Source organism: Dipodomys spectabilis, unplaced genomic scaffold, assembly GCF_019054845.1.
Source record: "Dipodomys spectabilis isolate Male_0828 unplaced genomic scaffold, ASM1905484v1 ptg000098l, whole genome shotgun sequence".
NCBI classification, from domain to species: domain Eukaryota; kingdom Metazoa; phylum Chordata; class Mammalia; order Rodentia; family Heteromyidae; genus Dipodomys; species Dipodomys spectabilis.
In genome coordinates, this window is record NW_024870775.1 from 8,136,228 (window position 1) to 8,277,985 (window position 141,758).

General features: G+C 48.9%; 3 protein-coding genes and 1 non-coding gene across 8 annotated transcripts; 1 reads left to right on the forward strand and 3 right to left on the reverse strand.

Moving 5' to 3' along the window:
• Window positions 1-7,233: 7,233 nt before the first annotated feature.
• Window positions 7,234-31,396, forward strand: Tecpr1 (tectonin beta-propeller repeat containing 1). 4 transcript variants are annotated; one of them, XM_042687001.1, is made up of 25 exons: window positions 7,234-7,312; window positions 12,715-12,949; window positions 14,246-14,428; window positions 14,658-14,780; window positions 15,371-15,496; window positions 16,640-16,814; window positions 16,896-16,996; window positions 18,126-18,227; window positions 19,006-19,151; window positions 19,647-20,146; window positions 20,508-20,653; window positions 20,776-20,931; window positions 21,539-21,688; window positions 21,772-21,929; window positions 22,987-23,114; window positions 23,946-24,048; window positions 25,945-26,041; window positions 26,159-26,238; window positions 26,919-26,975; window positions 27,379-27,559; window positions 28,200-28,335; window positions 29,069-29,161; window positions 29,904-30,010; window positions 30,093-30,212; window positions 30,302-31,396. In XM_042687001.1, exons 2-25 carry the CDS (start codon window positions 12,725-12,727, stop codon window positions 30,395-30,397), a joined length of 3,489 nt encoding a protein of 1,162 aa, XP_042542935.1. In that variant the 5' UTR covers window positions 7,234-7,312; window positions 12,715-12,724; the 3' UTR covers window positions 30,398-31,396. The 4 variants fall into 4 exon arrangements, with proteins under 4 accessions (XP_042542935.1, XP_042542937.1, XP_042542936.1 ...); XM_042687003.1 differs by having other exon boundaries at window positions 28,200-28,244; window positions 29,119-29,161; XM_042687002.1 differs by having other exon boundaries at window positions 14,246-14,311.
• A 1,556-nt stretch (window positions 31,397-32,952) lies between these two features.
• Window positions 32,953-35,271, reverse strand: Bhlha15 (basic helix-loop-helix family member a15). Its single transcript, XM_042687005.1, has 2 exons — window positions 35,205-35,271; window positions 32,953-34,603 (listed from the first exon to the last, which is right to left on the reverse strand). The coding sequence occupies exon 2, from the start codon at window positions 34,566-34,568 to the stop codon at window positions 34,020-34,022; it is 549 nt and encodes a 182-aa protein (XP_042542939.1). The 5' UTR covers window positions 34,569-34,603; window positions 35,205-35,271; the 3' UTR covers window positions 32,953-34,019.
• Window positions 35,272-36,783: 1,512 nt separating this feature from the next.
• Lmtk2 (lemur tyrosine kinase 2) lies at window positions 36,784-119,047 on the reverse strand. Of its 2 annotated transcripts, XR_006148473.1 has the most exons (15): window positions 118,646-119,047; window positions 90,413-90,537; window positions 84,763-84,907; window positions 81,045-81,118; window positions 76,443-76,561; window positions 72,809-72,896; window positions 61,440-61,573; window positions 52,079-52,163; window positions 49,945-50,066; window positions 48,200-48,349; window positions 43,718-46,661; window positions 41,121-41,253; window positions 40,743-40,985; window positions 39,339-39,653; window positions 38,514-38,525 (listed from the first exon to the last, which is right to left on the reverse strand). XR_006148473.1 is itself a non-coding variant. In XM_042687000.1 (14 exons), exons 1-14 carry the CDS (start codon window positions 118,734-118,736, stop codon window positions 39,625-39,627), a joined length of 4,482 nt encoding a protein of 1,493 aa, XP_042542934.1. In that variant the 5' UTR covers window positions 118,737-119,047; the 3' UTR covers window positions 36,784-39,624. The 2 variants fall into 2 exon arrangements, 1 of the variants encoding a protein (XP_042542934.1); XM_042687000.1 differs by having other exon boundaries at window positions 36,784-39,653.
• Window positions 63,618-63,745, reverse strand: LOC122113919. Its single transcript, XR_006148483.1, has one exon. It is a non-coding gene; the product is annotated as a small nucleolar RNA SNORA42/SNORA80 family (small nucleolar RNA).
• Window positions 119,048-141,758: the final 22,711 nt, after the last annotated feature.

The window sequence follows — 141,758 nt, forward strand, 5'->3', positions numbered from 1 at the left end:
TGTGGTAGATGGCTGGCATTCAAAGAGGGGTAGAGAACTATATTTGGGACATTGTGGAAATTCTCACAGGCTGGCTGGGTGACAGGGCCCCAGGGCCTGCATGCCCAGGCTGGCTGGGTGCGGCAGAGACCAGGTGGTGCTTCACCACCTGGGTTCAGGTGGCTTGGCCTGCAACAGCAGCAGCTTAGAGATGAAAAATCACCACCAGAGGTGATAAAGGTCGACAAACTAAAATGTGTGTTTCCGGGCGCCAGTGGCTCACGCCTGTAATCCTAGCTACTCAGGAGGCTGAGATCTGAGGATCTCGGTTCAAAGCCAGCCTGGGCAGGAAAGTCCCTGAGACTCTTATCTCCAATAAAGCACTATAAAGCAGGAAGTGGCGCTGTGGCTCAAGTGGTAGAGCGCTCTGAGCTGAAGAGCTGAGGGATAGCGCCCAAGCCCTGAGTTCAAGCCCCACGACCAACAAATAAATAAAAATAAAATGTGTGTGTGTGTGTGTGTGTGTGTGTGTGTGTGCATGAGCATGCGTGTGCCAGTCCTGAGGCTTGAACTCAGGACCTGGTCACTGTCCCTAGGCTTTATTTGCTCAAGGCTAGCTCTACTACTTAAGCCATAGCTCTACTTCCAGCTTTTGTTGTTGTTGTTGAGTAGTGTATTAGAGTTGAGTCTTATGACTTTCCTACCCTGGCTGGCTTTGAACCATGATTCTCAAATCTGAGCCTCCTGAGTAGCTAGGATTATAGGCTTGAGCCACTGGCACCCAGCTCTGTTGTATTGTGAGACAGTCTCACGATGTAGCCCAAGCTGGCCCAGATTTTCCCTAGAGCTGGGATCATAGGAATGAACCATACTCCCGGCTGTAACTTGGTTTTGAACACACTGATCGGACCGTGACTTAGAAGCTCCTCAAACTGCCAGCTCTTAGCAGTCTTAAGGATGAAACACTCTGAGGGCCATGGGTTCTGGGGACTTCAGTGGAGGGTATGTGTGCAAGTTTGATTTGCTTCCTGGAGGGTGGCTTATAGTAAGCCAATTATCCTGGGCTTTTCTCTTTCTGCCTCTGACCCTTGTACTTTACTGGGACCTTAGCAGTTTACCCTACTTAACCCTTAATTGACTACCTTTCTGCCCCCCAACTTCAAGTCCCACAAGTCAGGCTGGGTGCTGGTGGCTCACACCTGTAATCCTAGCTACTCAGGAGGCTGAGATCTGAGGATCATGGCTCAAAGACAACCCCAGGGCAGGAAAGTCTATGAGGTTCTTATCTCCAATTAACCACCAGCAAACCAGAAATGGTGCTATAGCTTAAAGTGGTAGAGAACTAGCTTTGAGTAAAGGAGCTCAGGAACAGTGCCCAGGCCCTGAGTTCAAGCCCCATGATTGACAAAAAAAATCCTACACGTCACCTGTGGCCTTGCCTGCCCTCCCCTTCCTTCCTCCTCCACTGCACCTTTTGACATGTCCACACATGCAGACAAAGCACCTCCGCCAGACTCCTCCCTCCTCTTTCCCTCTTCATTGTTCCAGTTTCACACATGTACATAAAATGTTCATCCTTCATTTTATTTTTTATTCCTGGCCAGCACCAAGGCTTGAACTCAGGGCTTACTTGGTTTGCTCATTCCCAGCTGGTGCTCTATACCAGAGCCACACCTCCAGTTCAGCATTTCACTGGCTAATTGGAGATGGAGTCTCACGGATTTTTCTGCCCAGGCTGGCTTCAAATTATGGTCTCAGCCTCCAGAGTTAACCGAGAGGTGGGAACCACCAGAGCCTGGCTTGGCCTAGAGCTTATTAGTATTTCTTTATTTAGCATTAATTAGTTATACTATGGGGTTGGACTTTGAAATCTCCACAGATGCACACTATGTACCTCCAATCTGACCCATCCCTTCCTGGTCTGGAGCTTTTGATCTTCTAGCCTCAGCCTCAGCTAGGATTACAAGAGTGTGCTACTACACCCCATGTCACTTTCCTACAGCCAGTTGTGGTGAGCTTTGCTCAGGAGTGTGTGTGTGTGTGGGGGGGGAAACGGGACCTCATAGCTGCATTCTCATGTTATTCATTAGCAGGCTATAAAAGAAAGCACTGGGCACAGTGACAGCCACCCAAGGAGCAGGGCACTCTTGGTCCAAGTGGGGAGAAAGTGAAGAGGAAGCCGAGGCTGGGCTGGCCAGGAGCCACCTGGGAGGAGTGGGCTGGCGGCCAGACTTGTGATTCACTGGTTTTATCAGGAAAGAAGGACAGCAAGCAAATCCAGGCGAAGATACGGCCTGTGAGCCACTCCCGATGACACATTTGCTCCCAACAAGTAACTTTCGGCAGAGAAAGAAACATTCTCACAAAAGACAGGCCTTGGGAGATGGGCTTAGGGCTGAGCTAACCAGGCCCCGCTAGCTAGCAGGTGGAGTCGTCCACACCGCCTGCTGTGCGGCCAGAGGAGAAAGGCCACTAAAAGGATCAGAAGCAGGCCAAGGTAGCCATACACTGCTGGGGGAAGGCAGGGGTGAAGGGGGCACATGTGGACTGGCCAGGTTTGCCCATCTCCACCCTCTTTGCTGAGACTATCAGCCTGGAGGGGGCGGCGGCATTCATTCCTTTAATATAAACCTAGCATGCCTTAGGCAATCATTAAACCCTGGAAAGTCCATTCTTAGTTAAAATGTCCCTCAAAGATCTCACAGGGTGCTCGGGGAGACAGACTGGAAAGCCAACGATTATAAAATGATGTGTGATGGATTATGGTGGACAATGTACTACACAGGAGGGCATCAAAACAAGCCTGCCTGGGCATGGTGGTGCATGTCTGTAATCCCAGGCCTCAAAAGGAAGAGGCCAGAGGATCATGAGTTTCAGGGCAGCTTGGCCTATAGAGCGAGACATGGTCTCAAACGATAAACAAACAAAACCAGACCTATACTCCCTTGAGATCCATCAGGGCTTGAGTCTTCAAGGCTGGATGAGCAGTCAGGGAAGAAGAAAGGCAGGGGACATTTGGGACAGTGGGGGCTGCATGTGGGAAGCAGTTCTGACAGAAAGGTACGGAGCCAGTCATAGTGACTTCCGCCAAGGCTGGAGCCCAGAGGCTCATGGGAGCTGGCAGAATGAGGAGACTGAGGAAGGATGGTGGAGGCGGAAGGTAGTCAGCCCACCTTCCCCTCAACCCAGTCACCCTTCCCTGCTCTCCACATCATTGTCCATCATCCAGAAAATAGCCTCTGTCAGTCCTGCAGATGTGTGTAGGGGGGTAAGGGGGGGATCCAGGGTAGTGTCTCAAGTTTTTCTGAAAGTTTTGCTAAGCAGTGAGGGACCCCTAACTCTCTCTTTTCCCCCCGCTTCCAGTCCTGGGACTTGAACTCAGGGCCTGGGCACTGTCCCTGAGCTTCCTTTGCTCAAGGCTAGCACTCTACCACTTGAGCCACAGTGCCACTTCTTGCTTTTTCTGTTTATGTGGGGCTGAGGAATCGAACCCAGGGCTTCATGCATGTTAGGCAAGCACTCTACCACTAAGCCACATTCTCAGCCCCCCTCTGCCCTCCCAATCTTTAATACAAGTAACAAGCTAGCTGCCACATCCTCTTCCCTCCCAGCCCCCCTCAGAGGCAAGTGATGACCCATTTTACAGAGAAGGGCAGAGGCTCAGCGTCTGAGTTGTTCATACTGGAAGTAATAGGGCTGGGATTTGAACCCAGTGTCTGGCCTGGGAAAGAAGGCAAGGTGGGGCTGGAGAAATGAAGGAGGTAAAAATAATACAGTAGAAACTGGATGAGGATTATACCTGTAGGAAGGGCAGGAAAGCATAGGGGGGTGAGGGAGCGAGTCCCCCAAACTCTGCTGTAGCAAACTGGAACCTTGCTGCTGGATTCTGTCACAGCACATGTACACTTCAATGGGCACTGGAGAGCGCCTACTCTGTACTTTTCTTTGAGTCAGGCTTTGGTGGCTCACACCTGTAATCCTAGTTACTCAGAAGCTGAGATTTGAGGGGTGTGCTTCAATGTCAGCCCAAGCAGGGAAGTCCATAACACCCTTATTGCCATTTAAAACACCAAAAAGCCAGAAGTGGAACTGTTGCTCAAGTGGCAGAGTTCTAGCCTTGAGTGAAAAACCCAGTGAACAGCACCCAGGCTAAGTATGGACACATACCTATACCCCCATGCCACTCCATACCACATATATCTTTTTTGGGGAGGACTGGGGTTTGAACTCAGGGCCTTGTGCTTCTTGGCTCTGCTTGATCAGCAGGTGCTCTACCACTTGAGCATGCCTTCATGAAGCCTGGCTTTTGCTGTTTTTTCTTTTTTTTTGGTCCGGTCGTGGGGCCTGAATTCTGGGCCTGGGCGCTGTCCCTCAGCTCTTCAGCTCAAGGCTAGCACTCTACCACTTGAGCCACAGTGCCACTTCCGGCTTTTTTCTTTTTGCTTATGTGGTGCTGAGGAATCGAACCCATGGCTTCAGGCATGCAAGGCAAGCGCTCTACCACTGAGCTACCTTCCCAGCCCCGCTTTTGCTGTTTTTTGCAAGTCCTGGGGCTTGAACTCCTGGCCTGGGCACTATTCCTAAGCTTCTTTTGCTCAAGGTTAGTACTGTGCCACTTAAGCTGGAGCACCATTTGTGGCTTGTTCTGTTTATATGGTGCTGAGGAATTGAACCTAGGGTTTCATGCATGCTAGACAAGCACTCTATCACTAAGCCACATTCCCAGTCCTGGTTATTTTGTTAATGAGATCTTCCAAACTTTTCTGCCCAGGATGGCCTTGAGCCTCAATCCTCCAGATCTCAGCCTTTTGAATAGCTATGCCCTGGCTTTATTTTATTTATTTGGTAGGGTTTGAACCCAGGACCTTGCATATGTTAAATAAGTGCTCTATAATTTAGCTACACTCCCAACCTCAGAACTCACCATTCTCTTGCTTTTGCCTCCTGAGTGCTGAGGTTATAAGCATGTTCCACCACACACACCTCAATGCTGGAAATTGAGGCTAAAGAAAAGAAATTGCTAAAAGTCTCTCAAACGGCAGAATCCAGGTCTCTCTGATGCTAGACTAAGGTTTCTTTTTTTTTTTTTTGGGGGGGGGTCCGGTCGTGGGGCCTGAACTCTGGGCCTGGGCACTGTCTCTCAGCTCTTCAGCTCAAGGCTAGCGCTCTACCACTTGAGCCACAGCACCACTTCCTGCTTTTTTCTTTTTGCTTATGTGGTGCTGAGGAATCGAACCCAGGGCCTCAGGCATGCAAGGCAAGCACTCTACCACTGAGCCACCTTCCCAGCCCCCGGACTAAGGTTTCTTAAATAGCCACTTCTCCTCTTGCTGATTAAAGTATCCCCACTTCCCAGGGCCGGTGGGACTTGAACCCACGATCAGCAAAAGGAGCCACCAACACTCAATCAATCAAGCTAGGGATCTATATTAGCTGTGATGACTGCCCTTCACTATACCTGGATAGTGAAGAACAGCAATAAAATCAAAAAGCTCTGGGTATTTAAAGGCAAGATCCATGCAGGAAGGGAGGCCACTCGCAGGGAGCCAGTAGTAGTTTCACGATTGGCAAAGAAGCAAGTTACAGAAGCAGAGCTAGCAGTTAGTGATTATAAAATGGCAATTATAATTTCAGTAATTCCAACCATAAGGCAATCAGTCACAAGGCAAAGTCCTTATCCCAAATCTTTCCATCAAAGAAGCAAGTTAGTGAAATAGCAATTACAGTCTCAATAAGGAAAGCGATAAATCCTCGAAGCAAAAACCAAATTCCAAATTTCTTACTTATCACACTCCAAAGTCAAACCACTTTCCAGGTTTTCTGGCTCTGAGTTTCACTGTTATTTACCAAATTCCAGTAACCTAGTGTTTAACTCACAATTTTTGTTTTTGGTTTTGGTTTTTTTTTTTGCCAGTCATGGTGCCTGAACTCTGGGCCTGGGCACTGTCCCTCAGCTCTTCATAGCGCTCTACCACTTGAGCCACAGTACCACTCCAACTTTTTCTGCTTGTGTGGTACTGAGGAATCGAACCCAGGGCCTCATGCATGCAAGGCAAGCACTCTACCACTGAACCAACTTCCCAGCCCCCCTGGCCCTACTCTTAATAATCAATAATTTTGTTGTTTCTAATTTCACATTTTATTTTCGTTTGTCCGGGATCATCACAGTGATAATACCCTCATCTCTGGGAATCACCATTCTTGCCTCTCTGAACCCTCCTGCTTTCCATTATCTCCAGGCAAATGCAATTCCCCAGGTATATGAAACCACTGGTGGTTAGCAGGGTGACGGCTTTACCTTCCACTGGACATAGCCTGTGTGTGCCTTCCCAGCCAGGACATCAGGGGAAGGTCCACCTGCATCCTCAAGACCTGGCAAGAACTTCCAAGAATGATTGTGCAAGAGCCTGGGATCCTAGCTAGGGCAGAGGCCTCAGGCAGGAGGAGCAAGATCAGAGGCCAGCCCTGTCCAAAAGGCAAGAGAACCGACCTGAAAAATAAAAAGGGCTGGAGGCTTGTCTCACGTGGTGGGGGTAGTTCAGGTAATGGGCGTGACTGGAGTGGTAGGTGTGGCTCGGGTGGTGGGGCGTGGCTGGAATGGCAGGAGGCGTGGCTCAAGAGGTGGAACACCTGCCTAGCAAGCCAAAGGTCCTGAGTTCAAACCCCAGTATCGCCAGAACGAATAGGACACGCAGTGAGAGCCAAGCCAGGCACCCAGGGAGCTCTTCCGCATTATCTCTATTAGATGACGCCGGGTTGTCACTTGGCAACACAAAGTTGAGCAATAGGTGACCTGTGATTGACACGTCGCCCCAGAATTACAAAGTCACGTGTATGGTGACCTGTGATTGACACCTCGCCGCTCCAGTTATAAAGTGCTTCCAGGACCACAAAGCCTTAGGTCTGCGTATTCAAGGGTTTCTTTTTACCTCAGTGAAACCGAGCGGGGCACGTGTGCGTGCCGCCCCTCGCTCTGCTCGTTGGGGGCCTCGCTCCCACGCCCTCCCGGCCGGCCCCTCTCCTCGTCTGCGGCCACCGCATCCTCACCGTGCCGGCTCCCGCGGTCGGAGCCCTCAGGAAGCGCGCGCCACCCCAGTCTCCCGGCCCTGGAACGACCCCGGAAGTGGGCGAGCAGACGACCCCCCAGGGAAGGCGGCGCGTCGTAGCCAATCGCGCGCGCCCATGTCCGTGATGTCATGGAGGCACTGGCCAATGAGCGTGGGTCTGAGGGCCACTTCCGGCAGGCCCCCTAGTTTACCGCCGCGCCAAGGGCCGGCCGCCAGCCCCCCGCGGGAGTTCGGCTGCGACCCCGAGTCGCCGGGCGCCGGCCCCGGTGAGTGCTGGGTGGCGGCCCCTTGCCGCGGGGACGGACCGCGCGCGCGCGAGCCCTCCGGGGAGGTGAGGGTGGCGGTGCCCTACAGTCCTGCGTCCTCTCCCGGTTGCGACACTGGAGGGATGGAGGGAAGGACCGGACCCGGGCCGAGCCCTGCACACCTTGGGGCGGGGACGGGGGTCTGTTTCATCCCAGCTCCGAACACACACGTGACAGACAGCTCCGGCTGGGGGGGGGGGGGTCCATCCTCTGGACTGGGGTGACGGCTGGAGCTGGGGGGCGGGTGCAAATCCTTCCTCCTGGAAGGAGGATTTGACCCCCCCTCACCCCCCCCCCCAGGCCTGGGATTAACCAAGGCAGATGGCCGGGGCCCTGCACCCTGACACAGACCGCCCTTGGCGGTGCAGGGGGGCCCACCTGCAGGGTGCAGAGGCCGGGATGAGAGCCAGGCCCAGAACACCTCCTTCCCGGGTAGGGCTGGGCAGACCCTGTTTATTTTGGGGGGAGGAATGGAGGTGCCGTGGATGTCTTAGGTGTGTTCACAATGGCGTGCTTGCTTCCTTGTGCCATGTCACATCTACTCCACTGCCCTGGGGGCACATTTTGGTCTCTGAAGGAAGGAATCAGTGGATAAACTGATCCAAAAAAGCAGATGGTTTTGGGGGTGGCAAGTGGCTTTTTTTTTTTTAAGAGGAATGATGGAAAATTCAAGGCCATTTTGTTTTGTAAACGTTCGCAGTGAAAATAGAGGTTGCTTCTGAAGATTTCCCTTAGATCTTTCACTTTTACAAAACAAAGAAATCTCAGGGTTCCTGGAGTCATGAGAGACTTTGCAAGAGTCCTGTGACCCAGAACAGGTTGTGTGGTGAGGACACAGCCAGGAAGTGGTGTATGACCAGTTGGGGGGCGCATCCTGGCCCAGAAAGAAAAGGAGGTATAACTGGCCAAGGATATTCACCCCATGTCACCTTTAACTGGAAAAGAGTTTATAAACACGCTCCCCCACCCCATCCTCTGCCACAGAGTATTCTTCCATTAACTGCCCAGAGGGTCAATTATATCAGGAAGGAAATGACTGCTTAGTCATTTAGCTAAAGAAAAGCGTTTCAAATACAAGTAGCATCTCTGTTCTTGAAGCTCAATCTGCAGACTGAACCTGACCTTCATACATTGAATTATTAGCTATTAGGTGGGCTTTTTACCCTTTTCTTTTTTTGTCATATGAGGCTGGACTCAAGTGCACAGTACTTCTTCCTCATCCTCCTGCGTGCTGGAATTACAGATGTGTGTCACTATGCCCAGCAAATGGTATTACATTGCTGTGTGTGTGTGTGTGTGTGTGTGTGTGTGTGTGTGTGTGTGTGTGTGTGGTGGTGTGTTGCTGGGGATGAAAACAGCCTGGTGCATGCTAGGCAAGTGCTCTCTACTTGTCTACATCCCTCATCATGTGAGTTACCTTTAAAGACTAATTTGTATTCCTCAAATCAATAACAACATCATAGAATCTGGGTACTGGTGGCTCACACCTGTAAACCTAGCTAGTCAGGAGGCTGAGATTTGAGGATCAACACTAGTCCAGGCAGGCAAGGCTGTGAAACTCTTAGCTCTACTTAACTACCAAAAAGTGTAAATAAAGAGGAGCAGGGAATGTGGCTTAGAGGTAGAGTGCTTGTCTAGCAAGCATGAAGTCCTGGGTTCGACTCCTCAGTACCACATAAACAGAAAAAGCTGGAAGTAGTGCTGTGGCTCAAGTGGTAGAGTACTAGCCTTGAGCAAAAGAAGCTTAGGGACAGAGCCCAGACCCTGAGTTCAAGCCCCAGGTCTGGCAAAAATTAAATATTAAATTAAAAAAATATTTATAAAGAAGCCAGAAGTGGAGCTGTGCCTTAAGTGATAGAGTGCTGGTTTTAAACAAAGAACTAGAGGATAGCTCCCAGGCCCTGAGTTGAAGCCCCAGTACTGGCACACACACATACACACCCTGAGTTGAAGCCCCAGTACTGGCACACACACACACACACACGCACGCACGCACGCACGCACACACATCAGAGTCTACCCATTTTGCCAAATTGGAAGAATTAGTTCATGAACATCCACAAACCCTCCATTTGTTAATTATACCTGCACTTTGGTTCACCTGTCACCTATCTGTCCATCAAGGCCACCTTGCTTTTTAATTAATTTTTTACTTGAATTTGTGGGCAGGATTTTAGCACCTCAGGGTATCAGAAGATGCTGGAGGTAGGTGGAGATTGTCCTCATTAAGTGTTAACTTGAATCTTTATTGTATTCACTGAGAAGATGAAGAGACCTAAACCTCAGGCTGGCCAGGAAGACACTTGATTTCTTTAAAAGATGGGAAGCTGGACTCCTTAGTTGGAGCTCCTTGGAAAGCTAAGAGTGGGAAGACTATGCTTTGAGGCCAGTCCAGGCTGGCTGAAAAGTTAGTGAAACCCCATCACAACTAATAGCTGGCTGTGGTGGCACATGTCTGTCATCCCAGCATTGGTGAGAAGTGTAAATAGGAGGATTGCGATCCAAGCCTACCCAGGGCAAAAAGGGGGACCCGGTTTAAAAATAACCAGGGGGAAAAAAATAAAGAGGGCTGGAGGCATGGCTCAGCAATACAGCACTTGACTACTAAGCTTGAGACCTGGAGATCAAACCTCAGTGCGAGAGAGAGGGGGGGGTGAGGAGGAGAGGTAGAAGAGGGTAGAAGAGGGGACTCTTGTGCGGGGACATTAGAACATGTTGCGTTCTCACACACTGCACACCTTGAGGGCTCAGACACTCGTGTTCTGGCCAGCTCTGGGCAGTCAATCACTGTAAAGGATCCAAAGGGACCCTGAAGCCTGGCTAGGGGTGCGGGGTGGGTGGAAGAGGGGCGGCGTGTATTGGCAGCGGGGGCAGGGTGTGGGCACTGTGATCCTGACCTAGGCCCCTGCGCACAGATAGTTTTCAAATGACTCAGGAAGGCTCCTGACCCAATTCTGCTGTATGTCTGGTGGGCATGGGTTCAGGAACGTTTTTGGGGGGTCAGTGGTTATATGGAGGCGCCTCCACCCCCAGACCTGCCCTGTAGTCAGCCTCCATCCTGGCATCTTGCTGTACTTCCTGTGGTGGGTGTCTTAGTTTCTCAGAACTTGGCTCTGTCCCAGCTCCTGCCTTTCTGTTCCCTGTCCTTGTCACTTCCTTTATGACCTGCGTCCAGCTCCACTTAGCACATTTTGGTCATGGAGCTTGAACCCAGGGCCTGCATGCTGTCCCTGAGCTCTTTTGCTCAACACTAGCACACTACCACTTGAAGCCACAGCGTCACTTCCAGTTTTCTGGGGGTTAATTGGAGATAAGAGCCTCACTGATTTTCCTGCCTGGACTGGCTTTGAACCTTAATCCTCAGATCTCAGCCTTTTGAGTAGCTAAGATGACAGGCATGAACCACAGGCACCAAGCTTGTTGTTTTTGCTTTTTTGTGCTAGCACTGGGTCTTGAACTCAGAGCCAGGGCACTCTCCTTTAGCTTTTTTGCTCCAAGCTGAAAACTCTACCATTTTAGGCACACCTCCACTTCTGGCTTTGTGGTGGTTCACTGGAGATCAGAGATTGATGAACTTTCAACTCTCAACCCTCAGATCTCAGCCTCCTGAGTAGCTAGCTGGGATTCCAGGCGTGAGGCACTGGCAGCTGGCTTCCACTCATTTTGTTCCTGCAGAGCCTGTTTTACATGCTGCAGATGGGCATATTTGTAGACCAGCTACATCTCTAACCACCACTGTACTTCCTGTGCCTTCTGGAGCAGCCCATCCATCTGGGAAGCTGCAGGAACAGCAGCTTGGCCCAGCCTCCAGGCCCCCCGAACAACCTGGGTTCCCAGGAACTATCCCAACAGACTGCCCTCTGACCTTGCTTCTCTCCTGTCCCGAGGGTGGTGTTTTCTTTTTCTGATAGTACTAAGTTTGAACTGAAGGTCTTGCTACATTGGCACTCTATCTTAACTGAGATCCCAGGGTGTACCACTGTGTCTGGCTTATTGGTGGAGATGTGATCTTCTAATTGTTTTCCTCTGGCCTGGCCTTAAGCTTCAATCTTCCCACTCTCTCTCTACCTCCTAAGTAACTGGGATTACAGGCTTAAGCCACTATGCCCGGCCTTCCACGGGCAGTGTTTTCTAGGATTGAGAGCTACCTTGTCAGATCAGTCTGTTCCTTGTGACTCCCTGCTGTGCCCATTCGTCCCTGTGGGCTTGGTATCCTAGGTATGGCATGGTGGGAAGCATGCTTCCTCCACAAGTCACAATTTCAGGGGTTACCCTAGGGAATCGCAGCCATGGCGATCCCCAGATGGGGAGGACTGGCCCGTGGTACAGCTTGGAGACTCTGCAGAACACAAAGAAAGAAACAGAAGAGATAAAGGAAGGGCGAGGGGAGTGAGGAAAGGAAGCTGGAATCACTCAGGGAGAGCAGGCAGGGGACCTTTGCGCCCCTCAGTCCCTGTGGTCCCCTGGGGCTCAGCTGGGATGCCAGGTACACCAGGGACCCCTTTGTCAAGCCCAGGAGAGTGACAGAGACCAACCAGCCTGGCAGAGAGGTAAAGAAGCCAGGCACTGGTGGCTCAAAGGGCAGGAAAGTCAGTGAGACTCTCATCTCCAATAAACCACCAGAAAACCAGAAGTGGTGCTGTGCTCAAAGTAGTAGAGCACTAGCCTTGAGCAAAAGAGTTCCCAGGCCCTGAGTTCAAGCCCCACGAGTGCCAAAAGAGAGGGGGGAAGAGGGAGAGGGAGAAAGAGAGAGGGAGGGCGAGAAAGAAAAGAAAGGAGAGGCAAAGGAAGAAGTTTCCGAATGTCAGAAACAGGCATGGCTTCTGCTCTTTTTTTTTTTTTTTGTCGGTCGTGGGGCTTGAACTCTGGGCCTGGGCGCTGTCCCTCAGCTCTTCAGCTCAAGGCGAGCGCTCTACCACTTGAGCTACAGCGCCACTTCTGGTTTTCTGGTGGTTTATTGGAGATAGGAGTCTCACGGTCTCTCCTGCCCGGGCTGGCTTTGAACCGCGATCCTCAGATCTCAGCCTCCTGAGTAGCTAGGATTACAGGCGTGAGCCACCAGCGCCCGGCTGGCTTCTGCTCTTTGGTGTGACCATTTGCTCCTCTCCCTGACCTCATCCGGCCCTCCATGAGACACATCTCCATGGAAAATTCCCCTGTGACCCTGACGTCCCCATGCTGGGAGGCAGTACTTTGATATTTTTGTTTTTGTTATTGTCGTTTTTGAGACTGAGGCTCACTCTGGAGCCCAAGCCTCCAACTTGTGATCCTTCCGCCTTGGCACCCCCCACCCAAGCACCGGCATAGCAGGCATGCGCCACCATACTCGGCTGACACTCTCCTTCCCGTGTGTTTCCCTCCAGTGCTGCCACCATGCCCGCCTCAGTGCTATGGGCAGTGGACCTCTTTGGGAGGGTGTACACACTGTCCACGGCCGGCCAGTACTGGGAACTGTGCCGGGACTCCCAGCTGGAATTCAAGAGGGTCAGCGCGGCCACACAGTTCTGCTGGGGCATCGCCTGTGACAACCAGGTCTACCTGTATGTGTGCGCCAGCGATGTCCCCATCCGCCGCCGAGAGGAGGCCTACGAGAACCAGGTACTTAGCGTTCCGCTCCCTTCCAGGCAGGCCTCCCTGCCTCCTTCCCTGCATTCACACCACCTTGCTCATGCTCGAGATCCATGGGACAGAGCATCTGGGTCTTTTTTTTTTTTTTTTTTGGTCGGTCGTGGGGCTTGAACTCTGGGCTTGGGCACTGTCCCTGCATTCTTCAGCTCATGGAAAGCGCTCTACCCCTTGAGCCACAGCACCAATTCGTTTTCTAGTGGTTTATTGGAGATAGAAGTCTCACGGACTTTCCTGCCTGGGCTGACTTTGAACCACGATCCTCAGATCTCAGCCTCCTGAGTAGTTAGGATTACAGGCGTGAGCCACTGGCGCCCAGCTAGCATCTGGGTCTTTGCAGCCCTGGCTGGGTCATTGGCTGGGTTCTGATGGGGGTGTGCTCTGGTAGATTTCGGGAGCCCAGGGGACCATGTCCTCCTCTGCCTGTCATGCTGGGACCATGGGTGGGTGCTCTACTCGTTAGGGCCATGCTGATGCACTGGGTCTTTTTCCCCCCTTTTATTGCCAGTACTGGGATTTGAACTTAGGTCCTTGCACTTCCTAGGCAATCGCTATCCATGGAACCCAAGATCTTTTCCACTCTATTGTTTTTCAGATAGAGTCCTCTCCCTTTTGCCTAAGATGAACCTTGGGCTGAGATTCTCTTATCTCTGTCTTCTGAGTGGCTCAGATCATAAGAATCAATCAGCCAGGCACTGGTAGCTCACATCTGTAATCCTAGCTACTAAGGAGTCTGAGATCTGAGGATCACCATTCAAAGCCAGCCCAGACAGGAAAGTCCATGAGACTCTTACCTCCAATTAACCACCCAAAATCTGGAAGTGGCACTAGTGGTAGAGTGCTCACCTTGAGCTGAAGAGCTGAGGGACAGCACCCAGGCCCAGAATTCAAGCCCCATGACCGACAAAAAGAAAAGAAAAAAAAGACTGAATTACCATGCCCAGTTTGTAGGTTGAGATAGAGCATCCCTTCCCCCACCCCCACCCCCGCACCCCCAGGCTGGCTTCAAACTATAATTCTTGTTCCTCTTATCTCCCAAGTAGCTGAGATTACAAGCCTGAGCCACCATGCTCAGCCTGATGCTCTAAGCTCTTCCTGAAGTGTCATGGATGTCCTTGATCCCTGAATGCCAGATAGGCTTGCTGTTCCTCTGCTACCCTAGAGCTAGGCGAGAGGGGCCTGCTGGCCTCAGAGAGAGAGACCCTGTCCACCTGGGTCTCCTCCCAGCATGCCGGGGGCCTGAGACTTTCTCTGTGTCCCTGGCCTCAGCGCTGGAACCCCATGGGTGGCTTCTGCGACAAACTCCTGCCAAGTGACCGCTGGCCATGGAGCGACGTGAGTGGGCTCCAGCACCGGCCGCTGGACGGGGTGGCGCTGCTGTCACCCCACTGGGAGTGGGAGTCAGACTGGTACGTGGATGAGAATTTTGGAGGGGAGCCCACCGAGAAAGGGGTAGGTGAACTTGGTGTCCACTGCGACTGTGGTGGGGGGCGGGGGGGGCCATGGCGCCCAGCTGTCCCCAGTTCCCGCAGTGGCTGACCTCTGCTTGCTGGGAGAGGGCTGTGTGTGGCATGCGTGTGATGAGGCCCCCCCCCCCCGACCCTGCTCCCTCCCCTCTGCCTGTCACCCATCCCTCCCACTTGCCCACCCCCAGCCTCACCCAGCCCGCTTGGTCTTGCAGGGCTGGACATACGCCATGGACTTCCCTGCCACCTACACAAGAGACAAGAAGTGGAACTCGTGCGTGCGGAGGCGGAAGTGGATCCGGTACCGGAGATACAAATCCCGCGATATGTGGGCCAAGGTCCTTGCACGGAGCAGGGCACAGGGGTCAGGGCAGGGTGGACAGGGACAGAAGGGCACAAGGAGCCTCATCCCTGTGTGCACCGGGCACCATACCCTCCCCTGACGACCCCAGGGCATTGTGTGTCCCTCCACCTTGGCCGCTGACCACACACAGGGCCAGGTGGACAGTGGTCCAGGCTAGCTCAGAGCTTGACCTGCCCTAGGCCAGGCTCTCCTACGAGCCTCCAGTGCTGTTTCCATGGCGTCAGGATTGGAGGTCTGGGCCGGGTCCTGTGATCTTCAGAGACCACAGCCTTCAGCCCAGACTGAGAGTCCGGGTGTGGCCCTCAGTGGGAGCTGAGCATTGGGGAACCATAGAGGCCACTTGGGCCAATAGCCCAGGCATGGCTGCTGACAGACAGGCCAGACAGGACCCCACGGCCCTGGCCTGCTGCCTCCGTGACATCAGGCGCCTGGGGGCTGAGCTGAGGATAAAAGGTTCTGGAAGGCTGGAGAGTAGGCGGGCAGGGATGGGGAAGGAGGGCTTGCAGGGTGGGCACCCCGGCTCACCAGGTCATGACAGCCACTACTTCTCACCGTTTCCTCCAGATTCCCTCGAAGGATGACCCTGAGGCACTGCCTGACCCCTTCAATGACCTCTCCGTGGGGGGCTGGGAGATCACGGAGGAGCCCGTGGGCCGCCTGTCTGTGTGGGCTGTGTCTCTGCAGGGAAAGGTAAGGCCATGCTAGCCCTGGGCCCCGGGGCCCTGGGGTCCCTAGAGCTGGCTGAAGGTTACTAAGCTCCCACAATTCCCCTCTGTGAGCCTCACTTCCCGGAAGACTGCCACTGTCTCATGTCTCTTCCTAGCCCATCTGGGGCATAGGTTCTAACACTGCTGTGTCCTTGGACAGATCCTGGGCTCTTCCAGCTCTCTGGGGGTCCCTGTCGTTGTTTATGAGTGGGTGGGCTAGCGGGGGAGGGGGGCAGGTGGATGTGTGAGGAAAGTTAATGAACTAAGGAAAGGACTAAATCCACTCCAATGGAGCAGCCACACGATGGGCCGGGCACAGGGGCTCCGATCGATAGCTTGGCATGGTTAGCCAGTAACATCACGCACTGACCATGAGGCTCTACTGGCTTTGGGATGGCTGAAGGATGGAGAGGAGGGGTCTGGCAGGGTGGGAGCTGCGGCTTGGGAAAGAGATGCCCATCTAAAAAGAGGGGACCACAGAGGAGCCAGCGCCTGCCTACCAGAAGACTCAATACTAAGGGAGGTGTGTGTGTGTGTGTGTGTGTGTGTGTGTGTTGTTCCTGAGCTTTTGTGCTCAAGGCTGGTACCTTACACTCACTTGAACCACAACTCCACTTCTGCCTTTGGTGGTTCATTGGTGATTAAGAGTCTCATGGACTTTCCTACCCAAGCTAGCTTTGAACCATGATCCCTCCGATCTCAGCCTCCTGAGTAGGCAGGATTACAGATGTGAGCCACCAGCACCCTGCAGGAGTTAACTCATCTTAAATAGTCAGGTTAAGGACTAAAGAAGTGGCGGTGGCATATGTGGGGACCTTGAACACCACAGGTGTCCTGAGAGCTCCAGGCCACTAGGGGGAGTGGAGCACCGGAGGCTGCGTGGAAGGCAGTCCCCGCAAGCAGCCGTGCAGAATGGGTCTCTCCCCTTGGACCACCAAAATCCAAGCCTTGCATATTGCATGAGGATGGGAGGGGAGGTCACTGGCTCTGCCACTGAGGGAAAATTGGAGGAGGCAGCTATACGGTCAGGGTGCACATGTGTGTGCTGCTGGGACCCCAACTTGTGGCCCATAAGGGGCCAGGTGGGCTGACGCAGTGGCGCCTGCCCCCTTTTTTGCCTCCCCAGGTGTGGTACAGAGAGGATGTCAGTCACCCGAACCCCGAAGGCTCCTCGTGGTCCCTGGTTGACACCCCCGGGGAGGTGGTGCAGATCAGCTGTGGACCCCACGACCTCTTGTGGGCCACACTCTGGGAGGGGCAGGCCCTGGTGCGGGAAGGAATCAACAGGAACAACCCCAGAGGTGCGTAGCCCTGTGCTGCGGGGGCGGAGGGGGGGTCCTCCAGCATTTTGGTCATCTGGGGTTGCTTTTCTTGGGGGGTAGGAAGTTCCTGGACCATCGTGGAACCTCCAGGATCTGAAAACGGGATCATGCACATCTCTGTGGGCGTCAGCGTGGTCTGGGCCGTCACCAAGGACCGGAAAGTAAGATGGAGGACTGAGGACCACCGGGGTCCCACGTCACTAGGGATCTCTCTGCTTGAAAAGGTCCCCTAAGCCCATTAGAATAAATGTGACATCACTGGGCACTGGTGGCTCTCACCTGTCATCCTAACTACTCAGGAGGCTGAGATCTGAGGACTGCGATTCAAAGCCAGCCTGGGCTTTCAATGCCAATGAACTACCCAAAAAGCCAGAAGTGGAGCTCAAGTGGTAGAGGGCTAGCTTTGAGTACAAAAGCTCAGGGACAGAGCCAGTGCCCAGTTCAAGCCCCAGGACTGGCACAAAAAAGGGAGGGGGGCTAGGAAGGTGGCTCAGTGGTAGAGCACTTGCTTGTCTTGCATGCATGAGGCCCTGGGTTCGATTCCTCAGCATTACATAAGCAGAAAAGCCCAGAAGTGGCACTGTGGCTCAAAGTGGTAGAGTGCTGGCCTTGAGCTGAAGAGCTCAGGGACAGCATCGAGGTCCAGAGTTCAGGCCTCACAACTGATAAAAAAAAAAAAAAAAGAAAAATCTAAGCTGGGAACCAGTGGCTCACGCCTGTAATCCTAGCTACTCAGGAGGCTGAGATCTGAGGATTGCAGTTCAAAGCCAACCTGGGTAGGAAAGTCCATGAGACTCTTAATCACCAATGAACCACCAAAGGCAGAAGTGGAGTAGAGTGCTCGCCTTGAGCTGAAGAGCTGAGGAACTGCCCAGGCCCAGAGTTCAAGCCCCATGACTGGCAAAAATAAAAAAAAAAATTGAAAAAGAGGCTGGGGGCATGTCTTAAGTGGTAGAGTGCCTGATAAGCCAAGGGCTCTGAATTCAAACTCCAGTATTGCCAAAAAACAGAACAAAATCCTAAATATTCTCAGCAAGGCTATCCTCTTAAACAGAGGAAATATTGAACCAAAGCTCAACATATTCATTCATTCTTGCCGAGTCCTTTCACCTCAGTTACCAGGCATGGTGGCTCACACCTGTAATACCAGCACTTAGAAAACAGAGGCAGGAGAATCATGAGTTTAAGTCCATTGTGGGCTCCATAGTGAGATCCTGTCAATAACAGCAACAACAACAAATAAGGGTCTCTACGACCCTCCAGAGAGGCGTTTATTTCCGACTTTTCCAGGTCTGGTTTCGCAGAGGAGTCAACTCGCATAACCCCTGTGGCACCAGCTGGATCGAGATGGTGGGAGAAATGACGATGGTGAATGTGGGGCTGAATGACCAGGTATGCCTGGGGGTTCCCACGCGCCCCATGCAGCGCCCCTTGTCCCTTGTCACTGCCCAGCCTTCGCAGGCACCCAGGGTCCTTGCCATTTGTCCTAGGGCCATGCCCCTCAGGGCTAATGGGGACACGGCAGGGCCACTCCCCTAAGCTTGACTCTGGCCACAGCCTCTCCTGCGCATTTTCCATGTGGGTTTGACAGTGTGGCCTTCTCATGGGTAATGAGCCTGTAAAGTCAAAGGAGCCAGGTACCCATGGCTCATGCCTGTAATCCCAGCTACTCAAGACACTAAGATCTGAGGATCTGGATTCAAAGCCAGCCTGGGGCAGGAGAGTTTGTGAGACTATCTCCAATGAACCAGCAAAAAGCCAGAAGTGGAGCTATGGCTCAAGTGGTAGAGCTCCAACCTTGAGCAGAAAAGCTCAGGAACAGCATCCAGGTCCTGAGTTCAAGCCCCAGATTGCAGCAAAAAAAAACAATAACCTTCATGGAGCAGCCCTGGAACTCAGTTTCCCACCAGAATCCACAGGGAAGAGAAACACACAAGTAGACTTGCATCTCAACGTGCTCCAGGAGCCCCAGGCTCCCTAATTTGGAGAGCCAGGATCTGGACCCTTCTGGGCTTGCAGGGAGCAGCCCCCATTCCTGCAGGGAGACCCACAGGGGACTTGCTGCACAGCAACACTCACGGGCATACACCCCCCCACGTCACACCCACAGGCCCTCCTGTTCCCCTAGAAAGGGCTAAGAGCCTCAGGCCGGCGCCTCTGTTCCATCCAGGTATGGGGTATCGGCTGTGAAGACCGCACTGTGTACTTCCGGCAGGGCGTTACCCCCAGCGAGCTCAGTGGGAAGACATGGAAAGCCATCGTCTCGGGCCGTGAGAGTGACCGCTCACACTCAGGCAGCTCATCCAGCCTCCTTAGGTGACCCAGGGACCTCAGGGCATAGAAGAGGGGGCGGGGCAGGCCCCAGGGCCGCAGTGATGAATGTACAGCGTCATGTGCTAAACACGTGGCGTGTGTTTTCAAATGCTCGTACCCATCACCCCAGCTCCTCAGGCATCTTAGATGTGGAGCATCACCCTTCAGAGACAGCCCGGGTAGGAAAGTCTGTGAGATTCCCATCTTCAAAATAATCAGTCAAATGCTCAACTGGAGGCCTGGCTCAAATGGTACAGCGCCAGAGGAAAAACAAATGAGTCAACTTGGTGTCATGTATATTTTACCCCAATTAAACGAAAAAAATAGCCAACAACTCAAGTCCAGATCTCCACTCACTGCCCTATAGCTCTGATTGGCCAGGGCCCAGCCTGTGCCCCCCGGGCCCACAGGTGTCCCTGTGTGAGGAGGAGAGGTGAGGAGTCACCCTTGCAATGTACATCCCCAAGAGAAACGACACCTGCGCTGTTCTGTCCGCAGCGCCGGCTGCTTCTTTGGGGACGAGGTGAGGGGCAGCAGCGAGTCAGCCCCAAGTGACAATGACACCTCGGAAGTGGAGAGACGGGATCCCAAGCAGCTGCTCCCTGAAGAGTCTCTGGACGGTTCCAGCAACCCAAGGGGAAGCTCAGCCTCGGACACTGGCCCTGGCAGGACCCCCGGGTGTGCCGGGGAGCACTCCGGTCCCACAGAGGACAGAGGGGACCCTGCTGCAGCCTTGGGTCCCCGTGAACACCCAGGCCCAGCCTCCCCGCCTGCCCAGTTGCCCTGGACCAGTATTGACCTGAAGGAGCCCAAGAAGGCAGCCGGCCACGAGGCTGCCAGCTGTCCCGAGGCTGCGGGGCTCAGCTCCCAGGGGCTCTGCCCGCTGGGCACGGAGGAGCCCTACGGGGCTGATGACCACCCACTGTGGGCCTGGGTGTCCGGAGGCAGCTGCGCCGTGGACACGGGCTCCACACTCAAGTGGTTCACGGTCCAGTCAGGTAAGGGGGCCTGGGCAGCAAGGCTAGTGTCCCAATGGGAGCCCCTGGAGGATGTGGGAGGCCACTAGGCACCCCAATAGGAGCCCCTGGGGGTGGAGAGGTCCCAGGCCTTCAGGTAGGGGCACAGTCAACAGTCCTAAGCAGGCCCTGGGCCCCGCTGGGATAGTTGCTGCATGGTGTCCCCTCCCTTGTCCCCCAGTGGAGGAGGGTGGGGGAGACCAGGGAGGGAGGGAGGGCTCAAAGGCCTTTGTGCAATGATGGGAACCTTCTAGCAAGAAAAGGCAGGAGGAAAGCCAGCCCTAGGTTCTCCGGCCAGCTGTGGGCAGGATGGCGCCTAGCCCTGAGGCCTAGCCTCCCGCAGGCCTATCCCCTTCGGCGCAGACGCTGTCCCTGTCCATCACACCTGCGCAGACAGCGGCCTGGAGGAAGCAGATCTTCCAGCAGCTCACGGAGAGGACGCGACGGGAGCTGGAGAACTTCCGGCACTATGAGCAGGCCGTGGAACAGGTGCGCACGGCCCCACATGGCACGAGGCAGGGGTGGAGGGGGTCTGGGGATGGGTGCACCCGGGACCTGGGACTGTGTCCCGCATGGGATGCCAGCCCCACTGCCCGATGCCTGTGCCGCAGTCAGTGTGGGTGAAGACGGGCGCGCTGCAGTGGTGGTGTGACTGGAAACCCCACAAGTGGGTGGACGTCCGCGTGGCCCTGGAGCAGTTCACAGGCCACGATGGGGCCCGGGACAGCATCCTGTTCATCTACTACATGCTACACGAGGAGAAGAAGGTACCAGCAGCTGCGTGGCCACCAGGGGCAGTGTCTGCAGAGGACACAGGGCCAGGGGCACCAAGGGTGGGGATGGCGTGCCCTTTTGCCTCCAAGGGCCACCCAGAGCTACTTGTAGGCCCTGGCTTTTCATTGTTTTCTGTGCCAGTGTTGGCCTTGAACTTCAGGCTCTCTGACTCACCTTTAGCCTTTTAAGAATTTTTATCTTGAGACAAGGTCTCACTATGAACCCAGGCTGGCGTGGAACTCAACCATCCTCCCACCTCAGCCTCTTGAGTAGCTAGGATTACAGGCATGCGCCACCATTTCCAGCTCCCTAACCTTTTGGCCTGTGCTGGCCACAAACCATCATCCAAAGTCATTTCCCTGCTCCTCAGCGGACGTGTGGCTCCGGGAGGTGAAGTGGCTTACCGCTTAGCGTGTGCCAGGCAGTCAGTGCCAAAAATCTTGAAGATGTCACCAAGGTGCACCAAAGTGCAACTTTGGTACTGGCACCTGCTTGGCCCTTGGGGGCCCAAGGCTGAGCTCTAAAATGAAGGGAGTCTCGCGCTGTGGCTGTCTTGTCCAGGGTGACCACCTGGACATGGAGTACCCCATCTCCCCACAGTACCTCCACGTGTTCCTCAATGAGGTCACAGCACTGGTCCCCGTCCTCAATGAGGCCAAGCACTCCTTCACCCTGTACACCCCGGAGAGGACCCGGCAGCGGTGGCCCGTGCGCCTGGCTGCGGCCACTGAGCAGGACATGAATGACTGGGTGAGTGAGCAGCGCCCAGGGCAGGGGATGAGGGGCAACCAGGTCTTGGCCTGGCCAGTAGTAACCATCCCTTTCCATGCCAGCTCGCCCTGCTCAGCCTGTCCTGCAGTGAGAGCCGGAGAGTGCACGGCCGTCTGTCCCCACAGGCCATCTGGTCCATCACTTGCAAAGGGGACATCTTTGTGAGCGAGCCCAGTCCTGATCTGGAGGCCCAAGAGCACCCACTGCCCTGTGACCAAATGTGCGTGGTTATGCCCTGGGGCTGGCACATGCCTTCTCCCCCTCCACCCCCCCCCCCCCCCAGCGCCCAGAGCACCAGGCTCCAGGAGAAGGGGCCCTGTAGGGGTGGACACAGGCTGCTTCTCTCTGACCATCTGCTGCCCCAGCCCCTGGCTCCATGTTTCCAGATCTCTTCAAGGCCAGCCACAGGGAGGGGTGGGGTCAGAGAAGCCATGTCCCTCCCCATAGCCCCTGTCCCCGACTGGGGTGCCTGAGGCAGAGAGAAGAGCGCAAGGCAAGGTTTCAGGGTAGTTAAGGGATGGGCAGTCCTTGGTAGAGGCTATGTCTAGCCTGAAACCATGGGAGGGAGGGAGGGGCCACTGCAAGCAGATCCCCAGGGAGGAGAGAATGGACGGGGACCCAGCCCCTGACCAGGAAACCAACCACAGCCCAGTGCACTCTGCGCCCCCTGGTGGCAGAAACGGGCATGGCCTGGTGGACATTGTCAGCCCGCAGCCGCTGGTGACGCTGTTGCTCAGGCAGAGGGTTGGGTGACACATCCCTGCTCTCTGCCATGTGCCACCCCACTCCCCCATGGGAGGGGCTGCGTGGAGCACATGGTTGACCTCCACCCTATGGTTGGAGGCTGGCTCTCAAGCACCCCCTGCCCAGGGTGGAGCTGCGGTGGGCAAGTAGGTGCTCAGTTTGCTGGGTTTGGTAGCATGCCTTGTGTCCATGAGACCACACACAGGAGATGTATGTGTATGCTGGTCTTGGGGCTTGAACTCAGGGCCTGGGCACTGTCTCTGAGTTTTTTTTGCTCAAGTTTGCTGCTCTACCACTTGAGCCACAGCTCTTCTTCCAGCTTTTTGGTGGCTCATTGGAAATAAGAATTTCATAGACTTTCCTGCCCAGGCTGGCTTTGAACTGAGATCCTCAGATCTCAGCCTCGTGAGTAGCTAAGATGACAGGCGTGAGCCGCTGGCATCTGGTGAAGGAGACTGTGGGGACGTTAGCAATTTGGACTGAGATGTCTTTCTTGCTTCCTTCTGTGTCCCTCGCTTCCTCTTCCCCCCCAGGTTCTGGCGGCAAGTGGGAGGCCATCTGCGCGTAGTGGAGGCCAGCAGCCACGGCGTGGTATGGGGTATCGGCTACGATCACACGGCCTGGGTGTACACAGGCGGCTACGGTGGCGGCTGCTTCCAAGGTGTGGGCACCTGAGCACCACAGTTGGCACGGCCAGCTTCCTTCCTTCCCTCCTCTAATCCCCAGCTGGCTTCCCTGCCCACCACTGGGCCACTGCCCCACGACTGGCACTTGCTGTGCAGCTGGCTGGTGGGTGACCTTTACTCTACCAGCCTCCACAGCAGAAAAAGTTCCAAGACCAACCCAGGAGCCAGCAAGCCGGCAGAGCCCAGGGCTCCGAAGGTTCTAGAAAGCCAGCTGCCAGGCCTCCAGAGGGTGCAGCCCCTCATTCATAGATGAAGCCTCAAGGCGCCTTGGGATAGCCCTATTCCCTCATTCCTCTCTCATTTGTGGGTTGCTTTCTGGAGGGCAGGTGCCTGCCCACCCCCCCCCCCCCAAGTTCTGGGAGGCAGAGGGGGATGAGGAGAGGTAGACTTAACTCAGCAACTCTAGAGGTACCCCTGCTGGGCCCGTTTCCTGACAATTAGCTTAACTGACTGCTTAAGAGATGGTTTGAAGCCAACCTGGTCAAAAGTTAGCCCAACCCTACCTCACCAACAAGTTTGTTGTGGTGGTGCATGCCTTTAATCCCCGCTGCTCAGGTGGAGGTAGGATGATCTAGGCCCAAGGCTGACTTGCACAAAAGCAGGAAACTCTGAAAAATGAAAATGAAAGCAGACGGGCTGGGTTAGAGCCCTGGCCTAGCAAGGACTAGATTTGGAGTCCATCTCAGCAGCCTGGGCTGCAGGCCTGCCTCTGTCTATACTGTGTGGGCCTAGGTGTTGCAGAGGGAATGCAGAGTTCCAGACAGAGCCAGCCAGGGCTCCATCCTGGCAGCTTCCTCTCCCCACAGGCCTGGCCAGCAGCAGCAGCAACATCTACACGCAGTCCGACGTGAAGAGCGTGTGCATCTATGAGAACCAGCGCTGGAACCCCGTCACCGGCTACACCAGCAGGTTAGGGCGTCACCCGGCCCAGGCCACCACCGCCACCATGCTAAAAAGTGGACAGTGACATCCAGCAGCTGGCGTCAGAGCCAGTGTGGAGCACTGGATCTCAGTGCTTATGGAGGGTTCTGTGCCCCCACTCTCTTTGACAGTGCTGGGATTTGAACTCAGGGCCTCTTTCTTGCTAAGAAGGCACTCTACAACTTGCGCCAGTCCTCCAGCCTGGAAGCGTTTACACTTGAGTTTAAAAATTCATTAGAGCCAGGCACCAGTGGCTCACGCCTGTAATCCTAGCTACTCAAGAGCCTGAGAGCTGAGGATCACAGTTCAAAGCCAGCCTGGGCAGGAAAAGCCATGAAATTCTTATCTCCAATAAACCACCAGAAAACCGGAAGTGGCGCTGTGGCTCAAGTGGTAGAGCACTAGATTGAGCTAAAGAGCTGAGGGACAGCGCCCAGGCCCAGAGTTCAGGCCCCATGACCAATCAAAAAAAAGAAAAAAAAATTTGCCGGGCACCGGTGGCTCACGCCTGTAACCCTAGCTACTTAGGAGGCTGAGATCTGAGGATCACAGTTCAAAGCCAGCCCAGGCAGAAAAGTCTGTAAGACCCTTATCTCCAATAAACCACCTGAAAAACCGAAAGTGGCACTGTGTGGCTCAAGTAGTAGAGTACTCGCCTTGAGCTGAAGAGCTGAGGGACAGCGCCCAGGCCCAGAGTTCAAGCCCCACGACCAGGAAAAAAGAAACAAACACCAAAAAACAACTTTGCCAAGTCCAGCCCATATCTTCTTCCTCCTCCTCACCCACACCAGATCCCGATTTCTAATACAATGTTGGTGTTACTTGGATTACGGGGGCGGGGGTGGGGGGGGAGGGGGAGGGGGAGGGAGGAGGCACGTAGTGGTATATGGGTGGGTGCTAGTCTGTGGCTGACTTGTTTCTTTTCTTTTTTCCTGGTGGGCCCCATGCACACTAGGTAACCCTGTGGGGACTTCAGCTGTCCAAAGAGATGTGGTCCAATTGGGACTTGAAGGAATTTTTATCTCTATATAAAATTAGAGACAGAAATCCCCCTGAGAAGCCAGGTGCCCGTGGCTCACACCTGTAATCCTAGCTGTTCAGGAGGCTGAGATATGAGGATCATGGTTCAAAGCCAGCCCAGGCAGGAAAGTCTGTGAGACTCTTATCTCCAATAAGCCACTAGAAAACCAGAAATGGTAGCTCAAGCAATAGAGCACTCGCCTTGAGCTGAAGAGCTCAGGGATAGTGCCCAAGCCCAGAGTTCAAGCCCCATGATTGGCAGAAGAAGAAAAAATACTCTTGAGAAGCTTCTCTTTTTTGGGGGGGGGGGGAGGGGGGTTATAGGGCTTGAGCTCAGGGCCTGGGCATTGTCCCTGAGCTCTTTTTGCTCATGGTAAACATTCTACCACTTTGAGTCACAGTGCCACTTCCAGTTTCTGGTGGTTTATTGGAGAGTAATGTCTCACAGACTTTCCTGTAAGGACAGCCTTTGAACCACAATCTTCAGATCTCAGCCTCCTGAGTAGCTATGATTTCAGGCGTGAGCCACCAGCACCCAGCCCTCCTGAGAAACATTTTTTTTGGGGGGGGGGGGCCATCCTGGGACAGTGCCACTTGTGGCCTTTTCTGAGTAGTTTATTGGAGATCAGTATCTCAGGGGCTTTTCTGCCTGGGCTGTTTTTCCAACTGCGATCCTCAGAGCTTAGCCTCCTGAGTATCTAGGATTACATACACGAGCCACCAGTGGCTGGCTTTCTTTTTCTTTTCCTTTGGCCAGTGTTGGGACTTGAACTCAGGGCCTTGAGCTTGCTCAGCCCTGCTGAGATGGGGTGCAAGCCTGCTCCCCAGGGTTGGTAGCATCCCACAGCTGTCATCCCACCACAGGGGTCTGCCCACCGACCGGCCCATGTGGAGCGATGCCTCGGGGCTTCAGGAGTGCACAAAGGCCGGCACGAAGCCCCCATCCCTGCAGTGGACCTGGGTGAGCCTGCTACCCCACCTGGGCGGAAGGGGGGGGTCCTGCCCACCTCCCCTCCTCATGTTGCTGGCTGGACTGTGGGTTTCGGGAGGGAGTCCTGGTCTCATTGCTCCCCCATAGGTCTCTGACTGGTTTGTGGACTTCAGCACCCCGGGTGGCACTGATCAGGAAGGATGGCAGTATGCCAGTGACTTTCCCGCGTAAGTGTCCCCTCCTAGGAGCTCAGGGCCCAGGCCTATGTGACACACAGGAGGTATCAGGGCCCTGGTCATCTTTGGAGGACCTGGGGGTTTAGGCCAGGCCTTGAGTGACAGGTGGTGAGGACAGGAGGATGTGGGGTGGGGGGGGGGGGGGAGGCAGGTGCCATTTTGGGAGGCTTGGGGAGGCCTGGCCTGGGGCGGGCTGTGTGGCCCCTTACAGGAGTCACGGCCACTTGGAAGATTAACCAGAAAAGCCTGAGCCAGGCCCCAAGTGGGTGCCTCGGGGTGACGCCCACAAGGAGGAGGGGCAGCCACCGATGCTGGGCTTTTTGAGGTCGCCTTCAGGCTGCAACCAGGCCTCTGCCTCCCCTTCCAGCCCTCAGCGGGGCTCATGGCTCTTGTTCCCCAGAAGAGCCCTGTGGGGGGCCTGGAAAGGGGAGGGCGCGGAGCCCCCCACCCCCCAGCTCACCCTGCCTGGTCCCAGGAGCGCCAAGCTGCAGGCCTGGCAGCCACCCTGGAGGGACATCCACGTCCTGGGCCACCATAGCTGCTCCTCTGACCCCGGGCCCCACCCCACAGCTCTGCCCGGTCCCAGCTGGGAAAAGAATGGGTGCAGTGTCCATCGCTTTCCAGAAACTTCCACGAAGTGGTCTTGATTTCGCCACCTCTTCCTCTTGCAGCTCGTACCACGGCTACAAAACCATGAAGGACTTTGTCAGGAGAAGGTGTTGGGCCAGGTGAGGGGCCCAAGGGTGGCAGTTGGGGGGGTCAGGCCATGGCATCCCCTGGCTGTCAGGAAGCCCCTCCCCCCGGGGGGTGGGGAGGGGCCTGGGGCCTGCAAGCTAGCCTCTGACCTTAGTCCCCAGGAAGGAAGGCAGGGAGGGGAGGAAAGCCGAGTCAAGGTAAATGTCAGCCCAGGAAATGCCCGCGGGCTCTGGTGCTCTGGTTTCTGCAGTTTGTTCTCTAGAACAAATAAAAACTGTCCCTGGCAGGTTCTGGGCAGGTAGGAGGAGGTCCGGCTGGCCTGGGGGAGGGACCTCATTGTCCCCCCTCCCTCCCTGGGTGCCTGGCAGCACTGGCTCCTGGGGCTGGCGGTCACACTTGGGTTCTGAGCCTTTTGTTGTCTTTTTCCCTGCACAGAAAATGCAAACTGGTGACCAGCGGGCCCTGGCTGGAGGTGGCCCCCATCGCGCTCGGAGACGTGTCCATCATCCCAGCATGCCCTGAGACGGAGGGGCAGGGACACAGCATTGCCCTGTGGGCTGTCAGTGACAAAGGCGACGTGCTGTGTCGCCTGGGTGTGTCTGAGCTCAATCCTGCGGTGAGCGTTGCTCGCCGCTCGCCACTTCTGCCCTGAAGCCTGGCCACGCTCAGCTGTCCCCAAGGCCTGCTTGGGTCCCTGAGGATGCAGGCACCCCATGTGGCCTAAAGGGATCACTGGGTCCCGCAGGGTGGCTGGCATTGGGAATGAGGTTAGCACTGCTGCTGCCCTTTCTTTTTGTCGGTCATGGGTCTTGAACTCAGGGCCTGGGCGCTGTCCCTAAGCTCTTTTGCTCAAGGCTAGCACTCTACCACTGGAGCCACAGAACCACTTCTGGTTTTCTGGTGGTTCATTGGAGATAAGAGTCTCGTGGACTTTCCTGCCTGAGCTGGTTTTGAACTGAGATCCTCAGATCTCAGCCTCCTGGGTAGCTGGGATTACAGGCGTGAGCCCCCAGCGCTGGGCTCAAGCTACCCTTTCTTGGGAATTGGGGCGGCATGGTGCCCTTGGTGAGGTGCACATGGTTACTTTCCCAGGGGTTCAGCCATGGGCGGGGATCAGACCACACTCAGGGCTGAGTCAGGCCAGGCCTGGTCTACATGATCCAGGGCCGCCCCCTGGCATCTTGTACCTCAGTGTCACCCCCCAGCCTTGTGCTGTGACAGGGTTCAGCAGCCCCCCCCCGTCCCCCCATCTCCAGGGCTCCTCCTGGCTGCACGTGGGCACCGACCAGCCCTTCGCCTCTGTATCCATTGGAGCCTGCTACCAAGTGTGGGCTGTGGCCAGGGATGGCTCTGCCTTCTACCGTGGCTCCGTGTCCCCCTCCCAGCCGGCTGGTGAGTGCTGCCCCCAAATCCACAAGGCCTCCAGGCTGTGAGAGGTCGTCTGGAGGGATGTGTCTGGGAAGCCAGTGGGCAGCTCCCCTAGCAGGCCACTTCCTGTCACTGAGCCTCACTGGGATGTTCCCGTCAGGCCCTGTGCTGGCTTGTTTTTTTTTTAGGGTATTTAGACTAGGTTCCTGGCCGCCCCTCAATGAGTATGTGGGTAGCTGGTGCCCCCCATAACAGTGGGTTTAAAGGCTAACCATCAAGGCCAGCCCTCCACTGTACACTGGGCCCACTGCACCTGTCAGAACCCACCACAGTCCCCAGAGGTGGTGGTGAGGCTGTGTGTGAGAGAATGTTGGGGCTCGCATTGGCTGTGTGTGTGTGTGTGTGTGTGTGTGTGTGTGTGTGTGTGCCGGTCCTTGGACTTGAACTCAGGGCCTGGGTGCTGTCTCTTAGAATTGTCACTCAGGGCTAGCACTCAACCACCCAAGCCACTTCTGGATTTTATTGGAGATGGAGATGAGTCTCATGGACTTTCCTGCCTGGGCTGGCCTTGAACCATGATCCTCAAATCTCAGCCTCCTGAGTAGCTGGGATGACAGGCATGAGTCACCAGTGCCTGGTGACTCAGAGTGCCTGGTGGCTTTTTGTGGCCCCCGGTCACATGCCTACATGGCCACAGTGAGCATTGGCGCAGGCCCCCGCGGTCCCGCAGCCTCCTTAGCCGGCTGTCCTGTCACAGGTGACTGCTGGTACCACATCCCATCCCCTCCCAAGCAGAGGCTGATGCAGGTGTCCGTCGGCCACACATCTGTGTATGCCCTGGATGAGAACGGCAAGTCATGTCCACTGCTGCATAGTGGGGCTCCCTGGACACCCCAGCGTGATGGCCAGCAGGCCACACAGAGGCTGGGGTGGGGGTGGGGGGTCTAACCTCCCTGCTGGGCCTCTATCGAATGACTCCTGCACTGGCCTAGGCCAAGATGGAGTGGGAAATTCCCAACCTCCTCCAGTGACCCAGGGTGGGGGACCCAGCCCTGTCTGTGCCCAGGGGACAGGTTCTTGTCCCACCTGTCAACTGAGCACACAGCATCAATGCGGGGGGTGACGTATCTTGGCAAGGCCTGCACAGGGAGCATCTTCTAGAAGATTCCATGCAGGTGTGAAATGCAGGACCCTGGGCAGCACAGAGCTACGTAGCCTCAGGGCTCTGGTCCCTTGCCATGGGGCACAGATAAGGAGAAGGGTAGGAAAGACAGGAGTGGAGCTTGAAGTTGGAGTGTTTCTTCCAGATCCGGCTCTCTTGGTATTTGGTTAAAGCATTCTTTGTCCTCAGTTTCCACCCACGTGGAGGAGGGCGCGGCGGGCCAGCCCCGTGTCCCACAATGGCACGGTTATGAAGCTCAAGAGAAGCCCAGCCTGGAGAGGCGCAGGGTTGGCTGCGGCCCAGGCTCTCCAAGTGGGGGCAGCGAGAGCCCAGGGATGTGGGGGCCAGAGGGGGTGCTGCATTGAACTCTCAGCTTCCCAGACGCCACCCCATGCCAGGGTGGTCCTTGACTGCCCTGTATCTCTTGTAGGAAACCTGTGGTTCCGTGGGGGGATCACGCCCAGCTACCCGCAGGGCTCCAGCTGGGAACACGTATCCAACAACGTGCGCCGCGTGTCCGTGGGGCCCCTGGACCAGGTGGGGCGCCGGGGGATGCTGGTACTTGCGGGGGGGGCCGTGGGCACTCCTCCCGGGGGGCTCCAGCTGGCCTGTGTTCTAGGTCTGGGTCATCGCTAACAAAGTCCAGGGGAGCCACGGACTGAGCCGGGGGACGGTGTGCCGTCGCACAGGGGTGCAGCCCCACGAGCCCAAAGGGCAGGGCTGGGACTATGGTATCGGGGTGAGTGGCCATGGGAGGGCAGGGCGGAGGGGGCTGGGAGGAGCCCCGCGTAGGTCCCTGGGCCGCTGGTGACCGGGCTTTCCCTTCAGGGAGGATGGAGTCACATCTCCGTTCGGGCCAACACCACCAGGGCCTCCCGCAGCTGTTCCCGGGAGCACGAGGCCCAGGGCCCCGTCCGGTGCTGAGGCTCCAGCGGGGCCTGGAGGCCAGGATGACAGTGGGTTTCGGAGCACGGCCTGTGGCAGGGAGCACCAGGCCCACTCCAGGAGTAGGCCTGACCATGGCCACCGCAGGGGCGCTGGCCGGTCGGAAGCTGGTGGGCGCCTTCACATGCCCCCCCCCCCCATCGATGGCAGATGCTGTGGCTGGAGGCATGGGGGAGATGGTCACTAACGGGGTACCTCACTCCCAGCCTCTGCCACTGTCCCCTCTTCTCTGCCTTTCCCACACCAGGCCTAGAACCTGGAAACCAGAGCCCCTAAGGAAATTGCACCTGAGCCTGTGGCTGTGAATCTATGGAGCGGTCTTGTGTGGCAGGGTGGCCAAGTGGCCTTTGTGGGATCCAGTGGTGTCTTTGGGGGGGGCCCTGCAGTCAGCTGAGTGAGGAGCAGATTTGTGCCTGCTGGGCAGGGAGTGCACAGAGACCCAAGCTGCCCAGAACCCCTGTGTGGAGCACAGGGTACCCCTCCCCTTTCCCGGCCAGACAGGAACAAGCCTAAGCTAGTGGCCCATCGCTCCCGTGGCTTCTGTGCTGGGGGGGGGGGTGCAGTCTTAGGTTTATTTCCTGCATGTGGGTGTTGCCCAGGAAGGAGCCAGAGCTGTACCCCAGAATGAGCAGACTCGTCCCCCTCTGGCTCTTGGGGGGGCTGGTCCCTAGGAAGCGAGGCCAAGGCTCCTCAGGCCCCTCCCTGAGGCATTGGTGTTTCTGGAGGTGGCACAGGTGTGCGTGAGCGCAGGGGCCCTGTGGGCGGCCCCGTGTGTTCACCCACGAGCTGTAGCAGCTGGCTCCCCAGCTGGCAGAGCCTTCAGCATGGCGCCCTGGGGCTCCCCAACCTCTCTCGGGGGGGGAGGGGTGTATGAGTCTCCTTGCACTGCACAGTGCCAGCTGTTGACTTTCTCAGCGTCACTGAGCTGTCTCCACTCCAAGGATGCTTTATGAATAAAAGTTCACCAGTGGCATTGGCCAGGGAGTCTTTATTGATCCAGTTCCTGCGGCAAAGGAACAGTTGTTCTAAAATCGTGCATTTTCCTTTTAGGACACAGCATCAATCTCATTAGAACTTTGAAGGTTCCATGGGGGGGGGTGGGGGTGGGGAGAGGCAAGCCAGGTATTGGTGGCTCCACCTGTAATCCTAGCTACTCAGGAGGCTGAGATCTGAGGATCGTGGTTCAAAGCCAGCCCAGGCAGGAAAGTCCATGAGACTCTTTTCTCCATTAAATCACCAGAAAACTGGAAATGAAGCTGTGGCTCAAAGTGGTAGAGCACTCGCCTTGAGCAAAAGAACTCAGGGACAGTGCCCAGGCCCTGAGTTCAAGTCCCATGACCGATATGTGCCGCGTCCTGCGCCCCCCCCCCCCCAAAAAAAGAGGCAAATTTGGGTCATTTAAGAAAGTCATCACACTGATAATGGGGGAGGGGGAATTTCTCAGAAGGCCAAGTTCTGGTTTGCTGGAATTGGGGAGTTGGCCCTCAAGGACTGTGGTGGACCCATGGCCAGAGGGTGACCCAGACCTTACCAGTGGGCAGCTCCACGGGACTCAAGAAAACTCAGCCCCTCAGCCCTACAGGATTCCTGTAGGATAGGAGTCCAGGACAGGGATGAAAGGGACTCAGCCACCCTGGCCAGTCACAGGCCTGTCCTCAAGTCCCTGGAATAGGGGCCTCTGAGGGTCCTTCATGATGGGCCACAGGGCATGCAGATCCCCATCGGCCACAGGAGGAGGACTGGACCCTCCTCTTGGTGCCTAAGAGCGCAAGGGCCAGCTGGGGCCACAAGACAGGGCAAGAGACCCTGAGCAGTCCTGGATTATGGCCAGCTGTTGGGCAATGTGGGACCCCTCCACTCATCCCTCCCTGTCCCCAGTGCTTCTGGGCTCAGGATGCCACCACGTTCCACAAGTTTAGGGTCAGACAGCTTGGAACAACTGCTAGATTGGCGGCTCCCTGATTTTCCACCTGAGCTCTGGTTGTCCTGAGCTCAGTCTTGGCTCCATACTGGCCACCACGGTGAGGCCCCCACCTGAGCCATGACAAAGGACACTTGCAGAACTGGGACAGACCAGGTCTCTGGGACTGGCAAGAAGGACATACAAGCCCCATTAAGAAAGAGAGACTAAAGCCAAGCACAGTGCCTCATGCTTGTAATCCCAGCTATGTGTGAGCGAGGTGTAGGTATGAGTATCGCAGTATTAAACCAGCTCTGGGCAGAGAACACAAAATGCTTTTAGAAAAAGTAAAGCAAAAGAAAAGGGCTGGAGATGTGGTTCGAATGGTCGAGCAACTGTCTAGCAAGCGTGAGCCCTGAGTTCAAAACCTAGTACCCCTGAAAACCAGGGAAAAAAATGGGGGATCATTGGGCTGAGGCCTGCTTTCTAGATAACCAAGGTAGCCAAGGCCTGCCCTGCAGGCTGCCACCTGCCACTCTGCTAGCTAGCTGTGACCTCCCCTCCCCCAGCCTGCAGCTGCCTTCAGTGGCTAGTGCCATGCCTCCTCCAGACTTAGGGAAGGTAAAGCTGCAAATTGGGGGCTGGAGAGGAGAACTCTGCACTGGCAACTATTTTCCTGGCTTAGCTAGGCCCTCACCCCAAACACCTCAGGAAGGGACCGGCCCCTGGGAACTCTGGGACAGCTCCAGGCAGAACAACAGGCGCAGGGAGATGGCAGCAAGCATTGACAGCAAAGTGGCTGAGTCCAGCAGAACCAGTGGGACGGGAAGGACCCGCCAGGAGGAAGCTGGGGCCAAGGCGGTGGGGGCCTGCCAAGCCCCTGGCTCCCTGGCATTTTGGAGCAGCACCAGGTGGGGGAGTTCAGTTCCTGCCAATCCCAGGTTCCACCTGCCAGGAAGTGCCGAAGGCCTCCAACTCAAACAGGGCCAAGAACAGTCCCATCAGACCGCCCTGTGCCAAGGCTCCTCACGTCTGAGCCTCGCCAGGGTGGGAGCCTGTGCCAGGCCAGGGACAAATCCAACCCTCTTCTTGCATGGGGAAATGTCTCCCCAGGGACACTTCACTTTGTTTCCAGTCCCATCTCCAGGGTGCTCCTATGCCAGGGCATGCAGGCCCTCTGTGGCCAGGTACACTGCCAACCTTCTCTAACACACCCACTGTGTGTGTGGGGGGGTGCCTGGCCACCCCCAGATATCTTTTGGAAAGAACCTCAGGTTATCTAATTGGGGTTAGCTTTGCCCTGCTCACTTCAAGCCTCAGTTTACCCCAGATGTGAAATCTGATCCCAGGGCTATGATGCGGGCCTCACCACAACAGGAAATTCACAAATAATCTTCCCTTCGGGTGTCCCATTGTCAGCCCAAGTGGAGAGAATTTAGTTAGGCAGGCGAGGGTCTCTCCCACCTGTCCAGGCTTCATGCAGTGACAACAGGGCCTGGTATTTGCTCCAGAGTTGAGTTCAGGGCCTTGAGCTGCCTTCACCAGATTCCTGGCCTGGCCCCTGGGTGGCCAGGAGAAGGTCTTCCAGGCTGAGTGGTCAGGGTAAATGGCACTCCCGGGGCTACAGCCTGGAGAAGTAGGGGGCGAGGGCTGGGGTGGACAGGGCAAGCCACCCCTGCCACCCTCCCACGGGGCCTGGCGCTAACTGCCCTCTCTGAAGCTGTGGATCTGCGTGGAGTATCGCTGCAGATGGCCCTGCGGCTGTGCCTCAGTGTCTCCGAGCGCGCCCCCAGTGGCCTGCTGATAGTGTTGGTAAAGTTTCGGGCCGGATGCCGGGTCAGGCAGGCAGCCGCTAGACATGGTGAGGATGGTGGCGGTCAGCGATTTGATATAGTTCTTGGCCAGTGTGAGCGTCTCGATCTTGGAGAGCTTCTTGTCAGCCCGCACGTGCGGGATGACCTCACGCAGGGCCTGGAAGGCATTGTTGAGCTTGTGCATCCTCTGGCGCTCCCGCTCATTGCTCTCCAGCCGCCGCTGGATGCTGTTGTCACGCCGGCCACCCGGTCCTTGTCGCCGCCGCCCTGCCACCTCAGCCCGTGCCCCTGCTGCCTTGGCCGCCCTGTTCCTCAGACCCTTGGTCAGCTCTGGCCCTGAGCCTGCCTGAGACCTCTCAGGAGTCCTCTCTTCAGGAGTGGCCTCTGTGTCCTGCAGCGGTGCCCGGCGCCGCGGGGGCCGGTTCTTGGTCTTCATGGTTCTGCAATGGTTGTCCCAAGAGGTGAGTGGCCCTTAGAAACAAGGCCAGAACACAAGTCACTCTGTGGTCAGCCGGTAGGGACAGTGACAGTACAGTGGCTGTCCCACTGGTGGCCTGGAGGATGTAGTGGGCTCAGTGGCCCCTGAGAGTACATTGCTTGGTCCTTGGTGGCCCCAGTTGATTTAGGAATGCCTCACACCTGCTTGATCTCACAGGACCCCCCCCCCCCTTTGCTCCCCAGCTCTCTCTCTCTGGGGAGGGGGAGCCTCACACTGACTGACCCCTTGTTCCCAGGTCCTCCACTGCCTTTGACATTTTACTTGGTTTGACTATCCAGTGTTGGATCCCAACCAACCCTGTGCATCTGCCCCCAGCACATGGGGTGGCACACTCCCTGCCCAGCCCAGCTGGATGCCACACAAGGGGACAGGACTGAGACCTGAGCCTCTGAGCAGCTGTCGACCCGGCCACAGCCCCCAGTCCCACCACGTGGAGGGCCCCTGCCTGCAGGGAGTGGGGGGCGCTCCCTGTGGCCACCACCTGGGTTTGCCCCAGTCCCCACCCAGCCCTGCCTCTGGTCCCCTCCCTGCGGCCCCTCTTGAGCCCCCCTCCCTCCCTCAGCCCCTGGTTACCTGGGGATCCGCGGCTGCACGCGCAGAGCCTGCCCACGGGGGACAAGGACACGTCGCTTTAGCCACCCGGGGCGGGACCGCTGACGTATGTAAATAAGGCCGTGGGCGGGGCCTGGGCGGGTCTGCACCTGCGGCGGGTGGGAGGCCCCGCCCCCTTCCTCCCCGACCCGTCAGCTGTAGCCAGACTGGCTCAGAGCCCTGGGCGGCCAGAGGCCTCTCTGGGGACCCCTGGGGACTGATGGGGGGGGATCCCCAGAACCCCACCTGGCCTTGTGGTTAGCCACACCGTGAGTCATCTTAAATGCACTGTGGCCACAACTCCTGGATAGCAACCAAGGGCCCAGACTCCTCCTGCCTGTCAATGCTCCCCCATGATTTTTCCTGCAGACCCCTCTGCTCCTAAAAAAAAGGGCCCAGGACCAGGGCTGCCCAGGAGGGGCTGGGCCCGGTGATCTCTGCGTCTCGTGAGGGAGACAACTCAAGCTTAAAACAAGCTCTGGCTCAGTGGTAGAGTGCTTACCTTGCATGCATGCATGAGGCCCTCGGTTCAATTCTTCAGCACCATATAAGCAGAAAAAGCTGGAAGTGGTGCTGTGGCTGAAATGGTAGCGTGGAGAAGAGCTGCGGGGCAGACAGTGCCCAGGCCCAGAGTTCAAGCCCCACAACTGACAAAAAAACCAAGACAAAAACAAAACAAAAACCCAGCTCTGTCACCTCCCTGCTGCACTGGATCTGCTTGTTTCTCCACTTTAAAGGTGATTAAGGGACTGAGCTTGGTGTCTCCTGCCTGTAATCCCTGCCCCTCAGGTGGTGATCAGGAAGGCCAGGACTTGAGGCTATCCAGAGCAAAAAGTTGTCAATACTCTGCCCCCTCCCTTCTTAATGAACAAGCTGGCTATCATAGTGCACCCTTGTGGTCCCAGCTATGATTGGATGTAGATGGGACCCAGGTCCAAGGGAAAATAACTGGAGACCCTAACTGAAAAATAAGGAAAGCAGAAGGGAGTGGGAGGTTTGGATCAAGGGACTTGCTTGTCTGGCAAGTCCAAGGCCTTGAGTTCAAAAATCCAGTACTGCAGTGGAGGGGGGAAGGCTTGTCTTGGAACCAAGAGTATCAGGGTGAGCTCTCCCATGGCCGGCCTGGTTATGGGTCGTGCCGCCACATCTTTGGTGCCTGGACACTGGCTGACAGTCACCCGTGATCTGGGTGTTAGGAGCCAGCCCTGTGGGCTGTGGTTGGGGCAGGAAGCTGTCACTTCCTTCTTGGCCATTTGCACTTCAGCAAGGGACCAGGAAAGCAAGCAGGAGCCTCAGGTACTCCCATTCCTCATGGAACAGCTGTCTGTGACTGGAGCCACCTCTTGGCTTGGGGCTTCTTGAGGCTGGGGCTCGCAAGGGGCCCAGGATTAAAAACAGCCATGCGCAAAGGCTCACTTCCCATCACACACATCCCAGCAGCCCTGGGCTGCAGGTTCCAGGATTCTACAAAGGTTTACCTTTTTTTCCTCAGGCCTGTGGGAGATTGAGAAATGCTCCCTTCCTCCCCGACAAGGGGAAAAATGTGGAATGCAATACAGCAACCGTTTATAAATATATAACTATATTTATTTTGAATATTAAATAGTTTTTTTTAAATTACAAGCAATTTATTGAATCACACTATGTATCAATATACAGTAAAAATCTTACAATTTAAAAATGTACACAATTGAAACTCAAGGTTATATTGCTGTGAACCTCTTCTGGCTGTGTGAGGTGCCAGCTGGTGGGGACAAGTGTCCCCACAGGTCACCACCCCAGTCCCACTGCCCACAGCTTCACAGCACGTGTTCTGTCCCCCCCCCCCCCGCCCCGACGCACCCACATGTGTACACTAGCCAGCACCAAGCCCACTGCTGCTCAGGAATATGGTTTTGAGACGTAAGTCTGAGGGAAGGTGTGTGCACACGGCTTTCTTACTTGAATGCTGGCTGTTTCTCTGCAGTGTGACACCTGCTTGGCATCTCCACGCTCAGGGGACAGGCTGAGTGGAGGAAAGGGAGCTGTGGCCCCGCTTCCGCCTGGCCCTCTGGACAGAGACATGCAGTAGGTCATTAATTCTACAAACACCCTATGGGAAATAGGAAGGAGGTGTGAAAGGTGTCTGGGGTACCAATACATGGAAAGGCTTTCCTTAAATCCATCTCTGAAGGAAGTTGGGTCTGTACACTTAAAAACAGAATGGGTGCTGGGGCGGCAAGGTGGGGGGGAGAGAAGGGGCTAGAATCACTAAAAAAAAAACCCAAAAAACAGAAACAATAGAATGGGGTACTCTGTTTTCAATTCAGCTTGGTTCATCTTTCATCTTGAAAGGTAAATGGCTCCTGGCCTAGACATGGGGTCTGAGTCCCAGAAGGACCGGAAGCCCCTACCCCTCCTGGCTCCTGATGGGGTCAGTGGACACAGCACAAAAATCAGCACTGATCTAGGAACAAAATCAAAAGTTACTTGGAGTAGAGAATTCAAAATGCACAAACTCCAGCTGCTGTCTGCTGTGGGCTACCAAAAGGAGCCAGGAAATCAGTGAAGCAGGGATTAGAAACCTCTTCCCGCATTATCCACAGATCTCACTGGCATGCTGCACCACACAGCTTACTGAGAATGGATGTGTGCAGATCCACTACTGGTAACCAACTCACTTACTGGTCAAAGCAACAGAACCCATGCTGACATTTCAAAACAGAGACTGAACTTTAAATCTGTTCAAATTTCTCAGTATTGCTTGCAATTTCAACAGAAGCCGCTGCCTCGGGGGTGATAGCACTGGAAAGCCCCCTTCCACGCAACGGCACACGAGCTCGCCCGACAGCTATAAAATGCTTTTATTTTGGCAATCGTGTGAGTGATAAGCATTAAATAAAAATGGGAATTATGTGGTTAAAACTGCCTTAACATTGTGAAAATTGCAGTCCTGTAGTATCTGTGAATGCATCCTGGACTGCTTGTATAAACGATAGAGCCTGTAAGTTCATCCATCCGAATCTTTAAACCCATCATCTGAAAACATCTCTCATCTCTCTCGATGATGACTGGCAGAGGTAAAGATTCAAAAAAAAGTCAGGAAATCTGCAGCCAGAAACGGAGAGAGATGACAGTTTTGGCAACATCGCCTCCAAACGCCATTTCCAGCAGAGCTCTCACAAGGCCCTGTGGGCCTGGCCCAAGACCCTATCCCCATTCTCAATCTCCTTGCTCTGCAAGGTTATTGCTTAGTATAAAAGAAACCCGTAGAGCAAAACAACTGGTAACAAGGGTCATGTAAGCTCCCTCCACGGCCCACACCTGCACAGAGACTGGGTTTCTCCCAGGGACAGCACACACGTTGAGGGCCTCATGTCACCCAGGGTCCTGCTGGAGTCTGGAAAGCGCTCAGCACTGGAGATTATTTTGGGTGAAGGGCTCATGTGAGGGGACCCACCCAGTGGGCACAGGGCAGCAACTCTGCATCAGCCTCCAGAGACCTTACACCGGAGCTGAATGCAAGGTCAGCCCTGTGAGGGATGCCCTGTCCAGCTAAGGACAGGTGAAGAGCTCTGGAGCCATGCAGTCCCCTTCACAGTGAGGGGCCTGGGTGGACAGCCAGGTCCTCACCCCTCTTCCCACTGCAAGTGCTTCCGAGGGGGCATCCAGCTCTGAATCTGAAGAGCTCCAGTCCAGGTGCCCGAAATGGTGGTGTCTTCAGGGGGCTGCGTAGGGCAGAGGGGAGACCCAGGGGCCATGCTGGCTGCCCTGCCTCCACACCTGGGGTCCAGGCCAGCAGAGTTCCAGGTATGCCTGCTGCTGCTTTTCACCAGGAGGGCTTGAAACCCGGCCGGGGCAGAAACGGCTTTAGAGAGGGGAAGGGCGCTGGAGTCAATCAACAAAACAGCAGAATTTGGGGATTCATCAAAAATATTTCCTATAAGGACATCAAATGCTAGCATCCAGAGTGAATCCCCCCTCAGTACCGTATGTCCACTTTCGACGGCTCTGAAGACAGCGGGCATTCAGGACTCGGGAGCTTTACAATGCCATGCAGAGCAAAAGTCTGAGCAGGGATGGGCCAGTGGCGTCCTGGCAGAAGGCCCAGGGTCCGCACAGCACGCATGCGTACACGACCCTCTATACAGCAAGTAGTGACATCCTTAGACACAATAAATATGGCTCACTCGTCACCATCCTGGGCCTCAATGTGCCACCCACATCCAGGCAGAGTGTCACACGGGTGGGACGCAGGGCCCCCGCCCAAGGGCAGGGTGGAAGGAAGGAGGGGGCACGGCAGGAGGTACTAGCCCCCTTGCATCTCCCAAGTCCTCCTTGCTGGCCGCTCCGTGGCAGCCCACGTCAAGTGGATGTCGTGGCGCTGGCTGACATGCAGGAGTCCACTGGTACCCACAGCCACCTAGTCCTTTTCTCCATCTTCGCTGCTTCCTGTTTGGGGAGAGGACAAGGGGCAAGGGGTAGCTTTAGATTCTGAGTGAGCAGAGCTGAGGCCAGCAGGTGCCTGGCTGCCCGGCCCTGTACTTCAGCTATGCGGCTCTCCTGGGCTCCAGGGCCAGGCTCAGGGCAGAGGCAGAGCGGACCCACCTGCACACCTGCCTGCCCATGGCCAGGCCAGCACTATCTCATCGGCACAAGTGAAGCCATACAAAAACAAATAAGAGCTCTTTCTATTCCGTATTTATTGTTTGATCTGCAAACTTCAAATAAAAGACTGTTCCCATTAAGTTATCTTCAATCCAGGTATGGGGAAAGGGTCCAGCTGTGCAGCCCTGCACCTCACATGCGCCTGCTTACGGCTCACACTAGCCTGCTATCTCAGGGACCAGGAGTTAATGGCAAAGTCAACACCGCCAGGGAAGAGCTGGTGAGCACCAGGGCACATGTCCAAGCCCTCGGCTCAAGTATTCAAGGAGCATGCACCTCTGAAGGACTTCTCTGGGGAAAAGTGAGACTGGGGTGCGGGGCTCTAAAAAAAGGGAACAGAAGAAATCAAGGTGGATAAGAGTACCCCCAGGGAACTAGTGGAGCTCCGGAGCTGGGCTGATAGGGAGGCGGTTGTGATGGGCCCTCCTGCAGCTGGAAAAGTGGGGATGGGGCCCAAGTACTGTCAAGATGGAATGGTTTCTTTTGGTTGTTTTTGTTTTGTGCTGATATTGGGCTTGAACTCAGGGCAAGGATGCTGTCCTTGAGCTCTTCTGCTCAAGGTTAGCACTCTACCACTTGAGCTACAGCTCTACTTGCAGCTTTTTGGTGATTCCTTGGAGGTAAGAGTCTCACAGACTTTCCTGCCCCGGCTGGCTTTGAACCATGATCCTCAGATCTCAGCCTCCTGAGTAGCTGGGATTACAGGTGGGAGACACAAGTGCCTGGCTGCTAAGATGGAGTTTTATAAACTCCCTTTATAATCTACTCAGCACTGACCAGGCATCCTTTAGACGGCCAGGCAGTTGAGACCAGGTCTTCGAGTCTCCCCCTCCTTGCAGCTTAGGCCTCCCACCCCATGTCGGTGCCCCCTACCTCCTTGCTCCATATCCGAGTCGGTGAGGTGCGTAAGTGAGAAGCTGGCGATGTTGGCAGGGGAGATGGAGAACCTGGAGCAGGGTGACACGTGTGGCCAGCTCTGCTCGGTGCTGCGGGTGGGCGGTGGTGGGGAAAAGTACTTGGAGGGTTGCAGGGTGGGCTTGGAGCTCAGGAGGTTGCTGGTTGTCTTGGACAGGAAAGGATCTGGGGAGAAGTCATCATCCCATTCAAAGCCACCACCTGCCAACAACAGGACATCCCTATTACACTTCAAGCTAACGGAGGTGGTCACACGCAGGGAGCACCATGATCTGGAAATGCTCATACCGCCCCAGCCCTACCTCCCATTTCCTCTATACCAGCCAAGCAAGCTACCTTCTTCGTCGGTGGAGCTTTCAGAGTTCATGCACCTGCTCAGGTAGGGTAAGCCCGAGGTGGGGGCTGGGCTGCTGGGCCCAGGGCTGGGAGCTTCCCCTCCACACTGCCCCAGCTCTTTGGTTGGGGTCTCCTAGAAAGCCAAACAGAAATCCCTGTCAGCCTGTTCCTGTCACCACTGCTGACACACCAAGCCTGCCAGGTGCCTAGGACTGACTGACTGTAAACTGAATTTTTTTAAGAAGAAAAGAAATTAAGAGCCATATTTATACTCATGCTCTGCCCACGAGATTCTTATCTCCAATTAACCACCAAAAAGCGGGGAGTGGAGTTGTGGCTCAAGTGGCAGAGCACTAGCCTTGAGCAAAAAAAAAAAAGCACAAGGAACAACACTCAGGCCCTGAATTCAAGCCCTGGGACTGGCACCAAAAAAAAAAAAAGAAAGAAAAAAAGAAACTAGACAATAATCTGAGGTGAATAAAAATAAAATCATACAACAACATTTGTAGGATACAGCTATAGTATTACACAGAGGCAAATTTCTAGCACTAAAAGCTAATACCAGAAAAGGGGAAAGGTCTTAAATTTAAAGCATTTAGGTTATGAATCTAGATAAAAGAAAAATGCAAATCCCCAAACCTCTCGACAAAACAAAAAATGATTCTTTAGAAAGATCAAGGAATCAATCCAATCTCCTCCAGAAATTGCTCTCAGCAGGAAAGCAGGCTCCCTGGGGAGGAGCAGACGGCCTGCCGGCCCCTCTCTCCTTTCTCAACACACAACCTCGGGTTCAAATGTGGTCTGAAATATTTTAGGAACATCAGAATAAAAGTGACAGAAGGAGCACCAGGGCATTAAGTACTGCTGTGCTCTCCAAGGAGGAGGAGGTGGAAAAGCTTCAGAGGTCTCATCTGTGGCCCAGCTAAGAGGACTTGCTCTGAGAATCAAGTAAGAAGAGAGGGAGGGCTGATGGAATGTGGCTTGGTGGTCTAGTATGTATGAAGCCCTGGGTTCGATTCCTCATACATATACAGAAAAGGCTGGAAGTGGCACTGTGGCTCAAGTGGTAGAGTGCTAGCCTTGAGCAAAAGAAGCTCAGGGACAGTGCCCAGGCCATGAGTTCAAGCTCTAGGACTGGCCAATCAATCAATCAATCAATCAATAAATGGAGGCAAAGCAATGTGAAGGGGGCATTCTCCTGGGATAGTTCCCATCCCAGGAATTCAGCTGATTCAAGAAGCAAATTCAGAGCCTGGCATGTTATTTTCCACCTGTAATCCCAGTGCTTGGAAGGTGGAGGCAGCAGGACTTCAAGGCCAGTCTGGGCAAGATAAAGAGACCTTGCCTCAAAAAAAAAATCAAAGGCTGGGGCTGGGAAGGTGGCTCAGTGGTAGAGTGCTTGCCTTGCACGCATAAGGCCCTGGATTCGATTCCTCAGCACCGCATAAGCAGAAAAACCCAGAAGTGGCACTCTGGATCAAGTGGTAGAGCCCTAGCCTTGATCTGAACAGCTGAGGGGCAGCACCCAGGCCCAGAGGTCAGGCCCCATGACTGGCAATCAATCAATCAGTCATCAAAGCCTGGCTCTGATGATTCACATATAATACTAGCTATTCAGAAGGACTGAGGTGTAAGATCAGCCCACACAAAAAATTAGCAAGACCCTATCTAGAATCAATAGTCTGGTATGGTGGTATGCCTCAGTAATCTCAGCTACTCAGGAGACCATATGTAGGAGGACCTTGGTCTAAGGTTGGCCTCAAGAAAAGAATGTAAGCTTCTATCTGAAAAATAGCTGAAGAGCAAAAAAAAAAAGAGCAGAGTGTGAACATGGCTCAAGTGGTAAAGCATCTGGACAGCAAGCACAAAGCCAAGTCAAACTCAAGTATCACCATACAACAAAACCCTACGTGAGCTGGGATTTAACTCAATGCTGGGTTCAATTCCCATCAGTGGAAAACAAAATACAGTAAAAAATTTTTGAAAAAAAGAATGCTCTACTTATGAGCTGTTCCGTTTTCCAAGGTGCCCAAGTCTGTACCCACAGAGTAGTGGCCCACTAAGACCCTGCTCCACAGTCGGGGGAAGGCCTCGGGGTGGGGGGTAGAGGACCACTGACTTCCTTGCCCTGTGTACAGTACAGCCTCTGGGCTGCTGCTGGCTGGCCTGTCTTCAGAGCTTGATTTCATGCCAGTTCTAGGCCTGCACACAACTGCTAGGCATTACTGCCCACAATGAGACTCCAGAGTTGTAGTAACTCATTTCAGTAGGATAGTTAGGGGACCCAGCGAGAGTAGCCGGACTCCTTCCCTACACTGAACACCAGTTCCCTACATTTCTGTCTGTTCTTGGAACTGTAGCCAACTCCAAATTACTTGGAGTAAACACAACCTGCTACCTTGAAATGACAACTAAAATATCAGACCACAGGTTCAAAACATGGCTCGTGTGGTATGCTCTTGAGTTCAAAACCCAGGACTGCCAAAAACAACAACACCCAGATCAAAACAAAATGAGACCATGCTCCTCTTTGTGCCCTGCTCTTGAACTCCACTACATACACGGAGATACATATGTCCTCTAGAGCTAACAGATACCTGGTCAAATAGGTAGACAGTGACATCATCAAAAAATGTCACCGCCTTCTTTTCCTTCTTGCAGCTGCTGCTGTCACTGCCTCCACTGCCACCGCCACCAGGCAGCCCCCCGCCCTCTGCTGCAGAGGGCTTCAGCAAACTGCGCAGGTGCCGGCCATCCTCGCTGTTGCTGATGATTACAGGCACTGGATGCTCAACATCATCTTCTGACTCAGAGCTCAGGCTGTGCAGGTTGAAGGCCCGCAGGTCATCGTCTGAATCCTCGCTGTTCTCATCTTCCTCATCTGCATCTATCCCATCCTCAGAGAGGTCGAGCATCCCGGACACCCCAAGTTTGCCCAGGTATTTGCCTTCAATATCTGGCTCCTTGAGCTTGGGGCCCTCAGTGTGGCCGGGCAAGGCCCTTTCCAGTGCAGCATTTGCACTGGCAAAGGCGAGGAGCTCATTGGTATTGGTGCCTGTGGAGGCAAGGGTACAGGGGCGCTCTTCCAGTGTCTCCAGGTCATCACCACTGCTTAGCTCCCCAGTCCACAGCCCTGAGGGGCTGCCGCCCTCATCCTCCGAGGTCTGAGTCTGCCTGGAAACCTCAGCTGGCGCCGGCTCCACCACTTCCTCTGACTCCAGGTGACTGGTGGGTTGCAGAGTGGGGGGCCACCTTTGATTGGGTGGGCTTTTCTGTGGCTCCCCAGAGCTGTCATTAGCCCTGGGGCCATTCTCTGGGGAGGCTGGCTTGGGTAGGGCCTGGCCCTCTGCCAAGGTGGAGGCTGAGGTTCCAGGGACCTCCTCAGATTTTTTATCTGGCTCCGAGTCGTTATCTGAGAAGTAGGCAGAGTCTCGATAGGAACTCTGGGCGCCAGAGGCAAAGGTCTGTGAGGTGTCTTCCGCACTCTGGGGGCCATCACCCGCATCTGAGATGACGATCACTGGGTTGGGAGGAAAACTGCCAGCACCACTCAGACCACCATCACCAGCGGCAGCTGAGGCAGACTCAGAGGGACCCTCGGGGACAGGGTGCAGGGTCCACTCGGGGGACTCCAGGTTCTCTGTTTCATAGCCGCTATCAGCTGGCTTATCAGGGGGCGGGTGTTTCTGGGGTGTGTGGGAGCCTAGTGATTCCAGTAAGGCTTCATGGACATCCACGGAGTCTAAGGAGTCTGGGGTCTCCACTGGCTGCTCGGAAGCTGGGAGGGGGACGGACAAGCTGTCTTCCAAGAGGCTGTCCTGGCTGGTGGAGTCAGAGGAAGCAGAAGCCAAGCCCATGTCTTTTGTGGCATCTTTATAACTGAGCTGATTCAAAGTCTTAATGGCTTCTGTGTTTTTCTCCAGCATGTGGGCACTGTGACTGTCTTCCGGCAGTGGCTGATGTTCCGAGTCCGGTATCAACTCTGGAAGACAGTTCCCTGTATTCCCCTGAATCTCAGTGATGTCACCCATGGAAGTGGGGTCCATTTTGGTTGGTCTCAAGGCCTCTTGGCTTTGGCAAGTAGAGTGTGGGGGGGTGTGGTCCCCGCAGTGGGATTTGGCATTGGGAGAGGGGATCTCCACTGGGGTAGTCCCCAAGTCCTCACAGAGGCAATCCTCGGGGGCGCTGACATCACAACATGCTGTTTTAGTTGTTCCAAGCCTTGGAAGTGAATCTGGGGGGCCACCGGGAGGGGTTCCTTCCGTGGTGAGGGAGGTGAGAGGTGCCCGCACTTCCGGGGAAGATGGCACTGAGGGACTCCATGTGCTATCTGAGACCCCGGCTGCAGTGTCACCCTTGGTGCTTCTGTGTTCCCGTGGCACTGGCAAGCTGGGCGTACTGGCAGCAGAGCCACGCTCCACACTGGGGGAGTCTGCACTGATGAACCCTGCATTCCTGAGCTCTGTCTGGAGATCATCCCCTTTTGCCTCGCTATGCCATGTGTCTCTCAGTAAGTGTCTCTCCTGAAGAAACAGGAAGTTCTCTGAGAGCTCATCAACATTCAGTGGGTCAAAGTGGTCTTGGTGCAGAACACCTTCTGATGAGCAGAGAGGCTCCTGGTCGAACAGCTTTGGGGGCCTATCCTTGTTGGGGTGGCAAGTGTCCTTGGGGTCATGCCAGTGGGAACCCAGGGGGGCCGGCCTCACATTGGCCTGCACTCCGTCCAGGTCCATAAGGTCAAAGAGCTTTTGGTGACTGGGCACGCGCTGGGCAGCGCTGACTTCACTGAAGAGACTGTTGAGGGGACTCTCGGGGGCGCTGGGGGCAGGCGGGCCCTCGGCGAGGCCCAGGTCTTTGGGGTCGGCGCTGTTCTGGAAGAAGTCCTCATCAGTACTAGACTCCTCAAACTCAACGCTCTTGAGGGCCTTAAACTGGGGCACTTCGGCACCCAGCCGTTCTGGGTTATCCATTTCTGTTGTTAGCAGAGCAGGTGGATAATCGAGCTCCAGGTTGCTACCACTTTTCTCTTCGAGTTGGATGTAATAGTCACTTCCCACAGAAAGATTGTGGGCATCAAACACGGGCACCACCCCAGGGGCCCGGAGCGGAACCTCCTGGCCGCTGCCATCTTGCTTTCCTGGCCCAGGATCTGAGAGTGAACTCTCAAACACATCAACTGGAAAGAACATGCTGGAGTAGGACAAGGTTTCATCTGTGTGGCCCCGGCCATGCTCATCAAAATGGTCATGCTTGGCGGCCTCCCAGACATACTCAAAGCTCAGCCCCTGGCTCGTTTCTGTCACCGTGAGGACCTCCTCCATCTCCCGACCCAGCCGGTCCTGGGCGAAGGGGTCAAGGATGGGAAAGGCAGCATTACTGGACGTGCTGCTGGTGTTGGGCTTGAGGGCAGCCCACTGCTGCTCGAAGTCCACCTCGGGGCCCCGCTGGCTCTGAAGCCGCAGGCATGTGAGCAGCCTGTGCACGTGCTCCACCGCCGGCCTCTTGTCTGGGGACAGCCAGCAGAGCTGTAACACCTCATACCTGCACGGCGCAGAAAGAGAGAATGCATTAAGCAGTCACAAACTCCTGAAAATAAGAAAGACTTCAACGTCAACACCTCCCAACCCCTGTAAAAGTCTCTACACCATCATTACAGCTAGCCATCCATATTAAGGCACTCGTTCAGTTACTTTTTTTTTGTTTTTTTGTGATTCTGGGGATGGAAGCCAGGGCCTTGTACATGCTGGGTGCTCTTCAGAGCCACACCTGAGTTTTCCCCACAATCTTGAATTACTCACTCTATTTGGTGGCAATTCAGAGGCCAAGGTTACTGCAACTAAGCTCTACTGTAGCTCAGGGTTTCCTAGGACCATGAATGGTGTTGAGGTAGATAGGTCATCAGAAACTAACTCTGGGAAAGGCTGGCTGACCACAGTCAACATTAGTGTATTTGTGTGTGTGTGTGTGTGAGCCACTTTTGAGGCTTGAACTCAGGGCCTAGGCGCTGTCCCTGAGCTTCTTCACTGAAGGTAGGGCCACAGCTCTACTTCTGGCTTTTTGGTGGTTAACTGGAGATAAGCTGGGCACCAGTGGCTCATGCCTATAATCCTACTTAGGAGGCTGAGATCTGAGGATCATGGTTCAAAACTAGGCCTGGGCAGGAAAATCTGTGAGACTCTTAATCTCTAATTAACCACCAGAAAACCAGAAGTGGAGCTGTGAGTCAAAGTGGTAAAATACTAGCCTTGACCAGAAGAGCTCAGGGACAGTGCACAGGCCCCGAGTTCAAGCCCCTTCCTCCCCACCCCCCTACACACATACACAGAGTTATCCATATTTTCCTACCTGGGCTGGCTTCAAATTGCAATTCTCAGATCTCAGCCTGCTGAGTCCTTAGGATTGGGGTGGGTCACTTGCACCCAGCAACATCTAAACTTTTGTTATAAGCATTTTCAAAGATAGTACTAAAGGGGCTGGGAATGTGGCTTAGTGGTAGAGTGTTTGCCTAGCATGCATGAAGCCCTGGGTTCAATTCCTCAGTACCACATAAACAGAAAAAGCCAAAAGTGGTGCTGTGGTTCAAGTGGTAGAGTGCTAGCCTTGAGCAAAAGAAGCTTAGAACAGTGCCCAGGTCCTGAGTTCAAGCCCCAGGACTGGAAAAAAAAAAAGATAGCACTAAAATTTAACAAGATATTATTTCTAAGGTTAGTCTTGAATAATGGACAAATGATTTTTTTTTGGTCGGTCGTGGGACTTGAACTTTGGGCTTGGGCGCTGTTCCTGCGCTTTTCAGCTCAAGGCGAGTGCTTTACCACTTGAGCCACAGTGCCACTTCCAGTTTTCTAGTGGTTTATTGGAGATAAGAATCTCATGAACTTTCCTGCCCGGGCTGGCTTTGAACTGCGATCCTCAGATCTCAGCCTCCTGAGTGGCTAGGATTACAAGTGTGAGCTACTGGTGCCTGGCTTAAAGGATTGTTTTCCATAATTTCATCATTTCAAATAGGGACTTCTTAAGAACTGACACCCCCTGGGAACGTGATTCCTTTGCTGAAGAGGACAGAATGTGAAGCCACGAACCATTGATCAGAAAATGGCTGTTCCAGCTGGGGCTTCGGGAGTTTTGTCTCCCTCTCTCTAATGACTTGGTTGAGAACGTCCAGGTCAGACAAATTTGTGTAGGGCTGGGAAGCATTGTCAAAGAGCTCCCAAAGTGTCACACCCAGTGACCTGCGGGAAACAGAACACAGCATAACACCTTCAGTTTGGTAACATGCTAACACAGTTCTCAAATCAGCATTCAACATTGGAGGAGCAAAAGCAGAGGCATTGCCATAAAAATCAGAATGCAAGCCTGGAGGTGAAGGCTCTCTGAGTTCAAAATCCAGTATCAATTTGTTATATGACAACTCTATGAGTCTAGCATGATTATAGGGATGAGGTAAAATGTATGGAGACAATAGAAATACTCTGGAATCAGAGGAAAACCCATACACAACATCTATAAACACCAGAAAGTATCTTAGAGAAACCTTCATATGAGCAAAAATTCTGAAGTTCCCCGTTAGAGCCATGCGTTTCCTGTCTACATCTCCTATTCCTCAGCAATGGGGGGCTTCGAAGCTGTCCAGTGCCAGAAGGGGCCTTGGGTTTTTGTGACTGTGGTGGGATACTCCCCCTCTGAGCCTGTGAGGCCTGCTTTCATGCTCGGTCCTGTCTCCATGAGAATGGCCTCAGGCGCACAGGTCCAATGGAGCTCCTTTCTTTCTTGTCTTTAGTCTTTTGCATTGCCTTCTATGCTTGTCTTCCAGAAACAGCTACTATCTATTGCACAGCCTGCTGTGAGCAAAAAAGCCGAGCAAGAACAAGAGGCCCTGAGTTCAAGCACTAGAACTGGAACTACCTACCTATCCGGTCGTGGGGCCTGAACTCTGGGCCTGGGCGCTGACCTTCAGCTCTTCAGCTCAAGGCTAACGCTCTACCACTTGAACCAAAGCGTCATTTGTGGCTTTTTTTTTTCTCCCGCTTATGTGGTACTGAGTAATTGAACCCAGGGCCTCATGCATGCAAGGCAAGCACCTACCAGTGAGCCACTTTCCCAGCCCCAAGCACCTGACTTTTATCTGCTTTCTCCAGGGGAATATGTAAAAGATGCTAGAAAACCTAGATGACTTCTGGGATAAAAGTAAAAGCTTTTTCCCAACAATAACATAACTTTGGCAGATGTAGTTAAACATAACTGAAGTACAGTAAATTCCTTATACTACTCAGGAAAGATGGTTAAGAAATTAGTTAACATTAGATTAATTGAAGGACATGAAAGATATAATTTCTAGGTTAACCAAAAAAAGCATCTTCCCAACAAGAGGGGAAAAGTTTTTAGAAAACCAACCCAAAAAAGGTAAAAGAAAGGGAAAACAGAAAAAACAGAAAAGCATCATTAAAAAAATGCAGCTATCAGTTAAGAAAACTGTGATTAAAATTATGGAGTCAAAGATAAAGGCACACCTCTTTAGCATCCATTAAAATGATCGCATATAAACCACAGCATTATATAACAGCCCAAACCTTTTCTGGTTCTCTCATCACCTCTATGTTTGCTTAGTGAGCATCTATTCCACACCAGGCCCCAGGCAGGCACAGAATGCACCAGACCTGGCTCTGCATTTAGGGAGAAAGGTGGGGAAGTGAAGGACATGAGCACACTTGTGTAATAGCTCTGCTGTCCCAGAAGTGTCTCACTCATGGGCACCCTTTGTTTCCTACTTCTTGCAGTCACTCTCCTGCTCAAAGATAAGGCAGCCCTGGCTACCAACAATACATACCAGATATTACTGTACTTAGTCTGATCCGCAGTGAGCAGTCTGTCTTGGAAGCTAGTTACTAATTCTGGAGCAGTCCATCGAAGAGGGACAATTTTTTTATCATCCGTCTCAATGTAATCCTCCTGTGTGGTTGGAAAGCACTGAGTTTTCATGGAATTATACTAGTGGTGAGCATAATACAATTCCAAGACATTCAGAAAACACGTACCTGGCCACAATATCAATCAGAACAAAGTGGGAATCTTTGGGAAGGGGAGCATGAGGTGTGGCTTGGCAGCCACGTGGGCTTTGCGAGATGGGTGCTGAGTCCCAGAGTGAATGCTTTCCCTTCCTGGGTAAGGACTAAGCACACTGCCCTTTCAGCACTGACCAGGGGCTGTGCTGGCTAAAGCATAGGCTTAGAGCTCACGCCCTGGGTCATGGGTCCTCACTCCACCATTCACCAGTGATGCAAGGCTGGGCTAGCTGAAGACCCAGGACCTTGTCTTTACCTACCTACATGGGATGGGGGTAAGGGCTGATGCTGGCTCCAGCTCAGTGTCAATATGCTCCCTCACAGTGCTTGCTGCACAGGAAGCAACAAAACACTGGCAGCAATGGCAAATAACCCACTTACAGTTACACAACATGCCTTGAAAACATCCAACTGGGCTGAAGGAACACAGATGATCAGTTGACCTGCTTTCTTTTTTGTGTGTGTGCACGCACATATGCAAGTGCACCAGTACTGGGGCTTGAACTTAGAGCTCGGACACATTGTTCCTGACCATTTTTGCTCAAGGCTAGCACTCACTCTGCCACTTGAGTCACAGTTCCACGTCTGCCTTTTTGGTGGAGAGAAGTGGGAATCTTTGGGAAGGGTTCCCACTAATTGGAGAGAAGAGTCTCATGGACTTTCCTGTCTGGGTTACTTTGAACCCTGATCCTCAGCCTTCTGAGTGGCTGGGATTATAGGCATGAGTTACTAGCACCTGACTTTTTCTTTCTTTCTTTTTTTTTGGGGGGGGAGGGGTGTCCGGTCGTGGGGCCTGAACTCTGGGCCTGGGCGCTGACCTTCAGCTCTTCAGCTCAAGGCTAACGCTCTACCACTTGAGCCACAGCGTCACTTGTGGCTTTTTTTTTCTCCCGCTTATGTGGTACTGAGGAATCGAACCCAGGGCCTCATACATGCAAGGCAAGCGCCTACCAGTGAGCCACTTTCCCAGCCCCAAGCACCTGACTTTTATCTGCTTTCTCCAGGGGAATATGTAAAAGATGCTAGAAAACCTAGATTTTAAGTATACTGACTGAGCTTAAATTTTTACTGCAATGTAGTAGATAACTGTTTATATGACATATATTTTATTATTCAGATAATAATTGTTAGAGCTCCTGTGTTCATTCTAGATTTTATTTACTTATTTGTTATTTGCGTTGTTCTTAGGGCCTGAAACAAGGTCTTGACGCTATCCCTGAGCTCCTTTGCTCAAGGCTAGTGCTCTACCACATTGAGCCACAATGCCACTTCCAGTCTTCTGGTAGTTAACTGGAGGTAAAAGTCTCACAGCCTTTCCTTTCCTGGGCTGGCTTTTAACTGTGATCTTCAGATCTTAGCCTCCTTAGTAGCTAGAATTACAGGCGTGAACCACTGGTGCCTGGCTCATTCTAAAATATATTATGTGCCATCAATACCAAGTACAATTTTTTTTTGGGGGGGTCTGGTTGTGGGGCCTGAACTCTGGGCCTGGGCGCTGTCCCTCAACTCTTCAGCTCAAGGCTAGTGCTCTACCATTTGAGCCACAGCGCCACTTCCGGCTTTTTTCTTTTTTCCTATGTGGTGCTGAGGAACGGAACCCAGGGCCTCAGGCATGCAAGGCAAGCGCTCTACCACTGAGCCACCTTCCCAGCCCCAAGTACAATTTTTATAGACAAAGAAACTGGAAAACTGTCACAGAAGGTGGTACACCAGCACTGACCCAGACAAACCATGCACAGCACCATGAAGGTGACTGGAACAGACTCTGCTCCTAGGAGCAGGATCTCCATATCCAAGGCTTTCACCCTTTCTTCCAAAAATGGAGTGACATTTCTGAGATGCAACTTCACAACTGAAACTAAAATGGATCGGGGAGACAGCATTTAACCCGTGGCTTACCTTGTACCTGCTGAATCCTATTCCATAATCCCCTACTTTCACGTTTAAGTCGGAGGTCAGAAAACAATTCCGCAGGGCTAAGTCACTGCAAAGATAAAGGACAAGGTGACCACAGGAATGAGGATCTAGAACTGGCACAAGGCAGGCCTAGCCACAGACAGAGACTTCTCCTAGGAATCACAATCTGTGACTAACAATGTGTAAAATTCCCTGTCATAGAAAGGGAGTTACTACTCTATTCCCAACTACTTCACAGAGATGACTGAGCACTGAACACCCAGTGAACAAACTGACTGCCAGGCTAACTACACCAACCACCCCTGCACCACATTCTGCTCTACAAAATTAAGATATAGGGACTGAGGCCTAGTGTTTCAATGATCAAGAAAACATTCTAAAGCAGTTACATTGTTTGAATTTTTTTTTTTTTTTACAAGTAAGTTAACAGACTATTCGTTGTACATAAAGGTTAAGGAAGTTTTTTTGTTTTTGTTTTGGCAATCGTGGGGCCCATACTCTGGGCCTGGATGCTATCCCTCAGTTCTTCAGCTCAAGGCTAGAGCTCAACCACTTGAGCCAGAGCGCCACTTCCTGGTTTTTCTGCTTATGTGGTGCTGAGGAATGGAACTCAGGGCCTCATGCATGCAAGGCAAGCGCTCTACCACTGAGCCATCTTCCCAGTCCCCAACCTGTATTTTTGAGTGGTGATTTTCAGGACACCATCCCAAAGCTTTTAGTCCTGTGGCAGTGTCTGGGGAGGAATTTGGGACACACTTGGACATTATCATTACCACTATGGAATCTTCCAGTCTTAAGAAGAAAATGGGCTGGGACAATAGCTCAGTAGCACACAGAATACTTTCCTGGCATTTGAGGGCCCTAGGTTTGACCCTCCAGTACCACAAAGAAAATTAAAAAAATAGGAAAATGGGGAATAAGTACCTACTTTTTGGAATTAAGGAAAGGGCAGGGAATGGAAGGGGAGAAGAGAGGGAAGGAAGGAAGGAAGGAGGAAGGAGGGAGGAAGGGAAGGAGATAGGGAGGGAGGGAAACACACCAGTGGGCAGAAAAAACACAGAAGTCAGGTTTCTTGTCCACAGGACTGAGTGTAGCCACGTAGCTTTCACCAAAAGGTGTGGTCCTTATGGTGCACACATACAGATCTGACCTAATAGTTCCAACATCTCCCTTTTGAGACCAAGATTAAAGGCTGGATGCCCTCATCCCAGTGTGTCCCCTTCAGAGCTCAGAGCCATTTACTTTTTTTGTGCTAATTCTGGGGGTTGAAGTCAGGGCCTGGGCTCGGTCCCTGAGCTTTACTGCTCAAGGTTAGCACTCTACCACTTGAGCCACAGCTCCATTTCCACCTTTTTTGATAGTTTACCGAAGATAAGAATCTCATAGACTTTCCTGCCCCAAGCTGGCAGGAAAGTTCCTCGGATCTCAGCATCCTGAATAGCTAGGATTACAGGCATAAGCCACTGGCACCAGGCCCATTTACTTTTTATTTTTCCAGTAGTACTGAGATTCGTTTTACTACTTGAACTACACACATTCAGCCATTTAGGTGGTCCTCTTCTGTCCTCTCTTATGAAAGTTCAGGCTATGTGTCAAGACAGGGTGGTGTGAAGATGTGAGGGCTGAATGGAAGATGAGCAATGTATGCCCAGAGGCCTTTGGTTATCATGCTAGCTGATGCAGAATCTTGGCAAGAAGAAGTGCTTCTCTATTCTTAAAACTCAGAAGAGGAACAAGTGTCCTGGTGGAAAGAGATGCTTGCCAACTGCTCCCCACCTCTACCCAGCACTTCATGCCCCTCTCGGGGTGGGAACAGCACCAGATGTCAGGAGGTGGGGAAGCTGGTGCCTGCCACACCACCACAGAGTTGAGCTACACTGGGCGAATCATGGGCATGTGGAGTCTAAGTTTCTTCACCAAATGACAGGGATGCACAGAAACAAAGATTGTAAAAATAAAAATGCAGTGTGTTGGACATGTTCAAAGTGTTACACGGATTCAAGGCACAGACATAATTGGCTGACATAATTGGGTAACACTATTTTCTGCAGTCAGAATCATGTGCCACTGCACAGGTGAGTCCATGTCAAGGCTGCCCTGGGCAAAAATACAAACACAGCCAGCACATTTGCCTCTGGTTGAAAAGCAGCTCTAGGGACAAGGCTGCCCGAGCTCCCACCTGCAGAGCTCTGGGAAGGTGCTGGCTGGTCAGTGGCAGCATTTGTGTGGGTTCCGGGACACAGGCCACAGGCCACAGGAGGCAGCAGAGCACTGGCTTACCCAGGCAAACCCAACCTGGAGCTCCCCACCCCCCCCTCCCCGGTCCCTCTCTGGAGGGATTCTGCAAATGGCTCTAGGTACCTGGCCAGTTCAAATAACCACACCTCTGTTAAGAGGAAGCCAATGGCCCAGCAGGGAAGATCTTTTCTAAGAAGGGTCTCCATTCCTTAGAAGACACACACACCAAGAGTTGGGCGTGGAGGCCACACAGGCCACACTGAGAGGGACATGCTGTGCCCCCACCCCTGCCTATGGCAGTGGCAGGCTAACTCAGGGCTCTGTGCAGCCTCTGTGAACATCCCACATGCAGGACCCAGAGGTCCAGGAAGACTGTGCCCAGACCATTCTGGTGGGGTACAAGCAGGCTTCCCAAGTCTTACTGGGCAGTCCTTACCAGCTGAGTAAACCTCTTGTTTACCTAGTGCACAGGGTACATATCAGGTACTGGCGAGGCTGTGGATACTCAGAATTCTTCCACTGTGAAATTCTGACTAGACCCTGAGGAAAGTGCCTCTGGCTGGAGTGGGCTGGCTGCTGCTGGCTGGGATTTGAAAGTGGTGACAAAATAAGACAAAGCGTCCTGTGCGGGTTTTCCTCTGGGCTGGGTGGATGAGAGTTGGGTGCCCAGGTTAGCTTGTGCCCTGGCTTTGGCTTACACATGCAAAACTGGACGGAGGGGCTGGGAAGGTGGCTCAGTGGTAGAGCACTTGCCTTGCATGCCTGAGGCCCTGGGTTCGATTCCTCAGCACCACATAAGCAGGAAAAGCTAGAAGTGGGGCTGAGGCTCAAGTGGTAGAGTGCAAGCCTTGAGCTGAAGAGCTGAGGGACAGCGCCCAGGCCCAGAGTTCAGGCCCCACGACTGGACCCAAAAAAAAAAACCAAAACTGGACGGTATACATGGAGAACACTGTTTTCAGGAGCAGACAACAACCCATCTGAGGCTCTGATGTTCTTACCCTGCTGGGCCAGCCAGAAAGCTGCTTAGGTGTTATCTATACGAAGGGCAACGTGAGTCCCACGTGTTTCAGGACAAGATGGCCCACTCCTCAGTGTGGGTCACTGGTGGCTGGGCACGTGACAACATCACTGACAGGATGTCACTCTTGGCAGAACTGGGGTTTCTGGGCCAAGCACCTCAGGCTCCTCCAAGACTACACCATAACCAGACTGGCTTGCAAGGTGAGCTACGCAGCAGCCCTGTCTAGCAATCTGAAGCTTCCCCTTGCGAACATTCCAGGTATAGATGTTTTGAAGCTATTCCAGTTCCCCCATCAACATTCTTACTTTTGTCCTGTTTGCCATTCCTTCAAATAATACTGAATAGTTTTGTTGGGTTTTTGTCTGTTTTGTTTCAGACAAGGGTCTGCAGTCTGAGGCCCAGGCTGGCTTCAAACACTTGTGATTCTTTTGCCTTAGGCTCCTGAGCCTCAGGATTATAGGTGTAAAATGCCATACCTGGCTTAAGCCCCACTTGAACTAGTTCCTTTCACCAAAGGCCTTTCCTCATTTCTACATGAGATATATCACAAGAGGAGAACACCTGATCTGGACATCAACTAATTATGTTCCATGCAGGGAACAGAAAAACTCCATCCACAGCCATCACTTAGGTATCCCTCTTTGGTTGTCAGTATTGCCCTTTTCTTTCCTAAACACTGGAAACTCTACCATGAAAGTGACTATGCACAGGAACATAAAATGCACTGGCATGCCCCATGCATAGGCATGCAGTTCCAGCTACCTTGCCCATTAGCAAGATCTCAAGGCCTTATCTCACGTGTTTCTACAGTCTAGCTTCCAGACATCTTCTTTCTTGTCTTCTGTGTACCTGTCTTATCACTGGGCCCACTGTACCTCCTTCCTAATGTTCCCTCCCTTTCCTTCCCTCTCCCCTCCAACATCCTATGCATCCTTCTCTGGCAATTTCCAAACTGCCTCCTTCCAGAAGTATGTAGTTTATGTTAGATTCTTCAAGGATCATTGCAACACCACCTCCTTCCCCCCCCCCCCCCCCCCCCCCCCGAGCTGAGGACCGAACTCAGAGCCTTGCACTTGCCAGGCAGGCATTCTTCCACTAAGCTAAACCCCCAGCCCCGCCACCTCCTTCTTCACAAGTCCTGCCTGGAGCTTCCAGACCAAAGTAGCTTCAGCCCTACACACATGCACATGCCATTTGTGCCTGGGCCAAACTATTCATTCTTTCAGTTACTGGCTGAGACAAACTACTCCCCATTCTAAGCCTCAGTGTAGTGCTCTGTTAAGGTTAGAGACCACACTGGCCTCCTGGCTCGCAGGCTGTCCCAATCTGCACAATCAACAAAGCATTCACAGAATGTTCTACGGGTGCTGGGAACACCTAGATCATCCTGCCAAAGGAGAAGACGTGTTAACTCTCCTGTTGGGGATCTAGCCCAGGAACAGCTGACTTTAAATACACATACAACCTCATCTCTCCTCTTATCTGTCACAGATCTCTATAGACTGTTCCATGAATACTCACTGAAATGATGAATTTAGTGTCTTCAATTTAACAACAAATCTAATCCACAAAAAGCCAAGAAAATTTAGAACTCCAAGGAGGATGAGGTCCAGCCTCATGATCAGCATTGCCATGGCTCCTTCCCCTCCCTGCCCTGAAATCATTGAGTCTGTGAGGGAGGAGACTAAGAGCTCAGGGGCTTGACAGGCTCCACCTTCATCCGGGGAATCAGCTTTAGTCAGCCTTCCCGCTAGGGAAGACCAGAGCGTAGGCTAGGCTGCTACTCTCTTGTTCACCACAACCAAGTGTTGTGGGCTTCCCTACCTTGGACCCAGGCCTGGTGGAGGAAAGTCTGTTCCTATCATCAACATGAAGATCTAGTTTCTTTCTCATTTAATACCAGTATTCGCCAAGCATTATCTTTGGCTTTGATTTAGTTGAATTAATTAAAGCAGAGTCATGCACACAGTTTTGGCCCTTAAAAAGACAACATTGAGTATGGCGCTGGTAGAACCCACCTGTAATCCTAGCTACTTAGGAAGCTGAGATCTAGGATCATGGTTCAAAGCCAGCCAGGGAAGCAAAGTCTGTGGAGACTCTATTTTATTTTATTTTAGTCGGTGATGGGCTTGAACTGAGGACCTAGGCACTATCCAAGTTCTTTTGCTTAAGCGTAGCACTCTTCCACGTTGATCCACAGTGCCACTTCTGGTTTTCTACTGGTAAACTGGAGTTAAGAGTATAACAAACTTTCCTGCCCAGGTGGACATTGAAACCTGATCCTCAGATCTCAGCCTCTTGATTAGCTAGGATTACAGACATGAGCCACCAGCACCTGGCCCTGTGAGACTTTTATCTCCAACTAACCACCCAAAAACGCCAGAGTGGAGCTCTGGCTCAAGTGGTAGAATACTAAAACTATCAAGAACAGCGCCCCAGCCCTGAGTTTAAAAAAAAAAACAAAAAACAACTCAAGCCCAGTGTGGTGATACACATCTGTAATCCCAGATTTCAGGCAGCTGAAGCAGGAATATCATTGAGTATGAGACCAACTTGGGTTACTTCCTGGGTTGGAGTCTCAAAACACCAAAGCAGAAACCAGACACTGGTGGCTCACACCTGTGGTCCATGCTACTCAGGAGGCTGAAAGCTAAGGATTGGGTTCAAAGCCAGCTCAGGCAGGAAAAGTCCATGAAACTCTTATCTCTGATTAACGACCACAAAAGCCAGAAGTAGATCTGTGGCTCAAGTGGTAGAGTGCTAGCTTTGAGCAAAAAGCTGAGGGATGGCACCCAAGCTCTGAGTTCAAGCTCCAGTACTAGCACAAAACAACAGCAACAACAACAAAAAACCCCAAAGCAGAAGAATAAACTAAAGATTGGACACACAACTGGGTGCCAGTGGCTCACACCTGTATCCTAGCTTCTCAGGAGGCTGAGATCTGAGGATTGCGGTTCAAAGCCAGCCCAGGCAGGAATGTCCGTGAGACTCTTATCTCCAATAAACCACTCAGAAAGCCAGAAATGGCACAGTGGCTCAACTGGTAGAGCACTAGCCTTGAGCTGAAGAGTGCAGGACAGTGCCCAGGCCCAGAGTTCAGGCCCCATGACCAAAACAAAACAAAATAAAAAAATATTGGACACACAAGCTAAAGAAACTTAGTATCTGAAGCCCCCAGCCAGGGGTACAACTCTGGCTTGTTAGTAACACCATTTCCAAGGTAATGTACATGCCACCGACCTTAGGACTAACTCATCACTCCTCTACACTACCTGACCATACCCAAAGGTTAGTGACTTCACTGTTCTCCAAACCTTAAAACCAGGCATTCCTGAGCACATCAGGCTCCTGGGCACATCACTGCCCAGCAGGCTCCCTGTGCCATCACCCCATATGTCCGGGCTTAGCTGTGGAAATCTCTAGGCCACCTGTGGTAATGTGGCAGTAATGGAGGCTTGCTGTGTAGCTGGCCTTCACAAATGTTGTGTAAGCCATCTCAGAATGCAGCCTGCCTGTGACCCAGAGATAAGCTCTTTTTTGGGGGGGGAGGGGAGAGGGGCATTCCTGGGGCTTGAACTCAGAGTCTGGGCTCTGTCTCTGAGCCTCTCTTTGCTCAAGGCTAGCAGTCTACCACTTGAGCCACAGAGCCACTTCTATAAGGCTCTTTTTAAACATTCTATGAAAACAAACTTTAACTGGGGCGGTTTCCAGGGTGGCAACAACTTGAGGCTGGACAGGTGGGCTGTGCTATTTCATCCAAGGCAGGAAGTCCCACTTTGAGCCAACTTAAAGAGGTGCCATATGGAGGCGACCCACATAAGAACTGAAAATGTTGCCCACATGGCTACTTTTGAAAATGAAATCAAACAGCTGTTGCTAGTTGCCAGGAGTTTCTTTACTTTGGGCTTTTATATTTGAATATAATCTAGTCCATGTGATTTAGTTTATTATCTCTGTTTTAAAGTCTACAAGACTCTAAATTAGGTAAAACTTTAACCTAAGGCAACTCATGGGAAAGTACTATTTATTTACTGTGATGTCTTGGCCAAACTTAAAATGTAGTAATGTGAAGGCAGTGCACTGGGCTCTGCACACATCTGACTGACCTGGCTAACTTCTGTTCCTGTCTCCCATGCAACACACCCTGAGCCTTCTCCACATTTCAAAGTCCCTAAAACCAATAGTAGGCAATAATCATTTGTATCTAATAAAAGACGACAGTACAAACATGTTAGATGCCCATGTTATATTTTTAAAAACTCAAAGATTAAGATATAGAACATCTCCATTATAAGATGAGTAGATCTTTAGATTGTGAAGTTTTGTGCAGAGGATTTTGCCTTGTCTTAAGAAATCCATAACTGGGGGTTGGGAAGGTGGCTCAGTGGTAGAGCGCTTGCCTTGCATGCCTGAGGCCCTGGGTTCGATTCCTCAGCTACCACATAAGCAAAAAGAAAAAAGCTGGAAGTGGCGCTGTGGCTTAGGTGGTAGAGTGCTAGCCTTGAGCTGAAGAGCTGAGGGACAGCGACCAGGCCCGAGTTCTGGCCCACCTACTGGACCCCCCCCCCAAAAAAAAAAAAAAGAAATTCATAACGGGCTGGGAAGGTGGCTCAGCGGTAGAGTGCTTGCCTTGCATGCATGAGGCCCTGGGTTCGATTCCCCAGCACCACATAAGCAAAAAGAAAAAAACCGGAAGTGGCGCTGTGGCTCAAGTGGTAGAGCACTAGCCTTGAGCTGAAGAGCTGAGGGACAGCGCCCAGGCCCAGAGTTCAGGCCCCACAACAGGACCAAAAAAAAAAAAAAGAAATCCATAACTGCTCAAGCCTGTAATCCTAGCTACTCAGGAGGCTGAGATCTGAGGATCATGGCAGGAAAGTCTGTGAGGCTTTTATCTCTGATTAACCACCAAAAAGCCTGAACTTCTATACACAAACCCATGACCTAGACTTTAAAACAATGCTTCACTTGCTGTTCTAAGCCAAGCCTGATATGGATGTGTATGCCAAGGCTAATGTCCTCCCTCTCTTCTGTCTGAAGTAACGCTGGTTCTCTGATAGGAGTCCATGCCTGTTACACCAACCCCCCCAGAGGTTTGTATTCCTTTCTGTTCTCAGACATGGTCCATACTCCTGCCTCTGCCTTCTGAGTGCTTCATGATGTGTTTCCATCATAAAAATGGAGATAGACTATAAATGTATTTGAGATCTGCTTTGTGAACATACTGTACTTCACATACACCTCCTCAAGTCAAGGCACAGGTCTTCCTTTTCAGGTTTTTACATTGTTACATAACTTACTAAAAGTCAACTGAAGTGATGATGCTTGTTTTCCCCAGAGATGCAAGAAAAAAAATTTTACACCTATCTTAAAACATAAGAGCTCAAAGCCTAGTAATGACTGGTAGAAATCTCCTTTCCCTGCATAGAACAACCCATCATCTGAGATAGGACTCAAAGGTGCTGGGTGTTTTAACTGTGAAAACTGCCATCATCACTGTAAAGCATGCAGGCTGGCCCTGAGGAGTTCCACAGTTGTGGCTCGTGCAGGTTCCCTGAGGCGCTCACCTCCCATCCCTGGTCATCTCCACGGGCACTCAACCTCCCTGCCTCCCTCAGATCCTTCCTATCCATGACCCTCTATCTCTGAGAAGGCACCTGAAGTCAAGCGCCTTCTGCTGGTCAGAAACCAATGCCATGACCTTGTAGGAAAAGATGCTGGTGGCCTACAGTCCCCCTCTTCTCTCAAGGGTGCACACTGGGACACACTATGAGCCTGGGCATTTAAGACTAAGGCTGACACAAAAGGATACACAAGTGACATGTCAGAGAGACTAGGAGAGTTGGCTCCCTACTCTGAGACATGTACACCTCTTACATACTTTAAAATTTTAGAAACATTTTCCAGACCTTAGACTATGTTGTGATATTTTGTATTGCTTTAAATTGAGCCCAACAAGGCCCTTGCTACTTGCTTAGGTGAACACCTTCTGCTGCAAATGGTCCTTGGTGTCCCTTCCCAAACTGCCCAGCCTCTTTGGGTCCCCATCATGACACGTGATGCACACTCATGTTCAGCCAGACCCACCTGTGCAGGAAGTGCAGCTTATGCATGGCAGCCAGCCCTGCGGTGATCTCACACGCCATCCTCTGCAGCAGCATAGTCTGCGAGTCGCCACGCATGTGCTCATGCTCATTGCGCAGGTAAGCCTTCAGATCACCCTGCAAAGACCAGTCCACATAAGTGCCAGCCATGTGCAAGCAAACCCACTGGCAGACAGGGGCCTTAGTTGGCACAAACTTAAACACTAAAATGACTCCAGAAACTACATAGGCTGGCACTCAGTAAACAATCTCTGGGTTGGGGATAAAGCTCAGTGGAAGAGTACTTGCCTAGCACATACCAGCCCCTGGGTCGATGCAAGCACCACAAAAAAATAAAACAAATAAAAATTTCAGATGGAGCAAGTCTTCACATTAGGAAAAGTAATAATACGCCTTTTAAAAATTCATTTATCTGTCTTTGGGAGGGTAAGGGTAGGCACAGCAATGGAGGAACCAAGTGTGAACAAATGCAGCAGTGGTATGCACCAGATACTACGTGGAAAATGAACCACATATCTTGTGGGTAGGGACTGCAGGGAAAAACTAGGAGAGCAAAGGATGGGAGTAACGCTATCCCCAAAGAAATGTATTCATTACCTGACTTATAAAACTGTAACTCCTCTGTATATTACCTTTTTTTTGGCAAGTTGTGGGGCTTGAACTCTGGGCCTGGGCACTGTCCCTGAGCTCTTCAACTCAAGGCAAGCACTCTACCACTTGAGCCACAATGCCACTTCCATGTACATTACTTTTATCTAAACAATAAAAAAACTAAAGTAATAACAATCCAGTATTTCAAGGCATACATTAAAGATGTGTATCAGTGGCTCACACCTATAATCTTAGCTACTCAGAAAACTGAGATCTGAGGATTGTGGTTCAAAGCCAACCTGGGCAGGAAAGTCTGTGATACTCTTATTTTCAATTAACCACTGAAAAGCCAGAAGTGGAGCTGTGGCTCAAGTGCAGAGCACCAACTTTGAGTGAAAAAGCTCAGGGACAGCACTCAGACTCTGAGTTCAAACCCCAGTATTTACATTCACACAGACATACGGACACACAGACAGACAGACACAGACAGACAAAGACAGACACAGACACACAGAGCATACATTATGATGTTTTAGGGCCATTCTAAACAAGATCATGTAAAGTAAACCAGTAAAGAAAATATAAGTCGGGGGCTAGTGGCTCACGCCTGTAATCCTAGCTATTCAGGAGGCTGAGATCTGAGGACCTCGGTTCAAAGCCAGCCCAGGCAAGAAAGTCCATGAGATTCTTATCTTCAATTAACCACTAGAAGACTGGAAGTGGAGCTGTGGCTCAAGTGGTAGAGTGCTTGCCTTGAGCTGAAGAGCTGAGGGTCAGCACCCAGGCCCAGAGATCAATCCCCCTGACGAAAGAAAGCAAGAAAGCAAGCGAGAGAGGGGGGAGGAGGAAGGAAGGAAGGAAGGAAGGAAGGAAGGAAGGAAGGAAGGAAGGAAGGAAGGAAGGGAGGGAGGGAGGGAGGGAGGGAGGGAGGGAGGGAGGGAGGAAAGAAGGAGGGAGGGAAGGAGGGAGGGAGGGAGGGAGGAAAGAAGGAGGGAGGGAAGGAAGGAAGGAAGGATCTTACAATAGCAGAGAATTAAACTAAATGCAGAACAGAAGTCTCAAAACCCCCAAGAGACATGTGGCCAGCCAGTTTCATCACACATGCCAGTGGCCATGACATTGCATGGAAGAGCAGCAGAGAGTGAAGGAAGAAAGAATGAAGAGGAAGGAAGCTCCTCAAGGCTGGTAAGCTCAGGTAAATCTGAACTTTTTTACCCAGGGCCTATGAGCCCAGAGACCACTGTGAGAAAGAGGGCAGCCAGAGCTGCTCAGGTGGGACCAGATCTGCCCTGGTGACCTGTATCACCTGTCTGGAGGAGTACACTTTTGAGGAAATAATACTGTTCATATTCTCTTTCTGACATGAGTAAGTGCTGGCTAATGTGACTTTATTCCATATGAAAGCCTTTACTGATCAGGTAATGAAATGTAGAAAACAAAGCAATACCCTTGCTTTTTCTTTCAATTTGAATTGAGGAAAGACTCAGAGGATGGATGTTTTCCTTGACCAAAACTCAAGGGCATGTTGGTTTTTTTGTTGTTGTTGTTTTGTTTTGTTGTTTTTTTTGTTTCTTCTGTATCCCCTTCAGTGCCAATAGTCCATAGGGAGAGGCCAGGCAATGGTTCGGGGCCACAGTTTGCTTTGGCATGACACTGAGAAGCCCAGGGGGATGGGCCTGCCATAAATCCAACCTACACATTCAAAGGCACATTTCTTATGACTGACCAGAGAGCGCTGACCAGTGGACTCCTCCCAGGCTGGAACTTTAACCACACGCCCACACTTAATACGGAGTGCATTGTAACAGCACTTCCAGCCCCATGCTAGGGGTTGGTGCGTGTCTGCCCTGGCCTCCGGTTCAGTCACCTGTGCACTTGCTGTGCCAATAACACTCTGGCTTCTTGTTCTGCCACCATCACCCCCTGAGAAGCTCTCATCATGTTCAGGGCTCTCTGGGTCTGCAGAGGAGCAGTGCTCTTCTTCAGCAACACCCAGTACCACCCAGCCCCCAGCTCACAGCTCTAGTTCCCTTGGGTTCCTTTGCAAGCATCTCATTGTCTCATTTCACCATCAGGGAGAAAGGAGACACATTGGTACCTCTTCCCCCACTTTATTTTTTTTATTTTTTGGGTCCAGTCGTGGGGCCTGAACTCTGGGCCTGGGCGCTGTCCCTCAGCTCTTCAGCTCAAGGCTAGCACTCTACCACTTGAGCCACAGCGCCACTTCCGGCTTTTTTCTTTTTGCTTATGTGGTGCTGAGGAATCGAACCTAGGGCCTCAGGTATGCAAGGCAAGCGCTCTACCCCTGAGCCACCTTCCCAGCCTCCCCCCCTTTCCCCACTTTAAAAAATAAACACCCTTCAAATAGACTAGGCTTCAATCAGCTGTGGGAGTTCTGGGATAATTAAGTTAACCCAGATGAATTCAAAGTACTTCAGATCTGCAGGTGAATGGGCTTTCATGAAGTAGCCCACACAGAAACCAAACCCAAGGACAGCATCGGTGTACTGCCATTACAGATGATGGGGACACTGAATTCTTTCAGCTGGCTATGCTTCAGCAACTCACCTACAGAAACAATTATTCTCTCCTGTGTGACACTGTGGTGATGCTGTAATGGATCTGGCCAATGATTAAACCCAACAGCTCCCACCCTACTGCTCTACCGCCACAGGGTGACCTGTTCCTGCCAGAGCTCTGAGTGGGTGATCTGCGAGACTATAGAAGGTGGGGTCCAATCGGGTCCAATCACTGCCCTCTTGGGTGGTACTTGTGCTGGGTGGGTGGTACCCCAGTATAGGACTATGTTCTAGACAGTTCCTCAAAGTGCTTAAGCACCACATTTTATTATTATTATTTTGGTCAGTTGTGGGGCTTTAACCCTGGGCCTGGGCATTACCCCTGAGCTCTTCAGCTCAAGGCAAGCACTCTACCACTTGAGCAACAGCACCACTTCCAATTATTCTGGTGGTTAATTGGATATAAGAGTCTCATGGACTTTCCTGTCTGGGCTGGCTTTGAAACGTGATCCTCAGATCTCAGCCTCCTGAGTAGCTAGGATTACAGGTATAAGCCACTAGCACCCGACCAGGTACTACATTTTAAAAGAAAATCTTTAATTTTTTTTTCTGGTCCTGGGGCTTGAACTCTGGGCCTGGATGCTGTCCCTGAACTTTTGCTCAAGGCTAGTGCTCTACCACTTGAGCAACAGCACCAATTTCAGCTTTTTTTAAAAGTAGTTTATTGGAGATAAGAGTCTCACAGTTTCCTTCCCAGGCTGGCTTCAAACTGTGATCCTCAGATCTCAGCCTCCTGAGTAGCTAGGATTACAGGTGACACCACTGGCACCTGCCAAGAAAACCTTTAATTACAGTAAAAATCTTTGTAGTAACAAGTACTAAATACTGATTTGCTCTCTCTAGTCAGACACTGGATTAGTTCTGTTAACAGTGCTTAGGGAGTACACACAGATTAAATCTGGCAATGTTTTCTGAATTTGAATAGTTTACTTCATCCAAGTTTATAAAATTTCTCAGCAACTTCTCCAGCACCCCAAGGAACATTCCCTTCTGCAACACTAGATGGCAGCACAGGTCTCCAGAAGAAGCCCTGACCCAGTAGCAGGGCACAAGGTTTCCCCCAAGTGACTTCATTCCAACATAGACTGGGCTTCATCTAGAGTTGTTTTTTTTTTTTTTTTGGGGGGGGGGGGAGGGGGAGGGGGGCGAAGGGTCGCTCATGGGGCTTGAACTCTGAGTCTAAGCACTGTCCCTCAGCTCTTCAGCTCAAGGCTAGCACTCTACCACTCAAGCCACAGGGCCACATCTGGCTTTTTCTATTTATATGGTGCTGAGGAATGAAACCCAGGGCTTCATGCACGTGAGGCAAGCACTCTACCACTGAGCCACCTTCCCAGCCCCCTATAGTGTTCTTGCAGGACACTGAGTGTAAGGAGCTCAACTGAATCTGAAGTAAAACACAACAACAAAATACCTTTGTAACTCAAAGACTACTGCACCACTCCCAATTCCTGCCTAGGTTCAGCCACCCTCTGCCCTCTACTCCAATACATCATCTTCTCCCAGCTCATTCACTCTTTTTTTTTTTTTTTGCCAGTCCTGGGCACTGTCCTTGATCTTTTGCTCAAGACTAGCACTCTATCACTTGAGCTACAGTGCCACTTCTGGCTTTTTCTATTTATGTAGTACTAAGGAATGAACCCAGGACTTCATGCATGCTAGGCAAGCACTGTACCACTAAGCCACATCCCTAGGCCACTGTTGTGGCCTCCCAAAACTCAGTCTCCTTGAGTCCACCATCCCTCTCCATTACAATGCTTAAACAATCTTCCAAGCAACTATGGCACAATCTAAACGTGTCTTCTGGCTCTACCAGATCCCTTCGTGCTGGCCTACCACTTTTTTCTTCACTTCCTGGACAGAATGCTCAAAAGCCTGGTCTCTTCTGCTGGCTCCATCTCTTGCCCTCTCTACTTTCAAGAGTCTCCATATATACCTCAACCCACTACTACAATTCACACTGCTCTGCTAACTGAAGCACAACCAAAGTTCTAGGGCCTCCCAGAGCCAGCTTTAGAATAGGATCCTCCTATCATCACCTCCTGTGTAGCTGGGATTACAGGTGAGTACCACGCCCAGCTCCTTCCTTTTTCTAACACAAACTTCTCCTAGCTTCGAGGGCCCAGTCACCTGTGTTTCCTGCAGCTCACTGCCCCTTTGTTTAGTGCCCTTTGCTGGCTTTGCCCCATGGCTTTCTGAGGGCTGAGAGGCAGTTTAAACCTAATATGAAGAGTATAAAACCCAGTCTGCTGCACTTCAGTAAATGCCATCCCCAACTTCCAGCCTAACAGGCCACACATGTCCCTGGAGCTCCTCTGCAGACCCTTCTCCAACCTAGAAGGCCACTGTGATCCTGCAGTCTGAGGTGCATCCACTTGCAGGTGCTCTGTGACAAGCCCTAGGGGTCTCCTGCTGCTTCCTGAGCCCAGCAGTGGTTTAACATGAATCAAGTCATTGCTTCCTACCATTTTGTCATTAATCTGTCACTGCCACTAGACAGGCTGGACAAGCTGGGGCTCTGGCCTGTTCCTCACAACAGTGCTAGACACACAGCTCATTCAATGAACACCTACTTGCTGGATAAAAGTCCCAAATTAAAGCAGGGTCACCCACTCTCCCAAAGTGGTGTCAACCCAACATTTCAATTAACAGCTATTAATAATAATGCGCTTCGAAGTAGATCTGTAATTTCAAATTTTTATTGGGCTTTAAATCTGTTTTATTGCTAGGTTTTATTAAACCTAGCCAAACCCAGCTCCCGTGGGAAAGTACTTAGGCTGTTTAAGCAGTATAATCTCACTGGGGTTATTGGGCAGTTTTGGCTCTGCAGGACAAAGGCTGCAACTTAACCTCAGGTAGAGGGGTCTGGATCACTGGGGACCTCGCTCATGGCACTGTTGCCAGTTTTCAGAAGGCAAGCCTGCAGGGAACTGTGACAGACCAGCACTTTCCGCACCAACAACCCAGCTAGATATGGGTTTTGAATCTTCTAGCAGTAATACCCACTCATAAAGAAGTGGATCCTGCAGGGCACCAATGGCACACGCCTATAATTCTAGCAACTCAAGAGGCTGAGATCTGAGGATTGAGATTCAAAGCCAGCCCAGGCAGAAAAGTCCATGAGACTCTTATCTCCAATTAATCACAGAAAAACCTGGAAGTGGAGCTATGGCTCAAGTGGTAGTACACTAGCTTTGAGTAGAAGGAGCTCAGTGACAGTGCTCCGGTCCAGTGCTCAAACCCCAGGACCAGAAAAAAAAAGAAAAGAAGTGGATCCTTACTAGCATGCTTTATTAGACTCACTATATCTAAAATAATATCAATTCAGGCTGGGAAGGTGGCTCAGTGGTAGAGCGCTTGCCTTGCATGCATGAGGCCCTGGGTTCGGTTCCCCAGCCCACATAAGCAAAAAGAAGAAAAAGCTGGAAATGGCGCTGTGGCTCAAGTGGTAGAGCGCTAGCCTTGAGCTGAAGAGCTGAGGGACAGCGCCCAGGCCCAGAGTTCAGGCCCCACGACCGGACTCCCCCCCCCAAAAAAATAAAATAAAATAACATCTATTCAACAGTAATCCACATTAACAGATTTTAGAGGCCTTTTACTTTTCTGTTGGTGCTAAGTGCACCAGTGTAGCCTCTCTCAGTTCCTAGTGCCCACCACCCGCTTGCTCTCTGGGCAAAGGGCAGCTCCCACGAAGCCTCTGCCACAGTTGGCAGTGAGGGGCTGGCACTGCAGTACAGGAAGGGAAACATGGGGTGGCACAAGAAGCAAATATTAGGGCGGAGAGGACAGCACTAGAGCAGGCAGGAAGTAATGGCCACAGCAGTCAGGGTCACCTGTTGCGGAGCCAATGCCATGCTGTTCCAGGCAGCAGCCAGGAGTGGGAGGGACATGGCCCCTGTTAGGCAGCAGGACGCCACCACCATACGCTGGGACCATGCCCTCCCTGCCCAATCACCCTGCACCCCAAGCCTGACAATGCTGCTGTTGTCTCTCAGCATACATATCCCCCTGACCTTGGCCCCCTCATACCTGGGACTCCATGTACTGCTTTTCTATGTGACCTCCTTAGGTCAGGGACGTGTCGTTCTCTGTAAGCCTGGCACCTAGTGTCCTTGGTCGTGCAATTATAAACGAGATATCCACTAATTGGGCATTTCTGTGCAAAAGGGCAATTCTAAGAAACACCAACCACTGGGTGTAACACGGAATCCAGCCACTAGTTAAAAGACCCACTATGGGAGCAGTAATTCCATGCCCTCAAGCAAGCCATGGAGCAAAAAGTGGGCCCGAGCTGGACTCTCAGCCTTCTTCTCTTCTGGACACCCAGCACATGCCTGAAAAAAGCAAGAAGGAACAAAGGTCCAATGCCCGGCTGGAGTTGGCACCCAGTACTCGCCTTGCCTCTTGTCTGTGCAGGCTGCAGCTGAGTTTCCATCCAGGACAAGGAGCAGACGGGGCACCTAGACTCTGCCCAGCCAGGTCACTTGCTCTTCCTAAGACTGGGGAAGTGAATTTCTGAGCAAGGGACAGCACCTTGCATCCCAAGCAGGCTTTGCCCTCTCTCACCTCGCCACTGCTGATGCTTCCAGAAATCCAGACCCAGAAGCAGAATGCAGTAAAAGGAACTGATGCACTAGCCAAGAAGATATCCTGCAGAAACACTGCCACCTTGGAGCCCAGCCATGCAATCCATGGCACTGGCCAGCAGGAAGTTCCTCTCTTCTCTCTGGGGTTTGCGCTTGAAGCCTCATGCTTGCTAGGCACATGAGCCATGATTCTTTTTCTTTTTTCCTTTTTTTTTTTTTTTTTTTTTTGGGGGGGGGGGGTCTGGTCATGGGGCCTGAACTCTGGGCCTGGGTGCCGTCCCTCAGCTCTTCAGCTCAAGGCTAGCGCTCTACCACTTGAGCTACAGTGCCACTTCTGGCTTTTTTTCTTTTTGCTTATGTGGTGCTGAGGAATCGAACCCAGGGCCTCATGCATGCAAGGCAAGCGTTCTACCACTGAGCCACCTTCTCAGCCGAGCCATGGATTCTTAAGCCATGCCTCTACCCCTTTCTGTTTATTATTTTTAGGATAAGACCCTATGTTTTTGTCCAGGCTAACCTAGACCTTGATCCTATATATACTTCCTACATCTGAAATGACAGGTGTGCACTACCCTGCTATTGGTTGAGATAGGATCTCAGAAGTTTCTGCTCAGGCTGGTTGTGAACCACAATCCTCTCAATCTTGACTCCTAAGTAGCTGGGATTAGATGTAAGCCACCATACCTGGCTCTACTCTTCACCTCAGCTTGAATCCTGATTCCTAGTGAACTGTCTCCCTGCCTTCTACCAACACGAGCAGGTGCTGCTGCACCTCCAATATGGCTCATTGTTTCTTCCACCCTTTCCCACCTGCAGAAAGTATGTCCTCTTGCTCTCCAAGACACAGAGCACACTTGGTTGTAGGCCAAGGTGCTGAAGAGAAAAGCAGCAGCTCCCTCTGAAGCTGAGCAGTCAGACTCGCAGCAGCACTGTGACTTGCTACTTCAACGTTCACTTAGTAGTTCTCATGTTTACAAAGGGAAGGTTTCTATGTGGGGCTTGCAGGGGTGGAGGAAGCACGGTGAAGGCAGCAGGCTGACACGGGCTGTGAGGGCAGGGCTGGGGGCCTTATCACCTTGGAATTTCCTGAGTGCCATGCCAGCTCTTGTGTGCTCAGTACATTTTTGCTGAATGAGATCCTGAACCAAGACTCCCTGCCTTGACACTGGTGAGAGTACCCTGCAGCAGCTGTGCAGCAAGCTACATGCAACACTCTCTCTACACCCTCTAACTCAACCCTGCCATAATCTTCGCCACCACCAGCTCCAAACTCACTCAAACCTCCAAAACCTCCAAGCTTTCCAAAACCAGGCCAGCAAGTCTACTTCCTATGTTACCTAAGCGTAAACTATTCTCTTCCTTTGTCCTTGCAGATGTTATCACTGGGCAGAATTGCAGGGCAGTGACGCCCGAGAAGGCCAAGGTTCACCCAGGTGCTTATGACCCAAGAAAACACAGAAAGCCAGGTCTTTGTAGCTGCAGCAGCTTACGATCAGGTTGGTATGAGTGCCTTCTCCGTCCCTTGGCCTGGGCTAGAGGGCAGTTTCTGCCTTGGATTACATTCCCCTTCTCAGGCCAGCTTGTTTCTGGGAAGACTCTGGTCGTACAGGTGGGTCATACAGGTCGTACAGGGCTCCGTGCCCTGAGCATACCTGTGCCACTGGTATAGGTGGGTGGCCGTTAGCTTCCTAAGGCTGAAACCCCCTAACCACTCTGGCATATTGTGTCTGCCCAAACTTAGGCTGTACCTTGAGCCTAGCCCTCAATGCTGAAGACTGTTTCTGCCCCTTGAGGCTGTCTGGAGCCCAATTGCTGAAGACTGTTTCTGCCCCTTGAGGCTGTCTGGAGCCCAGTGAAATGAACATGAGGCTGTCCATGGTGACTACCAGGCAAGTTGGAAGGACCTCAGGGTGTAACAGCTTTGACTCTGGCATGAAACTGGCTGTGCTAAGCACTGACAGAATTCCAAAGGGCAGACCAGCCTTTTCTCCTCCATCCTGGCCACTACCCTTTACTTTGTCTTTGGATCTGCCAGCTCAAGGTAACTCACATAAACAGAATTAGACAGTATCTGTCCTCCTGTGACAGGCTGGCTTCAATCTACATGATGTATGAAAGCTTCCACCAAGCTGCAGCTGCCAAACTCTCAGGAGGTTCTGCTCACACGTACAAACCCTAAGCTTTCTTTCCATTAGGGCGCATGCTATATCCTGTTTGCCCATCCATAGGGAACAGCTGGGTAGTGTGCACGTACTGGCCACCATGAACACAGGGGTGCAAGAATCTAATGATGGCCTGCTCTCCCTTCTTTGGGAACAGCTCCACAAGTGAACTGCTTAATCATATAACAATTCTATTTTGCTTTTTTGAGGAATGATGATTGTTTTAAAAATGTTACTATTGAGGGGAAAATTGGGAGAGAGGAAAGGGGTGACACTGTCCAAAAAGAAATGTGCTCTTTACCTGACTTAGGAAACTATAATATCTCTGTATATCACCTTAATAATAACAATTTTAAAAATTTATCAAAAAAGAAAAAAAATGTTACTATTGACCACTGTCTCCACTGGTCGGTACACTGAAGTTAGAAGTAGCTATAGGGTCAGGCACTGGTGTTTCATACCTGTAATTCTAGCTATTCAGGAGGCTGAGATTTGAATCATCGTTCACAGCCAGTCATCCCCATACTGCCAAAGGAAGCTGGGGTGGGCGTGGGTGAGGGGGCAGGAATGAGAGCTGATGCTCAGACTTTTGGAGCAAACAGCTCCCAGAAAAACTTAAGAGGAGCCACAGAAAGTACATTTCCACATTGCTTAATTCTGGGAGTTGGTTCATATAATCTTCCCCCACCACAAAGTTTGCAAGTCCATCACATATAAGTTTGAAGACTTACTCTAAGTACCTGGATATTATGTAAATTTAAATCCAAGGTCTAAAAGTGTTGAAGGGAAATTTTGTTTTTGTTTTGTCGGTTGTGAAGCCTGAACTCTGGGCCTGGGCGTTGTCCCACGGCTCTTCAGCTCAAGGCTAGCGCTCTATCACTTAGGCCACAGTGCCACTGTCAGCTTTTTCTGCTTATGTGGTGCTGAGGAATCAAACGCTGGGCCGCATGCATGCAAGGCAAACACTCTACCACTGAGCCACCTTCCCAGCCCTGGAGGTTTTTTTGTTTGTTTGTTTGTTTTGTTTTGGTTATTTGGTTGTGGGGCTTGAACTCTTGGCAAGGTGCTGTCCCTGAGCTCTTCAGCTCCAGGGGAGTGCTCTACCACTTGAGCTACAGAGTCATTTCTGTTTTTCTGGTGGTTAACCGGAGATAAGAGGCTATGGACTTTCCTGCCAGGGCGGGCTTTGAACTGCGATCCTCAGATCTCAGCCTCTTAAGTAAAAGCCCATCAGTATTAAATGTGGAAATATACAGGACAATGAATCACCACAGAGTTGTCAGCTAATACAATTACCAAAGGGGCTGTGTAAACACAAAGCTCTTTAGATGAAGGTCCACCAGCAAGCAGTCCAAAATACACCAGCTCTATCTATCCAAAACACCTGAACCGAAACCTTAAGGGCTTCTAGTTGAGTGCCTACTAAAATCTTACCAGGTCGCAGAATTCAAACACCAGAAGATAGGGGATTGCTTCTACACATTGTCCAGCACACTGAAGAACATTTGGATGCTGAAGAATACTAGCAAAAAGAGAAATTACAGCAATGTTCATCAAGAAGCACACTATGAAAATTGTTCAAATAATAATTCAAATTTTAGCATTTGCAATGATTTAAATATAGCACGATAGATGAGTGAACTGACTCATTCCTAGCTACTTAAGAGGCAGAGATTAGGAGGATTGAGGTTTAAGACCAACCTGGGCAAAAAGTTCATAAGCATGTCATCCCAGATACAGTAAGAAGCATAAATAGGTCCAGACGAGCCCCAGCAAAAAGCCAAGACCTTATCTCAAAAATAATTAGAGCCCAAATGGCTGGAGGCATGGCTCAAGTGGCTGAGTGACTGCCTAGCAAGCATGAAGCCCTGAAGCTCCTGTGTATCCACCCAACCCCCTCTAATTATACTTAACAGATAAAAGACTTAGCTATGATTAAATAATCCAAAGGCATTTTAGCTGAGTATTTTCACAAGTTCTACCAAAAAAAGTTTCATAAAAATGTAAGAATCTTTAAATTTAAGTTTAATAGTATTTTGAGGCAGCATTTAAAAGAAGAGAGCTGGGCACCAGTGGCTCACACCTGTAATCCTAGCTACTAAGGAGGCTGAGATATGAGAATCATGGTTCAAAGCAAGCCTAGGCAGGAAAGTCCGTGAGACTCTTATCTTCAATAAACCACCAAGTGTCACTGTTGCTCAAGTGGTAGAGCACTAGCCTTGAGCTGAAGAGCTGAGGGACAGTGCCCAGGCCCAGAGTTCAAGACTCATGACCAACAATAAATAAATAAATAAATGAGGAGAGGCAGGACTGGGAATGTGGCTTAGTGGTGGAGTGCTTGCCTCTAGCATGCATGAAGCCATAGGTTCGATTCCTCAGTAACATAAACAGAAAAAGCCAGAAGTGACGCTGTGGCTCAAGTGGTAGAATGTTAGCCTTGAACAAAAGCAGCTCAGGGACAGTGACCAGGCCCAATGTTAGCCTTGAACAAAAGCAGCTCAGGGACAGTGACCAGGCCCTGAGTTCAACCCCAGGACTGGCAAAAAAAAAAAAAAAGAAAAGAGAAATTTATAAGACAAACACACAAATCAAGTAAGTGTATCAATCTAGATAGTATAAATAACTCAGTTTCTCAAAATTGTTTCAGTTACTGTAGTTCTTCAGTTTTGTAATAACTATTTTTTCCCTTTCTTTTGTTAAAAAAATAATTTGCACATTGTCTTTACACTGAGAACATGCTAACCTTCCCTGTATTATTCTGATTTTTAGCATAAACACTACCACACCAAGGTTTAAAATTATACTTCGATTTTTATATGAAATGAAGCAGCCTGTCAATCATAGACAAATCTCCCAATTAATGAATATGGTCATGAACATGGTATAGCTCTCCACTTACTAAGATCTTTGATTTTCTTCAGCAGCTTTTTGTAGTTTTCAGCATCCATGTCCTGGACATGTACCTAAATGTTTATTTTTTTCACTGTTGAGCAAGTATAAATTTTATTGTTTTCAATTTGGGTTTATGCATACTCATTGTTAATTTACAGGATTAATAGTAATTTAAAAAATTATGGTCGGAAGTGGCGCTGTAGTTCAAGCGGTAGAGCGCTTGCCTTGAGCTGAAGAGTACAAGGACAGCGCCCAAGCCCAGAGTTCAAGCCCCACGACCGACAAAAAAAAAAAATTATGGTGCTTGGGGTTGAATCCAGGACTTCATGTATGTACGCTAGGCAAGCACCTGACCACAGAACTATACTCCCAACTCAAACTGACTTGTATGTTCATCTTGTACCTTGCAACCTTGCTAAACTCACTTGTTTCTTCTATGAGACTTTTTGTTGATTCTTTAGGACTTTCTGCATAAAACTTCATGTATTGTAAAGGATACTTTTCTCCCTTTCTGATCTGCATGCCTTCATTTTCTCCCCAGCATCCAAGTTCTGTCATGGGCACTGAGGTAAAAGGCACCAGTGAGGGTGCTTATCATGTTTCTGTAGGACTTCCTCAGCAAGTTGGAGTTGTATTTTTTGTTCTGTTGTTAGTGCTCTCAGATTTCTTCCTACATCATTTCTTTTGCATTGAGAAAATTTGTCCTTCTTTTCCTTCATCTCCCCCCCCCCCCCCCCCCCTCCACCCTCTCTCCTTGCTCTCTTTGTGAGACGCATAGCCCAGTATGGCTATGTTTCCCAGTGCTGGGATTACAGGAGTTTGTCATCAAAGCTGGTTCAGGAGTATCTAAACTGGCTGGTAATATACTTTCTTAGCTTTCTTTTGTCTGAGCCACCAGTGCCCGGCTCTGAGGGTTATTTTTTTCTGAATATATAATTTTACAGTTTTTTGGGGGCACTGGTGGCTCATGCCTATAATCCTAGCTAGTCAGGAGGCTGAGATCTGAGGATGGTAGTTCAAAGCCAGCCAGGGCAGAAAAGTCCCCAATTATCTCCAATTAACCACTTAAAAACTGGAAGTAGTACTTTGGCTCAAAGTGGCAAAGCACTAGCCTTGAGCCAAATAGCTCAGGGACAACACTCAGGACCCAAGTTTGAGCCCCACAACCAGATTTTTAACAGTTTTTATTATTTGAAAACTGTTGCTCCATTTCCTCCTGCCCCCAAGGTTTCCCATAAGGAATCTACCAGTACTTGGAGCTGTTTTTACCTGTAGGGAAGGTGGCCTTCCTCTTTTTGCTTTCAAAAGTTTTTGTTTTGTCTTCAGTTTATAAAGTTTGGGTCCTATTGGGACTTGCTCAATTTTATGAACAAAATTTTTGTTTTCAGCCCTCATTTCTTTGAAATCTGTATCTCCTTTCATTCTGGCCTGTTTATGACAAGTGAGCTACTTCCCAATGTCCCTCTGGCTTATCGTACTTTTCTTTCTGAAGTCTACTTTCTTCCTGTTGTTTTCTTTTTTTTGGGAGGGGGGGGGGTCCGGTTGTGGGGCCTGAACTCTGGGCCTGGGCACTGTCCCTCAGCTCTTCAGCTCAAGGCTAGCGCTCTACCATTTGAGCCACAGCACCACTTCCGGCTTTTTTCTTTTTGTTTATGTGGTGCTGAGGAATCGAACCCAGGGCCTCAGGCATGCAAGGCAAGCACTCTACCACTGAGTAATCTTCCCAGCCCCTTCCTGTTGTTTTCAACTTCACCAATTTTTCTGCCTCTAAATTCTGGCCCACTGAATTTTTACTTTCAGTTATTGATTTCCAGCTCTGAAATGTCCAAATATGTCTTCTCTGTATCCTGCTTGGCTCTGTGAGACTTCACATTTTCCTGCCATTTCCAGTGTGCAGTGCATGCTGGGAGGGATTTGTGATGGCTGCTGAAACTCTTGCCCGGGAATTCTCACTCCACTCATCTCAGTGCTGCTGTCTGCTATCTTTTCAAGTCAGGTCACCCAGATCTCAGAATGAGAAATGATTTTCAACTGAAATGTGGCATTCGGGGTCTGGTAAGACTCTGGATTTCATTTAGTCATGGATAATACAGGCAGAAATCACTGAGTAGTTTTAAATACTTGATTTTCAAAAGACCACAGGGTATTTGTAGAACATACAAAAAGGCTTACTTACTAGTAAGGTTCTCCATTTTTCAAGAAAGTATCTTGTTCCTTTGGGCTTGCACTGGCCTTCAACTCCTTCACGATGACTCTTGCTACACTGGTACCAGTGTAAACCTCTCCGAGAAGGACCTAGAAACAGAGCATGGCTTTTTATCAACATGGTGAGGAAACAGAACACAGGAAAACAAGTGAAGCAACAAGATGGCCTTTTGTTCCTTTATACACTAACTCACAGAACGCTTAGAAACCTCCAGTCTGCCAAGTGCTGGTGGCTCACACCTATAAATCCTAGCTACTCAGGGGGCTGAGATCTGAGGATCGCAGTTCAAAGCCAGTCCAGGCTGGAAGGTTCATAAGACTCTTATCTCCAATTAACCATCAGAAAACCAGAAGTGGTACTGTGGCTCAAGTTGTAGAGCACTCGCCTTGAGCTGAAAAGCTCAGGGATAGTGTCCAAACACCACACATACACGCACGCACGCACGCAGAAACCTACAGTGGGCAGCTTTACATGCTTGTAAATCCCAGCATTCAGGACTTGGAGACAGAATTGAAAATTCCAGACCAGCCTGGACTGTACAGCCTGGGAAGCAGAAAGAGGATATGGAAGGAACACAGGAAGGAAGGTGGGGAAGGGGAGATTCAAATACTTTTCAATGAAAGAGCCATTTTAAACTGTTAGCTAGATATTTACAACATTCATACATTTTAAAGTACTCTATCTTTTCTATTGTAAGATTAATTGCAATCTCATAGAAAAAAACCATGACACTACAGAAAAGCAATTTAGTAAGTTCAACTGGAAGGTAACTCAAAATGATTGTCAGTGCGTTAGCTAAGTTGTTCATCTGTGGCATGCCTGAGAAAAGAAGCTGACTAATTATCAAGGGAAACAAAAACAATGTTTCAACAGTATCAGGTTTGTAATTTCTACCAAAGCTTGAGTCAAAAACACAGGAAAAACATGCATTGAAATGAAAAGGATACCAGATGACAGTGAGCTCTGTCATTTAACTAGGGTTTTACTTCAATAAGAGAATGATCAACTTCCTTCTGGAATACTTTAGCATTCATAGAAAAGTAGTTCCATTTCAATGCTCCAGAACTCAGTGTGTATCAGGCATGTAAGGACAGAAAGCTGAAGGGAAATCCTGATAACTAAGGAAGTCATGTTCAGTGTTGCAATTAACCAGCATGACAACAAAACCTAAGATGTCAACTTCCAAAGTAAGGAGGACTAAAAGAGGGTGGTCCACCTGGACCTCCTGCCTCCATCTCCACCATCAGTATGGTTGGTGCTGGACACCTGTAAGGACCATTCACATCATATCTTGACCTCTCAAGTAGTTTTGGCTGTTGTCTGACCAACTTTCCTGCAGCCTCAGCAATCACTTTGACGGGTGTGGATGAGCTAATCATTTCCTTCCACTCCAAGCCCCAAGTCTTGCTTCCCCTCTAGCACTACGCAGAGTCCATCTTCATCCACCTCAATGAAGACTCTACTAGACTCCATCTGCCTTCCAAAGCCATTACTGGTACCCCTTTCCCACTGGGCTTCCTTACTCCTGGCCCTCACAGTCCTGGTCTGTCCTCTGCCCTATTACCTAAGCCAAACCCTAGGGCCAGCCAACGACACACCAGGAGGAGGAAGACCATTTGTCACAGTGACTGCTCTCAGCCCTCCAACTCCCTAGCTGATCCACCTTCCTGGGCACTTTCAGGCTTTCTCCTGTTTAAACTTTCAATAGATCTTTCCACTGCTTCTGTCAAGGGAGGAGCTGGTCTCCTGTCCACTGAGAGCACCAGGCAGGACTTCCTCATTTACCACACCCACAGCAATGTGCCTGTGCTCAAGCACATGCATACATGCACGCAAACACACATATACCTGCCTCTGCCCAGCTTCTGCCCGTTTCTCGAGAGACCACCTCTGTGCCACAAAGATTCAGCTCTTTCAAGGCCCTTCTCTCCTCTACCCCATCTAAGCCTGTCCTCCATACCAACAGGAAACTGCTTCTCACCCTGCAGCAAGGGGCATACCCAAAGGCTCTCCTGAACTACCCTCTGGATACCCCAACATAGCTACTACTTCAATCCTCTGCTCCTTTTGCAGATGAAACTGAGAGGTGTCTAGAGGCAATGCCTCTTCTCAAACCCATTCCTGCGCACTGCTGCCCCAGACACCTCCCCTCCAGGACAACAAGGAACTCATACTGCTGATGCCTAGTTCTCCCACTCCTCCATCCTCCTCTCTGTAAGCCAGCACTGTTTAAACTGATCCTCTTGTAGTCTTTCTCCACCGGTTCCCGCCTCACAGTTAACCTCAGTCTCCCCTGCTCCCCTAGTGGTGCCAGCCTTCAGCAGCAGAGCCACAGGCACCTTCCACCAATTTTCTTTTATTTGTATGTTTTATTTTTGTCGGTTGTGGGGCTTGAACTCAGGGCCTGAGTGCTGTCCCTGAGTTATTTTGCTCAAAGCTACTGCTCTACCACTTTGAGCCATGGTGCCACTTCTGGTTTTTGAGTGGTTAACTAGAGATAAGACTCACAGGAACCCTTCCTCCCCGGCTGGCTTCAAACTGCAATTCCCAGATCTCAGACTCCTGAGTAGCTACAATCCTAGGTGTGAGCCACGGGTGTCCAGCTTTGCCTCTCTCTTCTTTATTATGAAATTCCTCACAATTTCCCCTACATGTACTGCTTGCTTGCTTTCTCTTTCAGTTATTGCCTGTCTTGGGGCTTAAACTTGGGGCCCAAGCACTGACCCTGAACTTCTTTTGCTCAAAGCTAGCATGTTGCCATTTGAGCCACAGCACCATGTCTGGCCTTTACTGTTTGTGTGGTTTTGAGGAATCGAATCCAAGGCTTCATGCAAACTAGGCAAGCACTCTACCACTAAGCCACAATCCAGCCCCACTTACTGCTTTAACGCATCTACACATACTAGCTTCTCCCAGGTTCCCATGTGCACCCTGGAACCTACCTGTTGACTCTGGCTTTGCATTTCTAGCCTCCTGGCTGATCCTACCATATAGACATGCAGCAGTCACCTTATTCTCACTTAGCCCAGGAATTCCAGCCTGTCTCTTGCGTCTTCTTCCATTCTTCCAGTTAGCCCCAAAACAGGCACACTGGCTGCCCCTTTCCCCTAGATTCCACATCTGTTCCCAATCTGATTCATACCTTCCCCTCCTGCCCTCCTTCCCTCTCTCCTAGCAACCTCACCACCTCCCGTTCTACACTTCAGCATCCAGCCTGTCTGGCTCTCCACAGCTCAGGCACTGGCACTCCGGGTAAACAGGTGATGTCACCCATCTCTCAGCCACCACAGCCACCACAGACTGTATATGCACCCAACATCAGTACCTACAGTTCTAAAGTGGTTGAGGCACTAAAAGGAGTAAGAACAGGGAGAAAACAGAGAACAAGAAAATAACAGAACTTCAGGACAAAAGGCTTTTTTTTTTTTTTAAAGATTTCTAGCCCACTTCTCTTCCTTCTGTCCTCAGAAGTTAAGTTTCTGAAGTGTGGTGTGTGGTGTGCTTGTATGGAATCTTAGCTACTGGAAAGTCTTGAGAAAGGAAGATTGCAGTTCAAGGCCAGCCCACTCAGAAAAGTTCAAGAAACTCCTTTCTCACTTATAGCTGGGCATAGTGGTACATGCCTATCATCCCAAACTACATGGGAGACTGAAATCAGGGATGCCAGGCCTAACTGGGCAGAAAAACCTGTGAGACTGCATCTCCATTAAAGGGACTCTGAATGTGGTGGCACATGGTGATTCCAGCAGATTAGGAATCAGGTGCGTGTCAGGTGGGAAGTGAAACACTATCTTAAAAGTAACCAGTGCCAAGAACCAGTGGCTCATACCTGTAATCTTACTCAGGAGGCTGAGATCTGAGGATTGCTATTCAAAGACAGCCCAGGCAGAAAAGTGTGTGAGACTCTTATCTCCAATGAATCAGAAAAAAGCTGGAGGTGATACTGTAGTTCAAGCTACCCTTGAGCAAAAGAGCTTAGGGACAGCACCCAGATCCAGAGTTCAAGGCCAGGACCAGCCAAAAAACAAAAACAAAACCAACACAGTGAAAAACAGGGCTGGAGGCATGGCTCAACAGTACCTTGCCAGACAAGCAAGCACAAGACACTGAATTCGAACTCCAAGTACTACCAAACCAAAATAAGGCAAAAAAAAGGCTCTGAGTTGAGTGACAGAACAGTTGGCTAACCATGTATTAGGCCCGAGTTCAACCCCCAATGCTGAGGAGGGAAATCAAATATTTTTGCTCAGATGTGAATACTGATGTCCCCTCAAAACACTGTTGACATCACCAGACATCAAATCAGCCAAGTGTACCTTCATCTTGGATGTCTCAGGCTCTAGAACTGTAGTTTCACAGGCTACTCAGTTCATGGTATTTCCTACAGTAGCGTGAAGGGACCAAGACATCTTTGTGAAGTGGTGATGCTCACAGTCCTGCACAGTGGCAATGTAGTGTGGAACAAAACTTATTACCGTGTGTAGAAAAGATGAACTGTCACGTGACATGGTCTCCCTTAAAGTTCTGAGCTATACAATCATAAGGAAAAAATTGAAGTGAAGAACTTTTTACCTTTCCAAACCAGCCACTTCCAATTTCCTGAATGTAATTTAGGCTGTGGCGGGCAACTTGTGACTTTAAACCTTCTGTAAAAAAAAAAAGAAAAAAAGAAAAAAAAGAGAAATAATTAATAAGGATAAGGCTTAACTAAAATAAAATAAAACAAGTACTAAATATATAGTCTCTGAATTACAAATGCTGAAATTAATGCTGTTTTAGCTAAAGGCAGAAACAAACACATGAAGCACTCTCTAGAATGAATAATAGTAGTAATAATAACAATGGCTGAATAGTCCCAAGCTTGTTTTTTCTGGTCTAGTAGTTCTTGTATGAGGATCCCAGCAAGTGGACCTATACAGATACAATGACAGTTCCAGATGAAGAGTGAGGAAAAAAATAGATGAACATTCAATGGCTAAGCCAGGTGATGGTGGCTCATGCCTGTAATCCTAGCTACTCAGGAGGCTGAGACCTGAGAAGCTTGGCTTCAAGCCAGCCCAGGGAAGAAGGTCCATAAGACTTTTATCTTCAATTAAATAGCAAAAGCCAGAAGTGGAGCTGTGGCTCAAGTGATAGAGCACCAGCCTTGAATAAAAAAGCTAAGAGACAGTGCCCAGGCCCTAAGTACCAGCATGGGGGGGAGGCGCAGGGGGGAGAATGACATTTGGTTAGAAAAAGGCCCAGCTCTACTACTAGAATTACATATCCAAATTGATCAGTAAACTCCAAGCAACGTTAAACTCACAGAGATCCTCAAAGATACATTATAACCAAACACACACAACCAGAGAATCTTGTCAGTAGGTAGACAGAAGTGACACATCATGAACATGGGATCCTAAATAAGACTACTCCTCAGAGATCGTGGAGGCAGAAGGCAATAGACACACAGAATAAGGTGCCAAAGAGAAGGTCTGTGGGCTAAGAATTGTGCATCTGGCAAAACCATCCTTTAAAAATGAAGGAGAAGCTGAATACCTACCAGTGGCTCATGCCTGTAACTATAGCTACTCATGAGGTGGTAAGTTACAACATAGTTGTTTTTAATGCCATCTAAGCTCTATCAGTCTAAACGTCACTGTTGCAAACGTAGGATGGCACTTGCGATCTTTACCTTAGGCACTAAGAAAACATCTAAAACTGAGAAGGAGTCAAAATGGCACAGAAAGCCAGGTACCAGTGGCTCATGCCTAAATCCTAACTACTCAGGAGGCTGAGATATGAGAATCCTGGTTCAAAGCCAGCCAGGGCAGGAAAGTCCATGAGAATTATATCTCCAATAAACCACCAGAAAACCAGAAGTGGCACTGTGGCTCAAGTGATAAAGTGCTAGCTCTGAGCAAGAAAGAGAGTTGAAGAGCTGAGGGACAACGCCCAGGCCCAGAGTTCAAGCCCCACGACCACCACCACCAACAACAAAAAGGCATACAAATGGTAATACTAGTTCCTGTAACATTTCAGGGGTCTATTCTGCAGAAAGCAGAAAGCTACTCCTAAAACTCACACAGATTGCAAGGGATCCCAGATAACCAAAGGAATCAAACAAACAAACAAAAACCAAGATGGGAGGACTTACCCTACTCTACTTCAAAACTTACTTTCAAAACTAAAGCTACAGTAGCCAAAAACACTGAGATTCTGGCATGAGGACAGGCAGCCATATTGATCAGTGGAGAGTCCTTCAAAAATAAATACAAATAAGCTGGATGCGGTGGCTCACGCCTGTAATCCTAGCGACTCAGGAGGCTGAGAGCTGAGGATCAGGTTTCAAAGCCAGCCCGGGCAGGAAAGTCCATGAGACTCTTATTTCCAATAAACCACCAGAAAACCGGAAGTGGCACTATGGCTCAAGCGGTAGAGCCCTTGCCTTGAACTGAAGAGCTGAGGGATATAGCGCCCAATCCGAGTTCAAGCCCCATGACCAACAAAATAAATAAATAACTAAATAAAAACATGGTCAAATGATTTTCAAAAAAAAGAAAAAAGGATAAAAAGCTGGGTGCCAGTGGTTCACACCTGTAACACAAGAGGCTGAGATCTGAAGATTGCAGTTCAAAGCCCATCTGGAAAACAAAGTCCATGAGACTCTTATCTCTTACTAGAGATAAAAAAGCCAGATGTAGAAGCCGTGGCTCAAGTGGTAAAGTGCTAGGTCTGAGCAAAAAGGAACCCAGCAACAGCATCCAGGCCCAGAGTTCAAACCAAGGCAAAAACAAAACAAAACAAAAAAAAAGGTCAAGCTGGCCACCAGTGGCTCACGCCTACAATCTTAGCTATTTGCAAGATAGAGATCAGGAAGATCAAAGTTTGAAGCCAGCCAGGACAAAAAGTTCATGGGAACCCTATCCCACCAATCAATAAGTTAGGTGCAATGCACACACTATTATTCCAGCTACATATGAGATTGAGATCAGGAGAATTGTGGTTCCAGGCTGGCCTAAGCAAAAAAAGTTCACAAAACCTCAACTCAACAGAAAATAATGGGCATGGTGGCACGTTTGTCATCCAAACTACATGGGAAGCATGAATAGGATTGTACTCCCAGCTAGCCAGATAAAAAGTGAGGCCATATTTTAAAAAATTATGAAAGCCAAAAGGGCTAGAGAAGTGACTCAAACAGGAGAGTACTTGCCTAGCAATTACAAAGCTCTAAGTTCAAGTTCCAGCACCTCCATGCCTCCGCTATCCTCACAGAAAGAGTGCCAAGCAAAACCAGTGGAAGGAAGACCAGTGTCTTCAAACACTGCTTTGGGGTACTAAAAACCCATCTGTAAAAGAATTAAGTTAAGTCCTTACCTAAGTCCTTACCCTTTACCATATAAAAAAATTTACTCAAAACGGATCAAAGAATAAAATTTAAGCTAAATCTATGAAACTCTTGACCTTGGATTTGCAACAGCAAAAAGTATAAACAACCAAAGGTAGGGAGGGGGGATAAACTGACCTGCATTAGAAGTATACTATTAAGTTTCTGCAAAGAGAGCCTGCCTAGCAAGCACAAGGCCCTGAGTTCAAACCCCAGTACCACTAAGTAAATACATAAATACAATGGTACTGGGACAAAGGATAGACTGACGAAAACAACAGACAGCTGAAAACACACACACACACACACACACACACACACACACACACACACACACACACACACACACACAAACAGAAATGAAGAAATGAGTAAGGAAGGTCAAACAATTGATATCATACTCAAAAAACTCAACATAGGGTATGGACTAATATTACAACAAAAGCATGAATAACTAAAACAACAGGGAAACATAGGGCCAGGAGAGAAGCTCAATGTATGCCTACATACACAAGGCACTTGGCTCAAACACCACTTTCACCAAAAAAAACCCACCCAGAAAAGCAGAAAACGCAACTCAATTTTTAAAACAGACTATTCAATTTTGACATCTTAAGACTGCTAAGAGCTAGGCATGGGTGTCACACAACTGTAACATTTGTCAGCAACAGAGGAAGAAAGATCTTGAGTTCAAGGCCAGCCTCAAAAAAAAAAAAAAAAGGAAAAAAAAAAAAGACTGTTACATTGGCTACATTAAAATCGGAAACTCTTGTTCACCAGAAATTTCTTTCTTGTGACTGTTATGTTTTAATTTACCATTCTGATTTCCTTTCCTGTGTGTATCTTTTTTAAGTGGTCATGTTCTGGTTTCCTTCCAGTACTGCCAAAAATAAAAACAACAACAATGCAGGACGACACTCTTACCCACAGAAGGCTGGAACTGTGATGGGGCAGGGAGGGAAATTGTTGGTACTGACAAAGTGAAGACCTCGGCAGGTGACTGCACAGAGGGCGTGTCTTCTGCTGGTGGTGTAAAATCGATCTCATCATCAAAATTATCTTCAAATTCCTAAAATCAAAGGTAGCAAGTATTAAAAATCAGTTACCAACATTTAAGATGCAATATTTACTCATCAGAAACAGGTTGATAGTAATACACACACCAAATTCACCTTTATTTCAAGTAAAAATCATATGCAGTTGTGCTAATTCTAAAGATCTGAATAAGTAAGATTTGACAATAAATTACACAATACTTTATGTAACTTTTAGAACTGATGGCTTGAAATGAAAAAAATAATCAAGGAATTGAACATGGAAATGTTCTTCCAGGTGTAAAAGGCTACCTTTATACTGTTTGAGTATAATTAAGTTTAAAAATTACTTTCACAAAGCCAGGTGCTGGTGGCTCATGCCTGTAATCCTAGCTACTCAGGAAGCTGAGATCTGAGGACCGCAGTTCAAAGCCGGCCCAAGCAAGAAAGTCCATGATACTCTTATCTCCAATTAACTACAGAAACTGGAAGTGGCACTGTGGCTCAAGTGGTAGAGCGCTAGCCTTGAGCTGAAGAGCTGAGGAACAGCACCCAGGGACAGAGTTCAAGACCCAAAACTGACCCCCCCCCCAAAAAAAAATTACTTTCACAAACCTCTGCATATTAGATCAAGAAAGACAAAATAATTTTATTTTTAAATGAAGTTCTAATTGCAAAGTGTCTTCCTATTAATAAAGACAGTTAAACTCAGAAAAGATTCCTTTCCTTTCCCTCCCTCCCTTTTAAGATACTGGAGTTTGAACTCAAGGTCTTGTGCTTACAAGGCTGGTGCTCTACCACTTGACTATATCTCTAGTCCTTGGTGTGTGTGTGTTTACAAGGCTGGTGGCTCTACCACCTGACTATATCTCTAGTCCGTGTGTGTGTGTGTGTGTGTGTGTGTGTGTGTGTGTGTGTGTGTGTGTGTGTGTGTGTGTGTGTGTGTGTGTGTGTGTGTGTGTGTTTACAAGGTTGGTGCTCTACCACCTGTCTAGTCCTTGGGGTCTGTGTGTGTGTGTGTGTGTGTGTGTGTGTGCGCTTTACCACCTGACTATATCTCTAGTCCTTGGGGGGGGGGGGGGGGGGGGAGTGTGTATCCTGGAGCTTGAACTCAGGCTCTTGCGTACTCTCCCTGAGCTGCTTTTGCTCAAGGCTGACGCATTAGCGCTTGAGCCACAGTGTCACTTCCGACTTTTTCTGAGTAGTTTGTTGGAGATAAGAGTCTCATGGCCTTCCCTGTCTGGGCTGGCTTTGAACTGTGCTCCTCAGATCTCAGCCTCCTGAGTGGCTAGGATTGCAGGTATGAGTCACCAGAGCCTGCTTCAAAAGCTATTTTTAAATGAGTCCTATTTCTGTGTAAAGAGTAACAATGGAAAAACTATTAAGTAGGGCAGAAAATCATCAAGAACTGAACCACAGAGGTCAGTATAAGCTGTGAGGCATACCAAGAAGTGTAATTAGCATACAAGAACGCTTACTTTTGACGGATAAGTTTAAAACTGAAGATGTGCCAATGAGGCTGTGGGAATCTTTTAAATGACTGTTGTTGGGAAGAGAGCTCCCCAACCCTTCCTATCCTTTTTCCTGTAACCCTGTGTCACATAGACACAGAATATGATCAAGTCGTTACTTCATTCAGATAGTTACAAGTACCTATCCAGAGCTGAGAACTGATCAATGCACAGTATCTGATGCTTTGACAACATCCTTCCTTTCCTCCAGCTTTCCTAGCACCCTCCCTCAGTCCCCACCCCGTACAGGAAGAACTACAAGTTATACCAGCAGATTTCTCTGACCATGTTGTTTTTACATGCATGTGAGAAGACATGCATCTGTCACGTGTGCTCGTGAATGTACTGGAGGACATTATTGCCATTTGCATGGGTAATTAAGAAAAAGAAGTATGGTAACTCCCATCTGGGATGTGACTTCTGGACAGAAGAAATTGTTCAATTTTCCTTTCAGGTATTCCTAAAGGCTCTCTGGTTCAAAGAATTATGTCCAAGCTGGGTGCCAGTGGCTGACACCTGTAATCCTAGCTACTTGGGAAACTAAAAACTGAAGGATCTTGGTTCAAGATCAGCCCTGGCAGGAGCATTTGAGAGACCCCTTTTAACCAATAGGTGGCTGGGGGTGGGGGGAGCGAGGCACATGGCTGTCATCCCAATCTAGGTGGGAGGCTTAGACTGGGAGGATGGTGGCTCCAGGCCAGATGGGGCAGAAAAGTCCCTGAGACTCCATCTCAACAGAAAGAGGCTATGTGTGGTAGCATGGCGTACCAGTAGCTGCAGATGCTTCCAGAGATGCTAAGGCATCTAATCTCATCTGTTATTTCTTATATGCCATCACAGAGAACATAGTAACAATGAGCTGACGAGGCTCAACTAGGCTGTTCAGTGTCACTATCATACAAGAGGCCACTGAGATGCCTAGACAGGCATGGCTGGAGTTTCCTGGTCTAAGCTGCTCTGAGGCCACACTCAGCTGCACAACTGCAGAGCTCTAAGTCTGCGGTAGAGTCGTAGGTGCCAGGGCAAGGAGAAGGTTCTACCCTGGGGCCCTGCGTAGCTGGTATGGGTGGGCAGGACAACATGCCCTCCTGGCCTGGAAACTTTGTCACAATCAACTCCCTTACTCAACACCAACATTCAAACAAATGACAACAATCTAAGGCAGTCTGAGGTGTCATGAAACAGGAGAGGAGGCCAGCTTCCCTATCAACACAGACCAAATGGCCAGATTTCCATGCAATCTCTTGGGCAACATGGAGCACCAGGGCACAGATTCCCTACCCACACCTGTGCCCCTGGTATGCTGGTCACCAAATTCTCGCAGAAGTATCCATAGCAATGTCACTGCACAGAGGTCCACAGGGATGGGGCTGCCTCCCTCTGGTGCCCACAATGATCTGGACTGGCTTTTCCTGAAGCCCACCCTGTTCCCACCTTCTGTGTCTGTGTCTCAGAGAAGTGCACACCTCCCTGAGCTGCCATCACCCTCCAGGTGAATAATGCTCACAATACTGGCAGAAGCTCTAGAAATCAGGTCTATCAACCTGGTTAAAAGAAAGTCTTTGGCCGGGCGCCAGTGGCTCACGCCTGTAATCCTAGCTACTCAGGAGGCTGGTATCTGAGGATCATGGTTCAAAGTCAGCCGGGCAAGGAAAGTCCATGAGACTCTTATCTCCAATAAAACCACTAGAAAACCGGAAGTAGCACTGTGGCTCAAGCAGTAGAGCGCTTGCCTTGAGCTGAAGAGCTGAGGGATAGTGCCCAAGCCTAGAGTTCAAGCCCCACAACCGACCAAAAAAAAAAAAAAAAAAGAAGAAGGTCTTTGGTCAGGCATGGTGACTCATACCTATAATCTAGCTAATCAGAAGGTAGAGACTGAAGGATCACGGTCTGATACTAGCTTGAGTTAAAACAAAAACAAAAACAGTCCAAAAGATTCCGTCTTGACCAATAGCTAGGTACAGGGGCAGGGACTGGTTATTTCAGCAATGTGGGAAGCACAAATGGGAGGATTATGGTCTAGGACATAAAGTAAGACCCTATCTTGAAAATAACCAACACCAAAGGGGCTGGCAGATTGACTCAGTGTTAAGAGCATCTGCCTAAGCTGGGTGATGATGGTTCCTGCCTGTAATTCTAGCTACTCAGGAGGCTGAGATCGGTAGGTTGGGGGTTTGAAGCCAATCCAGCCAGTAAAGTCCATGAGATTCTTATCTCCAGTTAACTACCAGACAACCAGGAAGTTGTGCTGTGGCTTAAAGTGGTAGAACACGGGGCTGGGAAGGTGGCTCAGTGGTAGAGCGCTTGCCTTGCATGCATGAGGCCGTGGGTTCGATTCCTCAGCACCACATAAGCAAAAAGAAAAAAGCCGGAAGTGGTGCTGTGGCTCAAGTGGTAGAGTACTAGCCTTGAGCTGAAGGGCTGAGGGACAGCGCCCAGGCCCAGAGTTCAGGCCCCACGACCGGACCCTCCCCCCCCCCCCCGAAAAAAAAAAGTGGTAGAACACTTGCCTTGACCAACAAGAAAAGCACAAGGACAGTGCACAACCCTGAATTCAAGCCCTTAGGACCAGCACATGTGTGTGCGCGCGCGCACAGACACACAGATACACAGACACACACACACGTTTTTGCCTGGCAAGTGTGAGGCCAAGTTTAAACCCCAGTGCCATCAAATAAAAAACCAAAAGCAGTCAGGGGCTCACATCTGTTGTCCTAGCTATTCAAGAGGCTGAGATGAGACAAACTAGAGAGACTCTTCAGTAAAAAGCTTGAAGTGGAGGTGTGGCTTAAGTGGCAGAATATCAGCTTTATTTGAAAAAGCTAGTAGGAAAGAGCTAAAGGCCTTGAGTCTGAACTCCAGTTCTGGCACATGCACACACATGCACACGCATATGTGTACACATACACGCATAAAACAAGCAAGAGAAGTAAGTACTGGCGATTGTTCTGACAGGAAAACTTTCTAAGGGGAACCAACTGCCCTCAGGTACAGCCAATGGGATCCTCATTAAAGACCAGTTTTTCTACATGCACACACTCCTTCCTCCTCACATCCCACGTACTCCCTTTTTAACCAGTGTTTGCAGTGTGCTAACACATGCAGGCACACAGCAAGCTCCAGTGCAGAAGCTCGCAGCTGCCTTGCCAGGACCCCAGCATGCTGCCACAGTGCCTCATCTCTCTTCTCCCTTCCTGAGGATGGGTTCTACTCCTGGCAGCACTCTTCTCCCTCTAAGGACTCAAGGTTTTGAAGTGAACTTGAGGTTCTCACTCTTCTTCATGTAAAAAACACAGGGCATCCCTTTGCCTCAGTAAGCTAACAGTCTTAAATTCATTAGCCTATAGGTTAAAAAGGGGGGGAGGGGGGGGGGGAGAAACACCAGGCCAGGGATGTGGCTTAGTGGTAGTGTACTTGCCTAGCAGGCACAAAGCCCTGGGTTCGATTCCTCAGTACCACATAAACAGAAAAAGCCAGAAGTGGTGATATGGCTCAAGTGGTAGAGTGCTAGCCTTGTGTGAAAGAAGCTCAGGGACAGTGCCCAGGCCCTGAGTTCAAGCCCCAGGACCAGCAAAAAAACAAAACAGCACCTTGCTCTTAGTGGCCCTAAAGCAAGTAAACACTCACCATGCTCTATTCCTCCCTCACTTAGGAAAATCTTAAGACTGGCAGGCACAGGTAAGTGCCTACATTGAAAGAGCTCTCAGGCAGGGCCAGCCAAGTACAGCCAGTAGGCCAAATCCAAACAGCCCATTTTGTAAATCAAGCCTCACTGGGCACAAGGCCATGCATGGCCATTTGTCGTGTTATCACTGGTGGAGGTCTACAGTGACAAGAGTGGAGGGCTGAGGAAGCTGTGACACAAACTGCACAACCAGGACATTTAGTACTAATAGGCAGAAAACATGTTGTACCTGGTCCACAGAACAACCTGCCAGTCCTTCCCTCCTCCTAGCACATGGGATATGCAGTCATTCTACTGACACACATCACAAGATGACTGTCAATGTTTCTGCCCTTTGGGCTCACCTTAAAATCGATCTCGGGGTCCTTGCAGCAGGAAATGCAGGTTGCAATCAACACTATTAGGATCACGAAGCTGCACACAGACAGGATGACCAATGATGAGGGCACTTCCGCAGCAGGTGCCTCCCCTGCAGAGAAAGAGTATCACAAAATGTCAGTGCAGAATCAGCTTTAATGACTGAGCCACTAGAATTTCTCCACATCATTGGGACTAGGGGTAAATAAAATAATGCTTAACTACTCTACTTTTGTGTGTGGTAGAGGAGGAAAGCCCAGGGCTTGAACTCAGGGCCTAGGTGCTGTCCCTGAGCTTTTATGCTCAAGACTAGTATTTTATCACTTGAACTACAGCTCCACTTCCACTTCTACTTTTTTTTTTTGTCGGTCATCGGCCTGAACTCTGGGCCTGGGCGCTGTCCCTCAGCTCTCCAAGGCCTAGTGCTCAACCACTTGAGCCACAGCGCCACTTCCGGCTTTTTCTGCTTATGTGGTGCTGAGGAATTGAACCCAGGGCCTCATGCATGCAAGGCAAGCACTCTACCGCTGAGTCACCTTACCAGCGCCTCTACTACTACTACTACTACTACTACTACTACTTCTTCTTCTTCTTCTTTTTCTTGCCACCCCTCCCCCACCTTCTTCATTTTTTTTTTTTGCTGGTCTTGGAGCTTGACCTTGGGGTCTGGGCACTGTCCCTGAGCTTCTTTTGCTCAAAGGCTAGCACTCTACACTTGAGCCTCAGCTCTACTTCTGGTGTTTTCTGAGTAGTTTGTTGGCCTTTCCAATAGCCATATCTTAGCCTCTTGAGTACCTAGGATTATAGGTGTGAACTACCAGCACCTGGCACCTATTTTTTTTCCTTAATCTTCTGGAACTGCCAGATCACTTGACTTTTCTGTGGTTAACTGGAAATAAGGGTCTCACAGAGACTTTCCTGCCCTTGCTGGCTTTGATCTACATTCCTCAGTTCTTAGCCTCCTGAGTAGCTTGGATTACAGGTATGAGTCACCAGCACTGGGCTTCATTTTTGTTTTGAAGCAATCTTAGATTTAAGAGAAGTACAGTAAAATGTCCTGACATTCCCTTCACCCAGCTTCCATTAATGTCCACAGTTTACATCTGCATGGCATATTTCTCAAAACAAGGACAGTAACATGGGCACAGTCCTGGGGTTCTGACTGTGTACAGATTTCCCTTTTCTCCAAAGATGTCCTTCCCCATTTCCAGGGTTCAATCCAGACCTTAACACTCACACGCCCTCCAGTCTCCGGTTACCCAGCCTTTTGTTTCCTAACCAAATTTAGCCTTTCTGAAGAACATTGTACAGCTTTTGTCTGGTGCACCTCAATCTGGGTGGCAGTTTGTTTTCTCCAACTTACAGTGAGATTACAACATATCTGGGAGAACCTAGAACCACACAGAGGCCTACCCTACATCATGTGAAAGGCAAGGGAACTTTGACTACAGGATGCATATGATGGCAGTTTTGCCACCATAAAGTCCCTATTGAGGTTCTCTTCACAGACTGTGCTATGAGAAGATCAATCCTAGGCCCTGCCATGCAAAGGGAAGTATGAGGAACCTCCTGGCAGAGTGCTGCTGAAGAGCTTATAGACCTATGTCCAAAACACCACCAGAATGAACTTGATACTCGGAGGCTGGGGAAATACTTGGAGATCTATGCAGATATCCTGCTTCTCCTTAAGGTTCACTGTTTTGTTTTGTCCTTTTGTGCCAGTACTAGGGCTTGAATTCAGGATCTTGAACTGGCACCCAGCACACCTTATTGCTTAGTAAGAATTTAATTCTCTAGAAGACATCATTCCACTAGGGTAATTCTGATCCTGTTCTTTGTTAGGGTAGACTACTAAGTCCCCACTGCTGGAGTTTTACTAAGAAATGTTTCCAGCAGGGTTCTAGTGGCTCATGCCTGTAATCCTAGCTACTCAGGAGACTGAGATCTGAGGATCAGGATTCGAAGCCAGCCCAGGCAGGAAAGTCTATGAGATGCGTATCTCCTATCTCTAATAATTAATCACCAAAAGAATGAAAGTGGAGCTGTGGCTCAAGTAGTGGAATACAAAAAGCTCAGGGAGAGTGTCCAGGCTCAGAGTTCAAGCTCTAGGACCAGCACATACATAACATACACAAAATAAATGAACATGTCCTAAAAAATGTAATCCACAGGCAGCTAAATGGTGGACTGCATAGAAAGTGACAGGCTAATAATGACATGCCACTTTTCTAAAGTGAAGCTATGCAAATGGATATAGTGAGTCACAGAAGCCTACAGTGTGCAAACAGGTCCTAAGCTCTTTTCACAGACCTAAAGTTTATTGGTGAAAGCAAGGCTAGCAGCTAACTGCTTCAGCACAGGGCTTATCCAAGGATGGCTAAAGAGATCTGCAAGTTCTACATCAACATGTCTAGGACAGGGGATCCCACATTTATTGTGGTCTTCTCTAAAGCAATCAGGAGAAAAATCAATAAAAAGCAAGAATTTCCTAAGCAGACACACTTGCACACATGGTAAACATCATGGGAGCCCAATTTTTATGAATGAGGACACAGAGATGCCTTCCTCTCTTCCTCCAGGGGGTTGGCAGTGCCTTCCCAGTGGTATTGATCTTTAATAACTCTGCCTCACTCCTCAGGCTCACATGAGATTAAACACGACTCCTGGGGATTACACAGCGCTTTTACATCCTCCACACTGTACTTTAAGATCTATCCATCCATCACTTTTATTTATTTAAGACAGAGCCTTATTTTCTAAGCCAAATAAGGATCTTCTGCCTCAGCCTTCCCAAGTGCTGGGTTTACAGGTGTGCACTACCATGCCCAGTTTCTCCACTTTATTTTAACATCTTTTGTTTTTTCTTGTGTTTGTTCTTTTTTTTGGCCGGTCGGGGGGCTTGAACTCTGGGCTTAGGTGCTGTACCTGTGCTCTTCAGCTCAAGGCGAGTGCTCTACTGCTTCAGCCACAGCACCACTTCCTTTTTTAACATCTTTTAATTTCACATTTATCACATCTGAATCCAAATGGTTTGCCAGAAAGCATTTCTTTTTGAAATAATACAAAAGTGAGAACCTAACTTAAAATCAACAGCAGCTAAAATGACAGAATACAATATTATTTTATTTGACTGTCCCAACCCCTGTAGTAACTGAACCAGCTCCACACTGCTGAAAGTGAGCTTGGAGAGCATGTACACGTGCCTACCCCTCCCTTGACATGATGCTTCTGCCTCCATGTGATTAAATTAACTTTGCACACTAACAAACATGCTATACTTTGAACCCAAGGCTAATAATTATGGAAGTTTGGGCTTCTGGGGCCCTTCTCCAAACTGATATTAATTTTTCAACTTTTTTTTATTGTGAAAATACTGTACAGAGGGGTTACAATTACATGAGCAAGGTAATGAGTACATTTCTTTCTTTCTTTTTTTTTTTTTGGTAGGTTGTGGGGCTTGAGCTCTGGGCCTGGGTGCTGTCCTTCAGCTCTTTACCTCAAAGCTAGCGTTCTACCACTTGAGCCACAGCACCACTTCCAGTTTTCTGGTGGTTTATTGGAGATAAGAGTTTCACAGACTTTCCTGCCCAGGCTGGCTTTGAACTTTAATCCTCAGATCTCAGCCTCCTAAGTAGCTAGGATTACAGGCATGAGCCACCGGTACCAGGCGAATTAGTACATTTCTTTTGTTTGGGGTTTTTTTTTTAAACTGTATATATATATATATATATATATATATATATATTTTTTTTTTTTTTTTTTTTTTGTCTTTTCTTTTTTGGTACTGGGATCGAACCCAGGAGGTTGCACTTGCTAGGTAAGCACTTTGCCACTGAGCTACATCCCAGCCCAGGAGTACATTTCTTATCAAGCATTGTTGCCTCCTCCTTTGTTTCCCCTTCCCATCTCCTCTCCACCTAACTCCCCCCTCCCCCGACACCTTTTTCCGCCTTTTTTTTTTTTTTGTCAGTCATGGGGCTTGAACTCTGGGCCTGGGCGCTGTCCCTCAGCTCTTCAGCTCAAGGCCAGCGCTCTACCACTTGAGCTACAGCGCCACTTCCGGTTTTCTGGTGGTTTATTGGAGATAGGAGTCTCACCATCTCTCTTGCCCGGACTGGCTTTGAACCGAGATCCTCAGATCTCAGCCTCTTGAGTAGCTAGGATTACAGGCGTGAGCCACCAGCGCCCGGCTCCTCCTTTTTTTTTTTTTTTTTTTTACTCTTTTTCGCCCTTTTTTACTCTTTTTCTTTCAAATTGGATTAAGTCTGCCAGGAGGTCAGCTCAAGAACCAATTCATCAAGTTGTCTACTACAAGTGATTAGATAGGCATGGAAAAGCATACCCAGGCTAAAACTATTAACTTCTGCCACACTCTGTCTCCCTCCCTCCCTCCCATATTTCCTGACTAGGACTCTGTGGGAGGCAGAGGGGAGAGGGCACCCAGGCTTCTCTCCTCCTACAGCTTTCTTCAATGCAACCTCAAGGCTCAACAACCAGGTGAGCAAGACTCAGAAAACACCACAGGAGGCTGGGTGTGGTGGATCAAGCCCAGGAGTGCCAACTCCTTGGGAGGCAGACTTTAGATCTTGTTTGAGGTCAGCCAAAAAGATAAATAACAACAACAACAAAAAAATCAGAAGACTCCACCTCACCCAATGGCTGGGCTTGGAGAGGTGTACCTATCACCAGAGCACAAACAGGACAACTAGCATACACCAGCCTGGGCATCAAGGGAATGGTAAAAAAACTGAAATCAGTGAGATGTCTAATAGCTGATGAGTGATAAGGAAAATATAATATGTATATATCACACAATAGAATATTAATCATTTAAAAATGCTATGTTATATGTAGGAAAATAATGGAACTGGAGACCATTATGTTGACCATTATGTTGTGCCAGTTAAGTCAAGCTCAAAGAGTCCAATATTGTAGAGCACTGGTAATACTAACTCCTCAGGTAGCTGTGGTCTGAGGATGTGATTGGGCAGGGAAGTCTATGAGACTTATTTCCAATTAACCACCAAAAAAAGCCAGAACTGCAGTTGTGGTTCAAATGGTAGAGCAAAAGAGCTCTGGGACAGTGTCAGGGACAGGCCCTAGTACAGGTTCTGAGTTCAAGCCCCAGGACCAGTACACACACATACAAAAAAGCCAAATACTGATTTGTGGAGTACAGACTAAAATGATGGTGATAATGGTAATGGAAATGGAACAGGAAGGGTACTGTCTAAGGGGGATCAATGGTACAGAGGACATCAAGGGGTGAAGATCAAAGGTTGTTACATATGTATGTATGTATATACATTTGTTCCAAGAACACTGTGTACATGTATGGAATCTCACAAGGAAACCTCCTTGTTTTACAACTGTATGATAATTAAAGAAATAAAGGGAGGATGGCTCAGCCTGGTGGTAGAGTACCTGCCTAACAAGTACGAGGCCCCAAGTTCAAGCTCCAAGACCACCAATAGAGAAAAAATGCTTGAGCAGGGCAGCCTCAAATACATGATGGTAATAATGGAAATGGAATAGTCATATTTTTATTCATAAAATCAAAACTATTTATTATTCTGAAAGTCCAAAGCATGTGCTTTAAATCACACCAGTAAAGGAAAACGTCTGTGAAACAAGGAAGTGAAACTAGAAGCAGGAAAGTAAGGTTGGTTTATACAAACCACAGAGGAAGTAAATCCTAGAAGCAAAGAACCACAACTAAAATCCCCAGGCTCACATGGTCAAACTAGAAACCAAACTGTGGAAAGTAGTTGGTGGCCATCGCTAAGGCATGAGGAAGACAGAGGGAGTTCCCTCAGCATTATTCCTATCTAGAGCACCCAGGAATGCACACGCCAAATCAGTGACCCACTCCAGAAAACAGTGACAGATGTGTCACCATATATTCAGACAGCAATCCTGACAGCATACGGAGGGGGAGGATAATTAGAGGTTTAGGGTACACAGTACGCTTCCCCAAGACACTGTTTAAAAACACCTGACATCTCCACAGTACATTCCACGAGTTTTCAAAGCATTTTAATAGCTATCCAGCACTTGACTTAATAAGCAGAAAACCTGAGAAAGTCTACGAGGTCGGTAGGTACCTATTACCTGCTTCAGAGATAGGTAATTTGGGGAAGGCAGCTTCCCAGTAATGACTCATGGTAGGTCAGCACTACCTACTAATCCAGCCATTATAAATTGAACCCAATTATCTGATCGTGAAGCCAAGAACCTCAAATGGGACCTCAACACCCACCAATTAAATGACTTGCCTGAGTCCATTTGGGGTGAAATATAAACTTTCATAAATGGTCCCCAGAGAGAAAGAAATGACGATGGTACAGATACATCCAGACTCAACATGGTGCTACACTCCACTTCCCCTGTCCCTTTGCTTTCTAGCTAAATTACTTCCATAAAGAGAAAACCCTCCTATTTACTATTTGGTTAAACCAGCAGCTCCAGCACCAAGGGAAAGCAGGGTACATACTGAATCTCTCCTTTGCCAGCTGTTCCAAAAATGGAGCTGGCTCATGGCTCTCCATCAGTCACAGTTAATTAGCAGTTCGTTATTTTATGAACTGATAGGCTGAAGTACCTACCATGTTTCCATTCAGCCTGATAATTCATGCTGCTCACCTCTGCAGAGGTCTACCCCTGAGCCCTTTTCCAGGCTCCTAGCACACATAAGCTGTGTCATTTCCTTCCTCACCTTTTAGATTTTTTGATTTCAGATGATTTCCCCCACAAAGCCTTGGTTCTTTCAGTGACTTGCTGATTTCAAGATCCAAGCTTTAGGCAACAGAGCTACACAACTACTTTAGAAACCAACCAAACACTGCTCTCTGTACAGTGGTATCAGTGTGGGTAGTGTGTAAGTCTGTTTCCCATTCCTACAGCAAAATATCTGAGGCTGGATAATTTATAAGAAAAAATATACATATAAAGAAAATACCAACAGAGTATTATTTTAAGATGTGAAATTGGTCAGTAAAACACTGTATGTCACTGATGGAAAACCTATCACCTATGAACTAGTACTGCTCCACTCCCCATACCAGTGCACTGGAAACAGCACAGAGGAACACGTTAATCATCACTACAGGGGTGTAGCTGGAAAGCACAGGCTGACAAGATCCTTGGGGAGAAAAACACTAATGGATGTTAAGGATAGACCTGCCAACAAACATGCTATGTGAATGTTATGTGATTCATGGCTCAAAACTAAGAATTGTGGTATCTGAGGCAGTACAAAGTCTAACTGAATAGCTGATCACATCCACTTCTCAGGAATGGTAGCATAATGCGCTTACGTTTTCAAGCTTACTTCTTATCTTTCAGTGGTAGTGACTAAAACTCACTTCAGAATAGCAGAGGCAGCAGGAATGGGTTGGAGGCAGAGATCAGGTAAGGTGAAAGATGTATGGAAATTGACTCTATATGTGTTGAATATGTCTAGTTTTGTATATGTGTTTAAATAAGTATTTTTCATCCATTAAATAAGTATAAGTGGAAAAAAGGTCAAATATAACAACTTAAGAATCTATGTTTTTACTGGCTCTTGATACTCCAAGTCAGCAGTAGGGGCAGCAAGGAAGTATTGGCCTGGGCTGATTGAACAGGGACAGGGTTCAGTGCCATACTGAAGGTCACAGCCCAAGTACAAGGTGTGAGCAAGACTGGTTCCTAATTACTCAGCAGGCTGAGGTCTGAGGATTGCAGTTTGAAGCCAGCCTGGGTAAGAAAGTCTGTGAGACTCTTATCTCCAATTAACCACTACAAAGCCAGAAGTGAAACTGTGGCTCAAGTGGTAGAGCATTAACCATGAAGGAAAAAGTACAGGTACAATGACCAGGTCCTAAGTTCAAGTCTTAGTACTGGAATGCATGTCTTGAATCCTAGGGCTTTGTTACCTCTGCAGCCTGGACCTTCCTCTAAGAGCTAGACAGACCACTACCAGTTCTTCTTCCACATCAAACTGGCATTCTGCCCCAGGAGGAAACTACCACTGACACCACCACCCAGGCACCTCACAGTGCTTTAACCTTCCCACTATGGAGAGCAATCCTGAAGTCTTACTTCAGAGCCCTTGACTTTTAGACCCCCCTCGCCCAGTTACCTGCAGCTCCCTACCCCCTCCAGAATTGCTCACTCAGTATTTTAAATACCTATGTCTTTCCCACTAATTAAATGGGATCAGGGACCAGGCTTCCAAGATCACCACTGCCTCCCCAGAGCCTAGGCCAGGGCAAAAGAGTGAGAGAGAAGACAGTAAGGTGAGCAAAAAAGAGGCCAACCCCTAACTAACCCACTGGTTAGTTAGTCAGGGTCAAACAGATAGTATGCTACAAGCTGTATGTTCTCCTTCAATAATTTCACACTCTTATTTGTGAGAATTTTCCATTGACATGAGCTGTATTCAGGTGCTCATTGCTTATTCTCCAGGTCCCCTAGAGTCCCACAAGCATTATTCACCTATTTTGCAACTTCTGCTTAGCACTTGTTTTTTTTGCCCCTAGGGTACTGGGTATTTACACACACACATATCACCTTCTCCAAAACGGCACCTTACCACTGAGCCTGTGCTGCTTAAAAGACACTGCTTAGACATGGTCTCCCTGATATGTGGATGCTAAAGCCAAAATGCCAGGAGATATGACTTGAGAAGCAAAGGACTTCCACTCATTTTGTTGTATCATTGCTAAATTACTCCATGTTCTTGACCACATATATGGTATATATATGCGCACATCTGAGGGAAGCTAGGAGGAGGACACAGAATCAGAGGGAGACAGGAAAATATCAACAGAGGGGCCCATCAGCTGCACTGGACATTGAGGAAAATGAACTAAGCAACTCAAAGGCAGAGATGGAGGGGAGGGAATGAGAGGGAAAGAGGGAACAGCTTACACTAAGCAAAAGGAAAGAAATGTAAATATCACCTGATGTGGAAGAAATAGTTGTAAAAGCTCATAGAATTCAAAAACTTTATAGACCACAATAATGACAATGTGCCTTGTGAAGGTTAAAATGTGTTTGTGACTTTAACTAAGTATCAATGTTCCACAACACTGTGAAATATGTGAAATTTATGTAATTACCTAATCTCAGTAAAAAAAAAAATAAGTTCTTAAAAAACACACACATACCACTTAGCCCTTGCTGCTTAGCCAGGGTCCTGTACTTCCACTGCCACATTTGTCAGATAAGAAAAATGAACAAAACGAGAACCTTCCTTGACACAAAAACCTGACTCTACCTTCGTTTTACTCTGAGCACTGTATGAGTTCTCTAGGACTTGAGAAACAAAACACTATGGCCTGGGAACTTCAACAACAGAAGTCACACTTCCCAGACCTGGGTGCTGCAAGTCCATGATGAAGGTACCAGCAGTCTTGCTCCTCCTGGGGCCTCTGACCTGGCTTTTTTGATAGCCACCTCACAATCTGCTCTTGGCCCAAATATCCTTTGTTTTTGGTACCAGTACTAGGGCTTCAACTGAGAGCCTCGGTTCTGTTCCTTAGCCTTTTCACTCAAGGTTGGTGCTTTACTGTTTGAGCCACCGTTGCTGGGTGCCAGTGACTCATACCTGTAATCCTAACTTCTCAGGAGGCTGAGATCTGAGGACTGCAGTTTAAATTCAGCCTGGGCAATAAAGTCCGTGAAATTCTCATCTCCAAAACCCACCAGAAAACCAGAAGTGGCGCTGTGGCTCAAGTGGTAGAGTGCTCACCTTGAGCTGAAGAGTGCAGGGACAGTACCCAGGGCCGAGTTCAAGCCCCATCACTGACAAAAAAAGAAACCTAAACCTACTTGAGCCACCACTCCACCTCCAGCTTCTTGCTAGTTAAGTGGAGTTAAGAATCTCACAGATTTTCCTGTCTAGGATTGCTATGAACTGTGATCCTTTTATCTCGCCTCCTCAGTAGCTAGGATTACAGGCATGAGCCACAGGGCTCCAGTCACAAATTCTTACTTAACATCTCCTTACAAGCTATCTACTCTGAGTTTCTTTTTTTTTCTTTTTTTTTTTTGTCGGTAGTGGGGCTTGAACTCTGGGCCTGGGCACTGTCCCTGTGCTCTTCAGCTCAAGGCAAATGCTCTACCGCTTGAACCACAGCACCACTTCTGGTTTTCTAGTGGTTTATTGGAGATAAGAGTCTCACATGGACTTTCCTGCCCAGGCTGTCTTTGAACCGTGATCTTCAGATCTCCGCCTCCTGAGTAGCTAGGATTACAGGCACGAGCCACTAGTGCCCGGCCCCTGTGAGTTTCTTATACACTCAACCTTAAGTCAGTCCTGCTTCCCTTGCCCTATTTGTTATGCCTTATAAGAAGGAATGGGAAAATGAGGCAGAGCACTAAACTCTTAAAAGCACATGTTGGCAAGCAGCATGCGGAGCCAGAAAGGGCCCACAGTGTGCTGGGGCAGAAGAGCAGCCCAGAACACGGGGACAGATCACACCGTACTTGTCACCATGGTGACCTAGGAAGCTGTCCCTACTCATAAGCAATTCTCAAGGTCATCAGCCCAGCTGTTCTCCCACTCACAGGAAGTGACATCATCCCACACTGAAACCTCAGAATGAGGTCACCCAAAAGAAACTGCTTTCTCTCCGTCTACTCAAAAAAGGTCTGTGTAGCCAGGTCCTGGTGGCTCACACCTGTAATCCTACCTACTTAGGAGGCTGAGATCTGAGAATCATGGTTCAAAGCCAACCCGGACAGGAAAGTCTGTGAGAATCTTATCTTCAATTAATCACCAGAAAACCAGAAGTGGAGCTGTGGTTCAAGTAGTAGAGCCCTAGACTTAAGCTGAAGAGCTCAGGGACAGCGCCCAGGCCCAGAGTTCAAGCCCCATGACCCCCACAAAAAAACTGTGTACTACTTCTCTGAAGACCCTAGCCAGGATGAGATGACACAGGAGGGATGCTATATGGAGGCAGGTTTGGCTGACATCAACAAGATGGCTGTATTGTGGGCATCTGTACACTAAACCCTGAATGTATGGCATGCTTAGGCTCTGGAATGACACAGACCCACTTCCCCAGGATTTTCTCACCACAGCTGTGTGGGGAAGCTGTGCTGTCTTCCCATACAACTGCCCTCTGTGATCAAAGAACTGGGTGGCCTCTTGCACAGCAGCTCTGGATCCACACCACTGAGCCAATATCATGTCCACACTGCCACTCATCCAGAGGATGGGAGAGCAGCCTTATCTTGAATTACAGAAAGACAATCCTAAAGATACTGTGATCCAAAAGAAGGAAGTGCTAATCCTCATGTGCCCACAATAAAAGTCCTACAAGCAATAAGGAGAGCAACAGAACAGGGGTCTCCTACTGTGAAACCCACCAGTCAATAACCCACCTAGTTCACCCACTCACTCAACCGACATTTCTGAAGCATCTTTTCTAGGTCAGAAACTGTGAAATGAGATCCTACATCACAGCCTCTGTCCTCTCATAAGAAGCAGCAGATGTCTCACACTATGAGCAGCACTAAGCAAGAGAAGGTCTGGCAGGGACACTCAGGAACACAGTAATGATGGGGCAATGAATTCTAGAACTTATCTGGTGCTAACCAAGTGCTAAGCACTATTCTAAACTAATCCAGTCCTAAGGCTGCCCTTGGAACCAGGAACCCACATACAGTGAAGACAGATCGCAGAGTCACTTATCCAAGTGCACAGCCCCTGACAGGGCAGGGCGGGAGCTGGCAGGGCAGATGCCAGGGCTGGAAGCAGATGTAAGGTAGAGAGGAGGGTAAACAGTCAAGAAGGAAGCTTCAGTGTTTAGTCCCTTGATCTTGAACATGAGTAGAACTTCAAGAATCACCTGACACTTGAGAAATTCTCTTAGCAACCAACACAAACAGATAAAAATTTTTTAAAAAAAAAAAGAACTTGGAACAAACAGAAGTGCAAAGGGTAGAAGTAAAAACAAAATTAAGGCAACTACTTTATATTTTCAAAATTAAGAATTCCTACATTCATACAAGGTAGGGGAGCCAAGCATGGATGAGTATCCATGTTGATGATGGGATAAATCGAGACTGCTACCAATGCAAAACTTGATAACTCTTCAGAAGGTAGAACTGTAAAAAGCTGAAGTTTCTGGAGGTTTCTAGGAGCCTCAAAGAAAGAAGAGATCAGATGGCCTCTGTCTGACCTCTAACAGGCAGCACAAAGACCACCATTACAAGCCTGAACAGGGTCCAGAAGTCTGGAAAGACCAGCCAAATATACCCAGAGACTGCAGTTCCTTCAGAGGAACATGGATGGACACATGACAGAGACAGAAAAACTACAAAGCAGTAACAAAGGCCAAGGAAACAAAAGATAGCAAAGAAACCTCACCACCACACTCTACAGCCAGCTACGAATATTGACAGTCATAAGAACAAATAGTGTGTAAAAGTAACCCCCAAAACTGAGGAACTGCTAAGAAGGGAAGCATGCACACATAGGCACATGTGGACATATGCAACCTAGAAACAGTAGCCTAAATGTCACTTCAGGGAGTGACATGGCTGAAACGGCTGCAGGGTACCAGGCAGTAAGATGAGGGGCACAGGATGGGCCAGGGGCTCACTATTTCTATTGTTAATGCAAGAGCTGCTTTTGCTGGGCCCAGGAATGAACTAAAAACAAGAGAAAAGTTTGGCATCTCTGCCTCCATTTTTTATGTCTTTGCGCTAAGTCGTTTTCTCTGCAGTCACTTTATTATCACCTTGGGTTCCAGCAAGGTCAGAACTGATCAATAAAAACTTTATGACAAAGGACCAAGACTACCCCTAAGGAACAGCACAGTCTCTCAGGACTGTGACTTGGTTACAACTACTTCCTTCTCCGGATTCCTGTACAATACAGACTGAAATAATGTTCAACCAGGCCATACTTTGACGGGGACTATTTTAACTAAGCATACCTTTTTACTCTCACTCCTCCCCCACTCAAATTCTCCTTTGATGGCTGAGGATGGACTGAAATGCTGTCTTGCCATGGCATGTCCATGCCCTTCACCATGTCTGTTTATTTGGCAGAGAGAAGCAAGTGACCACACCTGACATGTGGAACTGCTGGAGCAAGGAGCCTGGGGCCTAAAACTCTACTTTCATTAAGTTCCTGGAAAACCAACTTTGAAACTACATTCATTATTTGATAAATATTGTAATTTACCAAATAGATAAAAGGGTAAGAAAAAAAGTGCCAACGAGACAGAAAACAATACTTAAGGGATGGGACAAAGAAAGAGCTGGACAGAAGACAGAATGAGGCAAGGCCAGCAGGAAATGCACCTCAAGCTTTAAAAATGTGATAGAATACAGTCATCGGCAACCAAGAGCCATAAAAATGATTGCATGTTTAAAAACACTATTCCTAATAACTTATATTGCCAAAAAATATAGGATAAAGCCATGTAGAAACCAGAATTGCACATGCTGAGAGGAAGGGTCCAGGAGGGAGGCACTGAGAGCCAGGCAGCTGCTGCCAACTCAAGTCCAGAAGGCAGGCAGAGCTGAGACAGGCAGAGCTGCTATTGGAGGGAGGAAGGATATGATCAGGGCACTGGTCTTTAGGGGCTGAGACAGAGGAGGAGGAAAATGGCTCCAAATGTGCTTCTAGCAGGAACATCCCCTTTTTCTGCCAATGAGCACTATTCTTGGGATCCACAGCAGCCAATAAATTCACATAAGTCTCCAGACACCCCCTTAAGAGCATACAGAAAACCAGGTCCCAGTGGCTTATGCTTGTAATCCTAACTACTCAGGAGGCTAAGATCCGAGGATAGTGGTTCAAAAGACAGAGAGAAAGTCCAAGAAATTTTAATCTCCAATTAATACCAAAAAGCTGGAAGTGGAGTTGTGGGCTCAAGTAGTACAGCACCAGCCTTGAGCAAAAAAGCTAAGGGACAGTTGTCCAAGCTCTGGGTTCAAACCCCAGTACTGGTACCAAAAAATAAAAAGCATAGAAGTGATACTGTTGGGAATATTCCATGTTGACAAATGAAGGTTTATAAGGAGATTATATTTATTAAGTCTTATTACTCTTAAAATTAAATATTAAATGGTGCAACTTTAGACTGAAATTCAAGATTTGTGTTCCTACAATTAAAAAAAGAAAAAGAAATTTGAGTTCTTGTGAGCCTAATTACAAAACCCAGCATTTTAGTTTCCTAATTTTTTTTTTTTGGGGGGGGGGGGTCCGGTCGTGGGGCCTGAACTCTGGGCCTGGGCGCTGTCCCTCAGCTCTTCAGCTCAAGGCTAGCACTCTACCACTTGAGCCACAGTGCCACTTCCGGCTTTTTTCTTATGTGGTGCTGAGGAATCGAACCCAGGGCCTCGAGCACGCAACGCAAGTGCTCTACCACTGAGCCACCTTCCCAGCCCCAGTTTCCTAATTTTTAATATGGACTTTCCTTTAGTTCTTTAAGAATAAGCTTTATGACAGCTTAAGATTTCACTCAGTACTTTCAGGTAGTAAATAGAAGTCAACAGGAAAGGTGCAGGCCTGGAGGTCTGCTCCTTAAAGCAGCAGGCCATGGCCCTGCAGAACAAGGTGAGGGGTGGGGTGCTGTCAGGGCCCCTCCCATACAGGCACAAACTAGTTGGCCTTCTGGGCTGAATGAAGGTGAGACTTTGTGTCCTGCCTGGCTCCTCCTCCATCTGCAGATATTTCAGCTCTAAAACTCTAAAGACAGGGGTTTCTAGCTCCAAAATATTCTGAGTCTTTCGAGGGCCCAGATGGGTAATATAGATGACCAGATCATTTTATCAGAGTCAACTGTATGGTATTTCCTGATAGAAAAGGCAGTTAAATTACAGATTTCTGGATTGCACTGCCGTGGCAGTCCAGTGGCGGTATTCCCAGGAACTATTTTAGTAAGTTTGTTATTTCTGAGTGCCTTACTAGTAATCAGTGCAGGGTGCATGTTTTAATAACAGTCTGATGTCAAAGTCAGGCGAGGCTCTACTTAGGAGCTGGCAGGCTGCATCCTGGAAAGAGCAGATGCTGCCTAGAGAGACTCGTTTGGAGCGGCCAGGCTGCTCATGTAGAATAGGGGAAGGCTTTCCTCCACAGGCTTACTGTACTCAGAGATCGGAAGAGTCCATGATGTGTAAGCTGTTAAGCTTACATCCACCAGCTAACTCTTTCCCTGTGTTGCTCAAGCTGGTCTCAAGTGATCCTCCTTCTGACTCAGCCTCAGTGGATGGGACTATAAGCACACACCACTGCAACTAGCCTTAGCAGCTAATATGAGAGCTGACTGACTGATTGAATCCCTTCAATTTGGCAATAAAATGTATCAGTTTTGGTTGAATGTGTGAAATGAATGCAGACCCATCCTTCTTTATTTTGTAAGTGCAAGGTGTCTTACAGATATCCTTAACTGTAAGTAAAAGTTGCAACTATACCATGTTGACTTTGAATCTTCTCTTCAATATAGCAAAAACAGGAAGCTATTTTGGAATGGACTTTGAATATGAACCCTACAGGGGAAGTCAGAAAGCTTTAAAAAAATTGAATTGTAACGGTTTCATTTAAATAAAAACAACTGCGATTGGGTGCCAATGGCTCATGCCTGTAATCCTAGCTAGTCAGGTGGCTGAGATCTAAGGATCAAAGTTCAAAGCCAGCCCAGGCAAGAAAAGTCCATAAGACTCTTATTCCCAATTAACCACCAAAACGCTGAAGTGAAGCTGTGGTTCAAGTGGTAGAGCACTAGCCTTAAGCAAAAAAGCTCAGGGATAATGCCTAAGCCCTGAGTTCAAGCCCCAGGACCAGCACAAAAATAAAAACAAACCCAAAAACGACTCTCCAAATGTGGTAGTGCATGCCTGTAATCCCAGCACTGAGAAGGATTATGAGAACCTTTACTATCTTGCACACACACACACACACATACATACACACACACACACACACAGAGGAGAAGAAGGGAGAAGAGAAGGTAGAGGAGGTAGAGGAGGTAGTGGAGGAGGAGGAGGAGGAAGAAAGAAGAAGAAGCCTGCAACCACAAAAATCACTCTCCTGGATGCTTGTAACTAAATTCTCTCACACCAGGTATATATGTTGCTAAAAATGAAGACAGTGTGAGTGTGTGAGTACATGATGTTCTTGATCAAAGCCAACCATTTGTATAATCATCATATGGTACTTCCAGAGTTCATTTTCTTCAGCTCATTATAAGAATATTTTGTACAGATCAACACATCCACAGCAAATATATCAAAATCTAACTAGCTTTAAAAAAAACTTAACAGAAAAACACGGAACTAGGCCACAAATCCTAAGCTAAGCCAAAATAAATCAGCTTAGAAAAATACATTTTTTTTTTTAAAGCAAGCTGTTAGCCATATACTGGGAAAACAAGAAGAGCCTGCGAGTCTGCACAGATGTGGAGCTTACTGTGGGTGTGGCAGGAGTAAGAAGTTACTGTGTGTCACCTGCCAGTCAGCTGCCACTGCCCCCAAGTGGCAGCAGGCAGGTGCCTGGCACATCTCCACCACAAGACTCTCAGTCCTTAGTGTGGACAACTGACAGGTTACCAGCTCCCAAGTTTTACAGATTATTTATACAGGGCAGGTATAGGATATACAGAGGCTAGTATTTATGTCAACCTCCAGAGAAGAGGCAAAAGAGGGAGGGAAGAAGGGAGGAAGGCAGGTAAGTGGGTGGGGGGAAATAGCTTGGTGATACTGTGCTCACCCAGTATGCACAAAACTCTGGGTTCCATTTCCAGAGCATCAGAAACAGACGGGAGCTCCTGAAAGCTAGGAGCTCTTTGCAAGGCAGCATTCCAGCACTCAGTTCACTTCCATTCACAAAGCTCTGCAGAAGTTGTCCATTAGAAGTGGTCAGAAAACACAGAAATCATCCAGGTGCAGGTGGCTCACACCTGTAATCCTAGCTACTCAGGAGGCTGAGATCTGAGAATCTCGGTTCAAAGCCAGCCCAGGCAGGAAAGTCTATGAGGCTCTTATCTCCAACAAACCACCAGAAAACTGGAAGTGGCGCTGTGGCTCAAGTGGTAGAGCGCTTGGCTTTAGTGAAGAGCTCAGGGACAGTGCCCAGACCCAGAGATCAAGCCCCATGACCGGCCAGAAAAAAGAAAAAAGAGAAAACACAGAAATCTTGTCAGACTTTGGGTGCTGGTATTGCTTCCAATTTTAAATTACAAAGAAGTTTTTCTTCAATCTTAGCTACACAAATCCAACTTCTATTCTTTGTGTCAGGAAGGATCTCAAGTGCAGATTTCCAGGCCAGACTCCAGAACTCTGATTCAGGACCCTCCATACCTGCTTTCCCAGAGTTTACCTAGGTGATACTGAAAGAAGCAATCCTCTCACCCCAAGCAATGACAACTCAGTTGACCTGGGGCAGGGACTCACATCAAAAAAGGACTAGGATAGTAGGTAGAGTACAGGGAGAGCAAGATTTAAAATTGTTGGTGCTGGGTACAGGTGAAATGTGAGTTTACCATCTTATTTATTTCTGTGTATTTCTTACTTTTTTCATAAATAAAAATTAAAACAGCAGGCACAGTGGCTCATGCCTGTAATCTTAGCTAGTAGGGAGGCAGGATCTTGGTTCAAAGTCAAGCCAGGACAAAAAGTTCACTCATCTCAAAAGAAAAACTGGGTTTTGTGTACATACTTACCATCCCATCTATGAGAGAGACATAAAGTAGGAGAATAACAGTCTAGGCTAGCCTAGGCAAGAAGAGCCTACCTGAAAGATAACTAAAGCTTTTTAAAAAGGGCTGGATATGAGGCTCAAATGTTAAAAGTACCTGCCTAGCACATGAGCCCGAGTTTAAACTTGAGTATTGCCAAGAAAGAAAAAAAGGAAAAAGGGAAAAGGAAAGGAAAGGAAAACGGGGGGAAACTCTGGAAACAGTTGGAAGTAAGATTCCAGTCCCCTGCATCCTTGAAGAGTACCTTCAACTTTGACCAGTTAAAGAAGTAGTCTAGGGCTGGGAAGGTGGCTCAGTGGTAGAGCGCTTGCCTTGCATGCCTGAGGCCCTGAGTTCGATTCCTCAGCACCACATAAGCAAAAAGAAAAAAGCCGGAAGTGGCGCTGTGGCTCAAGTGGTAGAGTGCTAGCCTTGAGCTGAAGAGCTGAGGGATAGCGCACAGGCCCAGAGTTCAGACCCCAAGACTGGACCCCAAAAAAAAAAAAAAAGAAGTAGTCTACAATCCCTCTCAATGATTTCCAAGGTTGAGACCTCCTAAAATAATCTTACTAACTATAAAGAGGGCTCCCTCACATTCTTAGGGATTAGACTGCTCTAAGGGAAAACCCAACCTACTTTTCATCTAATCTACTGCTCTAAAAGGAAAAATGTGATCCTGCCACTATTCTTACAATGTGGTTAGTACACAAACATAGTTATTTACTGTATTTATGGTGGTGTTCACAGTTTAAGCGCCAGGAATAAAACAGGGGTAGAGTCCTTTGCAACTTGTCTGTCTAGGTGGTCCTCCCCCTACCTAAAGATTAGTTCAAGGAACTAAAGATCAAAACTCTACCAAAAGTATGCCAGGAGCATACAGTACCCTGAATTCAGTTTCTCAAATCATTCGCTAACCAAAGGAGAAACATACGGTTCCAAGGCTGGGGTATAGAATACATAAGAATACCATGTGCTCTTTAAATGCCAGAAAGGAAAGAAGTACTGCTATTTAAACATGTGTGAAGAAATAAAAATGAATCCCCTCATAATTAATGTAAACCAATAAAAAAAAATTCAGCCAGGCGCAGGTGGCTCAATCCTGTAATCCTAGCCACTCAGGAGGCTGAGATCTGAGGATCGTGGCTCAAAGCCAGCTGGGGCAGGAAAGACCCTGAGACTCTTATCTCCAATAAACCACTCAGAAAACCAGAAGTGGCGCTGTGGCTCAAGTGGTAGTGCACTAGCCTTGAGCTGAAGTGCTGAGGGACAGTGCTCAAGCCCAGAGTTCAAACCCCATGACCGACAAAAAAAAAATTTTCAATGGAAAAAGGGTGGTGGTAGATGGGGCAATGACTCACAATCATAATCCTAGCTACACAGAAAGCAGAGACTAGGAAGATTGAAGCCATGCTAGGAGAAAGTTGTGGACATGTCTGCCATGGAGCTAGAAGAATAATCTCCATCTAAGTGACCTGGGTAAAAATACTAGACCTTGTGCAAAAATGACCAACACAAGAGGGTCTGGGACATGTGTGGCTCAAGTAGTAGAGCTCCTACCTAGCAAGCATAACACTGAGTTCAACCCCCTTCCCCCTCATTAAAAAAAAAAAAAAAGAGTGAGAGGGAGGGGTTATGTAAGGAAAGAACTCCTAATGTCCAAGGCTGAAACAATTTGAACAAAATAAATAATGTGGTATTGGGTTATCACCCACACAAACCTAGAGATAAACAGTGACCTGGACGCAAACATCAGGAACTGAATGGCATAGAGTAGTCAAGTGTCCTCCACAGAGGAAGTCCAAATCATTCCAGAGTTTGAGCTGGGAAGAGCAAGAAAACAAATACTGTGGGGAACCCAGACAGCTGATCACTGACAGGTCAGCAGCATGGCTTGCTGAACCTACTCTCATCCCCTCTTAAGGACTCACAGCAGCAGCACTGCAAACACCAGAAAAGCTGACGACAATGTCAGAAAGTACAGGTGAAGGTGAGGTGGCTGCGTGCAAGCAAACAATGGGTATGAGGAATTTCTACCTCGTCTGATCACATGCTATAATGACATTTTCCTTCCTCCTTTCCATTCGGTGTACATTATTTATTCACACAAACCATGAACATGTGAGTGTACTAATATGTTCTATACCTTAGAAGTTTCACCTGGCACACAATGCAACATCTCACATCTTGTTTCACAGGTTCAAACAAGAAGTTCATTAGAGTAGGCATCACAAAGGGCTAGGCCAGAACACACGGCTCAGGAGAAAGTCAGGTCTATAAAGAAGTTTTTTGTGTTTGGTTTTTTGGGGGAGTTTGGGCTTCAACTGAGGCCCTGGGCACTTTCCTTGAGCTCTTTAGCTCAAGGCTAGCTCTCTACCATTTGAACCACAGCTCCCACTTGAGCCATAGCTCCACTTCTGGCTTTTTGGTGGTTAATTGGAGATGAGTCACATGAACTTTCCACCCTGGCTGGCTTCAAATCTCAATCCTCAACTCTGAACCTCCTGAGTAGCTAGGATTACAGGTGTGAGTCACCGGCACCCAGCACTGTAAATAAGTTTTTATTTAACAACAAAAAAGATAGCTATAGTGTAATCCCAGCTACTTGGGAGGCAGAGGTTGGGAGGATTGTGATTAGAGGTTGCCCATGAAAAAAATACAAGATCCTACCTGAAATATTAGGGTTGGGGATATTGCTCAAGCTAACTAGAAAGCTTAGGTAGAAAATGAGGGGGTTTTTTTGTTTTTGTTTTTAAGGGGAGGGAGGCTTGGGAATGTGGCCTAGTGGTAGAGTGCTTGCCAAGCATGCATGAGGCCCTGGGTTTGATTCCTCAGTACCACATAAACAGAAAAAGCTGGAAGTGGCACTGTGGTTCAAGTGGTAGAGTGCTAGCCTTGAGCAAATGAAGCTCAGGAACAATGCCCAGGCCCTGAGTTCCAGCTCTAGGACTGTCAAAAAAATAAAATAAAATAAAAAGATAAAGAGACACCCCCCCCCCCCCAGCACTCAAAGGACAGGCATCTGCAAACAGGAAGAACACATGCAGAGCTGTAAGATGGGAAACTGCACAGATTATGTTACAAACTATAAACTGATCAATTTAGCTCTTAAGAAAGTATCATGGGAGGGCTAGGAAGGTGGCTCAGTGGTAGAGCGCTTGCCTTGCATGCCTGAGGCCCTGGGTTCGTTCCTCAGCACCACATAAGCAAAAAAAGAAAAAAATCCAGAAGTGGCGCTGTGGCTCAAGTGGTAGAGTGCTAGCCTTGAGATGAAGAGCTGAGGGACAGAGCCCAGGCCCAGAGTTCAGGCCCCACGACCGGACTCAAAAAAAAAAAAAAAGAAAGTATCATGGGAGGGTGTTGGGGGGAGGGAAAGTGGGAGAAAAGAGAGGGGGATAACTGTTTAATAAGAGATGTACTCATTATGTTACTTATAACAACACTTTTACAACTGGTTTCAGCTTAGGAAAAAAAAAAAAAAAGGAATCATGCCCTGGCATGGTGAAGTGCCATAGTCCCAGCACTTAAGAGCCAGATGAAAACTTGGGGGGATTCAGGGCCAGCCTGGGCTACACAGCAAGACCTTGTCTCAAAAAATGGATGGAGGGGAGGGAAGGAGGGGGGAAAGAGGGAAAGCTACCATCCACAGAAGATGCTAAGAGAAAGAAGGAAGGAGATGGGATGCACCACCCTGGCCAAACTGAGGTCAGAGGAAAGCCAGAGGCTACAAGGACCACAGCGCCAGTCCTGGCACATCTATCTGGATCAATGTCTCCTTAAGTGTTAAAAAATAAGCACAAATTAGGGGTTGGGAAGGTGGCTCAGTGGTAGAGCGCTTGCCTTGCATGCATGAGGCCCTGGGTTCGATTCCCCAGCACCACGTAAGCACAAAGAAAAAAAGCCAGAAGTGGCGCTGTGGCTCAAGTGGTAGAGCACTCGCCTTGAGCTGAAGAGCTGAGGGACAGTGCCCAGGCCCAGAGTTCAGGCCCCACGACGGGACCCAAAAAAAAAAAGCATAAATTATATAGTAAAATGCAACGTCTGCCCCACTGTGGGGAATAAATGCTAGAATGTACCCTAGAAGCTTGGGAGAGCAAGAATGGCTGGCACAGAGGGGCAAGGAGGAGGACGGGGCCTGAGACACAGGGCATTCACAGTTCTCACTTTTGCCACTTGAACCACAATGAAATCAATGAGTTCTGGACTGCTGCACTGTGCTAACCTTTGCTAAAACAATTGTTTTTTTCAACACTGCGGTCATTTTTCTGATACACATGATTTCTGTGGCAAATGACTATAATGGTAAGACACAATTTCCAGGTAATCACTTGCCACGATTTAAAAATATATAGCTTCAAAAGTGAACTGTGGCTCAAGTGGTTTAAAGCTCTAGCCTTGAACAAAAAAAAGCTCAGGGCCAGCCCTCAGGCCCTGACTTCAAACCCCACAACTGCCACAAAAATAAAATACATTGCTTCAATATTCCCTGGTGCTTTAAATATGCTAACTTCCTATGAAGAGCAAGAGAGAAGCTGAGGATGGAATCTTAACCTGAAAGACAGTCCAGGTGAGGAAAGTATGCCCACTTCTTCCTAGAGTACTCTTCCCTTCTGACAGCAGGTCTGAGAGTAGACCAACAGACTGCACAAATAGCTAGAGACAATCCTGTCCTAAAAGCTATCATTAACCCCTGGGCTGACCACACTGCCTGGGAAATACTGCACACAGGTACACACCTGTGCGGGGATCAAGGAAGGTTGGATTGTTCCTGGTTTCTTTAAGTAAATTAAAACCAGCACTGCTCACTTGCAAGAGCTTTAGTCATCTTGAAGCTTAAAAACAGGTTTATTATATAAAAGCAGACTAATTTAGATCATCCTAAAAATTTCTAGCATAGTTCCCAACATCAGGAATGTAAAGAAGTAATGACACCAGCTTATCTATCATATTTAACTCTACCAGATTTCTTTCTTTCTATAGGGTCCATTCACCGTATAGCCAGTTATTTTGAGGTCAGAGGTGGTGGCACCCACCAGTAATCCACCACCTGAGAGTCTGAGGCAAGAGGATCTTGGGTTCCGGGCCAGTGTGAGCTACAACAGTGAGACTCCAGTCTCAAAAAAAAAAAATCAAAATTAGCCAGGTGCAGGTGGCTCATGCCTGCAATCCTAGCTACTCAGGAGGCTGATATCTGAGGACCATGGTTCAAAGCCAGCCCGTGCAGGAAAGTCCATGAGACTCATCTCTAATTAACCACCAGAAAACTGGAAGTGGTCCTGTGGCTCAAGTGGCAGAGCACTCGTCTTGAGCTGAAGAGCTCAGAGACAGCATCCAGGCCCAGAGTTCAAGCCCCACAACCAACCAAAAACAAAAACAAAAAAATCAAAATTAAAGACAAATTCTTTTGAGCAACAAGGCCTTTTTTTTTTTTTTGGTCTGTTTTCATTTGGTTTTGTTGTGCTCTCAGAACCATGGTTTAAACTCAGGGCCTTGCCCTTGCTTACCTTGCTTGCTTGGCTGGTATCCTACTACTTGAACCATGCCTTCAGTCCTGCTTTTCTGCTGGTTATTTTAGAGATGGAGTCCCCTAGACTTTTGTACTCAGGCTGAAGATCTCAAATCGAGATCCTCCAGATCTCAGCCTCCATTTTATGTGTGAGTTATGGGCACCTGGCCAAGCCTTTTCAAATCCAGTAAATTCTAAACATTCCATGTTAAACAGCTAACACTTCTGAATCTCTTCTTTGAAGTCATACCACTTGGAATGGGGTCAATCCTATGACAACTACTGAAACGACAGATAACAGAAGCAATGAAGAAAAGGTACATTACCAAGTCCATAACAAAGCACCAGCATACTGCCCCTCAGCCTCAGCGCCCTTCACACAGACATCATCATTCTTTTTCACAGGAGAGTCCTAAGACCAGGTCCTAACACCCAGGGCCTAACTCCAGAGCCCAGGTTTTTTCTAGGACATCATATCCTTACTCTGGCTCGTGGGTTTTACTCTCAAGTGGACTGACAAGTTAAGATTCTTTTTCTATGTCCCTCTACAAGGACCTTTTTTTTTTTGGATGAGTCCTTTAAGTGTTTCAGAACTCTGGACATCCTGTTTACATGACAATGTCTTTTTTATTATATGTACAACTGTTATCTAAGGGACACAGCCCACAGGGCACAAGAGGGCTCAAGGACTCTCCAAACCTCAAGAGAATTCCACTAACAGTCAGCACACTGCTATCAGCAAACAGTAGATTTGGTAACTTCAATGCCTATCAGCTACAAAGCTGGACAGACTTCCTATTTCTGAGAAGATGAGCATATTTTTTATTTCATTTTTTTATTTCTCGGAAGTGATTAAAACAATGACAAAGATTCACACTTCAGAAAGGACTTCCTTTACTTCAGGAATCTTTTCATGATACAAGCTAAGTTTGTGTTTCATCAAAAATGAACACCCAGGTTTTCACAAGCTCATTTAATCAGTGGCTAGTCCCACCAGCTTTACAGCCTTGCATGAGGGCCTTTATCTGGAATCGCTGAAAGCTTCCTCTGTACTCCCTGACCTAATATGCTGGGAACAATACAAGTGGGTTGCACTGTCTAACCACTGTCCTAATATTAACCACCAAGTTGGGGTCAGAGGAATGCTTTCCCAACTACAAGAGTTCCTTTTCTTCCTGAATCCTCATTTATTGAATCCTGAGAATCTTTTCTAAATGAAAGACAATCTGACAGCTATGATCTGGAGAGATCTACCTGGTCATCTAGCAGTGTGTGAAAACACTGGAGTTCCACCTTCATGTAAGCTTCCTAGGGAAGCTAGCAAGGCATCGGTACATACAGCCACAGGGACTCTTGAGGCAGAAATAGGGGAGCTCAGGAAAAGAGGCACTCACAGGGATGGAAAGCCCCAAAACAAAGTTCAGCCAAGAAATACCTTCAGGCCCCACAAACAGACAAGGGTAATCCAAGTATTTACATAGCTTTATCATGACTCAACAGGTAAATAAATACCTTTTCAATTCCAAATCTAGAAATGACTCTAGGTGCCAAAGACACCTTGAATAAATGAACTTCAATTTAAGAGTTAACTAGTTCACTTGTTTTGTTCCAACCTATTTCTGATCAGCATGCTTTTTCCCAAACATCATTACATCACCTGAACTTCAGAAAGAACCAGACCAAGGTGGCAAAAGACCCCATTGTAATGGTTCTACCCTTACATGGAAAGGGCCAACTCTATCTTTGAATGGTATGAAGCACAGACCCTAGACTATCAGACACTTGCAAGTTATGTTTTCTATGTACAAGGTTCTCCTATCTACCATATTTGTTCAAGAGAAGTACTTTCTTAACCAGCGAGCTCACTCATCAGGATTCTTGACTCTTCTTGACCTAAAATATTGTGGTTGAGAATCTATCCCAAGTACAAGATAAAGAACTTCTTTTGAAGGGAACATAGCTATGCTAATCCTAGGTACCTGGTTATGACTCATAGGCCAAACACCTAACCACAAACTTACTCTCCAACACTCCAAAAAGGACAGGAAAACCTGCACAAGTTGCTCTAAACCACCAAATGGCTTTATTTATGTCAAGACTTGATATTTCTATTCATGAATTCATTTGTCTGATTGTTTGGCTCTACATTATCCCAACAAAACTCTACTTTTTGTAATTCATGCCTTTATCAAATAGTAAAAGAAACAGAATTAAAAGCACAGGAGAAGTGTCCAGGAAGACATATTTCATAGGATCTTATAAAGAATCTATGTGTCAAAAAAAGTCAATTAAGTATAACATTTTCTAGAAACTTCTTCTATCCCCACCTTGTAATGAGGCTTGAACTCAGGACCTTTCTTTTTTTTGGGGGGTGGGGGAGTCCCATTGTGGGGCCTGAACTCTGGGCCTGGGCGCTGTCCCTCAGCTCTTCAGCTCAAGGCTAGCGCTCTACCACTTGAGCCACAGCACCACTTCCGGCTTTTTTCTTTTTGCTTTTGTGGTGCTGAGGAATTGAACCCTGGGCCTCAGGCAAGCAAGGCAAGCGCTCTACCACTGAGCCACCTTCCCAGCCCCTCAGGGCCTTTCTTGATCAAGGGTTATGCTCTACTATTTCAGCCACACCTCCAATCCAGCTATTTGCTAGTTACTGTGGAGGTGGAGTCTCCAAGGGTTTTCTGCATGGACTGGCTTCAAACCAAGATCCTCCAGGTCTCAGTCTACTTACTGAGGAGGGAGGATTACAGGCATGAGCCAAAGGCACTGATGCTCAGCTTCTTCAAGCTTCATGAAACCCCTTATACTCTTTATCATCCTATTCTAGCGCTAATTTACAAGTTCATTATTAATATCCTTAATTAGCAACATCACTACTTTTCCATCTAATTTTCTATAACTTTCCAGGTACTTTCTCTGACACCTCCTGAGCTGCCTATAAACTTCTGACACCACTCAATTACCTTTATTTACTGCATCAGAACATAGAATTCACCTAACAAATTGCCACCTAAGATAGTGGTGGGAATTCTGTGCTACATTCTAAGGCACAGAGATAACACTGAACACTCAACCAGGACGCACTCAATGGCATAATCTGGTGTTGTTCTGGAAGTCATTCCACCTAGCCATCACTGCAGATCTGTTTCAAAAATGTGGGAGGATGTGGGAGGCAATGCTTCCAATTATTCTACAATCACTCTTGACCTCAAGACTATTCCATTAAGTTATGAGAAGAGAGGCAAACTGGGACAATAACATAGAGGAGAATAAGACCTAGGTTTGGGTTTCAAAAAAGGTATTTGCTCTATTACCATAGGTAAATCATTTAAGTTCCAATGTCCCAATATCTTCAATTCCAAGATGAAGAAACTGGGTTTCCAGTTGCTCACACCTGTAATCCTAGCTACTTTAGGAAGCTGCGATCTGAGAATTACAGTTTAAAACCAGCCCAGGCAGGAAAGTCCATTTAAGACTCTTCTCTCTAACCAACAAAAAAGCAGGCAGCTATGTGTGGCTCAAGTGGTAGAGCACAAGCTTTTAAGGAACAAGTTAAGAAACACGTCACACCTAGGCCTTGAGTCCATGTCTCAGTACCAGCATGGACACACAAGAGGAGAAAGAAAAATTGGGTTTAGCCTTCTTAAAGTTTCTCCCAACTCTAAAGTTCTTGTAACTTATGCAATTTCAATCTCTCCCCTTTTCGAAGATAACCATCAGATAATAATGGCCAATTGGTATAATTTTTTTGTTTTTTTTTTTTTAAAGAACCCAACTTGAGATGTTTCCTGATGCTGAACTTTTATTTGGGAACAATAAACCCCAAATAAGAATGATATGGAAAAAATGTTAGAAGAGAAGTGGATGGAGGGAAATGAAAGGAAGAAAAAAGGAAAGAAGTCATTCAGTCACACACTAACAGTCAAACTAGCTCCTTAGGCCAGTTTGTCAAGTTACTCAGAGCATCCCTGGCTTCCTAAAACAGAAATATTTATGGTTGTTCCCTTCTCATTCCGAAAGATTCATTCCAAATAAAAAGTATAGCATCTAAAAAAATAATTTAAAACACCAATTTACAACTTCAGAGAAAGTGGCATGGAGAGCAGGAAAATTGCACAGCTCCCCAAAGTCATCTGCGTTGAAGTGTGTTTGAGACCCTAAGAAACAAGTCCTTATTCTACGATGTGAGAAATGCACAAGAAGCAGGTGACAGCTACAGCGTGAAAGCACAGCCACCACGAGAAGGAGATTGGCCAGGGACCCTCAGGCAACAGGTCCAGAGGTCGGTAGGTGATTCAGCCTCTGGCGAGGAGAGGGGGTGTTGGTCACTGCCACCTCGTCGGCTGCGCTCCCTCCAACCCCCGCGGCCTCGCCTCGCCCCCGCCCCCATCCCTATCCCACGCCCCTGCGGCACGAATCTTCCCGACCGCTCGCTCGCTCGCTCGCTCGCTTCCTCTCAGGCCCTCAGATCGCTCCAAGCCGAGAACACCATACACGGCCGGTCTCCCGTACCGCTGCCATCCCCGCCGCAGCAGCCCGGCAGCCCCGTCCCCGCCATAAGCTGGTCTCCGTCTCAGCCCTGTCCTCGAAGCCGGTCTCTGCCTCAGTCCTGTCCCCGCAGCCCGGTCCCCGCAGCCGGGTCCCTGCTTCAGCCCTGTCCCCGCAGCCCGGTCCCCGCAGCCGGGTCCCTGCTTCAGCCCTGTCCCCGCGGCCTGGTCCCTTTCCCAGCCCAGTCCCCGCAACCCGGTCCCTGCCTCAGCGCGGCACACGCAGCCCCGTCTCGCCTCAGCCCTGTCCCCGCGGCCCTGTCCCCGCCTCGGCTCCGTCCCCGCAGCCCCGTCCTCAACTCAGCCCGGACCCCGCAAATCCTGTCCCCGCCTCGGCCCGGGTCCCATCAGCCCAGTCCCCGCAACCCCGTTCCCGCCTCGGCCCAGTCTCCCACGGCCCCGTCCCCGCCTCAACCCGCTCCCCGCAGCCCCGTCCCCGCCTCAACCCGCTCCCCGCAGCCCCGTCCCCGCCTCAACCCGCTCCCCGCCGCTCACCTGCACCTGTTTGCGGAAGTGGCGCGGCCCCGGCCCGACCCCCGGCCAGGAGCAGCAGCAGCAGCAGCAGCGACCCCGGCGGTCCCGGCATGTCGCCTGGCGCGGCGCGGCCCCCGCGAGGCCGTCTCTCGGGTCGCCCTCCGGGGGTCCGTCCGTCCGCCAGTCGGTCCGTCCGCTGCCTCAGGGACTGCTCCGAGACACTCGGGGCTTCAGCCAAACCTCAGCCCGGCTCCTTCGGCCAAACCGCAGCCACCGCTCCGGCCACAGAAACCTCGTCATCCTTCCCGCCCGCCCGCCCGCCCGCGCGCCCGCGCCGCCGCTGTCGCCTCCGCTTCTCAACAGCAGCAACGGCAGCAAAGCTGCGGAGCCGCGGGCCCGGGCAGCCGCGCTCCCGCCGCCATGATGGGCCGCGTCACGTGACGTAGCAGGGAGGCGGGACGCTATGATAGACAGAGCGACTGTCCAACCGTCATTCCACAGCGGACCTGGCGGCCCCGCCCCTCGCCTGAGGAGGAGGCGAGGTGGCTGCCGGGTGCGCCCCCTGCAGACGGAGGAGTGCGTGGGCAGCGGGTAAGACAATTCTTTAACATTTTTAAATACAGGGAGATAGAAAGATCGCCCGTAATTTAACCTGATCTTTCTCAGGCTTTTATGCCACCAAGAAGTAGGCTTGTTTTCTCTTCTGACTTTTCGCGTGTGTGCGTGTGTGTGTGCGCATGAGCGGTGTGCACACCAGTCCTAGAGCTTGAACTCAGGGTCTGGGTGCTCTACCACTTGAGCCACACAGTTCCACATCTGACTTTTTGGTGATTAATTGGAGACAAGAGTCTCATGGACTTTTTTTTTTTTTGCCCCGGCTTTCTTCCAACCGTGATTTTCAAATCTCAGCCTCTTGAGTAGCTAGGATTATAGGCATGAGCCACTGGCACCTGGCTCTCTTCTGATTTAAACAGACAAAAATTGAATTGGATTCTCCTCTACTTAGGCTGACTGACCTACCTATTCTTTTCAGCCTTCAAAGAGCCTTGGGTTTGGTTTTTTTTTTTTTTTTAAATTTCAACTCAAGAACAAAATGCCTCTTCCCTCTTCACCCAGTGACTCAGCTCCTGAGCTCAAGCTGGTCTCTCTGCCAGACAGCCCTTCCAGTCCTCTCTTGTCCAACTGGCACACTCTTCTTTTTATCTGTCAAGACACATCTGAAATATGACTTCACCAAGGAAAGTTCTTCATCCATGGCCAGGACCAGGACTCTCATCCAGCGCCCCACCCTGGACCTAGACCTACTGTGATCCCACGTGCCATGTGATGGGGACTGGAAGATCCTTGAGGACCAGTAACTGCTTCCCTTGGGATTCCCCAGAGCTTTCACAGGGCCGGACTTGGATTGGGTGTTGTCTAAAGGAAAGTTACCAGGTCTGGGCTTTGGGCTCAAGGGAGGAATAGCAACCAGGTAAGATGGAACTTGGGGAAATACCCAGCTTTTCTTTCCCTGTACTGCTGTTTGGGGGCTTGAACTCAGGACGAAGGTGCTACCCCTTAGCTTTTTTTGCTCAAGACAAGAGATCTACCACTTGACACACAGCTTCAACTTGGAGATCAGACTCTCACAAGGACTTCCCTGCTCAGGTTGCCTTTGAACTCCAATCCTCAGATCTTAGCCTCCTGAGTATCTAGGATTAAAGTTTTGAGCCATTGGCTCCCCACTACCCAGATTTTCCGTTAGATGGAATTTTCCTTATGTGACAACAGTAGAGCCTCCCCAATTCTCTAATCTTCCCCCCCCAAAAAAAAAAACCCAAAAAACAAATCCAGTGATCCAGCTGAGAACACACAGACAAGCTAGGGAACGTTTGTTGTATGATTGATTCAAGCTTTCAAACACGTACGAACAGCTTTTGACACTTAAAGAAAACATCCTTCACGTTTGGCCCATCTCAATAAGAAAGGAAAGCAAAGGTCTAGGAAGGAGCTACAGTTGCCCTGTTTGTGCTCCTGCTTCTATCAGGAAGCTCAGAGCTTGTGTTCAAGGAAGGGCGAGAACACTCAGACTTGACCTGAACTGAGATCAGCCCAGAGAAGAACCTGCCTCATAAGCTTTCTGGGAGTTAATCATAATCAGAACACACCACAACAACACGTCATTGTACAACACAAAGCAGGTTTTGTTATTATTTGAGAAAGCACCAAAGTTTTACACACACATACACACACACACACACACACACACACACACACACACAGAGCTTTTGCCAGGTGCATAGAACAGGGTTGAAAGTACACATTCCTCAGAAAGTGACTAATGGAAATCTTAGCAACCCCACCCCCCCTTTACCAGGCCTACTTTTGGCCAAGCTCTTCCTTAGAAGACTTCTAATTAGATATTTTTTAAAAAATAAAAACAAACAAAACACCTCTTGGCTTTGTGAAGGCTCAGAGGACTCGCAAGAGCCTTTAGCACCATTTGGGATTGGATCTCTGAGATTACAAACCATGCATGTTTCAATGTGTCTCTAGCTCTTGGCATTGTGTATGGTCTTTTCCAAATTTTCCTCCCTTCCAGCCAAACCATCACAAGGAAGACCCTAGGGGCGATATATGTCCTGCCAGCCAGCTCTGGCTGAGGTCTGCGTGCTGAATGAAGGATATAATTAGCTTAGTACAAGGAGATCTTCCCTGCTCTCTCCAATAGATACACTAGACATTTTTCAAGCTCTTGAATCCAATGGGGGCTTCTAGGAGGGTCCTGTTGATGAAGTGGTAGAGCAGGCTGGAAAGCCAAGTATGAACTCTAGGGATTTTGCATGCCAGCTCTGTTAAACACAAACATTACTAAAATTAAATTTTATAAAGAGAGATGTAGGGCTTACACCTGTAAACCTAGCCCTACAGAGGGTAGAAATTGGGAGGATTATGGCTTGAGGCCAGGCAAATCAAAAAGTTAATGATACCTCCTTCTCCCTCATCTCAACCAATAAAAGGTCAGGCATGGTGGTGCATGTCTGTTATCCCACCTGAACGGCAAGTGCAAATAGGATCTCAGTTCAGGAATAAACAAGAGACCCTTCACATCTCCCCCCCCCCAAAAAAAATAACCTAAGCAGACAGGGGAAGGAGATCTTTGACTACATTATTTAAAATACTCAGTTTTGTAGCTGGGCACCAGTGGCTAATACCTATAATTCTAGATACTCAAGAGACAAGAGATCTGAGGATTTCAGTTTGAAGCCAGCCTAGGCAGAAAAGTCTATGGGACTCTTTATTTGCAATTATTCACTGAAAAGCTAGAGGTAGAGTGTGTCTCAAGTGGTAAAGCACTAACCTTGAGCAAGAAAGCTAAAGGATAGTACATAGGACCTGAGTTCAAGCCTCACTACCAACACACACACACACACACACACACACACACACACACACAAATCTAGTTTTTTAAAACCATTACAAAACGCACAAACAGGAAAATATGTGTCTGTGAACAGGAGGAAAAAAAATCAGTCAATAAAAACTACAAAGACGGACATAGTGGACAAAGACTTTGAATCCTTGTTATAAATATGCTTCAAGCACTAAAAATTAGGTCTGGGAATGTGGCTTAATGGTAGAGTGATTGTCTAGCATGTAGGAAGCCCTGGGTTCGATTCCTCAGTACTACATAAACAGAAAAGCCAGAAGTGGTGTGTGGTTCAAGTGGTAGAGTGCTAGTTTTGAGCACAGAGAGGCTCAGGGTCAGTCCCAGGCCCCTGAGTTCAAGCCCCTGGATTGGCACAAAAAAATAAAAGAACTAAAAGTTAGTTAGAAGATAGGAAAGACTTCAGTAAATGAAAGACATCCCATGTTCATGGATTAGAAGACTTAAGGCAATACTTCCCAAATTTATCTATGGCTCTGACACAGTCCACATCAAAGCTTCATCGTGCTTCTTTTCAGAAATAGGGCACCAGTGGCTCGTGCCTATAATCCTCAGTTATGTCTGCCCGGGAGAGTAGCCCTCTTCCCCCACCCCTGGTAAAGGATAGCAGATAGCCTTACCAGAAATCACCTTCCCCAAACCCATAATTACTTGTAACTTTCAATCACCTGATTGTCAATCATCTGACTGGGAATCAGCAAAGGACCCCAAGCTCTGAGGTCACTTCCTGAACCACCTTAGTCATACTTCCTTCAGACAGTGAGAGATTCCCTAGTTCTGCTGTGGTCACACCTCCCCACCTTTCCCTATGTAATCTCTCAACCATAAGTTCCCTCTTCTTCTCCCTTTGCACACCTACATCTGATGTGGGCCCTGAAAGTTTGTTTGGTTTTTTTCCTTCTCCTAGTAAACTCTCTTCTGCCTGAACTGCATGGTGGTTTCCTTTCAGCAACCCTTACACTCACTACTCAGGAGGCTGAGATCTGAGGATTGAGATTCAAAGCCAGCTTGGGCAGAAAAGACCTTTGGCCCCTTGGATTTATATCTCCAATCAACCAACAAAAGGCAGAGGTGGGACTGTGGCTCAAGTGGTAGAGCTCTAGTCTTGAGCAAAAAAATCTCAGGGACAGTGCCCAGGCCCTGAGTTCAAGCCCCAGGACTAGCACACAAGAAAAAGAAAACAAGCCCAATGCAAAGAGGAACTGGTCGAGTGCCTGCCTAGTAAGTATGAGGCCTTGAGTACTACATTTGGTGTATTATGTCTCAATAAAGTTACAATTCAAAAAACAGAGGCACCAAGCACAGGGAAAAAAAGTCATTGATTCCTCATTTTTTTTTTTTTACTATATTTTACTTACTTATCTATACTCTTGTGATTATTTGTATTTAAAATTTGTGTGAGGTAGGAATTACAATAGTATACATCTTTCCAACTCAGGGCCAGGATACTATGTCTTGAAAAAAGAAGAGCCCTGGTGTGTCTTTACACCACGGAAATTGGCAAGCACCTCTAAGCAGGACCCTCCCACCCTAGAGACCCTTATTTACCATTTGCCAGCACACCAGGAGTCTTGTCATGGCAACCCTTGTGGCTTGACTTGACTCTTTCTGTGGTCCTGTTACTTTAACCCAACCTTAGGCAAATAAGGAGACATAAATGTTAAAAGTCATCTGACTCTCCCTAGCTCTCTGCCAGTCACTTCTGGACAATAAAAGATAACGGACTTTGTCTCCATGAGGTACTGGTTCTCCTCACCTTAGATGGCCTTTCCATCCTGTCTAAACTTGTCTGACTTGGGCTCTGTACATCAAGTGCCTTTCAGAGCTCTGAAATACCTCCTTCAAGGAGGGGATGGAGGGGAACCCAGCCTGATAACAAATTAACACTTTCAATATACATTCATAAATTTATACTGCAATAAAATGATACTATCCATAAGATAATTTATTCAAAGTATAGTAGGACTAATCCCAGCTAATCAGGAGGCTGAGATCTGTGGATTGTATTTCAAAGACAGCCTGGGCACAAAAGTCCATGAGACTTTTATCTCCAGTTAACCACCCAAAAGCTGGAAGTGAAGCTGTGGCTCAAGTGTTAAAGAGCTAGGCCTTAGTAAAAAAAAAAAAAAAACAACTCAGGAACAGCACCTAGGCTTCAAGATCAAGCCTCAGTACTCACACACACAAAAGCCATATTATGAACCACTTTGGGGGTAAGTTTTATTTAACAGTAACTTACAGATCTCTTTTGATATATCAGACATAGCTTTTTTTTTTTTTTTTTTTTGTCGGTTGTGGGGCTTGAACTCTGGGCCTGGGCGCTGTCCCTCAGCTCCTCAGCTCAAGGCTAGCGCTCTACCACTTGAGCCACAGCGCCACTTCCTCAGACATAGCTTTAATCACTTAACTCACTAACCTTTATCTAATTTTAGGGTATTTTCATCACTTAACCCCTGACAGACTTCCATTGTCTCTGGTTTGGCTCCTTATGGGTATTTTATATAAATGAAACCGTACAAGATGTGGCTTTTCTGTGAGTGGTTCACTCTGTTTTCCTGTTTTCTTTTCTCAGGTGTGAGTAAGGAATCAGGAAAGTTAAGTACCTTGACCAAAGTCACAGACCTCATAACAAATAGCAGAAGTAAGATTGGAGTCAGCCAGCCTGCCTCTGGAAATCTCCATAAATCTCAGAATCACAATGGAATAATGTCAAAAGCCAGGCTTGGTGTTTCACCTCTGCAATCCCAGCACGCAGGAGGCTTAGTCAAGAGGATTGGGAATTCCAGGCCAGCCTGGGCCACATCCCAGACCCTATCTTAAAAAAAAAAAAAAAGCAAACAATAAAAGAATGGAGCTAGATGCTGCTGGTACAGACCTGTAATCCTAGTTACTCAGGAGACTGAGATCTGAGGATCAAGGTTCAAAGCCAGCCTGGGCAAGAAAGTCTGTGAGATTCCAATTAATCACCAAAAAGCCAGAAGTGGAGATGTGGCTCAAGTGGTAGAGTGCTAGCCTTGAGCAAAAAAGACAAAACAAAACCCAGGGACGGTGCCCAGGCCCTGAGTTCAAGCCCCATGATCATCACGTGAGGGCAGGGGGCTCCGGGTGGGGTGGGGACATTTAAGAGCTTTTGTGAATATGAGATGGGCTCCATGGATGCAGATTAGGTTTTTCCTTGTGGTGAGGTCAAAGGCAGGGCAGAGAGTTGGAGGGAGTGGAGGTAAGGGGCCAAGCACTCACCTGGAGGCAGTAGTTGCTCAATAAACCATGTCTCTTGACAAGGATAGAATCTTTCCCTTGGGATGAACACTTGTGTTTTACATTCCATTGGTCTGCCTGGCAGCCTAATCCTTCCCACACTGAGAGAGCCCCAAAGATAGAATCTTGGTGATAGAAAGGCTTTCTCCTAATCCAAACACTAAGGCCAGACATGCACTGTGCCAGCAACGTGGCAAAGGCACCAGGGTGTCATGTTGGTCACATAATGCCATGGCAGGACCCAGGATCCACTTCCCAACCCCCTTTAAGTGTTGCTTATGCACTGAGTCCCACTCCCCATCTCTCTTGTGCTATGCTGCTCCCAGAGGCTTCCGCACCCATTCAGGCTCCTGGTGGGCCAGAAGGGTCTCAAAACCAACTTTGTTCTTTTCTAGGGGATTAGTAGGAACCAGGGACTGGTTCTAAACCTGTCCTTCCTGCAGAGACTCAGCCAGAGCTCCTCCTCAATTAGGTATTTCTAGTAGCATGTCTTACAAGCACATCACTAATGATCAGAGCAGGATGGATCAGACCAACTCAGCCTGTGTCCTCCTGGTACTTATCCTCAGGCTGGGGGCCAGAGTTACACAGTTGGTTACCCTGAATGCACTATTATGGTGCTAGGTGCCCTTCTCTGCCCAGAGCAATCAGAAAAGGCTTCTCAGAGGAGGTGACATTGGAGAATGAACAGGAGGTAGTTGCACAAGGGGGAAGAGGAGGGCTGGTGGCATGGTTCAAGTATAAAGCACCTTTCTAGCAAGTGCCAAGGCTCTTAAGTTCAAACCACAGTAGGGATATCTCTGTGTGTGTGTGTGTGTGTGTGTGTGTGTATCCATCTGGGGGCCTGGGCCCTGTTCCTGAGTTTTTTGATCAAGACTGGTGCTCTACCACTTGAGCCACAGCTCCACCTCCAGCTTTAATGGTGGTTCATTGGAAATCAGAGTCTCCTAGACTTTCCTGCCCAGGCTGGCTTCAAACCATGATCCTCAGATCTCAGCCTCCTGAGTAGCTGATATTACAGGCATGAATCCCTGGAGCCCAGCTTGCACAGGGGGAGTTGCTCAGAGAGGAAAGAACAGGGGTCTTGAGAGTTTACGTCTGCCAGCTCAGAGCGGAGGCTGGGCCTCAATCTGGTGTCATTGCCAGAGCTGTTGGGTCTTGAGTCAGGTATAGAGCTGGGCTCTGAGGGGTGGTTTGGGGCTGTAGTAGGTCAGGCCTGGCTCCTCCCACTTGCCCGTGCATCCCTCCCCCCCACCCCCACCCCCCATCCATTTTCCACTTCTAGTCTGGGGTGGGTGTATTTATGCTCTGTCCACAGAGGTTGTCACTTCACTCACTTGGGGTACATGGAGTCAGGCCAGATCTTAGGGCAGCTTGTCTCTAGAAAGGTAGCATCTTCCTGGACCCCCCCCCCCACTCCCACTTCATGGTCTGTGAGTGACTGTGGAGAAGGTTCTAGAAGGCAGGCACCTGCCCTGAGGCTTTAGATCCTCACTCTGCCTCTGAACTCCTATCGTTCCCAAGCTCCACGAGACAGCCACGAAAGTCATAGAGTTCACTGTGCTGTGTTAAAATGATTATTTTTATGGACCACAGGTTTCTGTTCTATTTATTTTGTGTGTGTGTGTGTGCCAAAATTTTAAAAAAACTAGGTGTGGTATTGAACTCAGCCTCTCGCTATCCCTGGGCTTTTTCGCTCAAGGCTGGTGCTCTACTACTTGAGCCACAGGTGGTCTCCTGTTATAGAGGGCACAGGTTCTGTGCAAACCTGCCCTTGCCAAGCATCCCACAGTCAAACCCATCCAGTGCCTTGTGATGAGTTTGGGCACATTCTAGGCACTGAGACAGATGAGATGAAGTCCCTGCTCTCAGGGAGGTTTCTCCTAGGACAAGAAGAGCCAGAGCCACTGAAATACCACACTGCCAGTCACTGAACCTTTCCTCCAAGCCCATAAAACCAAGGTTGAAGACAGGGGACAGTGACTCACACCTCTAATCCCAGCAGGTGGAGGTAGGAGCATCTTGAACTTCAGGTAAGCCTGAAACTCTGCATAGCAGCTGGGTTGGGCAGGTTGGGCAGGGACCTTGGGTTCCCCCCAGGCCTGTCAGCTCCTATAACATCTGTACTATTTCTGGGCCTCCCTGCAGTGGGACACAGGGGATTGTGGGAAACCAGGGCCTGAATCTACAGTAAATCATCACATCCTGGGCTGGAACCTTTGGCCAGGTCCCACCTGGACCCCTCTACCTCCTCTTGGGGTAGACCCTGTCCCACCCAAGAGACTCATGGTGACTCAAGAAAACCAGGAAGAGGAAAGGGGCTTGTGTGTGTGTGTGTGTGTGTGACTAAGTTTTTGTTGTTGTTTTGTTTTGTTTTTTTGTTGGTCATTGGGCATGAACTCTGGATTTGAGCACTGTCCCTCAGCTCTTCAGCTCAAGGCTAGCGCTCTACCACTTGAGCTACAGCACCACTTCTGGTTTTCTGGTGGTTTTTTATTGGAGATTAGAGTTTCATGGACTTTCCTTCCCAGGCTGGTTTTGAACCAAGATCCTCAGCTCTCAGCCTCCTGAGTGGCTAGGATTACAGACGTGAGCCACCAGCGCCTGGCTTGATGTGTGACTAAGTTTAAGCCCAATACAGCCCATAGTTGTTGGGGGTTTTTTGTTTTTTGTTTTTGTTTTTAGAAAACTCAAAAAGAAAACAGATTCTGTCTGCCCCAAACCATAAGCTGACTCCTAAGAGAAGAAATGAGAAAGTGACACATCTATCACTCAGGCTGCCCACAATCTGGGGGTCATAGTTCACCCCTAAGAAGCCAGAGGCTGCTGTTGGCAACCTGGATTTGCCTGCTGGCTTCCCTCTGGGCTCAGAGCCCAGCAGGAAGTTGTGGTTCAGTCACAGCCACCAACCTCCATGCCTTCATGGCTGAAGCCCAAGTCAGGGAGGCCCCCAGGTGACTTCCTGCACCTCCCATTGCTGCCTGTGTCCAAAGGTGTTTATTAAATGGGCGGGGCCAGCATCTGCCTATAGGCTCAGCTGGACTCTGTGGTTCCTCCTGGAATGCTCACTGGGTTTATTATTTTGTAGCAGAGGAAGGAATAGAGATACATATATATGTATATATACGCATATAGATGCATATGTGTGCATTTGAACTCAGGGCTTAATACTTGCTAGGCAGGTGCTCTCCCACTTGACCCACACCTCTTGCCAACCCTTTTATTTTTAGTTTTTCAGATAGGGTTTCACACTACTGCCCTAACTGACTTCAGCTTCCCATCCTCCTACCTCTACCTATGGAGTAGCTGGGAGATGGGAACCATAGCACCCAGCTTGTTTGTTGAGATGGGGTTTCACCAAGTTTGTGCCTTGGCTAACATTGGATCTGTATTTTCTTGATCTCTGTTTCCCCAGGGAAGCTGGAATTAAGTATGTGAGCCACTGCATCCAGCTTGTATTTTATTCTTTACTCTCTCTCTGTATATATATATATACACACACATACACATATGTGTATATATATATATATATATATATATATATATATATATATATATATATATATTTAAGGTATGCAACGCAATGCTTTGAGGCATCCATAAATCTGAAATGGTTACTATGGTGAAGCAAGTTCAGTTACCCTGTGTGTGTGTGCGTATGTGTTTGTAGAGCACTAAAATCCATTCTTTCAGCAAAAACCCCCAATGCAATATAGTCTTAAGAACCAGCCCTCATGTTTACAATCGATCTGTCTCTATGTGTGTATGTACGTGTCTCTTTCTTTCTGGTGGTACTGGGGGTTGAACTCAGGGCCACATACTTATTAAGCAGACACTCTACCACAGAAGTCACTCTCACAGCCTGCTTTTGCATTTAAGTCTGCTTTCCAGATAACAGTGTCTGGCTTTTACTTAGGCCGGCCTCCAACATCTGCCTCTCCTGTAGACAAGATTACAGACATCACTACACTGTACATTAGATTTCTCACGTGTTCATCACACATACAAGTCAGCTACATCCACCCTTCCACTTGTGTGTCCCCATTTCCTACCCAGCCCAGCCTTCTAAGAGGTCCTGGTAGGTGCTGACCATCTGCAGACGTTGTCTGGGTGGGTAACAGGGTGGGAGCCCATATCTGGTAGGGCCTTGCTCCTTAGAAGACCACACAGGCCCTGGACACAGAAATTCCAGTACAGACATGGGCAGGAAGTCAGGAGAGCATGTTAATATGTGTTGGGGAGGTGTTAATAGCAGAGACTCACATCTTGGTCAGAGGACCAAGAAGCCCAAAGATGTCCAAACTCAGGGAAGGATGACCATGTGAACCTAACAGACAGGGGCAGCCATGTCAGCAAAGGAAAAGTCCCACATTGCCATGCAAAGTAAAAGGAGAAAGTGTGAGCTTATATGCATACATGTATGCATATTCATGTTCAAATCATACATATTCATAGGCCTGGAAGGAGAACACTAACAGCGATTGTCTCTCAATGATAAAACAGTACATGTTTCTTTTCTTTTTTCTTTTATTTCCTTTTCTTTCTGTGTGTGTGTGTGTGTGTGTATGTGTGTGTGTGCGCACGTGTGTGCACGCGTGTATGCATATCTATCCTGGAACTTGAACTCAGAGCCTGGGCGCTATCCCAGAGCAATTTTTGCTCACAGCTGGTACTCTACCACTTGAACCACAGCTCCACTTCCAACTTTTTGGTGGTTAATTTAGAGATAAAAGTCTCACAGACTCTTTTTCCCTGGGCTGGCTTGGAATCATAATGCTCAGATCTCAGCTTCCTGAGTCGCTAGGATTACAGGCATGAGCTACCAGTGCTGGTTAATATTCCTTTTCAGATGCTTATTTTCATGGCCGGGCCAGGCCATGTTTTATTTCTCACCTTGGGCTCTGGCCCCTTTATTATTCACTGTTATTCTCACAGCTCACTTGCTGGATCTGCTGCCTGCTGGAAGGTTTTTTTTTTTAAGCCCTTTTTTTAAGAGAGATAATTGAATCTGCTGAAGGAAGTGGAGTGTTTTATTTTTGGTGAGGATGGTTGGCTACATTCCACCTAGTCTTTTAAAATTTACTGTCTGGTGATGCCCCTGAGCTTTTCAGTTTCGTTATTCTGCATTGTTTCTGGAAAAGGTGTACATGCTGGAAGAATTTCGTTCATTGTGTCTATTCAAGTGTGTGTGTGTGTGTGTGTGTGTGTGTGTGTGTATCTGAATTCAGGACTCATTAGAGAATAGATTTGTTGGGAGATAAATCTATGTGATTTGGGACCCAGCCCAATTCAGTGGGTCATGTCTGTAATCCCAGTTATGTGGGAGATGGAGACAGGAGGATCTTGGTCTAAGACCAGCCAGGGCAAAAAGTTAGCAACACCCTATCTCAAAGAACAAACTGGACATAGTGTTATATAACTGTAATCCAAGATACACAGAAGGTAGAAGCAGGAAGATCACAGTCCGAGGATAGTCTAAGCAAAAAGTGTGAGACCCTATCTGAAAATTAAATGCAGACATAAAGGTCTTAGGGTGTGGCTCAGTGGCAGGGTCTTTAAATAGCAAGGGAAAGACCCTGAGTTCAAATCTCATTACTGCAGGAAGGAAGGGAGGGAGGGAGGGAGAGAAGGAGGGAGAGAGGGAGTACCTGTGATTGGGTGATGTCATGGGATGGCTCACTGGACAGCTCATGGGGTCCAAGTCTCCAGGCCTCAAAAACAAGGCCTGTGTGTCGGCGAGTCCATTGGTGGCTTTTCCATAGCAGGGCAGCTGGCAGATGGGCACAAGGTTACTTGGTTCCTTTCCTGTGGATTGATTACCATTATCAATGGAGTAACTGAACAGATGGGCTGTTTTGGCAATCTGGTGCTTGGCTTTCATCCTGCTAATAAGATCCAACTAAGAGTCTTTCAAGACGGTGATCTTTGAACAGATAGATATTTTAATAGGATTAGTGTTATTATTATTATCATTGTTGTAAAATATACAGAAAATTTACCATCTGAAGCATAAAATTCAGAGGTGGGGCACCCATTCATGGTTATTCAACCACTGTTAGCGGACTCCTCCACCTCTGTGCCATTTCTCAAACTGTCCCCATTTTCTTCATCCCTTCTCTCCATTTCTCCTTCCCTATAACAATCACCCTTCTACTTTCTCTCAGTTTTTAATTATTATTTTTTTGCATGTATGCAGGTCCTGGGACTTGAACTCATGGCCTGCATGCTATCTCTGAGCTTTTTTGTTCAGGGGTAGCACTTTACCTCTCGAGCCACAGCTGCACTTCCAGCTTTTTGGTGGATAATTGGAGATAAAAGTCTCACACACACCAGCCTCCAGTGGCTCACACGTGTAACTCTAGCTACTCAGGAGGCTGAGATCTAAGATCATGATTTTCCCAGGCAGGAAAGTCTGTGAGACTCTTACCTCCAATTAACTACTAAAAAGCCAGAAGTAGAGCTGTGGCTCAAGTGGTAGAGCCCTACCTTGAGCAAAAGAATAGATGATCAGGGAAGGTGCCCAGGCCCTGAGTTCAAGTCCCAGGACTAACACAAAACTAAATACAGTCTCAAAGACTTTCCTGACCAGGCTGGCTTTGAACCACAATTCTCAGATCTCAGCCTCCTGAGTAGTTAGAATTATAGGCATGAGCCACCAGACCCAGGCTTTGCTACTACTACTACTATTATTATTATCATTATTGGTCATACTGGGGCTTTGAACTTATGATTTTGTGGCCTTCTGCCACTTTAGCCATAGCCCCAGCCCCTATTGCTTAATTTTTTTTTCAGATAAGATCATGCTTGTTTACCAAAGGCTGGCCTCAGACTATGACCCTCCTACCTACACCTCCCACACAGCTGAGTACAGACATATGAAAAACCATGCCTGGCTTTTTTTGTTGAGATGGGGTCTCACTAACTCCCTCCTTCTCCAGGCTGGCCTCAAAACATGATCAAACCAGCATTAGCTTCCCAAGTAGCTAGGATTACTCACATGAGCCACAGCACACCCCTCTGCCTTTTGGCCTTTATGGATGATGCTGTTCCAAATATGCACACATACCTGTCCACATCTCTACTTACATTTTGAGTTTGTACACCCAGAAGAGGGATTGCCGAGCAAGCAGACACTTCCACAGAAATAGAAACTAGGCTATTTGGAAAGTCTTCTGGTTCCTGCTTCTTGGTGTCAAAATCTGCCTCCGGGGGGAACTACAAGAAGCTTCACAAACACAGCTCTGGGTTAGAAGGATCTTCTTTAAATACATCTATATCCATCTATCTATATACCTATTTGGATGTAGAGCTAATATCTACACATTTAAATATAGATATTTTGCTAAATATATTTATATACCTAGATATAGATCTAAATATATTTATATTTAAATAAGACTTAGATATATATATTTATATATCTAGATGTAAATGTCTATGTAAATATATATCTATATACATATATATGTTTATATACCTATATAAATATACATTTTTATAGGTAGATATCTGTCTATAGATCTATATATATTTAGATATGTAGATATATATTTCGTTATGTATATCTATCTAAATGTATATTTAGATATACTAATTATATATTGAGAAAGATATAGATATACTTACAGAGAAAGATATCTAAATATATATTTAGATATAGATACATTTAAATATATATATATGGCCTAGTAAGAGCTGTGGGCAGGTGGGAGGTAAGAGATGTGGCCACTTGTCATTCATTCTGGCTGACCAATCCTGTTTAGAGAGCTTGCCACTCATTTTTCCCTGCCTCTCTTGCAGCTAGAATTCTACCCTGGGACCCACCTGTGGCTAGAGAGAAAGAGGATCAGGACTGGGAAGGTGGCTCAGTGGTAGAGTGCTTGCCTTGCATGCATGAGGCCCTGGGTTCGATTCCTCAGCACCACATAAGCAGAAAAAGCCAGAAGTGGTGCTGTGGCTCAAATGGTAGAGTGCTAGCCTTGAGCTGAAGGGACAGCATCCAGGCCCAGCGTTGAGGCCCCACGACCAAAAAAAAAAAAAAAAAAAAAGACTGAGTATGGCTACCTGGGAGCCAGACAACCACATCTCCCCATCATGATTAGAGAGAAGGAAGCAGCCAGGTGATACCACTTCCTACCGCAGCAGTGCTAGCTGTGTCCAGTCAGCTCCACAAGGAGTCTGAGACTTTGTTTCTGCCTGTGTTCAAGTCAGGTTCTCCAGCCTTCCTGGAGACTCTGCACTCCCCAGTCATTCCCCAGTGGCCTTTTCACACATCCCTGTGTGGTTCAATCCAGTTAAAATTAGGCCATGGTTGCAACTAAGAACCTAGACTGATTCACCAGCCACTCTGCAATTGGTTAACTTTAAGTTGTACTGTGAAGATTGGGCACGCCCTCCACCCCCAGCCCTGCCTTAAATAAAGTTTTCTCCCTTTCACACTGAAAGCCTGGGTGAGCAACCCTGGATCTTCCGGCAGCACAAAGACTTAAGGTGTTCTGGATCCTTCCAACATGTTCATTGTACCAGCCCTCAGACATGGCTCCAACCTCATGGTCCAAGGTGACAACTGGAATTCCAGCCATCACAGTCACATTCCAAGTTTGTTTTATTTCTTTTCTAAGAGAAGATATAAACAGTTTGTGATAGCCATATTTTGTTTGTTACACCTTTACAAGGTACCCCTACGTAGCCCAGGATGGCCTAGAACATGGAATCCTCCCGCCTTAACCTCCCAAGTGCTGGGATTACAGGTATGTGCCACCACACCTTTACGAAAGATTTAATACTGGGGGAAAAAATCAAGATGCACTGTACATATAAACTGACTTGTTGAGTGATAAGCCCTTTGTACAACTAAAGATAATAAAAAATATAATTTAAAAAGAAGCCGGGTGCCAGTGGCTCACGCCTGTAATCCTAGCTACTCAGGAGGCTGAGATCTGAGGATCGCAGTTCAAAGCCAGCCTGAGCAGGAAAGACTGTGAGACTTCTATCTCCAATAAACCACTAGAAAACCGGAAGTGGCACTGTAGCTCAAGTGGTAGAGCGCTCACCTTGAATTGAAGAGCTGAGGGACAGTGCCCAGGCCCAGAGTTCAAGCCCCATGATTGACAAAAAAGAAAAAGAAAGATTGCTTAAAACTCATTGGCCTTTTTAAAATTAGATGTCAGTGATACTTGCACAACACTATACTAGTACTGAAGACTCAAGAACTATACTTAATTAGGCCAATACTGGAGCTTGAACTCAAGGCCTTGATGCTCTGCCACTTGAGCCACACCTCTACTTCTGGCTTTTTAATGGTTAATTGGAGACATGAATCTCACAAACTTTTCTGTCCAGGCTGACTTTGAACCTGTATCTTCATGTCTCAGCCTCCTAAGTAGGTGGGATTACAGGCCTGAGCCACCAGCACCTGGCTTATACAATTTTAAAAGGTCAATTATATATTGTGTTACATCTTAGTTTTATTTTTTATTTTTTTGGGGGGGGGTCTGGTCATGGGGCCTGAACTCTGGGCCTGGGCGCTGTCCCTCAGCTCTTCAGCTCAAGGCTAGCGCTCTACCACTTGAGCCACAGCGCCACTTCTGGCTTTTTTCTTTTTTGCTTATGTGGTGCTGAGGAATGGAACCCAGGGCCTCAGGCATGCAAGGCAAGCTCTCTACCACTGAGCCACCTTCCCAGCCCACATTTTAGTTTTAAAACCCTTTGGGGGCCATTACCTAGAGACATGCCACATGAAGCTGCAAGCAAAGCAGGGAAATGTAGATTTTGTTCTAGGTGGCTACTTGCTCAGCTAAGAACTGGGGCTTTTGAGCCAGGCATGGTAACACATGCCTGTAATCCTAGCTGCACAGGAGGTGGAGGTGGGAGAATCTCAGTCTGAGGCTGGCCATGGCAAAAGAGCACAAGACTCTCCTTGAAAAGTAAAAGGGCTTGGTATAGGGTCAAGGGGTAGAGCCTAGCCAATGGAAGGCCCTGAGTTCAAAGTGAAGTACTGGAGAGAGAGACAGAGACAGAGACACACAAAGAGAAAGAGACACAGAGAGAGAGAGAGACAGAGAAAGACAGACAGAGAGAGGAAGGGAGGGACAGATGGAAGGAAGGGAGGGAGGGAAGGAAGGAAGGAAGCAAGCAAGCAGGCAAGTAAGCAAGCTGGGCTTCACTAGGGAAAGAGGAAGAAGGCACTGGTCCAACTTACAGTATAACCTCCCCTCGCTCAGCAATCTCATGGGGATCAGGGTCAGAGTCCCAGCTCACCCCTCCACCCCCCCCCCCCCGCCTCTGTGCAGTGAAGAATAGAAAGGTTAGGTGTGGGATTTTAAAGCCATGGAGGGAGGCAGCACTTAGGGGTTTCTGTCCCATGCTTACAAGGGCTCACTATGGCCTCTATGACCTTCTTTCATTGCTTCAGGAATGGCTGCCCAGGGAGTTTTAATAGTCTGTCATGGCCAGAGCTTCATTGACAGAGGAAACCCATGACCCTGCTCCAGGGACTCATAAAGAGACAACTCAGAGTCGGGCTCTGTGGCTCACTCCTGGGATCCTAGCTACCCAGGAGGCTGAGAGTTGGAGGATCATAGCTTGAAACCATCATGAGCAGAAAAGTCTACAAGACTGTTTTATCTCCAATTAACCAGCAAAAACAAAATCCACCTCAGCTGATGGCATAGTTCAAGTGGTAGAGCACCAGCTGAACAAACAAGCAAGTGCAAGGCTCTGAGTTCAAATCCCTCTGTCAACAAAAAAAAAGAGGGAAATGTCATGTCCTAAGTGGGCTCTGGTAGATAAGGTCTTGAGATCCTATCTCAAAAAGAGGGAAAAAAAATACCTAGTGAAAAATGGGCTGGACTTGTAGCTCAGTGATAGAGTACCAGCCTAGCAACTTCAAGGCCATGAATTCACGACATAGTAACACAGACACACACACACTCACACACACACACCACACACACACACACACACACACACACACACACACACGAGCCCTTGAGTTACCAGTGTTTAACACTCAGCTGAGGCCAGATTCTCAAAGACCTGAGATAAGACTTCAGACTCCCTCCAAGGAGAAGCTGGCAGAGTTGTGGTCATTCCACTCTGCCTTTTGGTGAAATCACAGATAGATTACTGACCCACAACTAACCAGAGACCCAAGTCTCCATCCACCATTCTACAAAACCTATGGGGCTGGGCTGGGAATGTGGCTTGGTGGTAGAGTGTTTGCCTAGCATGCACAAAGCCCTGGATTCAATTCCTCAGCAATTCCTCAATTTTTTCCAGAAAAAAAACTGAAAGTGGTGTAGTGGCTCAAGTGGTAGAGTGCTTGCCTTGAGCAAAAGAAAAGCTCAGGGACAGTGCTCAGACTCTTAGTTCAAGTCCTAGGACTGGGGAAAAAAACCATGAGGCTGAGATGCCATGCCATCTCCCCTAAATTCCTCCCCCCTCCCCATTTTTTTTTTTTGCCAATACCAGGTCTTGAACTCAGGGCCTCAGCTTTCTTGCTCATGGCCGGTATTCTACTTGAGCCATGACACTAGTCAGGCATTTTGCTGGTTAATTGGGAGATGGACTTTTCTGCTTTAGCTGGCCTTGCACCTCAGTCCTCCAGATTTCAGACTCCTGAGTAGCTAGGACTACAGGTGTGAGCCACCAGCACCTGCTTCCTGAAGGGAGACCACCCTTTTCCCTAAGCACCGGGAGGTGATGTCAGGGGCCTTACTTAGACTGTCCAGGCTGGTGAGAATGATCTTTCTTTACCTGGGACATACCAGGCAGCCCATCCAACAACGTGGCTTGTTGGCAGTGCCTTTGGGCCACGCAGAACCAGCTGTGGATGGGCTGGAAACTGAAGTCAACCACTGGACCATCAACACTGCCCTATCCCGTGTGGCCAACCCCCGTGAAAACCTTCTGATGCCAAGCTTGGGCTCGCTCGCTCACTACTATGGGAAGATGGCATGTGTTCACATGCGTTGCTGGGAGGCATTAGTTGCCCAGAACCCCATTAGGAGGGAACATCTGGATGTCTGCCTCTGGAACTCTCTAGATTTTGCCCATGAGCCTTTTCCCTTCAGCATCTGGGGTACTTTCCTGCAATCTGCAGAAAGCGGGAATCTCCCAGCTCTCCCAGGCTGTAAGCGCACACCTCAGGCCAGTATAGGAATCCCCACAATTTTTAATTTTTTTTTGTTGGTCATGGAGCACCCAGCTGCCTCACAATTTATTGACTTCACGGAATGAAGATGGTCTCAGAGGATCTCTAAACTAGGCAGTTGGGGTCAGAAACAGGCTTAGGATACTGGGTGCTGATGGCTTACACCTATCATCCTAGCTACTCAGGAGGCTAAGATCTGCGTGTCAGGATTCAAAGCCAGCTAGGGCAGGAAAGTCTGTGAGACTCTTATCTCCAATGAACCACCAGAAAACTGGAAGTGGAACTATGGCTTGAAGTGGTAGAGTGCAAGCCTTGAGCACAAAAGCTCAGGGACAGAGCCCAGACCCTCATAGACTATCTTGCCCTGGCTGGCTTCAAACCTCAATTCTCAGATCTCAGCATCCTAAGTAGCTAGGATTACAGGTGTGAGCCACTGATGCCTGGCTAGTGACCACCATCTTGATGCCCCCTTAGGGAACCTTCCAGAAGTCCCTTCAGGTTTAGCTTACGCCCTGGAGTGGCTTTATTGAATAGCTAGACACATTCAAATCTGGACATATCCATTCACTGCATCAGATGAGACAATGAACATCCTTTTGGTTTAGCCTAACTTGGTTCAACCCATGTTTCTTTTTTCATTTTAGTACAGACTTCCTGGTACCTCAGGTGCCCAAGCCTCCAGGGACTAGCCGGTAAAGCAGACATTATGATTCTTAGCTTTATGGCAGAGGAGACAGAAGAGGCATTTTAGTGGGGATGCAAATAACAAAAAAAAAAAAAAGTACTCCATTGAAAATACACAAATGCCACCCAGGTGAGAACAGACTGTCCATTGAGAGCTCACGGTGCCAAGGGCGTCAGTGGCATCATTTGCATTTGGCAGGGCTCAAAGGCAGAGGAGAAGGAAACTCTAGAGGATTATATAAAAAAAAAAAAAAAAAAGACAAAGACAGGTGCGCACAGGTTGGAGGCTGTTGGCCTAGGGAAGCTGGAGGCTGCTGAATACAAATGAGACATCCTCTGTGATTGGCTAGAACAACCTATTTGGCCTTCTCTGCAGGTCCTGAGTAGAGGGAGGAGTGGGAACAAATGAAAGAAGTTGTTCATTATTGGTCCAGCTCTGACCATGCTGAGCCAATGGATGTAAAGATGGGGATTTGGCTTTTTAGACTGCTTGTTGTGAGGGTCTTAAGTCAGAGTTCTCTTGTGGGCCCACCATTCTCAGGTTATAAATCCAAAGGGCATTTAAATCTGTTTCAGTTTTGGTTTGATCCAGGAGCTTTCTCTGCGCTCAGCACGTGTTTAAGAGGCCTTCCTTCTCTCTCTGGGGAGTGGGCTGTGTAGCGTACAGCTGGCTAAAAGGCGATCCTGCCCTCTGGCTGTTGCCACACAGAACTAGTTGTATCAAGCATCTATGGCACCAATTGGACCGAGACCCACTCTGTCACCCAGGTCGACCTTGATTTGCCATTTGTCCCACTTTACTCTCCTGAATACTGGGATTATAGACATGTACTACCACACCTGGCTTTGTTCCACACTGACTATGGTATTTTTTGGACAGTACTAGGTTTGAACTCAGGACCTTGCTAGCAGGCACTCTACCATCTGAACCAAGTCCCTGAGCATTTTATTTGCTTTATTATTTTTTTTTTTAGGAACTTGTGATTTGTCAGGGCTCACCTCAGACCTTGATTCTTCTGCTTTTGCCTTCCTAGTAGCTGGTTTATAGGCATGCTCTACCATGCTGGGCAGGTTAATTTTATGCTAAGTGAAATTCACTTTAGTGAGAAAAGAATCCCCATGGGCTGTGTGCAAGAAAACAGACCAAGGACAATAACCAAGAACAGGGAAAATGCTTACTATTAGACAAAAGGATTCAGGTGTGTCCTGTTGGGAGCCTGCTGATCTAGGGGAAACAGAGGCAGCTAGCTAGAAGCCAAGCATCCTGTGTTAACTTCATCTTGTTCTAACTTGGAAGCTAACCATCCTGGGTCTGGGCTTGGCTGGTAGGGACAGGGTGGTATTTGGCTTGCTGTCTGGTCCCTGCAGGTGTGAGCCACATCCCTCTTGTCCTGCAGTGTCTGGTGACTGTCCCTTGGTATGAGCAACCCTTGAAAGACCATGTGCAACTCAATTGCTTGTGTGTGCATCTGAGTACATGGGTGGAGGTGATAGTCTACCCAGTAGTCCTCTCCACCCCATTGTCTAGAGCTGCAGGTCCTGGCAGGATGCATCTGACATATATGGAGAAACTGGCCAGTCTCTCTCTCTCTCTCTCTCTCTCTCTCTCTCTCTCTCTCTCTCTCTCTCTCTCTCACACACACACACACACACACACACACACACACACACACACACGGATCCTAGGGCGTCCTCTGGGAATCCACCCTTCCTGCTGTCCCTGCCCCACCCTCTTCCCTCCTACTCTTACCTCAGCTTCACCTGCCAGGACCCGCCTGCTACAGTCTCAGGGGAGCCTGGGTCTGAGAGGCCAGCAATGCTCCCTGTCTCAACCATGGGAGGGGACCCAGGGTCCTGGGTTGCATTGCTTCAGAGGATAAAAGCCATTTGTTAAATAAAAGTTGAAAAGCAAGCCCAGCCTCACACGTACTCTGAGAGTTGCTTGCCTGAAGTGGAAAGGACATTTTTCTATTTCTATTTTCCTTGTCCCCCTCCTCCTCCTCCTCCTCCTCCTCCTCCTCCTCCTCCTCCTCCTCCTCCTCCTCCTCTTCCTCCTCCTCCTTTTCCTTTCCCCTTCCTCTTCCCTCTCCTCCTCTTCCTCCCTTCTCCTCCTCCTTTTTCTTCTTCCTTGTCCTTTGCCAGGGCTGGTTTCAAACCTTGATCCTCAGATCTCAGTCTCTTAAGTAGCTAGGATGACAGGTGTGAGCGCTCAGCACCTGGCTCTAATCTTGATTTTCAAAGAAGGATGTTCTGTTGACATGCTTAGGGGCGAGGCAGGCACCAAGGACAACCCAGAGGGTCTTCTGTGGCTCTAAGTTATCACCCAAAGCCACAATTGGGGAGAGGGGTGGTCAGGACCCTTGGACAGCTCCGTGAAGGATAGAGTGGTCTCTCTTGAAGAGGGACAAGGCCTGAGCACATGGACCTCGCCCAGCATGGCCATCAGCTGTGAGGGATGTCTGTGTAGGGCAGCCCAGCCTGTCCACGGTCCTCTGTCCTCCGTCTCCTGATGCCCAGCACCTGAGCTTACCACATCCTCTGTAGAGGTAGCATCAGCTGCCATTCCATACCCAGCCTTTGCTTAATCCGGTGACCTCATGTCCTTAGAAGAGGAGAGGACATGGCTTATGCCTGTAATCCCAACATTTGGGAGGCAGAGGCAGGAGGATTGTGAGTTTGAAGCCAGCCTGGATTACATAGCAAGTTCAAGGACAACTTGAACTACCAAAAGGAGGAGATACAGAACACTAGAAAAATCCATAACACTAAAACAGCCATTGTTATGGCTTTTTTTTTACTCAAGGTTGGTGCTCTACCACTTGACCCACAATTCCACTTCTGGCTTTTTGGTGGTTCATTAGAGATAAAAAGTCTCGTAGACTTTTCCACCCAGGCTGGCTTCAAACCTTACTCCTCAGGATGATAGGTGTGAACCACCAGTGCCAGGCTTTGTTTATTGATATTTCCTTTGTCTGTTGCTCCTCCCCTTCTGCTTGGCTATCCCTGAGGACTTTCTCAGGCACCTGGATGGAAATGTTTACCACCCAGTCGTCTCTCTGCCAGTCCTCTCCCTCTTATACTCCAGGGAATCATTAATGGAAGATTCTTTCCTTTCTATGTAGCCCACAGGTATTTTTCCTCCCTTTCCTGGGTCTTTGTGTGGAGGTATGCGCAGTAGGCTGGGACCCATCTCAATGTTCTTGGCTCTTTGTAGTCATGCCAGTGCTGTAAGGAGTAGCTGTGGAATTGGAGCGCCTGGCATCATGTGCCTCGCGCCATGGAGGCCCAGGCCTGTGCAGCCTGGACACTGCCCCGCCCTGGGGACATCACAGCAATCACATTTCTTGTCTACATAGATAAAGCCTAGGAGACTCTGGTGCCAGAACGAGAACCTCAAAAGAACCAGAAAAGAGGACTGTTTTGCATGGCTCCCAGCAACCTAAGAGATGGCGTCCTAGTGCAATCTGATGCATGTCTTTTCTTATTTTACTTTTGTTTTCTTTTGGGTTTTTCTTGTTTGTTTTGAGGTAGGGTCTTGCTATGTAGCCCAGGCTGACCTCCAACTCAAGATGCTTCCGCCTCAAGCTCCTCAGTGCTGGAATTACAAGCAT

Excerpts from the sequence above, each read along its gene's own strand:
- Lmtk2 (XM_042687000.1), bottom strand. The coding sequence starts at position 118,736 with ATGCCGGGACCGCCGGGGTCGCTGCTGCTGCTGCTGCTGCTCCTGGCC. Across the intron at positions 84,908-90,412 it reads ACCCCGAGATCGATTTTAAG|GAATTTGAAGATAATTTTGA; the intron begins GTGAGCCCAAAG and ends CTTTGATTTTAG. Across the intron at positions 52,164-61,439 it reads AAGCTGCACTTCCTGCACAG|TGACTTAGCCCTGCGGAATT; the intron begins GTGGGTCTGGCT and ends TTATCTTTGCAG.
- Bhlha15 (XM_042687005.1), bottom strand. The coding sequence starts at position 34,568 with ATGAAGACCAAGAACCGGCCCCCGCGGCGCCGGGCACCGCTGCAGGAC.
- Tecpr1 (XM_042687001.1), top strand. The coding sequence starts at position 12,725 with ATGCCCGCCTCAGTGCTATGGGCAGTGGACCTCTTTGGGAGGGTGTAC. Across the intron at positions 14,429-14,657 it reads GGGAGCCCACCGAGAAAGGG|GGCTGGACATACGCCATGGA; the intron begins GTAGGTGAACTT and ends TTGGTCTTGCAG. Across the intron at positions 15,497-16,639 it reads CTGTGTCTCTGCAGGGAAAG|GTGTGGTACAGAGAGGATGT; the intron begins GTAAGGCCATGC and ends TTGCCTCCCCAG.